Source organism: Leuciscus leuciscus, assembly GCF_965113295.1.
Source record: "Leuciscus leuciscus genome assembly, chromosome: 25".
Classification (NCBI taxonomy): Eukaryota; Metazoa; Chordata; class Actinopteri; order Cypriniformes; family Leuciscidae; genus Leuciscus; species Leuciscus leuciscus.
The window spans coordinates 23,602,132-23,730,881 of NC_138724.1; the positions used below are offsets into that span (position 1 = coordinate 23,602,132).

General features: G+C 37.3%; 1 protein-coding gene across 2 annotated transcripts; it reads left to right on the forward strand.

The window, feature by feature from the left end:
* The first annotated feature begins 49,318 nt into the window (after nt 1-49,318).
* Nucleotides 49,319-121,481, forward strand: lrrc4ca (leucine rich repeat containing 4C-a). Of its 2 annotated transcripts, none has more exons than XM_082159889.1 (3): nt 49,319-50,813; nt 99,555-99,624; nt 116,588-121,481. In XM_082159889.1, exon 3 carries the CDS (start codon nt 116,642-116,644, stop codon nt 118,586-118,588), a length of 1,947 nt encoding a protein of 648 aa, XP_082016015.1. In that variant the 5' UTR covers nt 49,319-50,813; nt 99,555-99,624; nt 116,588-116,641; the 3' UTR covers nt 118,589-121,481. The 2 variants fall into 2 exon arrangements, with proteins under 2 accessions (XP_082016015.1, XP_082016016.1); XM_082159890.1 differs by lacking the exon at nt 49,319-50,813 and adding an exon at nt 78,466-78,710.
* The last annotated feature ends 7,269 nt before the right edge of the window (nt 121,482-128,750 follow it).

Consider the following 128,750-nt stretch of genomic DNA (forward strand, 5'->3'; position numbering starts at 1 on the left):
CAGATGTTTATGGGTATGTTGTCCGTATGTCGGCACAGCTATTATTGGAAATGCACTTCTCAGACAGACAGACAGACAGACAGACAGACAGACAGACAGACAGACAGACAGACAGACGTTGATGCTCAGCGTACACAGAGAGAGAGAGAGAGAGAGAGAGAGCTGAAGCTGGACAGCTGTTCATTTTCCTTTTCCTCTCTCACTTTCTCCTCCTCTGAGTGACCCACAACTTAATTCTAATTGCCATGCAGGCCTTTTAAGTTCCCAAGCTGCAATTATGTTCACAACTGCAGTATTGACAGCCTTTATATAAAACTAAATGGTTCTCATTAAAGGAATATAAAATTAAGGGGGAAATGGCAATTTTTTCATCATTTAATCCTCTGTTTTATATATATATATATATATATATATATATATATATATATATATATATATATATATATATATGTTTGTTCTGTGTAATCATCAAAGGAGTTATTTTTTTTATTTTTTTTATTTTTTTTGTGTGTGTGTGTGTGTGTGTGTGTGTGTGTGTGTGTGTGTGTGTGTGTGTGTGTGTGTGTGTGAAAGTTTTTGAAAGAAGTTACGCATGTTCTCCAAGCCTGCATTTATTTGATCAAAATACAGTAAAAATTGTAATATTGTGGAATAATATTACAATTTAAAATAAATGTATTATATTTTAATATTTTGAAGGGGGAAAAAAAAGTATTCCTGTTGTAAGGGTGGATTCCTGCAGTGGTTCAGTCTGCAAGAAATGCCGAATGACTAAAGAAACGATATTAGCAAGATGGTAGAAAACTGCACATTTCTTGTCTATTCCACCCACTGCCACTTATACCAACACACTAAAAAAAATGGTTCTTCAGCGGTTCTTCAGGGGTTCTTTGCGGTGGTTAAGGTGCTATATAGCACCACTACCATTTAAAGAACCTGTTAAGCCCAGTTTGGTTCTTCAGCGGTTCTTTAGCGGTTCTTTGGGGTGGTTAAGGTGCTATATGGCACCTCTTTTGGTTCTACATAGCACCATTTGACAAAGGTAGGTGCTATATGGCACTTAAAATGGTTCCCCTATGATTACAAGCCAATGAACCACTTTTAGTGCTATTTAGCACCATTTTTGTTTAGAGTGAACGACGGAAATAAGCGCAGTTACAATAGCTTAATATTTGTGGGAGAGCGTTGCTACAGAGAGTGACAATATTGTATTGCAATATGTAGCACTTCAAAGTCAATACCAAATCAACACTAGTTAGCACATTAGTTGTAATTGAAAAGGTTTAATGACAACATATGGTTACGGTTACACTTAAAAATAGCCTAGTTACAAAAAAGATGTATGAGATGATAACTTATATACCATTAATGTTACCAGAGAGAGAGAGAGAGAGAGAGAGAGAGAGAGAGAGAGAGAGAGAGAGAGAGAGAGAGAGAGAGAGAGAGAGAAGAGGAGGCAAAAGGAAGACTTATTTTATCCTTTCCTTGACCATGTGACTAAAAACCAGATGTGAGACATTCAAACTGACCAATCAAATAATTACACGTCCCCCACTGTACTAAAGGTGTGACAATTCATCGACCCCCAAAGTACACACATCTTGCTAGATCACTGTCAGAAACCTCTGTGCCTTTAGGAACTCCAAATGGTCATTGTGGTAGGAAGAGGGGGTAGAAAAACAGTAAAGCAAATATCTTTGTTCATTTAAAATATCTTGGATTATTTTCAATTCTACACTGTGATGGAAAAGGTGAATTTTCTGCATCACTTGAGTGTCACATGATCCTTCAGAAATCATTCTAATATGCTAATTTGGTGCTCAATAAATGTTTCTTATTAGTATCAATGTTGAAAACAGTCGTGCTGCTTCATATTAGTGTGAAAACCATGACATACAATGCTGCCTGAATCATAATCATACACCGTTCGTTTATTGTCCAGAGGAGAACTGCCTATATATATATATATATATATATATATATATATATATATATATATATTAGTGCTGGGCAAAGATTAATCGCGATTAATCGCATCCAAAATAAAAGTTTGTGTTTGCATAATATATGTGTGTGTACTGTGTATCATTATTTTGTATATATAAATACACACATATGCATGTATTTATTTAAGAAATATTTGCATGTATATACTGTATATGTATTTATACATAATTTATATTATATATAAATATAAATAATTTATATATAAATTCAAAAAAATCTTAAATATATACATGCATATGTGTGTATTTATATATACAAAATAATTATACACAGTACACACACATATATTATGCAAACACAAACTTTTATTTTGGATGCGATTAATCGCGATTAATCTTTGCCCAGCACTAATATATATATATATATATATATATATATATATATATATATATATATATATATATATATATTCTTTGATGAGAAAGTTTTATTTGAAATAGAAAGCTTTTACAAATAGGTAACATTACAAATGTATTTATTGTCACTTTTGATCAATTGAATGCGTCCTTGCTGATTAAAAGATGAACTTATTTCAACAACAACAACACAAAATAATCTTACTGACCCCAAATGTTCATGATTTGAAATAATCTGACAGATTAAAACTTGCATTGCTCAATGTTTAATCACATACGCAAACCATAGATCCAACATATGTGTGAGTGTTTATTTTTAACCAGTTGTATTATTAATAATAGTTCATGCTAACTCTGCTGTTCACATTTAACTGCTCACTGTCAGATCATTCACATCAGGAGTTTGCGAGAAACATGTGCCCCCTCAACAGTTTCAGGATGTGATGCATTTTTACTTATTTTAGCGCTGAAAGCACATTTACAGCTCATGCAGGGAGGGGACAGAGTTGAAATGATGCCTGTATAATTCATACATCATCCCTATGGTTGTCAAACTCCAACTGTCACGGGAAGCTCTGATTGAATCACCAATGTGAGTAAAGCAACCCTGTTTTCCTCCTGATCACGCAAGCATAAAGGGCCCCAGTTCAAGATAATTTCTTACTGACGTGGAGACACATCACAAGACGTAGCATACAGTAATATATGATTCTCTATGAGGGGGCGAATCTTTTTATCCGCACAGATATGTTATACTCGGTGGGTGATGTGCATCTGTACAGTAAAGCTACTCGAAAAAACACTGAAAGTGTCCCTCTTGAGGTATTATGCATGAGAAAGTTGCATTTCAAACCCATTTTAGATATTATGCATGATAAAGTTGCTTTTGCTAGAACCATTTGAGGTATAATGTATGACAAAGTTAAAGTACAATCGTGTTCTGTGCCATGTTCACAGCAAGTTTTTTTCCCTCGTAGCGAAACATGGAATTAATATTTTGTATTCGACAGAATCATTTTGTTTTTCTGTCACATCATGGAATGACACAATGACACTTCAGAGACTGATTTTGTTCACAGCAGCCATGCGAAGCGGAAGCTAGCAAAATATTCAGCTAAAAATGTTTAGTGCAGTTAGCAAAACCAAAAGTTATTAGCTTTGGGGAATGAAAGGAAACAAACTAGAATGCTATTTTATCTACATTTTTCAGTAGCATAACAGTAGGTCATCCGTCTTCAAATTAGTGTCGTTTTTCCAGCAACAAACTACTTTTTTACTAACAGTTAGCTATCGTGTGTGTTAGCAAAGAGCTATATTGTTGTTTTATCATCACACTTGTGCTTTAATAGCAGCTACATTTTGTTTGTAACTTGACTAAAGTTTTACTACTTTAAATAAGGAGTACCCTTGTGGATACCATAAATGCTTGTCAGTACAGTACACTTAACCATATTTCAAAAGACAATAGTGTACTTATGAATTTACATATATTATAAAAATCACCCAAGGTTCTTTGATGAATAGAAAGTTCAAAAGAACAACCTTTATTTGAAATGAAAATCTATTATAACATTATAAACAATGTAATCTGGAAGAGATGGAAATCCGTTACGTTATACTAGGAGCGTTTCGTGACTCAAAAATGCGTTTCAATAGCAACACTATCTATGCCGAAATGAATTTAAGTTGTTTATGTTCATTATTATTGTAATGTTATGTGCTTTGAGACATGAGGTAAACAATGCCGGCTCTCGTGATGCTTTGCAGACTCTGCTGTACGTGTTCATGTGTTTTGAAGGTTTGGCTTTGGAGATGCTTTGAAGGGAGGGTGGGATCTTATGCTTTCAAAGCTAGCTCGCTATTAGCCTCTCCGAAAATTGCCTACCCTACCTTTAAGACCTTCAACAATTATTTTTCATACTGTAGTTAAACTTATAAGGCCCATTCACAAGGACAATTAATATAACTAGGATGGCGTAATCTCATTCTGAATAGGGAAATGGAGTGTATGCTGGAGGGGAACTGTGAAGGAAGCTAACTAGCACTCAGCGTGGGCCATACGACAACAAGAGAGGGAAGGATGAGAAGAAAGAGAGTCAGAGATGAGGGTTATACAGGCTCAGCTGGAGAGAGAAGAACAATGTGATGGGTTAGGTCGTCTCCCATGGATACGCTGAGACTCAAAACTGCGTGAAGGTGGCAGGCAGCCAGTGTGTTTTCATCCTCAGCTTTCATTAACTTCAGTATTACCTGCTATGGATCATGGTTCCCGAGGCTACCTGGTGTTAGCATATGTGCAGGTGAATTAGTCGCCATAAGGCATTGCGTTGAGAAATGCAGCTCAGATCTTATGTCATTTCCTCCGCCTCTTTCAACGTTTATGTGTCATTTTTTGAGTTTTGAAGTAGTTTTTATGTTAGTTTTTATAGATTTTTTTTCATATATATATTTATTTATATATATATATATATATCATTTGTTTATAAAAGAGATAAGATGAGCGAATGGAGATTTTTTAAATATCTACTTTATGTATTTATTCTCACTTTATTAACCAATGTATTTACCTTCGATTATCCAATTCAACCATACTAATTAGCAAAAATTACTTAAGATAAACATCACATTTGCTGATTTATTTAAAAAAATTTAAGTAAGAATGTTTTAACACTTTTTTTTCCTCCTCGGTCCTATTCTTCTGTAATCTAGAATGGCAGCACATCTGACTGGTTTGTTTGAGCTGCGCCCTCTACTGTACAGGCGTGAAGTTGCATTTCCTTCAGCCTGAGGCTTATTAATTTTACTTTTGGTGTAAACAAACTTTTTTTTAAAACAACAATAACCAAGCCCAGCCCAGGTGAGAAAAAGTAATGCAAAAGTAATGTAAATAAAAAGTAACTAGTAACCCAGTAAGTTACTTTTTTATGGAGTAACGTAATATTGTAATGCTTTACTTTTTAAAGTAACTTTCCCCAACACTGATTATAAATATCTTTACTAGTGGTGTAACAATATTTCGGGTCACAAAATATCACAATACAAAAATGCAACAATGTGTATCGTGGATACTGACAATATGTATTGTGTATAGTAATGTTGAATATAATGTATAATAATGCAATGGGGAATATTTTGGGTCCTCATAATGCCAAATGTCTTATGTTACCAGTAAAAAGTGGCCTACATGATTTTAACGATATATAGTCAGTGAAAGAGTGAAAGCATATTCGTCTAAAATAATTCAATTTTCAGCTTCAGAATTATGAATATTTGTTTTTATTAAAAGATTACTGAAATTACTCAAAACAGACTGCAAGACATTAACAATGTACAAAGATGATACATCTAAAACTAAGCTACATGCTAGCAAGAATGTATAATGTTGCGTTGTGAATATATTTTTGCCATGTCAGCACATTATATGTAATGCAATATGCCAAAAGCAAAACATGGAAATGTTTTTTTATAAAATGTATCATGTGATAATTGTATCATTCTATACTGTGACTATGATCGTCATCTAACTAATTTAATCTTAAATCCACTGGCACACCAAACAACATGTTCTGTATCAAATCTGTATTTCCTTAATATTAATAATATTTGAAATTAATCCTCTTGCGTAAGAGAAACATTGACAACTACAACATGTGAAACTGTTTTGCCTTTTTGAAATCTCATTCTAATCGGTTCACATCTAAATGGAGCAAAATGTAAATCCGTGAATGTCATTACCCTGAACCTGGCCTCTTCTATCTCTTCCTTTCTGCTTATGTGCTCTAATAAATATACAAATGCATGCTGCGTGTTGCAGTAGCACCATAAAAGCAGTGCGCAATTGCTTCCATCGGCAGTGCTATTAGGACCGGCATCAGTATTCAATACATGCTGCGTAGCAGTCTATACATGTACTCAGCGGGCCTGTAAGATGGTCTCAAGTAAGGGTACAGGATGAATTAATAGATTTTGTGCATGCGAATGAATCAATGGGCTAATGCAATTAGTGTCTGGCTCTATGAAGCAGATGCAGCCGCATCCTTTCCCTCGACCACTTTCAAGAATAATTAATTACAATTTAATTACTTAGAGCATTAATTATAGTCACAAAATCTTATTTACCTTGAATTATTTACAATTAAAGCCATCGATGGTAAATCCAGCACCTTAAAAGTGCACCGGCACCAGCTTTTACCTCAACCTGTGGATGAACATATGTTTTCTGTCTTTAAGCAGACCCCTGTCCGCAGGCTACCGCTCAGTGTTTTTTAGGGGCTTCTGGTTTTCTTTCAGGCCCACTAAACTTGTTTCCCCAGCCCGGGCTGACGGGACCTGAGCTTTAACATAGGCGTCCCTTCAAGGCTGCTGATAAGTTTATCTGAGGGCAGTGGGACTCCATATCTCGGTCGCCTTTGGCTAGCCCTGGGGCCTGAACCCACTTCAGTCAACCTCCCTTTGGCAGGAGACAGGAGGCCCAAAGGGTCCCGCAGTACTGACTACATGATGAGGAAATGAAGACCAGGTCGGTTTGCTGTATAGGACTACACTGATGGTTAGTGTTTGTCTTGTGTGTTATTGTTGATAGTAATGCATCATCTAGTCTGCATTTTTATCAAAAAGGGTTTTGGCAACATTCTGTTTTAATTAAAATTTTAATCAACTGACTATACACTTTGCCATATTATTTTTAGTTTATTTTACATTTACATTTTACATTTATAGTGAAAAATAAAACCAATTATTAATTAAATAACAATATTATGGATTAATATGAATATATTCATTTTAAAATGAATAATGTTATAAATATATATATATATATATATATATATTATTCATTTATTTATATAAATCCTTTATATTGATGTTAATGTCAATATTCATGAGACTAACAATACTTTTATATTAATATTCATTAATATAATTGATATCTGGATACTTTTTCATATATAAATAATAAAGGGAGGCAATCCAGATATTGTGGACTATGATTTAATTATTTTTTCTAAATTTTTCTTCTTTAAAAAAATCTTGCATATATTCATTATTAATGGTAATTTTAGTACAAAATAAATATCATTATAACATAAATTATTTTAATGTAATATTCATTAATAAAATAAATATTTATTTATTTATTTATTTATTTATTTATTTATTTATTTTTGGTATATTAATATTCGTTTTTAATATAAAGTGGGGCACTCCCAGACATTATTGACTATGATTGCATTTTTTCCCCCGATATTTTTATTTTATTTTTATCTTCATTATCATTGACAATCAAAACCTTTTGTTATCATTGTCATTTTCATTGATAATCAATACTTTTGTTGTGATTTGTACTGGTGGTAATTTCATGTTCATTTGTACTTTTGTGCTTTTTAGCTACTTTCAAATATTATTCTGTTCCGAGTCTTCCGACACAATCCCTTTGGAATATATGAAATAGTGCAAAATCCGTATGAACCAATTTAATGATACTTTTTTTGTGTGTCATTTTACAGCTTGATTGCCCCAGTCCTCATTCACTTTCATTGTGTAACATTTCTGTGCATATGATTAATCGCCTCGCCACCGCTGTCGTTTGTCCTTTAATCTCGGTTATTCTCATCCCGGTGAAACCATCAGGATTTCTTTCATATCCAAATGAGTCTTCTTAGTAGTTGCTTCTCTCACCGCTGAGGAGTTCAAAGTGGGACAGTGAAGAGGCGAGCGAGCGGACAGTCAAAGGTGTGAGCTGTCAGGGCAAGCCAATCACACACAATCGTCTGGGGGGCCTGTTAATGATCCCCATCTGTTGCTGCAGCCCCGGTGTGTTCGTCTGTGTGAGAGTGAGAGAGAGAAAGAGAGACCGTGTGAATAGAGAAAGGGGGCTTGAGGTACACGGTTTGATAGAAATTATCCAAAAATGTGGGGCAGAAATGTGCAAATGTTACAGCGAGGAAAGCAAGCGGTTATATGGGTTTGATTGTGAAAAGCAATGTGTTTTGCCTTAATATACATGATCAGATTAAGACCATACATGTTTTTTTTTTACACATACAGTTAAATTATTTAGTAAACCAAGGGCTTGATTTACTAAACCCTATTTTGTCAAATACAGTAATAAAAAAAGACCAAACTCGCACCTTATTGCGGATGTACTGTACATTTACATTTACATTTATTCATTTAGCTGACGCTTTTATCCAAGGCGACTTACAATTGCTATATATGTCAGAGGTCGCACGCCTCTGGAGCAACTAGGGGTTAAGTGTCTTGCTCAGGGACACATTGGTGTCTCACAGTGGATTCGAACCCGGGTCTCTCACACCAGAGGCATGTGTCTTATCCACTGCGCCACTACCACCCCCACTACCACCCCCAATACTGTAGATATTGGAACAGGCAAGCGGACTCCGAATATGAACGTAACGCTCAAAGTTTCATGCTGAGCGATTCCCAGTCAAATACTGGCATACAGTTGGCTTGACACTGGATATTCGACATTCGCACATTTAGGGACTGTCTCTAAAGTTAGATATACGACATTGGTACACAGGTTTCTAATATCTAGCATTTGAAGAGAATGACGTACAGTCATAAAACCAACTGTAAATTGTTCATGTAGGTGTCAGGCATGATGCACACTTTTTAGATATAGGCCTAGTTGATTTTAAAATAAATATGAGATCATGCGGTAGGCCTACTGAAAAAATAGCAATATTTACACATGATTTAAAAAAAAAAAATCACATCATGCCTGGCATGCACCTACATGAACAATTTACAGTTGGTTTATGACTGTAAGTCATTCTCTTCTAATGCTATTGAAGTTAGAAACATGTGTAGCCATGTCATATGTAACTTTAGAGACGGTCCCTAAATATGTGAATGTTGAATATCCAGTGTCAAGCCAACTTTATGCCAGTATTTGACTGGAAATCGCTCAGCTTGAAACTTTGCACGTTACGTTCATATTCGGAGTCCGCTTGCCTGTTCCTATATAGTCTACATCCCCAATAAGGTGCAGAGTTTGGTCTTTTTTTATTACTGTATTAGTCCATTAAGCGTTAAGTGTCCTGACCGCAGGGGAATCATGGAGAATGACATATTGAGGGAAACACTAGTACTGCAGCACATCACCGCAATATAAAGTAAAGAAAACTAAACAACCGAGAGAAATATATGTCTACTACCTCAGATTTTATGTTTTATCTATAGGCCTACATCAGCATCGGGGAATAACATTATAATAATCTCATTCACGGTAGAGATAGCTGCTTACATGTGCAAAACTAACTGTGAAGACTTAAATGTAAACAGCTTTTGTGTCTTTATCAGCTTTTCCATATACTGGCCCTGATCATCATCTTGTAAATCCGTTTTTATGAATGAATGACTCTCTCACCAGTTGCTCTATAGTTTTCTTCGTCAACAGCCGCTTGCACCCCCTGCTGGTCAGGTCGACTAACAGCTATGGAGATTATCAATCGGCAATCTACTGATATTCCTGCCGTTCCCGGATGTCAAATCTTGAATTTCCTGTCACATTTGAACCACTGAATTAATGGAAGCGAATTTGTAAAGCGAAATAAAATGGACCGAAAATTATAGGTTGTATTTTTAAACAGAATGAATGTTTTGGAAGTGAAATCTGAAAGGTGAATATGGATTATTGAATATTTATTAATGGAAACGTGTGTGAAATGTTCACACACGTACAACTTAAATATACAACCATGTTGAATTTCAGCCCATAAAAATGCAAGCCCTGAAAATACAATGCATTAAAATGCAAGCAGGGTTAATGCATTGCATATTTTTTCAAGTAGTGCAATTCAACAGGCTTTTTTGTTTCAGAAACATTTGTCATTATTTTACTTCCATACATTCGTCTTTACGCATCTTCTTCGTAAAAAAAGAAAAGAGGTTTCTGCTACTATGCCGGCAGATATGCTTCTTACTGTACTCACTATAGGTCGAAATTTCGCAATCAATTTTTGTGACTTACTTCAGAGTGAATTGCTGTTTCGGAGTCGACGCAAGGTTTTTTACATTTTGATGAAACATTTTGTAGATGTTTTTATTTTATGTCGTATTTGTTGGTAATTTATTTCTTGTTTTCAACTCTCCAAATCGAAATGTAGTGCACTTAAACACTGAGCTGATGATGTTCCTTGATGGTTTATTGGATTGACTTCATTGAGGCTGGCATTGTGATCGTGCTGTTTTGCCCCCAATTTAAATGGCAGCGACTTCTTGAATGCACCAGTGGTGGCATATAAAAGATGAGAAATTGACCATTGTCCTTGATTCTTCTCTTCCTTAGAACAGACTCCCCTAATAAATTGACCCCCGTTTCATTCAGCCATCAGTCAAACAGGCCTGAGAAACGTAATAACGGAGGATAATAGTGCAGTAATAGGCCGGGGAGATCTGGGAAGTCTCGCGTCTTGTTATCTTCCTCCACGGCTGGTGCTCGTGCTTCTCTGCGGGCAGGCAGACAGGACAGAAGGTCAGTGCGTTTCCCTCTGCCAAAACTCGCGGGGTTTTTCCCCTTTCCCCCGTTTTTTCCTGTGGATTTTAAAACCTCCTGATGAGACTGTGTTTCTTTGAGATGCCATCTGCTCCTCTATGCTTCTCTTACCATCCAGATTAAAGAAACAAACAGGAAAATAATTTAATAGGCAAGATGTCAAACCTGTCAAGATGTTGATAGACAGATAGATCCCATCTCTATCTATCTATCTATCTATCTATCTATCTATCTATCTATCTATCTATCTATCTATCTATCTATCTGTCTGTCTGTCTGTCTGTCTGTCTGTCTGTCTGTCTGTCTGTCTGTCTGTCTGTCTGTCTGTCTGTCTGTCTGTCTGTCTGTCTGTCCGGACGGACGGACGGACGGACGATCCATCCATCCATCCAATATGTTTGTCTGTATGTACTTATCTATAAATTTAGATATTTATCTAAGATAAATATGTATTTATTCTGTTGCTTTTTGCTATAGTAGGTGTTATGAATTAAAAAAAAATTACTTGATAGGCTACTTAGAACTTAATAACTAAATAAAGTCCCATGTTACAGTCATTCCTGATGTCCCCTGCTTTAAATATTTCTGACTGCAACGTCCAAAGAAATATGCTTTATAAGGCCAATAAACGGTCAAACAAATTTTAGTCCTATACCTTTCAAGTCAAGTCAAGTCAAGTCAAGTTTATTTGTATAGCGCTTTTCACAATACAGATTGTATCAAAGCAGCTTCACAGTATTAAATTAAAATAATACAACAAAGTTTGTTTCAAGAGGAATTTATTGATTGATAAAATTAAATTAAATATCCCCAAAATATCCCCAACTGAGCAAGCCAAAGGCAACAGTGGCAAGGAACCGAAAAACTTCATCAAGTGACCTAATGGTGTCCTAAAACTCCATCAGGTGACCTAATGGAGAAAAAAAAAACCTTGGGAGAACACAGGCTCAGTCAGGGGCCAGTTCTCCTCTGGCATTTATGAGCTAGAGGCCGGATTGTAGTTTGAACTGTAGGATTATATGAATGCCTGGCTGAAGAGATGCGACTTTAATCTAGTTTTAAACTGGGAGAGCGAGTCTGAGCAACGAACAGTATCAGGAAGACTATTCCAGAGTTTTGGAGCCAAATGTGAGAATGCTCTCCCTCCTTTGGTGGTTCTGGATATCCTAGGTATGACCAAAAGCCTTGAATTTAGTGATCTTAAAGAGCGCGATGGATTATAGGGTGATAAAAGATCCGTTAAATAGACTGGAGCTAAGCCGTTTAGGGCTTTATAAGTCAGTAGCAATACCTTATAATTAATACGGAACTTTATAGGTAACCAATGCAGTGATGATAAAATCGGTGTTATATGATCATATTTTCTTGATCTAGTAAGAACTCTAGCGGCGGCATTTTGGACTAACTGTAGCTTGTTTATTGAGGATGCAGGACAACCAGCTAGTAAAGCATTACAGTAATCCAGTCTCGAGGTCATGAATGCATGAACTAACTTTTCTGCATCAGAAACTGATAGCATATTACGTAGCTTAGCAATGTTTCTAAGGTGGAAAAATGCTGTTTTTGTAACATATGAAATATGATTTTCAAAAGAAAGGTTGCAATCGAGTATAACACCCAGGTCTTTTACTGTAGAGGATAAAGTAACAGGACATCCTATGATGTTAAAGTTGTATTGTGCGAGGTTTTGTGGGCGGTTTTTTGAACCGATAAGTATTACCTCTGTCTTGTCTGGATTTAATAAAAGAAAATTACGGGTCATCCAATCTTTTATATCTTTAACACACTCTGTCAATTTGGAAAATTTTGCGTTTTCATCCGGCCGTGATGAAATATATATTTGAGTGTCATCAGCATAACAATGGAAACTAATTCCATGTTTCCTTATAATATTTCCAAGTGGCATCATATATATTGAAAATAACAGAGGGCCTAATACAGATCCCTGCGGCACGCCATAGTTTACTGGAGTTATGATCGATTTTTCTCCATTTAAATAGACAAAATGGTAGCGGTCAGATAGGTATGATTTGAACCAGCTTAATGCTTGTCCTTGAACACCAGTATAATTTTGTAGTCGATCTAAGAGTAATGTATGATCTATAGTATCGAACGCAGCACTAAGATCAAGTAAAACTAGTATTGAGATACAGCCTTGGTCAGAAGCTAAAAGTAAATCATTTGTGATTTTAACAAGCGCAGTTTCAGTGCTATGATGCGGTCTGAATCCAGACTGAAACTTTTCATAGATATCATTTTGTTGCAAGAAAGAGCCCAGTTGAGCGGACACCACTTTTTCTAATATTTTAGACATAAATGGAAGATTTGAAATGGGTCTATAATTTGCTAGATTATTATGATCTAATTGTGGTTTCTTAATGAGAGGTTTTATAACTGCCAGTTTAAATGTTCTTGGAACATGACCTAAAGATAAAGACGAGTTAATAATATTGAGGAGAGGATCTTCCACTACAGGTAACACTTCTTTCAGTAGTTTAGTTGGTATAGGATCTAATAAACATGTTGTTGTTTTAGATGAAGTGATAAGTTTATATAACTCTTTTTGTTCTATAATTGTAAAGCACTGTAATTGTTCTTTCGGGGTGATAATTGAAGCTGAATTATAAGGCGCGATTGAAGATTGAACGTTTACAATTGTGGTTCTGATGCTTTCTATTTTCTCAGTGAAGAAGTTCATGAAATCATTACTACTGAACTGTAACGGGATATTTTGTTCGGGTGACGTCTGTTTATTTGTTAGTCTAGCCACGGTGTTAAATAAAAACCTTGGATTGTTTTGGTTGGTTTCTATTAGTTTGCGGAGGTGCTCAGCCCTGGCCGCTTTTAGGGCCTTTTTATAATGTGACATACTGTCTTTCCACGCGATTCTAAAGACCTCTAAATTAGTTTGTTTCCATTTACGCTCTAAAATACGCGTTTCTCTCTTTAAAACATGCGTAGTATTGTTATACCATGGTGCTTTATTTTTCTCTCTGACCTTTTTTAATTTAATAGGTGCAACCACATCCAATGTTCTAGAGAGAATGGTGCTCATAGTGCTAGTTAGTTCTTCTAGTTCATCTGTTTGTTTGGGTTCAGGCAGCAGCTGAGACAGATTAGATAAGCAATTTGAGAAATTATCTATGGTGGATGGGAGGATTGTTCTGCCTGGTTGATAACGCGACGCCGCATGACATATTACAGCAGTACGTAATATGCAAGTTACCATGTAGTGATCAGTGACTTCATCACTTTGTGGAATGATATCTATATCGGTTGGATCGGTTCCATGTGATATAATTAAATCGAGTGTATGATTAAGACGATGTGTTGGTCCGGTGACGTTTTGCTTGACCCCAAATGAATTTAATAAATCTGTAAACGCAGCTCCTAACGCATCATTTGGATTATCTACGTGTATGTTAAAATCTCCAACAATTAGTGCTTTATCGACATTGACTAATAGGTCTGAGAGAAAATCTGCAAACTCTTTTAGGAAATCAGCGTAAGGCCCTGGCGGTCTATATACGGTAGCCAAGGCTAGAGATAATAGGGATGTTTTTCTAACATCTAAGAGCGTAACATTTAGTACAAGTACTTCAAATGAAATAAACTTATAACCCGTTTTCTGGGTAACATTTAGAATATCTTTATAAATGGTTGCAACACCTCCGCCACGACCAATCAGACGGGGCTCATGCTTATAACAGTATCCAGGAGGAGTAGACTCATTAATACCGAAATAATCATTTGGTTTAAGCCAGGTTTCAGTAAGGCAAAGTATATCGAAGCTATTATCTGTGACTATTTCATTTACAATAACTGCCTTAGGTGTGAGTGATCTAATGTTTAGAAGACCTAGCTTTAGAAATAGTTTTTGTTTACTAATAGCAACATTTTCTGTTTTAATAACAATTAGATTTTTCCTAGATCCTGCATTAGATTTATTATTTGATCTCACTAAACGAGGAATAGACACGGTTTCTATGCAATGTTCTACACTAGTATTTATATCAGTTGAATTGGTGCAGCAGAGACTATGATTTGGACTTTTGGTTACTAGTCAAAGGGTATTTAACATTTTGGAGATGTTATCTGACAGAAGATCCGCTCCGAATCTGCTTGGGTGTAAGCCATCAGCACGGAAAAGCCTAGGACGCTCCCAAAACAGATTCCAATTATTTACAAAGAGCAGTTTCTGCTCATTGCACCATGACATTAACCATTCATTTAGCGCAAATAATCTGCTGAACTTTTCATGCCCTAGTCGGTACGTGGGAAGCGGTCCTGACACAATGATCGTTGTTTCAGGCGATGTGCTGCGTACCGTATCGATTAGATTCCTGAAGTCTTTCTTCAGAATCTCCGTCTGGCGCAGCCTGATGTCGTTCACTCCCGCGTGCAGGACCACAGTTCCGACGCGCTCGTCACCGTTCAGGATCTCGGGAACGCGAGCAGCGATTTCAGAAACACGAGCACCAGGAAAGCAGTGACTTTGCACCTTACTTTTACCTAACGTAGCGTGTACATGCCGAACAATGGAATCGCCGATGATCACAGCATCGCGTTCTGTTTCGCGTAGAGGGGAGAAGCGGTTTTGTGTCGATAACTCGAAAACCGGGAGGGTCGGAGAAAGTCTTGGTCTAAACCTGACTCGCGTCTTCCGCTGCGGAACCACCCAGGCTTCGTGGTGGCGTGTTGGAGCCGGAGTGAACGAGACCATGGCTGATTTCGACCGATGCTGAGGAACGCACGGAGTAGACGCGGTCGGAGTCAGCGGGTTAGTAACGTTAAACACTGATTTGTGTGCATCGGCGCGTGATGTTTCAAGAGCCAAACACCGGTCTCTCAGCTCGGCCTGTCTCAATAAAAGGTTGTGGATCTGTTTCTCAACAGCTTCCAGCTCAGACTGCAGTGCGTGAAGCTCAAATGTGTCTTCACCTGCACCAAGCGGTAGACTACTTACATCTGATATATTCGCCATTTTAACAGATGGACAGTGAGTTAGCAACGAAGCTACCAGTGATGCTATCAATATTAATACTAATTTATATTATAAGTTTGTTTGTAAGTGAGTGTGGAGAAGACGCGTTCAGCCGTGATCCATGGACGTAACCTTTAAGAGTATGCAGCGTTGGATCACTAATAGGCTTGAGACGCGTCTGCTCAACAGTCCGCGTTGTAACTATGAGGTTTTTTAGGTTTTTTAGTGGTAGGGGTGTAGAGTAGACGCACGATAGGCGAAAAAAAAATGTTTGTTTATAAGTGAGTGAGGAGAAGACGCGTTCAGCCGTGATCCACGGACGTAACCTTTAAGAGTATGCAGCGTTGGATCACTAATAGGCTTGAGACGCGTCTGCTCAACAGTCCGCGTTGTAACAATGAGGTTTGAGCAGTAACATTAGTGCTTCTCAGTGAGGAAAAGTAGAAAATGTTCGTTGTAAGCGAGTTTAAAGAGAAAAATCAAGAATTATAAATCAAATCGATAGAGCTCCAAAAACAACAACGCATTCAGACGCAACGCATGATAATAACAGGACAAGACATTACTCACCGTGTTTGTTGAGTGTTTCTTACTCACCTGAGCTTTTCTGAACTCAAAGGCGCGAGCGCGCGAGAGAAAATAAATAAATAAAAATAGCTGAGCGCACACGGGTGGCGTGTTTACAGGCTAGCGAATTACTAGCGTGTTGTGCTAGTAGTAACGTAAGCTAGCGATGTCAGGGTTGGGTAAGCTGTATTTCGTAGTAATATAAACAACTAGAAATTGTAGTAAATGATGGTTCAAAACAAGGAAATACGAGGCTAAGACGGAGCTTACAGCACCGAAGCAGACACACTCACAGCAGGCAGCGAGAAAAATCAAGAATTATAAATCAAATCGATAGAGCTCCAAAAACAACAACGTATTCAGACGCGACGCATGATAATAACAGGACAAGACATTACTCACCGTGTTTGTTGAGTGTTTCTTACTCACCTGAGCTTTTATGAACTCAAAGGCGCGAGAGAAAATAAATAAATAAAAATAGCTGAGCGCACACGGGTGGCGCGCGTTTACAGGCTAGCGAATTACTAGCGTGCTGTGCTAGTAGTAACGGAAGCCAGCGATGTTGGGTAAGCTGTATTTAGTAGTAGTATAAACAACTAGAAATTGTAGTAGATGATGGTTCAAAACAAGGAAAATACGAGGCTAAGACGGAGCTTACAGCACAGAGCAAACACACTCACAACAGGCAGCGATGTTTCAATGACATTCTAGAAAGTTCTGTGCTTCCAACTTTATATCAACAGTTTGGGATGCGTCTTTTCTGTTCCAAAATGACAATACTGCTGTGCACAAAGAAGTAGCTCTTCTACACCAGACTCAGCAAATCATTTCTATATGTATCTCACTTTGTGTGCAGAGACATTGTCATGCCGGGAGAGAAGAGAACCCTTCCTAAATTGTTGCAATTCTTTAGAATACCATTCATTGTATGGGGTCACTTTAGGATTTGTTATCTTAGAAATGACTGTAATAGCCAAACCTGGTAAATGTAAGGCTGTATACTCGTCCATATCAGTTGCACATCAATTGAATTCTATATTAATGCATAGTTGCAAATCTATGGTTTGTCTAATGAACTATATTGCTTTGAGGACATATTGTTTATGTTAATAATTTAATTACTTATTGAATATTGTTTTGACTTTGTCATATTGCGGTTTCCACTGGTTTATATAGTCAATAAGTTACTCAAGGCTGCACATTTACCACTGCCTTATTAATATACATATAGGTTATGGATTGTTTGGCACATTAATACATACAAATAAACTCATAATGTGTCTCTGTGTAAGTGGAATTGCGTTTAGGGGGCGTAAATCATTAGTGGTTTGCATTACACATATTGCTTTGATCAAAGTCATTACATAGCCATAATTCATAGCCTTTCATCTTTTATAATTCTTAAGCTTCTAATGGGGAGAGCTGATCAAGGACTGTGATGATATAAGGTGTCTTTACAAGCCGAGAGACTTGCAGGAAGAAACCCCTGGAGATGTCACACCAATTACCATCAGGGGCTGAAGGAGACCTCGATTTGCTCGTCAGTCTGACATGTAGGGCTACAAAAAAAGTGCAAAAGCGACGTTTGCAGAAACACAAAATCCTGCCACTTAAAGAATATCAAACAAAGTCGGTTGTGAGAAACTGAACTCAATAAGATTGAACTATTCAAGGCACCTTTTTACTTAAATAGTGCCTGCTATTGAAATGTTAACTTCACAAATCCATTTTTTACTGAATATCCTGTTTCAATCAGAAATATGTTAAATTCCAGTAGTAAAATTGACTGTGAATGTATGTTGGCTTAATCATTGTTTAATGTAAAAATTCTTGATTATTGCATTGCAAAATAGCATTTTGCACAACAACGAAATGTACAAATCAAATACAAAAAATAGTGGCTTCCTGTATAGCCCTGATAATCAGAAATCAGAAACCACTGAGGACACTTATTCACACTGGCGTTGTTCATTCCTCGTGGAAAGTGACAGCCGCTGACTGGTCGTTGCACGAATCAAATCCGCCTTTCGTCAGACAACTCGAGAGGATTCCAATCCAGCAATGAGAAGTGACAGCGGACAGGCTCGTTCTCGTAAGCCAATCACTAAACACGGCGAGGACGTTTTACATTGATTAAGAGTTTATCACGCAGCTGGACAGCGACTGCAGAGCCAGAGATGAAAAGTCGTTGAGAGAAAGTTAGAGCGGTTTTTGACAGCCATGAATTTTAATACTCTTACCTGCCAAAGTGGCTATATTGCAGGAGGACAAGGCACTGTTTTTGCAATCGATAAATCTTGTCTATGACAATGACTGCATTAAATGTTCTGTTTTTTAAAAAAAGTAACCTTAACGGAGGGTAGAGTTGAGTAATATGTTTTATATAATCTTTAGAAAGATTACCTTAATTGCTTGTCAAAGCCATGTTGAAAACAGACACAAACAACTCTAAAAAGTGTCCCACCAGGCCTGTGAATGTCTGGGACACATCCCATGAGTTCTACCAGCCTCCGAAGAATGATTTAATGACTGAATCAGAAACCGAGAGCTGTCTAGTTTTGTTGTAACCTGTTGCCTTTGGTTGTTTTTAGCACAGTTCTGGCTTATATTGCAGTCACATTTATCACGAGTAAATGGTCAACATGACCTTATTGGGTTGATTTGAAGCCAGTGAGTGAACGGAACACACACACACACACACACACACACACACACACACACACACACACACACACACACACACACACACACACACACACACACACACACACACACACACACACAGTCATCAGTTATGTTTACTATTGAAGTTGTGCCATATTAGCCTAGTTAAAATGTTTAAAATAAAGCTAAAATGTGAATATGTAATGCTGTATCTGCGACTGATGGATGGATGAATAGATAGATGCACAGACAGACGGGTAGACAGACGGATGGACACGGATAGATATACAAATTGGACAGATGAATTGAAAGATGAACAGCAGATGAATACATAGACAAACAGCTGAATGGATAGATGGACAATCTGAGAGATGGACAGACAGTTGGATGGATGGATGGGTCGATGGATGGAAGGAAGGCAAATGGATAGACGGACAAATGAATAGGTAGATAGACGAATGGATAAATGTACAAATTGGATGGATGGATGGATGGATGGATGGATGGATGGATGGATGGATGGATGGATGGATGGATGGATAGGTAGGTATATAGGTAGATAGGTAGATAGACAAATGGATAAATGGATAAATGTACAAATTGCATAGACAGACAGACAGATAGATAGATAGATAGATAGATAGATAGATAGATAGATAGATAGATAGATAGATAGATAGATAGACGGTTTGATTGACAAGAAATTGAACAGTTGAATAGATAGACAGATAGAGGCCAGTTCACAGTCATGTTCAAGAGTCCCACATCCAGATCTCCTGAATCTGAGCATGTGCTTGTCTTCTTGCTGACCTCAGTGTGTGTGTGTGTGTCATGACAAGTGTCTTTGATTAAAGAGACAGTGTGTGCAGTAAAGGAAGAGGACTCATTACCAGTCTGATGCAGTAATAAGAGTATCTCTGTCCTGTGGGGAGCATTACTGCAGAACCACAGCCGGGTTAGGACTGGCCGAGGACCTTTATAAACGCTCGCATTAATGAGATCTCGCAGGCCAGCTCTAATGGCTCTCTCTCTCACTCTCTTGCTCTATTCTTCCACTTCCAAAAAAGACTACAAATGCTGATATATTCTACTTTCTCATTGTTATTAACATTTCCTTCATTAAAACTTTTTCTTTCTTTTTTAAGATCTGTGTAACCTGGGAAATCAGGTGCAGTCCGCACAGTCCTATATTTTATACAAGCTGTGCACATTATATTGGATAAGAGTTGATTTCTGTGCTCTAGGGAGAGCTGTTTTTGGCATAGATCAGAAAATATCCTATTAACAGTCGCAAACACACATGTATAGACCTAACAATGACCAGACCTGAGCCATTGTACAGATTCTGGACCTGTAAGACAGAGAATGAATAAAAATAGGGCAATTTTGTCACAGCTGTGGCACAATTTGCTCATGGCAAGTACAGTATGTGCAATTGTGTGCTGGTTTGAATGTCGTTTGTCGTATTCCAAGGCCATCCCACCTCTCTCTCTCACTTTTTAACTTTTTATTTGAGCTTTTGGACAGTCATGCGTATATATATAGACTATCATTCGATATACATATATTGGCTCTACATCAACCATGTGTGTGTGTTCATACATTTGCAGTCACTGCTGGCAGAATGAAAGTATAATCTAACCGTTCATCAGTTCAAGAGAGGCTTGTCACATTTGAAACATGGAGCTCATTTACTCTAAAGGGCATTATTGTGAGAATAGATGAAAGTGTTACAAATGCAAGATTCACTTTCATCTCCCTCTTGCTTTTTCTCTATTTCTTTCTCTCGTTCAGTTTTTTCCCCCCCAATCGAAGCTAGCAAAAATAAACCCTTTGCTTTATTTCCTATAGTTGAAAGACTACAGTCACAGCATTTCCACGTTTATTGACGTTTGAATCGTACTTCTGACTAGATATTTTAAGAAAAACCCGCCGTTCGGCGCCACAATATCGAGCATTACTGATCTGTATGATCTGTGAGTGTTCAGACTAAAGACACGATGGATTCAATCGATTCCTGAGGTGCTTTTGTGCGCAAAACCACATTTCATTGCATCCACTTTTGTGTCTGTAATTATTTATAATTCAGGCTTACTCCTTCAAAACTTGGGAGAAAGTAACAGTTGAAATGGAGTCGAGCGCAGACAGTGCAGCAAACACAGGGGAAGGGCGGGAAAGAAACAAGTACGAACGTGTCGTTGTCTCTCACCCCAGATAAACTTTAGTATTTCAAAGATGAGTGTGTTCACTCACTGGAAAGAAACTCACTCCATGGAGTCGAGGAGGGAGTAGCTGTTTGCAGGTATTACAGTAAAGAAGAATCCAGTAAAGAAGTGTTTCTCACCCACCACAGCCTTGACGTGAACTGGATATGTCAGTTTTAAAAGGGCGAGGAGTAGATGATGGATTCTGGCAACACAACAGAAGGGTGCTGAAGAGAAACATACAGTAGCGCTGTACCTTTAAATGGATGGTTCACTCAAACAATGAAAATCCTGTCATTTACTGTCGTCCCAAACCTGTATGACTTTCTTTCTTCAATGGAACACAAAAGATACATTTGTTAGTATAATAAAAGTGAATGAGAGATGGCTGTCAAGCACTGAAATCAATCCCAGATTGAAAAAAAAAGAAAGAATTACTTAGGTGAGCTGTTAACTATAGTGCGATTGAATTGAGTCAGTGAGTCCTTGAACTCAATTATCAGATAAGTCTGTTTAGTGAACAAATCATTCAGACTGACTTTGTGGACTGGATTAATTGATTTATTTGATACGAGTTTATTCAAAAGAGTGATTTGTTCATGAATTGGACACTGCTAATGCTCTATGCAGGGCTGATGCCACAATCTTCAGTAAATAATGAAATATATTGGTATCATATTAGTTATCGGTCAATATTAAAGATGTTTGTAAATGTATAAGTATTGTCAGTATTTATTTATTTATTCATGCTCATTTACTCTACATTTAAGTTACTTTTGTTGTCATCTAATGCTCACTTAAAGTTAATCTTTAATTGCACTAATAATTCAATGACTTATATTTAATCTTTAGAAAATCTCAAAATGAATATCCATTTTTCATGCTGTACATTTTGTGATGCCGAAATTCACTTGTAGGTCACTTGTAAATCATTGATTTCATTTTTTTGTGTTTTATTTTTTTATTTTTTTATTTAGACAAAATAGTATTAAGTAAGTTTAATATTGACTATTTATCAGCACAACATGCTAAAAAAAAATATTGACTTATCGATTTCAGTCTATTCGGTCTATCCATACAAGTTGTATTAGGGATGGACCAATTTTACAATTCCGACTGATATATCGATACAGTAAGTCAATATTTTTTTCATGCTGTGCTGACAAATAGTTGATATTAAACTTATTTAATACTATAATCGCACAAATAAATCATATGACTTTAGATGATTTGAACATTTGCACATTCTTTATTATTTTAATGTTGTCATTTTTCTTCATAAATTCCCTTTTTGAGCTTCAAGGCAGAAGAAAAGTTGAACATGTTTGTAAGGAAGCTTGTTTCTGTCAATCTAGAATAAAAATAAAAAGGTAATTGTGACTTTTTATTACATAATTCAGATATTTTTTCTCGCAATAGCAAATTTATATCTCACTATTCTGACTTTATTTTTCGCAATTGCAAGTTTCCCCCTCAGAATTGTGTGATATAAACGTGCAACTGCGAGAAAAAGAGTATGAATTGAAGAATAAATGTCGCAATTACCTTTTATTATTTTCTATTCCATGACGGAAACAAGTTTCCATAGGTTTGTAAAGCAGAATTTTCTTTTTTTGGCTGAACTATCCCTTTAAGCTCTCCTTTCCCACATCCTGCTCTGTAATTATCAGAGATCTGCAGGGTGCCATTTGACGGTATTGATTTGTGTGGCCAGACTTGACACACACAAACATGCACGTACATACACATCCACACACTTTGCGCCAGTTTTGTGAGAATGCCTTAGGCCATTAAGTCATTATCTGTTGGAATCATCATTCCCCTTTCCCCTCAGCGTAAACAGGAAACTACCAGAAAGCGAAATAAATCTAAACAAACCACAAAAACCCTTATTCACATGTGTGTAGGTGGATGTTTAGACCGTGCGTGTGAATGAAATGTGCCATCACAACAACATATTTGATTAGTTAATAAACTCTAAAGGGAAGGAAGGGTCTAAAAGAATGATACGGTATAAGACTGGTACGGAGGTTTTCAGACCAATTTCTGTTTCTCCTTAAATTTCACAAAGGATTTTAGTATGCAGAAATGGCCACATAGGAATCCTCCATGTTATTTCAGTTCTTTTCATTATCCGGCTCCCAAGGCTATGATGGAGAATGGGTAGGCTACCTTTCACAAAGACATGTTTATAAATCTCTGATGCAGAGCCCAAGTGAAGTCTCAACTCCTAGCCTTTTGCCATATGTCCAAGTCAAATACCTTTTTTTTTTTGTACTAGCCTATATGCTTTAGTTTAATTTTAAAGGCTTATGCATAATTATGGATAATTCATTTGTAAAATGTTAGGTTTTAATTGAATCATAATATCATGTAATCTTTTACAATAGCTCCAAATAGCATATTAGAATGATTTCTGAAGGAACATGTGACACTGTACTAAAAATGTAGCTTATCAATGTATTACATACAGTATATATATATATGGCTTGGTGGAATTCTAATGTAGAATGCGGTCTGTTATTTCTTGATAACAGACAGCTGCCATGAAAAAAGAGCGTTGCTTTGGACGCAGGATTCTAACCGTAGAGACGGAACAGACTATTTTCTTTAGCGGAAGCAATACAATAGTTTTTAAATCAATAAACTTCTTTGTAAATCAATATTTTGCGTCAAATTATTGATTTATTTGGTAGGTAGCCTCCGCTTCGCGTCAGGGTCCTGGTCAGCCTGTCGGGGTTGTATTCACTATAACAACCGCCTCGCTCTACATAATCTTTATTACATGGCTACCTACCAAATAAGTTAATAATTTGGCTTATTACATGGCTTAATCTTTCGGATTTGGGATATATATATATATTAATATATCAAATATATTACAATAGAAAACAGTTGTTTTAAATTGTAAAAATATTTCAAAATATTACTGTTTTTACTGTATTTATCAAATAAAATAAATACAAGCTTTGGTGAACATAAAAGTCTCTCTCTCTCTCTCTCTCTCTCTCTCTCTCTCTCTCTCTCTATATATATATATATATATATATATATGTGTGTGTGTGTGTGTGTGTGTGTGTGTATATATATATATATATATATATATATATATATATATATATATATATGTATGTATGTTCGATTTATTATTATTATTATTATTATTTGAATAGATTAGCATGTAAAAACCAGAGTCAAGAATCAAGGAAATATCAGTATCAGAACCGTTACTCACTCAATGGGTTATCTGTCGGGTTGCATCTTGGGATGCCTGGTTGAATGGCTACTGCAGTGCAGGGGAAAAGATGTGTGACCTTGAGCTCCTTTCAACTCAAAGAGGCTTTTAGGATACTCAAGCCTGATATTTATGCTACGTTTGATAAGGACCCATGGCCCATGACCGATCCCTCTCCGCTAGGTTATCTGAGTGTCATACAGGCCAGCGATGACTCCTCAGAGTGCACCTCACACTTCCTTCACACCTTCTAAATCGTGACAGATTCTGAGCAATGGTTGCCACGGTTCACCCTGGGCATTTTAATCAAGCTCAGCGCTGCTATCCATTCACTCCTTTGATTTCTCAGACAGCTTTCCAGGTGCTATTATAAGATCTCTTGTTTCTCTCAAATAGGTTTAACTCTCTACCAGCTTAGACCAGCATGCAATTTCACAGATGGTTGTTGTTTAGTCCTGGTTCTCGCGAAAGCACAATTTGAATTTGCTCAGCGAGTTTACTCTGACATTGAATAATGATGCTCATTAACTATGCCCTTGTAGCCGAGCTGCTCCAATCACATCGGAGTATCTGAAATAGGCGGGCCAGAGGCGAGCTAAACAGATTACGACAGCGCTACGACGTCGAAGTCATTAGTAAACATTGCAAGATGGCTCTGGATGAACACCAGTTGTTTGAAACGGCTTTGGCCGCTACAATGAACGAGTTAGACTTGGCTTTTTATTTAAAAGAGGAACAGAAGACGCCGCTCGAATCGTTCCTTTGCAAGAAGGACGGTTTTGCTGTTTTGCCAACCGGATACGGCAAGAGTCTAATCTACCAGTTAGCTCCGCTGGTAGCTAAGCGTATGAGGCTTGTTGTGATTGGTCGTAGTGTTGTCCAATTGCGTGCAGTGAGATTTTCAAATGCATGCTTGGTGCCGCCCTTCGAGGTGGGCGATTTTCATTACTCAATGCCAGACCCTTAATCTTTCTGATTTATATAATATATAGCCATAGTTCACCAGCAACATTTGTTAAGTAAAGTTCTGTAATTAAATTCTAGATGGCACAGGCTAATAGGTCCTTAACTCAATCAGATCATTCTATATAGGGCACAGCTGATTGGTTCTTGCTGTATCAGTAGCCAATGAGCTCGCATGCTCAACCTTCAAATACTTGGTTAGCATTTGCCTTAGCAGTGCAGCACGCTTTTAGAAATCATCCACCTTCCCCAGCTCCACCTGCATAGATCTGCTACGGGTAATTCATGTAGGCTATATTGTACAGCAGCAGCAATAAAAGCAGAAGCGTAGCAGATCTATTGCCAAGACCAGAAATATCAACATTGTCATATGCATAACCATGTCAAACCTTCAGAGAGTTGTCATTACAGAACCACTTTTATGATAGATTTAGTCCTATCAAAACAGTCTTGGAAGGACATAAGGGTCAGTAAACGATGACAGAATTGTATTTTTTGGTGTAATATTTCTTTAACATTTTAATTTGAAAATGTGCTTAATACCATCAAACCATTAAATCATTCAATTTAAGTACTTTTTATGTTGCCATTGGCAATGCCTCCTAGTTGGCATCTGCAGGGTTGTGGGTTCAAAGCCCAGCAAGCCACCTGTGATGTTAACTTAAAAGTTATATCTGTCCTGGCCCTGCATTTCTATTGCCCACAGCAGGCCTTGGGTAAAACATTTAACCCAGATGACTACTGTACATGTGGGGGGTGTTTATTATGGCAATTAAAGGCCTGTTAAAAAAAAAGAACAACAACAATGTGGATAATCACTAAATTCTCGAATAATACCTGTCCTGATTAATGTGGCATAAACAGTAAAACGGTTTTCTGCACTTTACGTTGAGGATTGAGTTCACGCATAGTTTATTGTTTGAGATAATCTGTTCTCTGAAATCTGTTCGTTTTGAGGTTAGTGTTTGAGAGGTTTATGAAAATCAATTATGGTACTTTTGTTGCGTCTCCAAAGACTACAAAACAGCAGGTTATAGCTATGCCATAAACCAAAATGACACGAAACACATTTGTGGTTTGTGTTTAGTGTGCTAAATAGCAGAGTTTTAAATGACAAACCGAGAGAAGTTTAAACTTTGTTCACGTCTGAAACTCACTGTGAGAGATTTGTCCAAGCAAACACAGAATGTTCCCCTAACATTAGTATTTGGTTCCCGTTTTGAGAACCAAAAAATAACGTTTTAAGAATGTTATTTTTAGGTTTTATTTTTTTGCAACCATAAAATAACGTTCCAATGTTGCAAGTTATTTTTAAATAACCTAAAAATAACTGCTAAAGAACGTTTCCTAATGGTTATTTTTTGGGGTTATTTTATTAACCATAAAATAACGTTCCCAGAACTTTGCAGGATGGATATTTTTAAATAACCTAAAAATAACCATTTGGAAACGTTCTTTAATACTTCATTACATTCTTTAAACGCTATTTTTAGGTTATTATTTAATACAAAAAATAAAAAAATAAAAAATTGTGCAGATGTGTTTGTGTAATGACCCATATAGAACTCTGTAATTAGTTTAATACAGCATTTCTGTTGAAATTAGATCAATCAAAACGCGTTATAATGATCAGATAAATCCAACTTTATAGCTAAAATATTAAGCCAGGGTTAAGCATATGTGAAAAGCACAGAAATCACCTCTGATCTGCACGCGCTTCTCCAGCATGCACTGTCTTCCATAATTATGATGGTTGATGTGCGTTATTTTGTATTAATTAAACAATAAATAAACACAAGATATGGTTTTAATAATAATAATGATTATAGGTGTCCAAACTGTCCATACATCCATCTTCCATACCGTTTAACAGCAAGACAATGATATCGGAGTAAAGTGCTTGAAACGTTCTGGAAACGTTAGAATAACGTTACAGCAACGCTAAAATAATGCTTGAGCAACGTTAAAATAATGTTAGAATAACGTTAGGGGAAAGTAAAAGTAAAGTTAGAATAACGTTCTAAAAAACAAACAAAAATCTTTCTTTTTCCGTTAAGAAACCATGGCTAATCAAAAACAAACCTAATAAAATAACGTTCTGGGAACCAAAAATTGATAACTGGCTAGTAGTGAATCGCATGTTCACTCTGACTAAAACTATGACAATGACGAGTGACTTTTTCCAACATATTTTTTAAAACACATATGGACATTCGTTATACGGCATATATCTTAAATAAATGGTATGATAAGTACGCAAAATGTTTAAATTTTTCAGATGCCAGTAGGTGGCGATAAATGGTTTCATGAGGGAATCGCCCTGAAGCGTTTATTCAACCGATTTGTACAAAACACAGCTTGGAGACAATTTTCATCGGCAGAGAATACAATAATAATAAGGAATGAATCTAAAATGCAATTTTTTTAATTATTTTTTTATAATATTTTTTTTATAAAATATTAAACAATTGTGACAGCACAGCTGTGTTTACCTGTGGGTTCATAGTGAGAATTTGCTGTTTTGCTTTTGATTGCAAATTTAGCATTCAACATTTTTATTGTAGCCTATATTATGCAGTGATTTCTTCAGATAAAATACAACGTGCAACACTTTAAAAAATGTGTCCATTTATTCCAACCCAAAAACGCTGTGTGAACGTTCACTGCTCATCCTCACAGATCAGCAACTTTCTCCAAGAGTGATGAACCATGTAGTAAAGTGGGTGATTTTAACAGGATGAGATAGCGGAGGCAGTATCCCTTTTTTATTTTTTATTATTATATAAATAGATATATGTATGTATATATATATATATATTTGTAGGGGGTATTCAGTACTCATAAGCCCTCAGAATGAGTAGGCGGACGTGTGGGATCTTGCTGTAGGGGTAGCAAACACGGGTGATTAATTTCATGGTTTATTTATCTCTCTATCCTATCAAAACCAGAGCAAAGAACAAAAAACACACATCAGGATTGACTTGCTACGACAACCAGTCAAAACCTTTTTTAGAGCAAAAACGTTGACCCTGCTGGTGGTACGCAAGGCCTCTAGGGCTAGAGAATGATCACATCACTCTGAGATCCCGCTACAGACTTTTACTTAAAGAGAAACAGAGCTGGAAAAAAACAAAGGAGACTGTTCCGAAGCAAAACTTGAAAGAATATAACACGAAGCCGGCAACCGCAGGTAAATCCGCAATTTTGAATTCAGTTAAAAGAGGTGAAAAATCTCCAAGTTGTTCTCCTGAGTGCTAGAAAATCTAAGAGCTTCCCATGAACTTTGTTTTTATCTGTGTACTTTGCTCTTTGTGGCAAGCAGACAACGTAGACATATCTTGCAATTTCCAGACCCCAGTGTCAATTTGAGAGAAATGCAAGAAGGGAAAGTACAATAAACGAAAGATTCAATTGCAATTCAACAAAAGGCTATAAATCAAAAGTTGCTGCGCTCTATGTGAAATCATTTTTCTCTGCATACACTTGCTAGGCTGGAAAGTTTGTCAGAAAGTTCTTTAGTTTCTAGAGGTACAGCGTACTGAGTGAACCGACATATTTTGCTTGTTTTCAGCACATTACGAGAAACAGATGGAAACTTGATGTCTTAAGCCGTTCATCTGCAAGAGGTTGATGTAAGTTGGTTTCCTACTGGGTCCACATTGAGAGTAAAGTGGATAAAGTGTGATGATTCCTGCTGGGTAAAACGGATACGGCTCAGCATGCCACTCCGGACTCTGAGGGAACCAGGGAGGATTATCAAAAACCAAGAGCTAGAGCTTCAACATCAGGTGCTGTAGACGAGGCTTAAGCAGGTTAATTAGGTTTTATATTTTTCCCAACCGCCAAGCCAACTGCTTGCTGAAGTTTGCATGCAAGTCTGTAAAGTTGTATGGGTTCCTGGAAGCTATGTGCCGCAATAGGCACACTTGCACAAACAACCTTGTTTTAGGTTTGAATCATGTGTGAAAAGAAATGGTGGCAAATCAGATGAGATTAAAGAGTTGCAACATTGCTGGAGAACTTCTGTATTGATCTGATGTGCGAGTATTGACAGTTTGAGTAAGATTCGGACGTTCTGATGTAAGACGTCAGCTCTCTGTCTGATGCAGTTACTTCATGCCATTTGCTTGTGGGCTTATGTGAGGCGAAAATCTGTAGTTTTACTGTTCATAGCAAAAATGCAGTAGACTAAACACAAGCTATGTTGCCATCCAAAGACAGTTCTGGAAGGTAATTATACCAAATTATTTTCATGGCTCTGGCATTTCAGAATGACCAAATCAACATTTGAAATTCTGTGCGATGAAATTGGTCCACTGTTCTGTCCAGTTATCCAATCACATCCTTTGTTGAGGCAAAGTCACATGCTTTTATAAAGTCACGGGATTTATTCTGTAAATGTGTTTTTATCATAGTGTATGTGCATGTCTTCTTACCAGATGAAAAATTATCCATCTCAAATAAACACATATGTTTTTAATGTGCATTTTTAGAATTCATCCGAACCTTTGTGTTTCCATCCAGTGTTTTTTTTTTCATGTGCTATGCCAAAATTTGCATAAAAATAGGTGGATGGAAATATAGCTATTGTGAACAAAATGTGTCAGCGCCAAATAAATCATCTCCCTGTCCAATTCATGTTGGTTAATATATCCTAGATGTATTTCCTGACAATCAACACACATCTGGTCATATTCTATTTCAGTCTCACCAATTTATAACTGTGTATATAAAACTGTATTGACAATATAATTTATTATAAAAACTGACTTTGTCATATTGCCATCATTATCCGTTCAGAAAAAGTGAACTAATTTTGTTTTATGTATCATCATCATAATATTGTTATATAATCATATATATGTGTATATGTATGTATGTGTGTGTGTGTGTATTATTATTTCAAAGTGGCATGATAATCCTTACATGAACTGAACTCGCTAAGGACAAATTAAGGACATTATTTATTGATTGATTGATTGTACGGTAGTTTTGTATTTCCAAGCCAGAATAGACATCCATTTCATAGAATGACCCATTAATTAAGTTTCTTGTGTGACAGTTTTGTAGCCGTGTCTAACATTACTTTGCCCAGAGGACAGTGGAAGCCAGAGGAACAATGCGACATAATAAGTGTATTTTAAATGTAAAACTTTTGTAATGTTATTCTACAATGTGTAAAACTAGATGTCACAATGAAATGTCTGGAACACGACAGCAAATGTTCAGATTCCCACACTCTGCCGCGGACACCCTTCCTGTCTCCTCATTCTTGATCTCATTCTGCTGAGATAGAACGCCTCCAAGTCTCATTCAGTTTCACTCTGATAGAATCACTCCCAAGAAACCAACATTCGCAATGAGCCACATTGTACCGCGGCACAAAAGGCACCAGGGTTGTTCTAGCCTTATTATGCCGCTTGACCTTCTAGTGCAGTTAAAGAAAGGAATAAAGACGTAGATCAATTAGCTAAACAATGTCCCCACCAAAATAACATGGATTTCTGACTCATTTTACAGAGTCTGTTTGCGAATTAATGCGCGCACATCCTGAGGTGCTCGGCTCGCAGATTAATATTTCCTGCCAATCTAAAAATGCCAGTGAGCACCTTTTCTGCATCAGTACATTAAGAGCACATAAATCACTAGATGTGTCTAAAGAAGGAGTCTATCAAATTTTATAGCTTTTAGGGACATTTCAGCTAATTTAGCAGACTTCGCTACATGACATAACGATGATGAACCTACAGTGATTTTTCTAGTCAGTATCGCACAAACATCTTAAAATGGTGTCTTCTTGTTTGGCTCTGAATTAAAGTTTAATTCAAAAAGGTCTAATTTCTGGAGAACGCTATTTTGCTTCCCATTCATCTCAATGGCAGCTGTTAGGAAGTAACTGCAACCTGCTGCCGTATTATCTTTTTTTTTTCTTTTTTTTTTTTTCTGTGACGTACAGTGTGATTGACTGGAACATTTTAGTTAGAAGTGCAGAATTTCAATTACTTCAGTATCTCAGCAGTAGAGTGTAGTAATGTACTGCTATGTGCTATATACATTATTATTAGCTTGTAGACTATGGAAAGAAACAAAGGAAAAGTGTGTAATTTCACCATGTAATATCTCAGCATTGTGGGCAGCCTCGGGATGTTCACTTACAGTATACCGCTGGATATTTATTTGAACTTCTATTTTTAAGCAAAGGACGAAAAATAACTATACAACGACTATTTCAGGGCTTTTAGTAGAATGTCTAAAGCCACATTTCCACCGAAATTACCCGGAACAATTTGTCCCAGGAACTTTTTTGTTCCAAACAGGAACCATTTGCTGTTTGCGTTTCCATTGCGGTCTAAAGTACCGTGAAGATTAGGCAAATTAGTCCGGTGACGTACGACTGCGCACTACTTTCCAGTTCTACCAGAAAGACTCGGGAGAATTTTTTCAACAAATCGTACATTTATTGAAAGCTCAACAAGCTGATAATCTACAAAGTCATTTGGCGTAGGCCCCGTCCGTAGTGCATAATCCGAGGGTATCGGATCTGCAATTCCTGCCTAAAGATGAAGGCAGGGGCACAGCTGACCCCCCCGGGAGGTATGGACAGGACCATCCTGGTGGTGGTGGGGAGGATGGGGGTAATCGTCGCTTCAGTATCTGCGAACTCAAACATGTGTAAGTACCGAGCTTTTATACAGTGAGCATAAGAATATGATTGGATAGAAAGTTGACGTAGTAATTGAGTCTTCCCGGCAGAACTTATGCTAAAGCTTTCATTTCCCGCTGGATTTCATCCTCTTAAATTTAAGCTTAATAAAGCCTGAACCTCGTCGTCGGTCCATCGGTCGGATTTTTTTAACTCCACTGTTGATGACAACTCTTACTGCACGCACCGCAACAGACTTTTAAAAAATGGTGGTTGAAATAAAATGCCGTGTGGAGTCAACCAATCGAAATGCTGCGTGAACTCAACTCATCAGCATGTTCAGCGCCCAAGTCCCACCCACCGAAAGTTCCTGAACTAAGTACTACCTTGCTAGCAGGGACTTTCTGAGGGGGAAATCTAAAAAAAATAAAATAAAAAAATAAAATTAAATTTTTTACTTCGTTTAGGCCCTGGTTATTGTGGCCGAAACACACAGAGTATCACCCCAAAGTTCCTAGTTCCTGGGGAACGTTCCTGCTGTGGAAATGCTGCTTTATCGAAATAAAGTGTAACCAAAAATGAATCCCTGATTGTAAAATTCACAGTCAACCCCTCAGCATTTGTCTTTTCAGGAGCAAATCCATAATAGATTGTTGATTTCACCACACAAGACAAGTGTTTCTGGAAATGTTCCGTATTCCAAATCTGGTATGTTTACACCCAAATCAAGGTTAACTGCATCATCATTTACTCATTTGTCTCCACTCAACGCTGGCATGAATGGCACGCTGTTGTTTTTAAGAGACCAACGGCAGCAGCTGGCGCAACCGTTGCTTTAAATCACACCGGACCGCAAATGCGGCTAAAACTGCTTGATGGTCAACAGGGTCGTTGCACCCGCTCTCCTCCCCACCAGCTCAATTTTTCACTCTGTTCTTCCACGAAATGCATTTTCACAGTGTTTTTTTTTTTCTTTTCTCTCAGTCAGTCTGACCACATATCCTCTTCCATTGAGCAAAACGGTCTTTCAGCACTGAAAATCAGATTCTTATAGCTACATTTTTATTTATTTTTTCCGTTTTTGTATTTATATGCACTGGCAGAGATCAAGTGCCTTTTTGCCAGCAGGTTTCTTTGTGTATTTCCTCTCTGCTGTTATTTATATTCTCATAGTGCAGAGAAGGAACCTCTTACGCTGACTCAAATAGAGAATATGCCTTCCAGCTATTTCTGCGTTTCCAACCCTTCCTCTCTGCACATGAATGCCAGTCCCTTGTGTAATTGTTGCTCTACTGTATTTTTCAAACAGGATTTCATGTGTTTGTATAGATGCCGTTGCATTCTGCCACACTAACGTGAAGAATTCTGCTGGTTTCCCTTGCGATGGCTCGGTTTGTGCATTGTAATATATGCATGTTTTTCACTTGCCAAAAATTCGAGCGTCCCTCCACGGCTGTCATGTCTTTCTGTTCCGGCACAACTTCAGTCTTTACACAACAATATATGGCCCTGCCATGGGACTGGATCGATAAAAGTCCCACTCGCAATTTAATTGCAAAAGGATGCAGGGAGAGGAGAGTCCTTGATGGGAAAGCGAAGAGTAAAACAATTCTTTTATGATTTAAGAAACCTTGGCTAAAGAAACGATGCCATACAGAGAGCCATCACGATTGGAGTGTGTCCTGCGAAGATTGTTTTTCACAAGCTTGCGGCGGATAATACTGCGAGGCTGTTATGAGCCTTTTAAACCGATGTCACTCTGTGGAATTTCTTATTTAACAAGCAATTCATCTAGCCACCCGCCTGGCCTTTTTTTTCTGTATGCCAAAATGCCCTCCTTTGCCTTCTTCAATTTGCTTTCCGGTGTTGTCAAAACGATGGCGGCATTATTCACTCATTATGTGGATAGAGGCTGTGGCTTGGATTTGCTCACTAGATGGATTGCTTTGGCTATTACCTTGAGGCCTTTATACACACCAGGTTATTGCTTGTTACATAGAGTTAATTGCAGTGGTCTGATGCTTGCTTTAATCTACACCGCAAATCATTTATAAATAATTTACCGTATTAATGATGTATTTCAAACTATTATTTCATATTTGGATGCACAGGAGAACTTCTCGTGAAAAAATTCTGCATAATTCACTAATGCACTAGTGCCTCTGTTAGTCTTTTTTAAAGGTTCCTAATTTTGTTTTGGAGGTCTCCTACAATAGGTTTACATGCATCCAAAGTCAAAAAACACTTTAACTCTTTCCCCGTCATTGGCGGAAATTTCCAGCTTTCCGGGTTTTCACTGTTATACGGTAGGGGGCACTATGACACGTCTTCTGAAAGAGGACTGAATCTCCTGTTCGAAACACAGGCGAAGAAGAAGCAGAAACAAGAGCAATCAAATGTAAGCATATGCATATATAAAATAATGCGATCCTAATTTTAAACAGCATATAAACCAGCATATAAATCAAACATTAAACAGCATATAAATCAAAACTGCCTAATGTTACTGAATGAAATGTTGACCCAGGAATAGCTATAGGACTGTGAAGCTTTGGGGGGGTTGATGGACTCGTTGTTTTGATCATCGGTCTGAATCCGATCTGGATGTAGTCTTTGACAAAAACACGTTTTTCTCAGCTTTTTCTCTAAATGTTGCTTTCTTAATGAAACAAAATATTCTGGGGGCCATGAAACTTTTGTGAAAATGATAAAAAAAATGCTGGCGATGGCTGGAAACTTTTTCCAAAAACGCTGGCGGGGAAAGAGTTAATTTTCTCATAATATATATTGCACATCACCTCAATTTAAAGAGTTGACTCTCTAAACCCCTCCTTTCTGAGAGCTTCCTCTGCTCTGATTGGTCAGACGGCCCAGTCCATTGTGATTGGTCTACGACTTTTAGCGCGTGTCGGAAATGAAGCACCTATTACCATATCTGAATTTCAGCTTTGGATGCTTCCTCAGCGCTTGATACACAGTGATACGAACAATGGTGTGGTTTTTCCCCATCAATACCAGCTCGAGTCCTCATCCTTTTGGAGTGCATGAAAAGTGGAAAAGTCTTCTCGACATGTTGATAACACGAACCAAACTCCAGGCCTCAGCTACAACTACAGTGTTTGAGGGCGGGACAATAGACGTCGTTTACAGGCAGCCAATGAAGACTGTTGGCTGGCATTATGCAAATTTGTTACATAGGTATGTAATAGGAAGTGAATGATTTCAAAACACCTGGAATATTGAACATATGGAACACATCTATGACAGTTGAGTTAGTTTATTCTTTTGTTTCTTGATATTTGATTTGATACCAATAAATAATACTAATAATTTACAAGAAATGTACAATAACACAGCTACAATAATACGGCTACTTGCAGACTATGTATTTATTTTTTATACTATAGTTTTTGGGAACCCAAGTAATTCTTAAATGTTTCTATTGCTTGTTTAACTTATGGCAGATACCCTGTAAGTGACTAAAGACAGTGAGTAACCAACAACTATACTCTTTCCTGACCTTTGTGTTGCCTTATTTCGTTTACCATGACAACAGTCATCTTTCACATAAAACCTGTCTTGTTTGCTGCTTGGTGGCAATATGATGTCTTCAAGAGAATCTGCCAGCGCTGTTCGTAATTTAAATCTTATTTTCAGCACATTACCTCAGAGGTGACGAATAAAACGAGTGCCAAATTTGATACGACCTCTCAATTAAACCTCGACAATTATGTGTTAAAGGAGAAAAATAGCATTTAAAATCATATTTTGAAGAATCATGCTGATACTTGTGCATTTAAATTGTGCTAAATTATCTCCAAGTGTTGACTCCGAAAAAAGCGCATTTATTTAAAATGTAAAGCATCTAAATCTCACTGTATTTAACTATCAACTCAAACTTGAATCCATATTTTTATCTGGGAGCTGATTTTGATGTACCGAATTGATATCTGTCAGCTTTGTGTGAACTGCAACTGATCCAGCTAGCAATTTGTTATCTCCACGTGCAAGCTGTTTCTTGAGGGAGGAAGCCTGCTGAGGTCTAACATTTATAATTTTTTTATGTTTAAGGCACCTGCAGAGGCATATAAAGATGTTACAAGAACAGCAGGGTGTGGGTGGTGTGGGGTGGGTGGGGTGGGGACGGTGAGGGAACATTATGAAGGGGTCAAAAGTCTTGATATATGATTAAACATTTATTATGGTTCTTCCATCACGTTTTATTTGGAAAGACACTCACAAATCATAGTGCATGACCCCTAACCGCCCCCATGATCTTAAATACCATAAAGTCTATTATACCATTTAAAGTCTGCATTTGGGTTACCAAGGTTGTGCTTTTTGGTAAGAGTAGGTCACTCTCGGAAGAGCACAATCACATCTTAGCCTTTTTTTCTTTTTTTTGCATCACGGATTGAATGTTCTCTGCCTCACTGTAGTCAATTAAATCTGCATTACATGGTATTTTAAGGCAGTGTGTAATTATGAGATATTAAGTCAAATTTATGAAACAAAATTGTGAATGTGCAGTACGGATGGTGCTTTTTTTAAAATAAAACAGAATAAGATGAACAATAATTGCAGGCTTGGTAGATTCATTCCTCAGCGAATTACATCTAAGGGTTATTTAAACACTTTGATGATGGATAAAAACAAGCTCCTGTCTAATGCTGCTGTTGTCTGGGGTTAGTCATAATGGCTCTTCATCTGCGGACAGTAATTACACCTTGTAGTCTTTTATTTCTGTAAAATGTGTTGTGCTGATCAATAATGTCAAGTTTACTCTATTTGGAAAACAAGGATGATATATATATATATATATATATATATATATATATATATATATATATATATATATACACTCACTGGCCACTTTATTAGGTACACCTTGCTTGTTCCATGTTGGACCCCACTTATGCCTTCAGAACTGCCTTAATTCTTCATGGCATAGATTCAACGAGGTGCTGGAAACATTCCTCATTCCGCACTCCAGATTTTGGTCCATATTGACATGATAGTATCACACAGTTGCTACAGGTTTGTCGGCTGCACATCGAATCCTTAATTTCACCACATCCCAAGGCTGCTCTATTGGATTGAGATCTGGTGACTATGGAGGATATTTGAGTATAGTGAACTCAATGTCATTTTCAAGAAACCAGTTTGAGATGATTTGAGCTTTGTGACATGGTGTGTTATCCTGCTGGAAGAAGCCATCAGAAGACGATGCACTGTGTTCATAAAGGGATGGACATGGTCAGCAACAATACTCAGATGTTTAAACAATGCTCAATTGGTACTAAGGGACCCAAAGTGTGCCAAGAAAATTCCCCCCACACCATTACATCACCAGCAGCCTGAACCGCTGATACAAGGCCAGATGGATCCATGCTTTCATGCTGTTCACGCCAAATTCTGACCCTACCATCTGAACGTCTCAGCAGAAATCGAGACTCATCAGACCAGGCAATGTTTTTCCAATCTGTTGTCCAATTTGGTGATCCCGTGTGAATTGTAGCCTTAGTTTCCTGTTCTTAGCTGACAGGAGTGTCATCCGGTATGTCTTCTGCTGCTGTAGCTCATGTGCTTCAAGATTTGATGTGTTGTGCGTTCAGAAATGCTCTTCTGCAGACCTCGGTTGTAACAAGTGGTTATTCGAGTTACTGTTACCTTTCTATTGGCTCCAACCAGTCTGGCCATTCTCCTCTGACCTCTGGCATCAACAAGGGGTTTTGTTTTGTGAGAAAGAACTAGTGTTCAAATCCCAAACTAAAGTAGTTCAAAATTGGCATTTAAAATCCACTTGCCTAAAATCTAAAGAGGTACATGCAAGTGCATGATCCTTTTGATCCTACAATTATTGCATCTATTTACTTTTTTATTTTTTAATTGGTATAATCTAAAGCCATTGAGATTCACACCATTAAAAACTGAATGTTTGATTTGTATTCATCTTCGTCATTTTAAAAAGACACTTTTGAATGTTTAAGAGTGGGAAACAGTATTTTTCTTTCCATGTTTCCATTCACCAGCTTTTGAAATGCACAGTGCGCCTGTATTTGTGGTTATTTATTCCATAATCAGGCGGTAGTAAACAGTGATATGCAACCATTAGGTAGTTTAAAATACGCCTGGAAGCTCTTTTAGTCCATTATATGTTTTTTTCTTGTCAGAAAACGACGCCCATACTCCAAACTTAAGTAGAAAAAAAGCCCTCCTTCATCGTCGAGTTCCTTTGCAGTGACAAGATTCAAAGAGGCATGTTGTGTTACCTTTTCATTTATCTGCTGTGTGTACTACTGTGCAGGTTCATAACACTAATTAAGATGCAACTTAGAATGTCATCGGCCCAGCAGGAGAGAACCTTTAACGCTAATGCAGAGTCTTCCCTTGCCAGATCTGTACATTGATGTGCTGTTTTAAAGGGATATTTCAGTCTGAAATGGACCTTAGCTGTTTGTTAAAAAAAGATGTGTTCACACTAGGCAGATTTGGTTTCGATTCAAATAAACTCTGGTGTTATTGCTCTGTTAGTGCGATTCATTTGAATAAGTGTGAACGCCATTCGAACCATGGTGTGCACCAAACAAGTGGACCCAAGACCCCTGAAAAGATGAGTCCCGGTCCGCTTCCAAACGAACTCTAGTCTTGCATAGCCAGACCAGACTTCTTGTTTTCTTCATTATGCTACAACTTCTGTTGATGGTGTTAAAAGGGGCTTTCGCATCGGGTAGTTCTAGGAACTTAGTTCTAGGAACTAGCCACCAGGGTGGTTCCCCAAGAACTAATGGTTCCCTTTCGAAAGCTACAATCGATGCTGCGCTGCTCAGCGCATTGGGAACATATTTTATCGTGACCAGCTGTGAATATTGTGTATAACACGTCAATGAAATTGACCCGGAGGTAATATAGCCTCGGTCGGTGACGTCATCGCCGCGCCCCCGCGACACGAGGCTATAAGTAGATGAGCCACAGGTGCATCGTCAGATCTTTTGTCTTCAGACCATTACTGTGCATGTGTGAACGTCAAAACTCTCTCTCTCTACCTTTTATCTGCTACAGATCTTTGCTAGGAGTTCTCATTTCTCAAGCCTTTTCTCTCTCGTACATCAAAGAGTTTAAAAAGTAAAAAAAGAGGAGAAATGAGCCAACAAAACAATAAGTGTTGTGTTCCTCCATGCTCCCGTCCCATGTTAGAACTGGATACACACACTTACTGCTTTGTTTGTTTTGGAAAGAACATGCTGCCCTTGCATTTGAGCATGGTGATTGCGAGCACAGTGGAATGTTCACAGTTAAAGTGCTTCGCGTTCGCTTTGCTTATTTCAAAGGGGTAGCGCCCATAATGATTGTGGGGCTCGCGTGCGATCTGGCTGAGAAGCGAGAGACGGTGCGTCCCTATCGCTCGCTCTCTCTCCAGATCCCGATGTCCTTTTGCCTGACTACCGAAGCGTGCCTCGGCGCTTCGAGGGCACGCGATTATATGATATTGCCTCAGTTTGGAGAGACGCTCGCGGGCTATTCTCAGGGAACAAGGTTACAGCTAAGTAACCGGAGACGTTCCCCTAGGATCATTTTCCTGGTTGTATTTGCACCGCCATTAGGAACTCTGAAGTAAGCCATGCTGATTGTTGTGACTTTTATTTTGACGGCGTGGCAGACCTTTATTTTGATGGCGCTGAAAATGCCAGTCAGAACCGGAGTACACAGTGCTCACATTCTCTGTGTTCATTCGTTTACGATCTGTCTAACAGTCCTCTCTAATACATTATTAGATAGAACTGTTATACATAGAAAATAGACCAGGTTGATGTCCAGTGTTGCTAGCTGAGCAGAAATACATGTTTTGCTTGGTCCATGTTTTGCTTGGTCCATGTTTTGCTTGGTCCCCTTGAAGTTGCATTGGATATTTTCCTTAGCGTAAGAGGCCCATCTATCACTGTTTTTCATGTTCGTGGAGTTAGTTTCTGGAGTAAATATATAGGCTATAATCTATGTGTTTACACAGCTTTTTTTTTTTTTAAATGGCGGGTACTGGTGTTTTGCGTGTGTTCAGGAGCTAAATTAGTTCAATTAGTCCAAAAGGAGTTCCTGGAACTAAAAGTTCCTGGAACTAAAAGTTCCTAGTTCTTGCGGTGCGAACACTCCAAAAAAGGGGTACTTCCGCCAATAGTTCGAGGAACTATCAAAAGGTTCCTCTGGTGCGAAAGCCCCTATTGAAACACCCAAAAAAACATAAAAGTGGTCCAAACTATGTGTGTCTTATATGGAAGAATTTAAATTTTGGGATTAACTATGTTTGGGTGAAAGCTCTCAGTAATGTCCTTATCAATCTCTTCGCCCTGGTGGCCCCAGTCTAGTGCAGAGACACCGATAAGAGGCGGAGCCTGCTAATTATTCAGATGTACCCTGATGAAGGGCTGTAATAAAGAAATAAAGTCCACATCCAGTCTGTGTTGAAAATCAGGAGTGTGCTCTTCGATTGCAGACCCTCCGGGCCAGAAGAACCCTTGGATAATGAGTACGATGAGAGATTAGACTGGATCAAAGTGGAGATTAAACAGGGCAGCAAACACATCGATGCTTCTAATTAGCAAGTCTGTGAAATTTGCTGAATTGGTGCAAATATCATGGATGCCGCTGAGGTGTTCATATCATTCCATTATTTTCCAGGAAACCTATTGACTGTGCCAAACCCAAAATCACACAGAAGAGGTGAGAGGTGCAAGAAGACTCATCTTAATTAGGGAAATTGGTGAATTATTATTTGTGACACATGCTTTTGTGAGTCACGCTTTTTGGAGTGATTAATAACTGTGATTAGTAATGTGTCGTTTCACAGCTGTGATGGCAGTGAATCTTCAATACTTTGATCAAAAAAAGCCTTGCTGGTAATGAACAGGTCCAAACAGACTCCGTTGACTATTTATACATTTTCAGTGCAGTTTATATCAGTGTGTTTGTGTGTTAGGGATGTTAAGTTAAATAATTAGATATGGAAAAATATTGTGTTAAATGATTTAACACATTTAAAGCACCCGCCCCAGCACAGACCTGTAGGTCATCTGACATTTCATATAGTCAATTGTTGACTAACATGAACAACTCACTGCATGATGGAGCCTATAGAATGCGGTCAGTGGCAAAAATGACCCTGTATGAGTGTTTGTCTCATATTTATATCATGTTATTAAGCAATATCACACGAGTAATTAGTGCAAAATCCCACGATTGCTGTTTTTGTCCCGAAGAGCATTATTAAAAGCATAATTTCGTTTTCAACGAAATGGGTGAACCAATGATTCAATGGCCTGTTCATAAAGAGAGCCATACTTAATTCCTGAATGAATCAGCCATTTGATCGAATCAAATGAATGAATGACTCAATGACTTTTAACACCACCTACTGGCAATTTAAGGTTTTTATATGTATTGTAGAGTATCATTTCGTTCCCTTTCTGTCAGTCATGATTAACGTTATGTCGACATTGGGGCTCCCAAGTTTGACCCCTAATGTGTCACTCAACATAACGTCTCCGTTCCCTCCATCAGGGAAAGAGGATTGCATAAGTAACCGAGATGTTCCCTTTCTGTCAGTCGTGTTCGACGTTGTGTTGAGGGATGGCATTAGGAGTCATACTTCGAACGCGACTGACAGAAAGGAAACAAGGGTTACGTCAGTAACCGATACATTAAAACATAAAACCATTAAAGGGTTGGTTCACCCAAAAGTGGAAATTTACTCACCCTCACGTTGTTTCAAACTTGAATGACTTTCTTTCTTTTGTGAAACATAAAAAAAAAGTTATTTTGAAGAATGTTGGTAACCAAACTGTTTTGGTTACCATTGACTTCCATTGTATGAACAAAAAATACTGAAACATTTCTCAAATTATCTTCTTTTATGTTTCACAGAAGAAAGAAAGTCATACAAGTTTGCAATGATGAGTAAATGATGACAGAATTTAAATTTTGGGGGGAACTAATCTTCTGTGATCTAATTTGGCTTCAGATAAAAAAAAAAATCAGAAAGAAAATATATTATTTATAGTATGCACGATGATAAAGTCTATATCGATTAGCATTACATTATAAATATAATCTATTATTATAAAAATACCTGGCATTGCTTGAAGAACACTCAAATATCAAATATCATTTGCAATCATGTTTATTGTCTTCAAAACGTCTGTATCTGCATATTACAGCGATCTCTGTGTTAGCTTTGTGTGTAGCTGCTATCAGTGACGTCCTTGAAGGTCACATGATTATGGCTCTTCTTCATGTTCCATATATGGAGTATTTTTGTGCATATAGCGCCCTCAGGCTATAGGTATGAATTGAAAACACAGCACATCTCAGTAAGAAGCGCTCATAATGATTACATCGACGCATTTGGGTATAAATTCAATAAATATTATTCCTGTCTATAGAAATATGATGTGAATCAATGAGAATATATCAATATTTCTCCAAGTCTGCACATTTTTGAGCTAAAAGCCCTGAGGGACGTTGTTTTGTGAATCGCTGTCATGACAACAGCACGGAGTTTTTTTTTATGAATGGACCAGCTGACGGTCATAAATCATATTAAAGGTATCAACGCATTTTTCCATTTCATAAATCCTGACACAAAATAAGACATAACTGTCACTATAAGTTTCTCAGAATACAATAGTTGTCAAATACTGAAACTTGAGTCTTATATCTTTTTAATGATGTATAGTTTGTCAAGGTAAAACATTTAATCTGATAGTTACTTTGAACTAAATAAATAAAAAAACGCTTCAGTGCGCCGACGCACTGGTGAGGGTTAACAGGTTAATACCCATTTAAAACCTGTTAATCTCGTGCCATTATTTAATGGTAATCAGTGTAAATGCATTCATGGCACCTCTGAGCTGCAATAAACGGTCTGTAAATATATCTAAATACCAATTCAGATGCAGTTTCAGTAAAAAAAAGAAAAAAAAAGGCTAAAAGTTTGTGTAATAAATTCTGTTGAATCAAATAAAATACTTTTTGTAAAGTCTATACTTGAAAGATGCTTTTCTCTCATATTGCATATTACATTTTTTTATACTAATTATAGCTAAGAATAATTTGCACCCTTGAAAGAGCAGGTAATTGTTTTTAGTAACTGCTGATGTTGTGCATTGGCTGAAGTTTGAAAAGAATAGAATATTTCGATAAAAAATTTGATAAACACAACAAGGATGTGTGGAATAGCATGTGGAATGATATGCATTGGAATTCTGTAGATTCTATATGGTGATGCTTTTATGCCGAATGAAGCTGTCTGCTTTAGCAAGTATCATGATGATGTGTTCTTACAACCTTCGAGAATGATGACAGTAGCCTTGTATCAGTGGTGCTTGCAATATAAAGGAAATGTATCCGTTTTGACGCATGCAACATGGATATTGCATTATCCCATTTCCCTCACATGTTTAATTCAGCTGCTAGCCGCGTTTTCACCCCAGGACAGAAAAAAACACAGCTGCTCTCCTCTTCAAACTCTGTTAGATCGTATCTGTGTTTTCTGTTTGTGGTGTATGTACAAAAGATTAGTCTGCCGCATGTAAAACGCAACCAGATGTTTCAACGGTCAGGCAATGACAAGGTCCTAACAATGAGGTGTCCTGCAGGGTCTGTGATATTGACCCCCTACCCTGTGCTTGATGTGTTATGCTGCATAGTGATTGTTTTGCTGTGATGTTTGACCCTCCTTTAGTTGTAAAGTCCCATAAGATGGAGAGGACGCAAGAACTGAAGGGCGACAAAGATTTATTCTCTCACGTCGAGAGTCAACTGTACTCTTTGGTCTTTTCCTGAAGGACGCAGCAACATCAGCCAGGACAAATAGAACGTTTTTTGTGTTTTTTTTTTGCAGGCTGCGTTGCTGGAAGTCTCAGGGTGTGTTTTTCTCTTCGCATAAAACTCACGATGAGTTGTTTTTGCAGTCATTTTGTTTTCTGAGGCAAGCTTCAGAGTTGCTCCGACTTAGGGATTTGAACTGAGAACAGGTTCATTTAAAATGTAGAATAACATGGTAACTCTAACTTCTTAAGAGGTACATGGAAGAGTGTAGCAAATATTGCAGTGGTCGTTTTTGACAGGGTAATATAACAAAAAGTCTAGAGCTTTACATATACATAAAAAAGAAGGTGAAACTTTACAATAAGGTCTCATTTATTAACATTAGTTAATATATTAACTAACATTAATTTAACCATGAGCAATACATTTGTTAAAGTATTAATCCTTGTTAACATTAGTTAAAAATACTACTGTTTGTATGTTCACAGTGCATTAACTAATGTTAACAAATACTTTTGATTTTAATAATGTATTTGTAAATGTTGAAATTAACATAATCCAAGATTAATAAATGCTGTTAAAGTATTGTTCATTCTTAGCCCATGCAAACTTATGTAGTTAATATTGTTAACAAATGAAACCTTATTGTAAAGTGTTACCTTAATAATGATAATAATAATAAAAGATGCTGCTTAAAGGTGCGGTCATGTTCACATTAAAATTTCTGCAAAAATTCACAGGGAATAAAAATCATTAGTTGTATGTAGCATCGCTCAAAATAAGGTCAAGCCAACTAAGCAGCTTTCTGTTCATCAAATTTGTGTGACTAACTTGAACAAGGAACAAGGACATGGGGAACTTTTTTGCGAAACTCCCAATCTTGTCAATTCCTATTGAAATGACCGAATTTCACCCACAAGTTTCCACCGAGCAAAGGTAAATGTGACCACTGGCCACACTTTAATTATTGAGAAAATGCAGCATCATTCTCTCTGAAAAATATCCATGATATTCGGTTACATTACTTGTTAGTGCATGATCAAAACGGCACTAAAACGACTAATATTCAGCAACACAGCAAGTGAATCTAAAGTGCAAAACAAAGTACAGAGTGTTTAGTTCGATTCCCAAACAAATTACTCTTATGTGCCGATTCTACCGACAAACAGTGCGACCAGTGTAGTCTGATTATTTCCCAAATGACTCTTATGAACCAATTCTTTTTAGTGATTCAAGTAGTTGTGTGGACTAATTGTCCATCTGACAATGTGTAGGCTAGCTAAAAGTACACATTGTGAATTTTGTAGTATTATTGTGCTAAATGAATGGATTTAATACCTTACCACATTTGTATTTGTTTAGTAGCTATAATTTAATCTATGATTATTTTAATTATTAGATTGCATTCCCAAACTATTGACTCTTATGAACTGACTCTTTTTAGTGATTCAATCACATACCTAACGCGGCCAGTGCAGTCCAATCGATTCCCGAGCGAATGATTCTTATGAGCCTGTTCTTTTTAAGTGAATCAAACACTAGCTAAGTAAATCAGTGTAGACTAGTTGTGCATCTTTTATGTGTTTAGTAGCTGTTATTTAATGTTAAATCATTTCATTTTAATTAGAGTGCATTCCGCAGCCAAGACAGTGAAATTGGCACTGGAATTTAACTTCTGTTTGTAAAATATTCTATGCAGAATAGTTTTACTGCAGCCATCAACCACCTTAAAAACACTAGAAACTATTATTCAACTTTTTTTCTCCAGAAAATCTATGTTTTATGTGATAGTGGATGCAACATACCTAAGGTCTTGTTGTGTGTTAACATGCATAAAGGACAAGCATTGACATCCCGTCTTCTTTACCATTACATCCAGTGAGAGGTAACGGCATGCTTTAATTTAATTCAGCTTCTTCTCTAAGCTCAACCTGTTTCGGAGTAAATTGAAAGCACTTTGCTATAGAGATGTTCCGTCAATCACCTCTTCCTCTGGTGTCCCTGTAGAAAAATGAATGGTTGCATTAAGATAGATGTTATGGTCATTCAGATGGTTCCCACAGAGCAAATAACATCCTAAGTGAAACGTAGTGGTCGCAGGAGAATCATCGGAGGGCTGTAAAATGAAAGCTTTAAATCTGGACCATTAGATAAGGCTGTCATAACAAGGCTACCTTGCCATCATGTTGCTGTGGGCATATAATTCAACCAGGAACTGTCAGATAATGTATTTATGTTTCAGAGATGCATTGAAAAATGTTAGATGATGTTAAAGCCATTGTTAAGTGGGCCTCATATGCGTTTGCTTGTGTGAATAGCGACGGAAACCGGACTGTCAGTCAAAGAACAGCACCGGCCCTTTAATGTCAAACAATTAGAATGACTCAATCAGACAGCAGGAGAGGAGGAGCTGATCTTCACCCATATTTAGCTGATTTGGCTGCGTTTGACGGACAGGTGGACAGGCGCGCGGACAGATAAATGACGAGATGTCCGTGAAGCGTGAGGACGTGACGGGATGCTGACAAGCATGTTCCGCTTAAGGAATGAGAAAACGGTTCTTAAAATTTCACTCACAAAAAGTTTGAAAGGAAGTCTTTTTTTTTTTATTTACATGCAAATCATGATGTACTCTAGTCTCACGTAGCCAGACCTTCAGACCGACGGAAGCAACCAGTCACAGTTCAGGGGCGTGAAAATTTAAAGTCGATGTCCCCACAATATCAGATCGGCGTGCAATTCATTTGAGTGTCGTGCAATTTTTCTGCAACAATGGTCCTGTGAACTTCATATTGATCCTGATAAGCGCTCATTGTCTATACAGTTTATTTTTCCATGAGGGGGTTTGGCTTCATTATGGCTTTGTTTCCAGGCGGACCGTTAAAAACGCGACACACACCTCTCTCGAAGTGTTTTCCATTTTGTGTGCCTTATGCTTAGACGTTCTGCCTATGGTCTGAGGCTGATATATATTTGAAAATAACTTACAAATATAAGTTTTAGATTATTCGCTTTGACGTCACCTGTATATGCTCCTAAAAGCAGATATGCATTTAAAATTGACTTTCTTTCTCTTCTGGGGAAACAGACCAAAATATTCATTGGGGTGTATTCAAATTTTGGTTTGTCCTATAAAATGCATTTCAGTATGATGCCAACTAGCAAAAGAGCACAACGGCCATTTTTAATGGAAGCATTTTCCCCATTCATTTTCTTCATAGGGATTTAAAGAAAACCCTAACTAATGAATACTAAGCCTTTCACTAGCACAGCCATTTTTAAGATGAATCACTACATTACAGTTTTTGATCTTAAGCAAAAGAGAAAAAAAAGATAGATTTTTTTATTACTTTATTAAACTAAAAAAAAATAAATAAAAAAAAATCCCCCAAGTTTGCATGACTGTAACTCAAGAGGATTATCTATCCTTTTATATTCTGGTTCTTAACAAACTTTCCTTTTGTCTGTCATTATTTTTAAGACGATTCAATTCCAAAGATATGGGATCTCAATATGGCTCCATGAGTAATTTGTACACATTTTCTGAGGTCAAAAAACAAATGTCGGTCACTTTGCACACAGCTGATACTTTTTTCTTTTAAAGAGGAAGTCTGAAGAACAAATAAACATTTCTCTTCATCAAAACAATTTGAATATAGAATATACCTACGTACCAAAAATTATTATTTTTCCAAAGTTTGCGTGCCTCTGATTCAATATGTTTTAAATATATCTCAATATGATTGTCACGAACTGCTCTGAGACACGAAGGTTGAGGATCCAAATGCAGTTTTATTGAAAGGGTAATCCACAATCGTAGTCGAAAACAGGCAAAGGTCATAAACACCGGGTAATCAGTCCAAACAATAACAGGGTCAAAGGGGCACAGACAAAAACAGAGGAAACCAAGAAACCCAGACAGAAGATCGAAAACCAGACAGAAGATCGAAAACCAGACAGAACATCGAAAACCAGACAGAACATCGAAAACCAGACAGAACATCGAAAACCAGGAGAATGCTTGGAATTGCAGTGTGACACTAAACAAGACTTTGCAGATAATGATTGAGAAAACCAGGCTTATATGGGGTGAGCTAAACAAGATAATGAGAAACAGGTGAATGTGATAATGGATGAAGAGTCCGGGCAGTGAGTTATGGGAAATGTAGTTTGTGAGGGAATGACAATAGTCTGATGTGGAGTGCCCTCCGGTGGCTCTCAAGGGCACTCCAGCTGGTGACCGTTACTATGATTTTAGATTCGAATAATTAAGCAAGTTTCTTTGGTTATTTTTATCTTTTAAGATCCTTTAGGGTTCAGTCCCAGACATATGGACATCTCAATGCGGCTCCATGTGCAAATTGTTGTATTTTAAAAATTGCTATTTTGTTATAATGAAAATAAATAAATAAATATTTTTTTTTTCATAAAAAAATCTGTTTATATATATATATATATATATATATATATATATATATATATATATATATATATATATATATTTGTTTGTTTGTTTTTTATGGAAAAAATATATATCCGAATAAGCGGAAGATGTGTATGTATGAATGTATGTGTATATATATATATATGTATATGTATATGTATATGTATATGTATATGTATATATATATATATATATATATATATATATATATATGTATATGTATATATATATATATATATATATATATATATATATACAGTATGTATATGTATATGTATATGTATATATGTATATATATATATATATGTATATATATATATATATATATATATATATATATATATATATATGTATGTATGTATATATGTATATATGTATATGTGTGTGTGTGTTAATAAAAAATAAAACATATATATATATATATATATAAAAAAAATAAGATTTATGCAGTATTTATGCAGTATTTTATTTTATTTTTATCTTTTGCCATTATAACATCTTATTTCCCATCCATTTAACTTGTGACCTTACTTGTGAACTTTTTTCTCCAAAAATAAATGAAAGGGGTCGAAAAGCGCTGGCTGTCACTTTGAATGTACTTTGATGTTACTAAAAACATAATTTCTTTCTTTTTTACAATGCACTCCCAAATATGTCCAAATTAACTTCCTTCGTCTTTAGCTGTTTTTGAGATTGGAAATCCTTCTATATGGTTTGCCATGCGTACCGCATATATTACTGACTTCATAACTGTCGGAGGCGTGTGCTGGTCACTAGAACGCGCTTATGATCTGCGGTTTGAAAATTACATGCTTGCTTTCACGCACCAGGTTCCCTTTTTTTCTTTTTTTTTTTTCTTTTTGCTCAAGTGGTCGTAAGGCAGAGTGCAGCGTCTAGACAGGGGACGGAGAGTCGGTAGATGGCAGTCGTGTCCCTTCTGCACTAGACAGGAAGAAGCAGCGCATCAAACACTCACACTTAGTACCTAGGCTATACACAATCACACACGCACATGTGTGCGTCAAACAGGCTCTATACAGACCTGTCCGAACGCGCGCACACCCCCTCATCATATAATCTATAGCGTTCAGGGTTATTGCACTCGACCAATCATTCGTAAGATGGAAAAAGATTATAGGACCATTGACTTTTACGCATCCAAGAAGACGCCAGTGAGGACAGTCAGAAGAGTGAGACTTTGTGCTGAGGGCTACATCAATACGCGTTAGAAGATTCTTGGTGTCACCAGCGGAGTGCGCTGAGCCGATGCCCACCGAGAGCCGCGCGTCATTGGACACGTCTGGGTAGCACACTAGTACTTCACACTAGAACTTCATTCACCGAAGAGATCTCGACGTATTCGACGAGTCTCACCTCTTTAGATGTTCCTGCTCGCGGAGTGACTCACTTGTAGCTGTTCTCCGATCGTAATACGGCTCGGCGCGGAGCGCAGCATCATTCGCGTGGATTTTCGTCGCGTCAGTGGATTGCTTTTCGTCGGAGTTGAGTTGAACTGTATTGAGTATCTGGTGGGATGTAGCTTTTGATGAATACCTCGTCTCTGACAAGTTTATGCGCATCTGAAAAGGAACTACGACAGTAGGCTATATTAACCAATCAACTAACTAAGAAAGGGATGATTTGACTCACATTTGGCGCATTTTCATCCACTTTTCTGAAGAGAAAAATAAACTCGGAAGATTGTGTCCTTTTTTTCCTTTCCAGATGATGCTGAGTTTCTTGGATATGATGTGATGCACGAATATTTGCGTTTGCCAACGCACGAGGCTTTCTCTCGCAAGACATAATCACATTTCAAGGAAATAAGCATCTTGAAATCCGCACTGGGCTGTGAGTAGAAATCTAATCAGATCGGGTGCGTAAAGGGGGAAGAAAAGTTCCGTTTTAAAACCATGATTGTGGAATAAGAACATCAGCTGTCTGCGTTTATGGGCTGCTGAAGATTGAGATGAAGAAGATGCAGGGAATGGTCCATCTCAGGGATAAAACCCATCTATGCGTATTGGCTGAATGTGAAACCCCAAATCTGTGGTGCTGAACGCCAAGAATGGCACGCAGAACCAGGGAGACGACGAATTAACTGATTTATCAGCAGGAAAAGACTTGGTACATCGGATTTTGATGATGCAGGGCAAGAAAGCATCGAGATATTTGCTCTAGAGGCACTCGACCATATGATGGCATTGACAGGAAGACCTAATGGATATACTGGAGCGAATTTCTTCTCATAGAAGCTTGTAAAACTGCTCTTGGATAGCTTGGATAGTCCAAAGTACACGCTGAAGAACATTTCATTCGCACCGCGCTACGTTCCTTGAGAATTGCGGATTGATTTTCGTGCTTTGGACGCGAACGGAACGGTGATTTGAACCTCACCGACTGAGAAAGTAAGTCATTCATTTTTTGATTTCACTTTGACGTCTTTCTGACACCAAATGTTTCTGGTTGCCATAAACGTTAAGTGTTTTTAAAACAATAGCGTCCTTATGTAGCCTACAGTAGGCTTAACATTTAAGGGCACTTAACATACAACGGACAATGTGGTGATTAAAAATGTAATTTGAACAGTATTTCAATATATATTCATACATGTATCCACAGAAGCGTTCTCTCACCGGCTGTGAGCCCCCCCCACACTCTCTTGATATCTCTCGTGTGTGTATGTGTGTGTGTGTGCGCGCGCGCGCGCTCGTGCGTGAGTGTGTGATAAATGTGTGCGCTATTGACAACTGCACAGTGTTCCACCTTTGCGGTCGAATCTTTCTTTCATTCATTAATTCTTCCATTCATTCAGTCTAAATGTGATGCCACATCCGTTTTAAGGAATGATTTGGTTCATTTTATTATTTACAATTATTGATGTAGGCTACGAATCAAAATGAACAGTTATTCAGATGGTTATCAGCTTAGACTCGGTCAGAATGAGGGTTATAGTGCAGCAAGCACTGTCGGGCACTGGAGGCAGAAATGCGGGCTGTTGCAGCTTTGCTTGCTGATTGGTCCGACTCGTTTGTGCATATAAGGTAACACTTTATTTTAAGGTGACGTAGTTAGACGTTACTACTACGTGTACTTACTATAGTAATAACAGTAAATTATGCATAATTACAAGTAACCTACCCTAAACCAAACCCTATAACCGCAACTCTGTGGTAAGTACAGTACTAGTTAATTAATATTACTCAGTACTTATTTGAGTAAGTACAATGTAACTACGTCACCTGTAACAGTTTAAATACAATAAATACAATAAAAATAATTTAACAACAAAAAATACAGTTATGAGTTTAAATTATGCCATTAATATATATATATATATATATATATATATATATATATATATATATATATATATATATATATATATATATATATATATATGTGTGTGTGTGTATATGTGTATATGTGTGTGTGTGTATGTACGGCATAATTTAAACTCATAACAGTATTTTTTGTTGTGATATTGTTTTTATTGTATTTACATTTTTTTACTGTAAAAGTATTCACATTCTCTAGCAGATTTTCTCTTTAAATTACAGGGTTTAAATTCATACTTTTTACTTATGAAAAACCTTTTTTGTAATATTCTAGTGTGAGCATTAAAAATACGTTTATTTAGTTAAGTTTTACTGTAGCATTATATATATATATATATATATATATATATATATAATTGACAAGTTATGCTATTGGTAACATTGTTTAGTATAGATTAAAACAAATTAAATGTCTATAAATCTCATTCACTCGTATAGCTTGTATATGTGCATATAGTGCTTTATGAACAGGCCATAGAATAGACATGATATGATTCAGGGCTGAAGAGATTGGCCTTTCTCTGGGAGCTGTCCGTGGTGCTGAAATCCCTGCCAGAAAACCGCATAACCGCTCTACTGTTTGTGTTTCTCTGCTTCCTACTGCCTTATGTTGCTCTGCCTCGTGATTTATTTATATATATATATATATATATATATATATATATATATATATATATATATATAATCAACCATACAAGCCAACCATATTGAAGTGTGGATTACATTCTTGCAAGAAAGGAAAGCATCTACATCAGGATAATATCGAGGAGATCCATTTTAAGCGGATAGACTTGAACAAACGTGCCTAGATTAGCCATGCGGCATATTCTGAGGTCATAGCTGTCAGTCATAATTAACTGTCCTCTCTACCCGGAAAACGATTATCTGTGCCTTGTACCACAGGTACCGGCGGTTTTCTTTTTGACTTCATTATCATGTGTAACAAGTCAATAAAAACTTGGCAGAGAAGTTCTACGTTTTAATTTGTAATGAATAGCCAGAGCAATCCGTGAAACTGTCTTAAATCAGATCAGTTCAGGATGTTTTGCTTTTCCTGCATCCCATTTGATGTGTATTGGTTTGAAAAGGAAGTGATAAATGAGGCTACGGCCAACAGCTTATGCTTTGTGAATGTGTGATCTGAAGGAGCTGACCAGGTTGACCTTGAAAGCAGAAGTCTGGCAATCTTTGACTGCGTTCTGTGCTTACTTGTTCTGAAGACACTAGCTCATATGCATAGAGCATCTTCAAACTGCAGTCTTCTTATTATGTTTCTTCTCATGAACCAAATCTCCTCTCAAGCTCGATGTATACAGACTAGACTTTCATCTTTCCTTTCCCTTTTTAAGATCAAGAATGTGAAGCTCTAGCTCTGCTTGATGTTTTAGGTCACGAGGTGAAGTTCAACGTTTTTCTGAAAGCCAAGTGGAATGAATTGGAGGCCGTGCGTGTAATGACTGAATTATATCCATCTGTCTGACGAACTCCATTTTGTCCCTTCGAAGCAGGCAGTGCATGGCCGCCCACTCACCGTCACCCTTTGGGAGAGCTTCCTGTTGGCCGGACGCCCGATCCGAAGCTTAGAGGCCTGCGTTAACACAAGACCCTTTTGCTGAGCTGTTATAGACATAGATGTTATGTATACAGGTTGTAGACTTGTACAAAATGTCATCATTTACTCACCTTTATGTCATTCCAAACCTGTATGATGTTATTTTTTTTCTATGAAAAGAGAATGTTACTTTTCAAAAATATGTTTTTTTTAAAGAAATGAATTTAGTAAGGATGCCTTAAATTGATCAAAACAGTGACAGTAAAGAGTTTTACTTTGTTACAAAATATTTATATTTCAAATCAATTTTGTTCTTTTGAACTTTCTGTTCATCAAAGAATCCAAAAAAAAAAAAAAAAAAAAATCATGGTTTCCACACAAATATTAAGCAGCACAAATGTTTTCAACATAATATTGATAATAATAAGAAATGTTTCTTGAGCACCAAAGCACCAAATCACCAAATCGCAATTACAGAAGTACATTTAAATTTAACATTTAAATAGAAATCAACTATTTTAAATAGTAATAATATTTCACATAAGAACTGTTTTTTAATTTTTTTTATTTTTTTTTATAAATGCAGCCTTTGGTTGTCATATAGAGACTTATTTCAAATGCATAAACAAATCTTACCAAACTTCAAACTTTTAAAAGTTTTTTTTTTTTTTTGTCCATACGCTGTTTGGACCCCATTGACTTTCATTGTATAGACAACAGGATTGCACTTTATTTTACAGTACGTGCACTTACAGTGTACTTACCTAAGAAAACATTAGGTAATAAAAGCTAACTATATGGGTTAAGGTTAGTAGGTTCAGGGTTAGTACCTAGTTATTACCTAGTTATTACAATTACTATAATAAGTAGTACATAGTATGTACATTGGGAGCATGGCTGTAAAATAAACAGTTGCAGTATTCTGCAATATATCTTATTCAAAAATATTTATTTTCTTAAATTCCACACAAGTAAGTCATACAGGTTTGGAACAACATGGAGGAGAGTATATTTTGACAGGATTTTTGTGTACGTGTGTACACAAAAGTACGTGTGAGTTGTATCATGAGTAGGAGAAATGGTGTTGAAAATGAACGTGCAGAACTATATTTAGATTATTCCAGATCCAGAGTGTCAAACCAAATAATGACACAGGAAGTAAGAATAGTAAGTTGCCGTAAACAGCGCCAATGTTTGTCTTGTTAACAACCGAATATAAACAAAGCCTTCATCGCATTCGCACCTTCAGGTACCTGCCCCTATTCCCTGAGGTGAACAAAGGATTTTTTTTTCTTCCTTTTTCTTCGTTGTCTTCCAGGCACTTGATGGAGGGAGAAAAAAAAAAGTAGTAGAGGAATGATGGAGTGATGTTGCCTTGGGGAGACGAATTGGGCCGCTCATTTTATGTTCCTTTGCTGTCAGGAGCTTTAGCATGATGAAGCTGCCGGGTTGGGTGGAGAGATGACATTTGTTTGTTGGTGAATGATGCACCGTGATTCATGTTTCTGCGGAGACGCTCCATTCCTCACTCCGTACATCTTCCAAACTTTTCTACTCGCTCATCCCGGCATGGGAACCGCCGAGAAAGGTAGAACATCCGTTTATCGAGTTTTTATTATTATATATATTTTTTAGGTCAGTCATAAAATGCAGATGTCAATACATTTATTGTCCAGCATTAAGATCGAGCTTCGCATTGTAAATGATTTGTGGAATTGCCTCGGCCGAGATTTTTGAGATTTATTTAACTGGTTATGTTGTCACGTAATTGATGAATGACATTGTTTTTCAAGCCCCAAAAGAAATCTGGGTTTCATATCAGTAGTATTTATGGGGTGCGCTGATGGATTTCTGGAAACGTGTGCAACTCAGGGCTTGTTTATTTTACTGTTCGAGTGTGACAGTCCTAATATCCCATGAGTCTCTTGGGTGGCTTCTACAAAGTGATGCATGAACAGGGATTAATCATGGTTAAAATAAAGCCACTTCCTTGAGATGTAAATCTAGTCTCTCTCTTTGTCCTTTTCCATTGAGAATCACCTTTGTAGGAAGATTTAATGAACAAAACTTAAGAATAAAAATAAATAAATAAGTAAAGCTCTAGAGATGTAATGTACATTACGTGTACCAGGATTGGGTGTAATTCAGAACTGAATTGAAAATGTTTTTGTATTTCTGAATCTAAATAGAATTTAGATTTTAGAATCTGAATGTAATGAAGTCAATTTTGAAAGGATTTTAAATTCAGACGTTCATATAACTGTAATTTTCAACTAGAAAAGCACAAAAAGCGACAAGGATAGATGGATGGATAGAAAACAAATATTTCTGTGAGGGATGGAAACTTTTAATCAATTTAAAGGATTAGTTCTCTCCAGATTAAAAAAATCCTGATTATTTACTCACCCCCATGTCATCCAAGATGCTCATGTCTTTCTTTCTTCAGTCGAAAAGAAATTACGTTGTTTGATGAAAACATTCCAGGACTTCAACGGGGACCAACGGGTTGAAGGTCCAAATTGCAGTTTCAATGCAGTTTCAAAGGGCTCTACACGATCCCAGCCGAGGAATAAGGGTCTGATCTAGCCAAACGATCTGTCATTTTCTAAAAAAAAAGAAACATTTATATACTTTTTAACCACAAATGCTCTTTTTGCACTAGCTCTGCGACGCGTTTCCACAACTTCACTCATTACGTAATCACGATGGAAAGGTCATGCGTGACGTAGGTGGAAGTACTGCCCCAGTGTTTACAAAGCGAACGTGCAAAGACTAAGTCAAATGCCCTTTACAAAAAAAAAGGTAAAACAACGATGTCGTACAATTTCGCAGTTGGAGGAGAAAATTAGATGGAGTTTTTCTGCCTACGTTTACCATGTGACCTTTCCAACATGATTACGTAATCCATGAAGCCGTGGACGCGTATCGCAGAGACAGTGCAAGATGAGCATTTGTGGTTAAAAAGTATATAAATGTTTATTTCTTTCCGAAAATGACCGATTTTTTCACTAGATGAGACCCTTATTCCTCGGCTGGGATCGTGTAGAGCCCTTTGAAGCTGCATTGAAACTGCAATTTGGACCTTCAACCCGTTGGTCCCCGTTGAAGTTCACTATATGGAGAAAAATCATGGAATGTTTTCCTCAAAAACCTTAATTTATTTTCGACTGAAGAAAGAAAGACATGAACATCTTGGATGACATGGGGGGGATTTTAATTATCTCTCTATATATATATATATTATATTATATATATATGTTTCTTTGAGTTATAGTTCAGTAAATGTTTCTTCCTGTCATTCCAATTCAAATTCCAAATCAACTTCCTCTGAAATGTGGCAAATCCAGTTCAAATTCAAACTCGTAAATTGCAAGGGAGCCAGTTCTTCAATTGTGAATTTTGCCCAACCCCATATGTGTACAGCATTTCCCTAACACCCCGTGATTCCCAAGCTTTATCCGTCAGTTCTGCGATTCACACCGTTTGCTATACCCAATAAACACTTTGAAATCAGAGAGATTAGTGTAAAACCCAGCTTGGGCGTGAATTAGCATTCATTTCTTAAACTGCTGGAGACTGCTATCAATAATCCAACCCATCTATCAAATTTCTGTTTTTGCATCCCGAGGTACAATTTCTCCCAGGGGGATTTGGTTTAGTGTGAAAGGCAGATTAAATGACAAGAGAAACCTGCTTGATGCGCTACCTCACTCTCCATTGTCTAAATCTTCCATGTCACAGCATAGAGATTTCTTTCCCGGGAGTCAAACTCCAAGGCCACGTACGGGAGGTTATGTAGGTAGTGTGTATTGATTGATGGGCTGAGTTGTGGCGAGGATGACATTGAATTGATGTTTTTGTCTGTTTTTTTCCTGTCTTAAAGCAAGTGGGTTTTCTATGTCAGAATTCAGCCGTCAGCAAATGCTGTGTATTTTGTATTCACTGCACTGGTGCGAGCAAATGGGCCGGTCGACCTTGCTTCAGAGAGAGGATATGACCATATATAACACAATAACACATCTAAGAGCTTTTAAACAATCATTTCAAGTCTTCTAAAACTCTCTCTTAAGGACTTTGAGTTAGCTGCATTTTAGAGGTTATCCTTAAAGGGATAGTTCACACTAAAATAACATTTCTGTCATCATTTACTCACCGTCATGTTTTTCCAAAACTGTATGAGTTTCTTTGTTCTGTTGAACACAAAAGAAGATATTTTGAAGAATGTTGACAACCAGACAGTTTTTGGTCCCCATTGTGTTCCTTAGGAAGTCAATGGCTACTGTCAACTGTCCGGTTACCAACATTCTTCAAAATATCTTCTTTTGTGTTCAACAGATGAAACTCATACAGTTTTGGAACAACTTAAGGGTGAGTAAGTGATGACAAAATTTAATTTTTTGAGTGAACTATCACTTTAATTCCAGATCGGTGTGATTTGTGAATGAATCATTCAAATGGATCAACTGATTCATTGAAAAGATCTGACTCGAAAGAATGATTAGTTCACCAATTAAGCCCCGTTCACACTGCCAGCGACACGCAGCGACAAAGCGACATGATCCCATTCATTTCAATGGAGCGCTGGCGACTTCCAGCGACACGAGCGACAGTGACCGTTGGCGACAGAATGTGGGCGTGTCAAGCGACACGAGACGCGCGACAAAAGTTCAGAAATTTCAACTTTATGCAAATGAGAAGCGATTTTCGCGAGCGACAACCAATAGGAAAGAAGACTTTCAGAGGAGCTCAGCTCACGTCACCGTCTCGAGTGCAGGCAAGACAGATGAGTTAGAGGGCGATTTCACTGTTTTATATGATTTGACTGTAACCACATGCATGGATATAATAAAATGATGCATGGAAAAGAAACTGTCGAAAGTCTCAGTGAGTTTAATTCACACATTTAGTTCGAGTGTTGTAATTATGATGCAAGTTTAGCACTGCTGCAGATCATTTTACAGTTTCCCCTGCATTATGTTGACTATTAGGGACAAGCAAATTGATTATTTGTCAAATTTGAATGACGTTTTAGTAATTTATGACAGTATGAGTTAATCTGTTGATTGATCGATCGTTAATCCAGTAGGCTAAATGATTTAATCCACTGAACACTGCTGTGGTAATATAAAAACACTCTCCCAACAGCATACTGTTTCTTTTGAGCCTAAATCCTAGTCAAATTAAAATGATATAGTTGTATATATCACTTGTGATGGTATTTTGTATAGATATGGCCAGACGTGCAGTCTACCAGTCACATTAGAGCGACAGCACTATGAACGCCCACAAGCAACTTCACAGTACTAGCGACATACAGCGACAAAATCGCTGGCAGTGTGAACGGGGCTTCAGACAGCACTACTTGTACTTTCCTCAGAAACAGAGCACGGAAAGTGAAGCGGATCTCAAGATGTTCAGTCTATTTACTGTACCACACTTAGCAATCGTAGGGCTTCATAAAAGTGAGTCATTTAGACAACTTTAATAATGCTCTTGTGCCCCTTTTGAAGCTTGAAACTGAAAGTAATTGCATGAAAATCAGGATTTAAAATATCTCCCTTTGTGTTCCACGGAAGAAAGTAAGTAATTGGAAAGATTGGAACGACATGAGGTGAGTAAATGATGACAGACTTTTCATTTTTGGGTGATCCCTTTTGCAGATGTGTTCTGTACATTTTTGCTGCATATACGTTTCACCCCAGCCCCTTTCGCACAGTTACATTGACCTTCCATTCATCTCCTTCTCTTTGACCTGAGTGTCTTGAAGTGTGAGCGTGTGTGTTTTTCTCGAGTGGTGTCTCATCCACAACCCCTCCTACGGGATGAGCGCAGCACATTCCTCCAGTCGATGCCCTAATCAATCAGCAATCTGCCTCGCCCCATCAGTCTTCTGGAATAATCTGCCCGACATCATAAAACGGCCATGTTGACGTGTTGGATAGACACCGTTACCCCCACACACACAGCCTGGGTAATGTGGATGGGTTAAAAAAAGTGTGTATATATATATGTGTGTCTGTATATGTGTGTGATAAATGATGGTAAATTGTATATATTTATATATATATATATATAAAAAAAATAAAATGATGGTAAATTGTATAAATATATATATATATATATATATGATGGGTCAGGACAGTTGACTAATACAGGACTTTTTATTGAATAATTATTATTAAATTAAATCATAAAAATAATAAATTACAGAATTTGATGATTTTAAGGTTTCATTCCTCAAGACTGTATTTTATTGACAACTAGCATATAGTTATTAGAGTTATCAAGGTACGTCTAATTGATAATTGACACATATTTACACCTATTTTTATTTTTCACTGTGTAAAATGGGTCTTTACTAGTGCTGTCAAATCAATTAATCGTGATTAATCGCTTTTAACATAAAAGTTTGTGTTAATATAATATATGTGTCAAGTATATTTGTATAGCGCTTTTCACAATACAGATTGTATCAAAGCAGCTTCACAGTATTAAATTAAAATAAATACAACAAGGTTTGTTTCAAGTGAAATTTATTGATTGATAAAATTAAATTCAATATCCCCAAAATATCCCCAATGTGTGTGTGTGTGTGTGTGTGTGTGTATATATATTAGGGCTTGCATAGACCAGTCGAGTGGTCGAGAGATCGACCATAATGAATTCATAACCATAAATGAATTAAAAATGGTGAATGTCACCAACAGACACCACATATCAGATGTGTGGAAGTATTTCATCAAGGATGACAAAAATATTGTAATTTGCCAACTCTGTAAGATCACTTTAAAATACAACAGCAGTACGACAGCTATGCACAACCACCTACGATTGAAACATCCGACAACAAAGGCAAATGTTAGTGAGATGCACACCACGAATCAAACAAACATTGATGCATTCTGTAAAAGCCCGATTACAGAGAGGAGAAGACAGGCAATAACAGATTTACTTGTGGATTTTATAGTGAAGGATATAAGACCACTCTCTGCAGTTTCAGGAGAGGAATTCAGGGGATTTATCAACTTCTTTGAACCCACTATACACCGTTCCATTGAATGCTACACTCTGGAAAATAATTGGCCACAAATACAACTTTCTAAAAGCAGACATTGCGTGTGAAATGAAAGGCAAGAACGCCTATTTATTTGGCTTTTCTCTGTTACACGACAATTAAAATATGTAATATCATAATTATAATGTTTTGAGAGTTTACTTATGTAATTGTTGCATTAGGCTATGAATTAATAACAGTATCATTTCATTTACAGTAGCATGAATCATGAGTAGTTGAGTAACTCGAGTATTGTTTTGATAAGAAATCAACTAGTAGAAATCAGTAGTCGTGCAACCCCTAATATATATATATTGTATGTATGTGTGTGTGTGTATATACAGTGTGTATATATATATGTGTGTGTGTGTGTGCGTATGTATGTATATGTATGTTATATAATATATTTTATATTATATTTATATTATTTTATATTTATATTTATATTATATATATTAGGCCTATATAAACACAAACTTTTATTTTGTAATCGATTAATCACGATTGATCAATTTGACAGCACTAGTCTTTACACATGAAAATATATAGCTGCCTTATTATTTCAGAAAATTGGAGACTCCTTCATAGATAAAATCATCTTGTTTGGGAGTTCATGGCATCCAAAACCTTTGCTCCAGTCAGCCGTCCTCAGATCTGTGGCAAAGGCACCATGTCCTTAAAAAACACAGCTAAAACAGGCCTCATGACTCAATAATGAGTGGTGAACTCCCCCACCCAACCCAAATCTAAGCTCAGCTAAAAGAAAATGACCTGAATCAGCCCGTAACTTGAGTCACGTCCGAGCTGACGTCGGCGACCTCTGTGGAGCCCTGCAGCTGGGCAGAGACGAGCCGTACCTGTGGCCAACGGCGTGCACTACAGGTGTGTCCATGAATGTGAGTGCACAAACTGTGCCTGGGACAGTCTCCCTTTCTGGGTTGCACCTGTGAGGCATCTGTTCAAGGCGGTGCGGAACTGGCCATATTAATTCTGCTGCTAAATTGAAAGGTTAAAGCCAGCAGCAGAGGTGACGGATTGCCGCTCACCTGGTTCCTCTGCTACTAAAGCACCTGTTTAACTGAGGTGAGGTTCAGTTGTCCTCCCGTCATAGGAGAGAAAGAGGGAGAGAGGGGATTGTTAATGAATGAAGCCTGGGAGAATCTACATTTAATAGGTTATTTGAGCGAGCAGAATAAAATAAGAGCCGCTGGAGTTGATTGTTCTTATCAGAGTTCATTAATGCAATTTCCTCTCACAAAGGGCTTGTGCAGAAAAGCTCTCTGCCTCAAATAATGACTGGATCAGCTTGTGCAGCCCTCTGCCGCTGAATAAGACAAGCTTTTTTTTTTGCTTTTTTTTTTCGTGCACCGACGCCGGCTTTGGTTATTTACATATAGAGAGGCTCTTACGGACACCGCCAAGCCTGTCTTGGTTTTGATACACTTTAAACGTGAGTACATCATTCCGCATGAGAGCCGTAAACGGTTGTCGTAGCTCTTTAAGGTGTGGCTGTGAAACTGATCGACTGAGGATTCTTAATGGAGTGGTGTAAGCGTCAGGCTCTTCCCGAACCAGTACCAAAAGTTAAAGGACATTCAAAGATATTTGTAGCGACAGGTTGACCTGAAACCATTCAGAATTTAACTGAGAATGGCTTTTGATTTCCAATTCGACTCCTGAATCTGAGTTGGCTTACTAAACAGGATGCAGAATTGAGAATTGGAATTTTAGGAAGTTAATTTCATATGACTGTACTTTTAATTAGAAAACTTTGCATGTTTGCTTGACAAAGCCTTATTTGAAAGTTCTGAGAAGGTTTATAGACTTTACAGGCAGAAATCATGGATGATGGATAGACAGATAGATGGGTAGAGAGACATATGATTAGATGTATGAACTGAATGATACTTAGATGGATATACAGACAAACAGATGAAGGACAGATGGATGGATGGATTGATGGATGGATGGATGGATGGATGGATGGATGGATGGATGGATGGACAAATGGATGGACGGACGGATGGATGGATGGATGGACGGATGGATGGACGGATGGACGGATGGATGGACAGATGGAGAGATAGACAAATTGATGGGTAGATAGATGTGAATAGATACACAAACCAGATAGACATTAAAAGATGGATAGAAATATGATTTGGCAGATAGATAGAATTACATATAATATTTCAGCTAAATCCAGTTACGCAGCCCAACAGTAATGTCAGGACTCTCAGCAGCAAGAACACCCACTAGTAACCAAAAGTTCACTGACCTAGCAACCTAAAATCACTGGCAATATGAGCAGGGAATTATTCAGAGCAGTCAATGTTATTCCTGAAAGCCATCTGAAGACTTCAAGACTCAGAAAAGCTGCTGTATGTTTCTGCCCACAATTTGTTTGGATGAGTTCAGAGAATAGTTTTGTGTAGTAAACAGAGATGAAAGCAGCGAGAAGGCAACTCAGGCCATGATGACAACAGTTATTCTCTATCAACTGGGTGAGTCAAGTGAGTTCACATCAGGTCTCGACAAATCCCCGCTTGCCCTGAGACTTCGGTTTTAAAGTTTGCAGATGTGTGTATTTGTAAATGTAGGCCTACACAGGAGACTTTTTGTAGTACTGACCGTGATTTGTGAAATTATCACTTCAGCCAATAACCGTTTCCACTTGGATAATTAATAAACAAGTTTCCCATCCAAAAACTATTTTGTATTATTGTACAAGTTTAATTGTTCCCCTCAACTTTTCACATTCAGTGTTAGGCTAAACATTTTACTAATTTCGAAAAATGTAAACAATAGTAGATCCTTAAATAAGCCTCCTGGGTCTCCATATACTCGTATCGCCATTGAAAATAAACATATTGGTCGACCGCTAGTCCTTTGTGAAAGGGTTTATTGCATTTCCTCACCTCTTTTGAGATATACAGTACGGAAGGTTCATGACGTTTTGATTGAATTACATTGACTTAAACTTTCAGGCTATCCTCCTGATGCTGCAATACGATTACCATCTACCCCCGATGTTTTTATATGGGCTTAACGATAAAGGCATCCATCCAGCCAGAAACAGAGCTCCAGGCAATAACAGCATCCCACCGCACCTGAGATGTGTCCATTCAGGTCCATTAAAGCACAGCTGGTGTCATTTAGACCCGGAAAGGACGATTCCCTTCGCATTTTATAGAGTTGGAAAAACAGCGAGCCCCTTAGCCACAGTGCTCCATCACTCCAGCTCAGCGAAGCGCGTTTGGATATTCAGACGTTAACATTAGCCTAGCATACATCATCTGCTCCAGGCTGAATTAGATGCTCACATGTGAATGCTAATAGGCAAAAGTTTCCAAGTAGAAATTTGAAAGGGAAAACAGAGTCTGTTGCCAAAATCTGCTCTCCTGACTGATTAATATGCATCAGATAAACTCGTAAGCAAAGCATAAAATTGATCTAAAAAGACCCAGTCAGATGTGTGTACTGTGTATGCTAGATTATGATGTAATGATTGCGCTAGCGGGCTAGCATACATAAGTCAGGGCTTTTATAATAGCATTGAGGAGATCTATTTGTGCCAGTTTAATAGATAGCCGTCTAATTTAATCTAATTTAATTTCTGCTTCTCTAGAGTCTTGTTCTCCTGGTGGTCGTGCAGAGAGAGAAGGGTTTTGTGGTGAAGTGTGAGTGTGTGCATGTATGCATGTGAAGATTAGACCAGACATTATTCATATGTGACCCTGGATCACAAAACCAGTCTTATGTCGCACGGGTGTATTTGTGGCAATAGCCAACAAAACATTGTATGGGTCAAAATTATAGATTTTTCTTTTATGCCAAAAATCATTAGGACATTAAGTAAAGATCATGTTCCATGAAGATATTTTGTAAATTTCCCACCATAAATATATAAAACATTTATTTTTGTGAATGGATGCAGAACTATCGCCAATAGAAATGGACAACTTTAAAGGCGATTTTCTCAATATTTCGATTTTTCTGTACCCTCAGATTCCAGATTTTCAAATAGTTGTATCCCGGCCAAATATTGTCCTATCCTAACAAACCATACATCAATGGAAAGATTATGTATTCAGCTTTCAGATGATGTATAAATCTCAATTTAAAAAAAATTACCCATAAGACTGGTTTTGTGGTCCAGGGTCACATATTCTGTCACATGGTCTAGTTTATTTCTAAATGCCATCATAGACTTGGAAAGTCAGAGACTTGAATAGGAACATACTGTCGTTTTGCACAATTTATCAGTGCGCTTTATTTAAAACGAAGAAAAAGTCGAACCTTTGGTTCCATCTCAGATGTCATATATATTAGGATAAAAATACGGTTTAAAGTAAAACAAATGCTGAAAGACTGCAATCACTCAAGGTAAATGTGAATAATAATAATATACAATTATTATAATTGGTATGTGTGATGTTGTATATTTACATTAAAAGTTGTTTGATGCCTGATTTTGGGAATTGTTATTCATAATAGTTTACCGTTTTTACCTGTAAATGTTAAAATTATGGCTTTCATATAATGTAATGAGATATAATTAGTAATATATCTATAATAACCCCCTTTATTTTAGAAATTATATTTTTTTCCATTTTTAGAGTTAGCACTATTAATTGGTATAAGTTTGAAAATAAGGTAAGTGGTATCTCTTATTACTAATATTAGTTTGTGTAGTCCAACATAGCTGCACTGGCTCAACCAATAGCATGAGTTTGGGGTGGGGCTATCTGTTTGTGTAACCAATGACAGGCAGTTAGAGTTTGAAAACAATCTAGCAATTTGTATGATGATGCTTATTCCGCAGAAAGCTTCTTTTTTTTTTTTTAGGTAAGCTTAAACTTCTTGACAGCTTGGATGAATTCTTGGATGAATAAAATATCTATTACCAACTTTAATTTAGAAATAGATTTTTATTTTATTTACTTTTTTATTTTTTATTTTAGGAGTTATCAATATCTGTGAAATTGAACTTCATGTTACTTGGTATTATATTCAAAAGAAAATAAGCTATATATTTTATTGCTACTGTTAGAGCATATCCCAAGCATTCAAACATACGTAGCAGCACTGACTCATCCAATAGCGTGAGTTTGGGGTGGGGCTATTTGTTTGTTTGACCAATGACAGGCAGGATGATGTACAAGAAACCTGTTTGATAACAGTATTTTGCAATTTTGCAATTCTGTGAAATTGGACTAGATATTACTAGGTATTAGGTTGAAAATAATCAGTGGTATCTCTTCTTGCTATGCTAACTGTTGACCGCTCCATGGTACGAGGTCCCGTATCTTTCTTGCTCGCTCTCTCTCTTTACCGAAAACCCCCACACCTCTTTGGCTTAGTACCCTTGGGCCTTAGGAAGCTGTTGAGATGTAGAGTGAGATATGATGTGTTACAACTGTGGACACCCTCCACTGTGTCCAATTCTCTTTCCTTCTCACCTTGACACTCTCTCTCCTTTCCTGTCTTTCACACTTCCTCTCCTCCCTTTCGCCTGGTTTGGCCTGTCATCGCTCATCATTTTTCCCTCTTCATCGCTACTCTGCATCCTTTTGTTTTCGACTGTCCTGCGATTCCTTGTTGGCACATATCTTTCTGTCCCACAATGACTCTGTTTCATTTTCTACCACTGTCCACCATCATACCTCCTATATTTGCTGGATGAACGAAGGAGTGTGAAGGGGGTGGATGATGCCGGGGCGGAAGCATATGTTGGTGCCCCGTGTTGTGTGCCAGACCTCTCTCCACAGGGGGACGCCATTGTTTGGCATGATATCACAAATCCTACATATAAAAATTATATTAGAAACATTATAAGTGCTCATTAGCTGGACATTTTAGCATCATTTCAGCAAAGTTAAATTTGTGATATGTTGTCGTTATGTCACGTCATTAATATTAGTATTGGAACTTGTAGTGTAACATGAAATTCTTATTCTTAGTCTAATTATTATTATATAATTAAATTGATTAAAAGCATCATTGTGAATGTGTTGTGGACCATAACTTATACTGTAAATAAATAATTTTAAAATAAAAACAATCAAAATACAATACTTACTAAGAAAATCTCATTTTATTTGTTTACTTTAATGTCATGTGCCCAACATCACAGAATTTAAACATACAAATGTGTTGTTTGTATGGGTGGTTTCACTACAGTGGTTCAGGCTGCAAGATTGCCAAATGACTAAATAAACTGTAAAACTGTACATTACTTGTCTTACTATACCACCCACTGCTTCTTATAACAACGACGGAAATAAGCACAGTTAGAATAGCAAAATATGTGGGAGAGCATTGCTATAGTGTGACTACATTGTATTAGAATAGTTTGCACTTCAATGTTAATACATAATTCATAATTAAAATGGGTTAATAACAGTATATAGTTACAGATACACATGAATTGGCTACAAAATACATGTATAAGATGATAAAACAGTTAATTGTACCCAAATATTTACCAGAGAGAGAGAGAGAGAGAGAGAGAGAGAGAGAGAGAGAGAGAGAGAGAGAGAGAGAGAGAGAGAGAGAGAGAGAGAGAGAGAGAGAGAGAGAGAGAGAGAGAGAGACTTTGGAGTGCACACTACAAGAAACAAGCTCAGTCTGGTGTATTTATTAACAGTTTTGTGTTTTCTGTCGTGTTGTTAATGTCATGATGCACAACGTACACAATGACTAGTCAGTGGATTTCTGGAACAACTAGTCGACTTATCGTAAGGAAGCTAAAAGATGCCAATGCAACTTTTCTGAAAGGATTTTATTGTGCAAACCGCTGCAAGCGATTAGCATGCTAACAAAAGCTACTCTGCTAAAAGTATCAGAATTAAAAATAGAAATATCTCCAACTAGTCAACCTCACCTAACTATGGTTCTCTAAGACAGTACAGCGGGAAAAAGAGCTATAAAATATGATTGAGATGGTGGTTGAAGGGACGTGTGCTTGTAGCTAGCTAGCATTTTGGTGTTTTTTTGGTTCGTTTTTTTGGTTCTACTACCTGGCCTTCTATTTGCTCTCTTTCCTTTCACAATTTAATTGGTCTTTTGCTTGTCGGAAACGATGCAAACCTGAAAACTGGTTAGCCAGATTTTAAACAAGTTTGAAATGTGTCATAGCATCTGCGCTAAAAGAGTGTCAGTTCTTCCACTGTGTCTGTTTTTTTCTTTTTTTTGTTTCACAGAATTAAAAGAGGAAAGAGCGACTTGCAGTGTGCGCTTAGCTTAATGCCTCGTTGATTTTGAGTGTATCAGTCTCTGGGATTTGTACAGTGTGATAAAACTATTGTGCAAGTTGGAAGACAGAGGCTAAGGAGCCATTTATGCATAAAGAGCGATTCCTAGATTCATGTCCTTTATAGGCAAATGACCCCAATTTGATTTTGATGTGAGCGCAGTCTATGATCAGTGCCAGATCTCATACTCGTCCTGAATGTAGGCCATACCCATAGACTATAATGAGTTATGAGTGACAGTTATTTTGAGATGAAATATTAATAAGAATAGAGAAATCTATTTATGGCTGGATTTTTCCTGGGTCAGGAGAGACGGAACGAACAAGGCATTCTTAGAATGACTACTTAATTTGAAAAGTAATAATGGACATAAAATAAATATATTACACAAAAAAAAAGGGTTGTAGTAATACAGTGCAAAAAATAAAATTATTTGGTTTGATTTTTAAAAGGAAAGTTCACCCTCATGTCATTCCAGACCTGTATGACTTCTTCTGTTTCTTCTGTGGAACATATGTGAGTAGTTTATTTTATTTTATTGTATTTTTAATCCATTCAGTGGAAGTCAATGGGGTCCAATCATTGTTGTTTTGGACCCCATTGACTTTCATTATATGGGAATCAAAAACAGTTTGAAAGCATTCTGCAAAATATCTTATTTTGTGTTACGCAAAAAAAAAAAAAAAAAAAAAAAAACATTAGGGTGAGTAAATGATGACAGAATTTTCATTTTTGGATGAACCTCCCCATTTATAAAGACACTTGATGCCCAATGTAAAATCTGGGTCTTGAAGCAAAATTATTTAAAGGTCCCATGGCATGGATTATTTTATTATTTTATAATGTTTCCTGGGGTTCCCTTATAATGTTAGTATGTTTTTTAGATCAAAAATTTTATTATTTTTTTCCTAGCCTGATTTTAGCCTCTGATTTGAACGCTCTGTTTGAAGGGGCGTGTCTGCTGTGAGACTTCAGTGTAAACGCCCACTGCTGTGATTGGCTGACATGCTTGCATATGAAATAGCTAGCATTACATGTGGAACTCTCTCGAAAACTTTTACAATTACAGCTATTGAACGTTTTTACTATTACAGCTATCGGGATTAACGAATCGTGAGAAGTATTTAGATCTATTCCCATCACATAAAAGGTTGCAGTGATGAGCATTGATGACAGTCTGTTGATCGCGTGAATGAAGATCTTATCATTGCAACGCAGTTTCTGCACTCTCACTAATGCTGTCACCAATGCAAACACAATGTAAATACAGTAAGAGCTTCGTTGTGCAGCGTAACAGCGTCATTGATTTCATAACGAGTTTTGGCAAGTGTCCAGATAAACTCGCGCTGTGTGATTGACAGCCTGGGCGATTGGAAAGGGATTGTTCTTTGATCGCTTTCTGTATATATTTTAATCACAGTTTAAATAAGATTGTTTTCATCCTACTAAGAGAAACGACGTGAAGTTGATCGTTTAGTCACTGGCTTGATTTACTGATGCATAAACGGTATTGAAAGATTTTGAGAGAAAGATTATCTGTCTGAACTTGAACAATTACACATCAGAAATTCACATAACCCACTGTGTCTTCAGAGGCTCGGATGAAGGAACTAAAAAAATACTTTTGTGTTCATTTGTACATCCAAACACTGAGCAACTGCCATGCTTCGCTCGTTTGCAAGCCATGATGTCTCTCAAGGAAAAAACAATATCGCGCTCGCATAGCTCATTTTCTCATGGACGGGCCAAATTCTCTTTGTGGGCAAAGCAGAGAAAGGGGAGGTAACCTTTCCCCTAACGACGACATAAGGGGAAGATTCCAGATTCGCCCATCTGAGCTTTCATTTTCTCAAAGGCGAAGCAGGATACCCAGGGCTTGGTTTACACCTATCACAATTTCTAGCCACTGGGGGACCATAGGCAGGCTTGGGGAACTCATATTAATGTTAAAAAAACCTCATAAAGTGAAATTTTCATGCCATTGGACCTTTAAATTGCTGCTCAATTATGCATAATCACATCTTGAAAAGGAAAAAAAAGGCCTTAGCACCTGTCTGAAGCTAGGCTGCAAAATGGTCCTCTGCAAAAACTGCCACGCAAACCATTAAACAAAACATATTCAAATAGAGCGCTAACATCTGGCTCACTGATCCCAGAGCTGTTTTTAACACAAGCCAACTCACTTCGCCCCTGCTGTTCTGTAATCCCGGTTTGCTCAGTTGCTTCCGCTTTTCCCAGTTTGGTGACTAACCCAAACTGTTTTATCTCCAAGAGAAGCAAATGATGCATTTAATCAGGCAGGAGAAGCTATCTGGGGGCTGTGACTTGGCGAGTGCAAATTAAGTCTTGATGAAGACGGAAAGTGGGCCGGTACTTCGCCATCAGATCCAGCGCAGTGACTTTAGCCCCTTTGATGAGACGTTCATTATGCACGGTGAAGGAATGGCAGCTATCAATCTGCCAATGAGCCGTATAAGTTGTATAAATGACTCTAATAGTGTGAAGCGCTACCTATAAGTGTTTGAAATGCAAATTGACCTTAATTGATTGCCGTAGGGACAAGTGTTTTCTCCCCTAAAGTCACTCTTCCTCTTTTTTCCTCCTTGTGTGCTGGTGACCGAACCTTCCAGAGGCAACTGTCATTTATTCTGAGCCGAAAATCTTCCCAGCAGCCCCCACAGTGCACAGACATTCAGCTGGAGGTGTTGGTTTCACTTGGCAAGCTAAGAATATAGCCTACAGAATGCTGAATTTCTACCTATCAAAATGGTGAAAGTTTCAACAAATAAGGACTAAAGTGAGCAAGAGTGCTGTCATACAGAATGTGGTCGTAGTCACAGCCGATTGTGAGTGTGTGGCCGATTAAACGTTAAAATTTTAACATTTTCAACCTTAATTTTAATAGAATTCAATTTTCATTTTTTGTTTTACTCAATATTTTGTCATACTCTACATTACTTTTTCATTTGGACTAAAATGGCATCTAATTTATTTGACTTTTTCACATTCTAAAATAACATTTAGTTTACATTTATGTTTACATTACAGTGTACATTTATTTGCAAAATTGAACCCAATATTCAAACATTTCACATATATTAGATTATACTCATTTCTGCTTGTTTCACTTAAATGTTTTAATTTTTTTAATTTTTTTTTTAGTCATAGCTTTTATCAAGAAAGTCATTTAAATGTAATCTTTTTTTTTTCATTTTATATTGATTAGATTTTAATTTCAACTAAAATTGCATCCAATTCTATTCTGCAAAAATAATATTTAGTTTATGAAGTGTGCAAAATGAAAGACATATTCAAACAATATATATTAATTATGTTAATTAATTATATTAAGTTATGCATATAGAGTACAAAATTGAACAAAGTTGTGATTTTTTTTTGCTTTATAGATATTAATTATCCGTGTTTTTAGACGCATTTTATAAAAAAGGTCATTTACACATTCTGGCTAGCAAGTAACTTAATTCAAGGTCGCTTCAAGTTATTTTGTGCAGATGCAAGTTGTAATATTGGCATATTTTTCTTCTGAAATTTTTGTTAGTGGATTGTTATTATGCAGTGTTATTGTTGTCATCTATTTTAATGAAGACTTTCATTATTATCATGATGCAAAATTTTCGTTGTTTGTTGTCTTTGTTAACCTTGACTACAAAACATGTTTTTTTCAAAACACCTCGTTTTAATCTTTTTAATAATGTGTATCTCGCCTAGGTATAGCCATTTGACAAAAAGCTAATTAATTTGCTAAAATGATAAAACTAGGACCAATAATGCAAGTTGGAAAACAAATGCACAACTTAACTTATTGATGTTGAAGGGTGAGGTGGGTGAACCTTGCTCATCAAAATCTCTTAAATATTCATCATTCAAATTGTGATGCATAGAAATCATGCAGCTCTATCGAATATCGATTTACAGTGGCATAACACCAGGGCCACATCCTGATGCGTCAGCTGGAAAGTTGTGTTGTTTTCCTGGAGGTTGAGGTTAAAGCCAGAACCATACAGCCCTTTGCCCTCAGAGACGCTGAGTCGACAGACCTGTGCTGGGTCTCTCTGACACACACACACACACACACACACACACACACATAAACACTTATACGCGCATAATAAGACCACACAGTGAACCTTGCTCGGTACCGTACACAGCAGCGTCCTTTATCTGATGCTAAGCCTCCCGGTTTTTCTCCGCATCAATAACGCTACAACATTGCACGTCCCTAAGGCTCTTTGTTGCTGTTTTCATCATTCGTTTTCAAAAGGCACATGAAGTTTTTCAGGAAACGCTATTGCAAAAGCAGCATGTTTAGCTTCTCTCATGCGTGGCTTTCCATCTTTGGGGAGTCTTCTCTTTTTCGCGAGTCTGAATACACGAGTACAGAGTGTAGTCTGACCGGTCTCATTTGTAGTCAATGAACAAGCATAATTGGCATGTGTTTCTATTTGTCCTTTGGGCCACTATAGGCTTCCGTAGTGCCATTATCAAAGAGCCCCTTGTACTGAGGGAAACGGCAGGTTTTCTATTCAAAGACCTCCCTGTGGAGGACGACTGCGGGTCTGAGAGGACGAGCGGGGGAACGCTCACCTCAGGGTCTCTGCTAGACTCAGGCAAACACACGTCTTCATGCTGGGCCGCCTCAGACCAGGCCAAGAAAAGGATCTCTGTTCTTTCCTCGACTCCAGACTTCAGAATTTTCTTTCCTTCTATTGCTTTCCACCCTCATTTTCTCTCTGGGTATGGAATGGAATAGTAGCGTACTGCTTACAGCGCCATGTATTATATGTGAGTTGTATTACATGTGAAACTGTATGCTGTACACAGTTACAGTTTATTATTCAGATAGTAGTGTGCTACAGTGTTGTCACATACAGTATACTTACTACATGTCATTAATATGCCAGGGCAATAGTAATCTGATGAGTTTGCCTCCGGTTCATATGTCATGGTTCATATGTCTCATGTAGTCATGTGTCATAAGTCATGTGCATTGCATTGTGGGATATTACAGAGCCCATAAAGGGACATGGTGGTGGAGAAAAATTAGAGGAGGAAGGAAAAAATATATTTCAAAACATTTGTGTCCCCCCCCAAGAAAATTTACGTTCGCTCACATGCAACTCAAAAGCTCAAAACTCAAAACGCAGTTTCTTGGAGAACGCAAACATTTAGCAAGCAAACAAAGTTTCTCGAGGAACAAATATTTTGCAAGAAAACACAAAGTTTCTCTGGGGAACTCTAACATTTTGAGAGTGAATGTAAGGTTTCTCAGGGGAACACAAAACATTTGTGAGGGAAAGCAAAAAAGCATTGAAATATAATATTTCCTCCCATCTCATAAAGTTTTCCGTCGCCATGTTCTTCAAAGGGCTCCGTAGGGATGCAGTAGACATGTTCAAAATCAATCCCATACCCTTAAATAGGGGGCACTTGTGGCAAACAGCCATTTGTAGTGGCGTCCGAAACCATAGTGGACGTTATCGTGTGAACTCCTTCAATCCCATAAAGCGCTACAATAACGAGTGTACAACTGATGTACACTTAACGGCTAGAGGTATACCCATAATGCACTGTGAGTGTCGTGCTGAATGATTCCCGCGTCTGTCCAGAAGATGGCGCCCACTGAGTCATGCATCCATTTTCCAAACCACCAGTCCAATGTGGGTGCAGCGTAATACCATATAGGTATAAATTCCTTTTTAATTCCTAATTTAATTATGACATTGTTTAATTAAGGTTTGTACATAACCATGACAGAGTTAAAGATAAATATGTTCATTACTACTGAAGCTGCCAGTTTGCTAAGTTTCGAAAGATTATTAAACGGCAAGCACAAACTACGCAGAAGTGGCAGCCTTTCCGGCACACTTTCGTTCTCTTCAAGTGGACTATTTTAGTGGTCAAATGTAGGGAATAGTGAATGAGTGATTTGGAACACTGCCAATGTTATCTAGTATCTATGTTGTAGGTCATCTTCGTATTCCATGCCTACCTGAAATTTGCATACTTGTTTCGGTAACACTTTTTCATCAGAACACACAATGAGGTGCATAATTAATGTATTACAAATAATTGTATAATGCATTTTATACATATATATATATATATATATATATATATATATATATATATATATATATATATATATATATATATATATATATATATATGCCATTCTGAACATTCTAGTTCCTTTTGTGGTTCATGTCTCTCTTTCTTTCTGTCTGTTTTTCTCTCTTATAACGTTTTCCAGATCACATTGTCTATTTTTATTCTGTTTTTACCCCTTTCAGTGGTGTATTATTGTGTCTAATCTGTATGTCTTGTGCTGGATGTCATGTAATTGGCTGTTTTTCTCTCTCATCATTCTGCCCCCACTGAGGCGGTCCTTTTGCTCAGCACAGTTCCTGTTCAATTAAAGTCACATTCCGCTCAGTTTATTCCACACTGTCCCTCAGGCACAGTGACATGAGAGGAAAGCTGCATATTGACTGACACACATTAATATACAAATGCAAAGACACATGTATACAGAGAGACAGATATACACTCAAATGTTTTAAGAGTTAGTAGTTGTAGTGAAGATACCTACATTGTTTTAGTAGTGTGACAGTAACTCGTTAGTATCATAAAAGTGTAGCTTTTCCAGTAACTAGGTACATTTTCCAACAAGAGGCTGAGTAACGTGAACAACTCTGTTGTTGTTTTACATGCTCTTCTGTCCTATTTTTCCTCATATGTTTAGTGTTGGGATGTCTGATTTATTTTAGTGAATTGGTTCATTCAGATGGTTCATATTAAATAAAGTGACTCACCTATTCATTCGAATTATCTCTGCGTTGAATCTTCCCAGTGAAAAATAAACGTTAAGTGCTTCTGTTCATCACTGTTTTTGACTCAGAAGTGATGTTGTTTCCTGTTTTTTTTTGTTACATTTAGTGTAAATTCATCTGTTCAAGCTTAATGTTGTCCTAAATGAGGACAACTGTCTCATAAATGTTGTTTCTTATGCGTACAGATCTTAGCGCGCGTCTCTGAACACTGACGCTGCATCTGGAATTGAATTATTCCCTACTATATAGTATGCAAAAAACAAGTACCCCAAAAGAGTAGCAAGTCCGAATACATAGCACTCGAAAAACAGAAGCGAAAAGTCCCGGGTTTACCTTCTACTTCCTCCAAGATTATGAAGAGCACATTTGATGGGAATATCCAATTCTCAATATTAACTAACTATTAACAGTGACTTTTAACTCAGTAAACTCCTAATTGCTGCTTATTAATAGTTAGTAAGGTAGTTGTTAAGTTTAGGTATTGGGTAGGATTAGGAGTGTAGGATAAGGTCATGCAGAATAAAGCATTAATATGTGCTTTATAAGTACTAATAAACAGCCAGTATCCTTGTAATGTGCATGCCAATGAGCAACTAGTTAATAGTGAGAATTGGACCCTAAACTAAAGTGTTTCCAAATACTCTCCTACCATAAATGTTGTGTTTGAAAGGAAAACTCCTACAAATGTATATGCAATAAGGTCAGCCGCAAAAATAACTGTGTCCATGCCTGGTCAGCGCTGATTCTTCACTGCGTGTGTCTTTAGTAAATTCTGACGGTAGTTTTTAACTCTAAAATAGGTTTTGCACTGGCACAAGCGGTTAGTAAATCTGGCCCAAAACCTCAAACGTCACGACTTTTCTGATTTGTTAGTAAATATAAAGTTTGATCTGTTCATCATAAAAAGTCATTGTGTCATACAAAGAAGCCTCATATTAATTTGTGTTTGTGTAACTCTATAGTAAGTTCATGTAGTTAATCAATATTACTCTGTACTTATTTTAAATACGTCACCTTAAAATAAAGTATGACCTTTTTCTGTAAAATTCATATGCCCTCACATTCTTTTATCAAAATAACTTCCCCTCCCTGTTGCAGCGACTTCTCTTCTCTGATGATGTTTACCGGTGCGAGACAACCTTTCACTCACATGAGATTGGCCAATAGCAAACCACAATCATCCAACCATCCAATCAATTCCCAATGGACAAAGTCAAATCCAGCCCTACATTTTCTTTTTTTCTCATTCGAGAAGCCAATTTACTCAGATGCGTCACAATAGGGAAGAAGACTATCACAACTTCCGTTTCATGATGACTTTAAGTAATGCAATTATTGTGTTCACATGCTGTTTCTTTCAAGTATAGTGTCCTCATTCTCATCCCCATTCCAGATAGCTAATCGGATTTGTACAGTAGTGCACTTCATACTTTACTTTGTACCTGATAAGTACCTTATAGGACCAAATCACACCAGATTCTCAATACTGACTCCAGGGAATGGATCTCATTCTCGTCATCTCTTTCCCGCTGTATTTCTGTGTAATACATTTTTACTCTGAATCATCACGGACATCTTTAAAGCAGCGGCAAACATATTGCAGGTTTTAATCTCCCTACTTTTAATCGGATTAGACCAGCGTCCCCAAAGATGGTATCCAGGATCAGGTTCCCAACTGTTAGACATAATAACATGGAAAAGAAGAGGCCGGTTGAACAAGGATGGCAGTTTTTTTTCAGAGGCAGTGACGAGGGACTCGGGTGGAAAATCTATCACGCGCAGATCCGGCAGCCATGACTGATTAGGGCGCATGATTAATTATGAGACAGATTGCTAAACGCTCGCTCGCTCCTCGGATGCGGTGAGGTAAAGTGTCTCTGTGGACTGAAATGAAGACCCCTCCCTGCCCCTTCCATCTCTCTCTCTCTCTCTCTCTCTCTCTCTCTCTCTCTCTCTCTCTCTCTCTCTCTCACACTCGTTCTCCATGTACCGCCCTCCTTCTCTGTCTATATAAAGATCTTTTGGGCTAATCAGTCCTCTAGGACTCCAGCCCAACAACGAAGAATCTCCTCGCAGCTGTGCACTGTCAGGGCACAACAGAATGCCGTCTTTTTAACCCTGGATTGTAGGGTGTTGACATATACTGAAAAAAATGTCATAAAAAAAATTATGTATATATATATATATATATATATATATATATATATATATATATATATATATATATTGGCAAATTGCATTGTAGGAATCAAAATGGCAAGCTTTTAAAAATTTGCTAAAAATGAAAATTCTGTTAAATATTACTCACCTTCATTACTTTCTAAACTTTGCTTAACTTACTTTCTTCCATAGAACATAAAAAGAGAACATTTTGAAGAATCTGCTGGTCGCTCTTTATAATTAATGAGAATTAGTTCTTTAAATATGATGCAAAAGAACCATAGAATTATCATAAACGTGGTCACAACGACTTCTACAGACAAACAATATTTGTGGCCTATAAAAGACATGGAAAGTTGGTTGAGTTGTTAACTTGGCTTATTACAAGTCGATAGAGATTATTCTCATGTCAGGCTTAGTAATAAAGATTTTTTTTCATACGTGCACTGCTCGCCATGATGGTTTTGAATGGTTTGAATATGATTGGAATAACTTCAAAAAGAAAATACAGTTAAGTGCAACGCAAGTCTGTCATTTAGGCTACATAAAATTGTGTGCTTGGGACATGTCTTTTAATGGTGAGACTTTTGTTTTTGTAATCAGGCTCTTTAAAATGATTAAAAAATTCGGATTTATAGTTATTGGCCAATATATCGGTTATCGGCTTCCAAATATAAAGAATTATCGGTATCGGCTCAAATATTCATATTTTAAAAAATATTAATTTATTCCTGTGATGGCAAAGCAAAATTTTCAGCAGCCATCACTTAATATTTCTTATTATTATATTACTATGTTGTAGTGCTGGGCAAAGATTAATCGCATCCAAAATAAACGTTTATGTTTGCATAATATATGTGTGTGTACTGTGTATAATTATTTTGTATATATACAAACACACATATGCATGTATATATTTAAGTTTTTTTATTTATTTATATATAAATTATTTATATTTATATATAATATAAATTATGTATAAATGTATATACAGTATATACATGCATATATTTCTTAAATAAATACATGCATATGTGTGTATTTATATATACAAAATAATTATACACAGTACACACACATATATTATGTAAACACAAACTTTTATTTTGGATGCGATTAATCTTTGCCCAGCACTACTATGTTGTGGTGCTAAATATTTTTGTGAAAACCGCAATACTTTTTTTGTTCCACATTTTTTGATGAATAGAGTTCAATAGAACAGCATTTATTTAAATGAAAATCTCTTTAACATTATAAATGTTTTTACAGTCACTTTTGATCATTTTAATGCTTCCTTGTAGAAGGTAGTGTATTTGTCCAACGGTAGTGTATATTTATAACATATTTTTTGCAGTTTTGACAAAACTGCCATCCATGTTAGCCAGCTCGATAACGTTGTTGTTGCAGATGCTGATTTCTCATTAAAACAATGTAACGTTTACAATTGCAAGCCATAAATTTTTTTTTTTACTGTATGTTGAAGATTACTTGTTCCATTAATTGTTCCGTTAGCCGTCTCAAAACTCTCTCTGAACCGACGTGCCATCCTTGCTGTTGTCGCTCGGAAAGATACAGTCCGATCCATGGACACATGATTCAGACCGGCTTCAACAGTTTAATTCAAAAGATAAAATATTCGAATACGATCATCGCTCGTAAGCACCCCTTTCACAAAACCACTGACAGGATGACCAAGAGCCTCCTGTGCAATGATCCTGTCTCCTTCCTCTTCCCTCTGTCTTTCTCAGGCCACTCGGTGCAACTATAATCAGGGCAGTGTTCCACCATTTTCATTAAGATAAGCACTCTCTCTCTCTCTCTCTCTCTCTCTCTCTCTGTCTCTCTGTCTCTCTCCTCCGTCCTCATGCCTCCCGCAGAGCTGCAGGCCAAGCAGGGAGGCAGCGTGTATACTGTAATTTATACGCATGCATATGGGGAATTGGCCCGGCGTTGATGGATGTCTCGCTCGCTGGTCGCAGCTCCTGCGGGCGGCTCTTGTGTTGAGGTGGCGTTTGCCTCAGAGGACCACAGCTTCAACAGACGGAGAAAACCAGCAAACGGATGCTTATAAGACAATAAAAACAAGCATGGGAGGTGGGTAGCAATGTTTGAGAACATTTCAGAAAGGTTTTATTTGGGAAAATGGAGGCGCTGTGCTTTTAGTTTTCAAACAGACTGCCTGATGGAGGAGAGACGTCATGGATCAGTGCTCTCTCTCAGGCCAGAAATAGAACATGTTGACATTTTTTTCCCCTTGCTTGTATATAGATTTTATTTTTGAAAAGCTAGTATTACAGGTACACCGTAAAGGCCTGTTCACACCAAGGACGATGACTATAATGATAATGATATAGTTCTAAAAATCGTTCCAAATGTAAAAGAATAGCAGAGTCCACACCACAGCTATAACGATTACGAAGTAGAGGAAGGATATCATTGGAATCACTTTCAGATTTTATTTTTTTTCAGTTGTTGAACAATGGAAGCATTAACAGCCAATCAGAATCTGTCCTGCTTTAAAGAGCTTGAGCATTCAAAGCAACAGTTGACAAAACTGCAGCGCACGCTTAAAATAAACCGAACGATATCATCCTCTGCGTGGATGCTAATTTAGTTGTCGTTATAGTTATCGTTCTTGGTGTGAATGGGTCTTAAAGGACAGTCTGCGTCTGTCGGTGCAGTGTGAATCGACCTTAAGTCTGCAAAACTGTCATGATTTTTGTTATATTTGTGTGTATTTGTATAGATCAGTCAGTGGTTCTCAACTGGTTTTGCTTCAAGTCTCAGATTTTCCATTGGAAATCAAGTGGAATGAAATGTATTCGTATTAGTCAGTCACCTTTATTTATATAGCGCTTTATACAATATAGATTGTTTCAAAGCAGTTTTACAGTGATAACAGGAAAATAAGTTAGTTTCTGCTGTACAGCAGATTTAGAAGAAAATAGCGTCATAGTCCAGTTCAGTGATATTTAATTTTTGTTGTAAAAAAAGATTCATTTAGTTAATTTATATATATAGCCGCTCTGGAGAAAACCATGATGTCATCATATTAATAAATCAATTAAAATTGGTCTGAAAATACGTCAAACAATAGTAAAGCTGTGCTTGTTTTTGACATTAACAACCAAAGATATGGAAAGCGTTTACATTTTGAAAAGCCTATTTATTTTGCTATCCTAACTAGACATGATTATATGCTTAGCTGCATTTTATTAGTAAGAATTAGTATTGTTTTCCCTCATGTCCACAAAGCAATCAGAACTGCCAACCATCATTGGGTTTCAACACAGCAGATTTGTTATGACGCATAAAAACTGCATTATGGATAACATTGGCTGTGTTTACATGCAACTTAATAATCCATTAGTAATCGGATGGACCCCTCAATTGAACTGAAAAGCCGTCATGTAAACACTTTAATCGATCGGATTGAGCTCGATCCGAATGAAATTCCGATCGGATTGAAAGTGATGGTTTATTCCTTTTCTAATCCAATTTGAGAGAACATGTAAACGCTTGATCAGATTGAAAACCGAAACTGGAAAGGACTGCGCGTGTACAATCACGTAGCAATGGCGTAATGATGTATGTATGACGCGCGGAACGAGCTACGGTGCTTAAATAAAATTTCATAAATTACTTGTTATTCTAAAATTCTCCTACCACTCATCGTCTGTGAAGTGGAGCAGAACAACGTCCCATTAGTTCTCACTTCATACTCTCATCCACAGACACTATTTGGTTTGATAAATAGAAGCAGCACGGCACAACGGTGTCTCCTGATCAGGACCCGAAATAGATCAATATCAACCCACCTAGCAATTTTGCGTTTAAAAGACGTCTAATAGCCAAACACAGCCCTGACGTCTAAGCTAAAACAAGGCAAAATGTGGGCTGTCAGTGAAAATTTAATTGACGTCTAACCATAGCCCAAGAATAGACGCACAGGCTACGAATAGAACATGTCAAAGAAATGAAACCAAACACCTTGTAATGACTGTTGACTTGGCTTACAAGATTGAATATCATGCATCTCGCAAGTTATTTTGGCTAGAAGTGGGTTACTCATAGCCGGATTATGTCGGGTCTATAGTTAACCTAGATGGTGGAATGCCGGCTATTGCTTGCTTTGTTTTAAAGAGGAAATCTCCTCTTTAAAACAAAGAAGCAATTTAGGAGAAGAATAGTATGCACAAACAGCAGAAGATTCAGTATATCTGTGCAGTGTGCACATCAAAAAAATCCATTCTGGTTAGAAGCTTGTGACATATAAACACGCACATCAACCCAATCACTTTATTTATTGTTCATATAAACACTATACTTTTGGATTCATCAATCAGAAGGACAAAAGGTGTGCATGCAAACATATCCATTGTGATTCAACGTAATGGGATACCCGGTCTACAGGGATACACACTTGAACTTGCTTGCTGTATCGTATGTTTCTGCTAAGGCTTCAGGCTGTTGACCAGGATTGAAACTAACAGATTCCAAACATGTACAATATGTCTAGCTCTTTTATTCTTCCTAACATGTGAGAGTTCTTTGCCCTGAAGTGCAATGCCTATTTCTTCCTGTCTAATTAGCTGACAAAAAGTACTCGGATTAGCTTCTCTGATGCTGAGGATTACTTGCGTTTCAAGAGCAAAATTTGAAGAGTGATATTCTGTTTCAGATGGTGTATTCGTTAGTGGAGATCAGAACACTCAGTTAGATCTGCCTTTCCATTTCATTAGTCTGTACGAGATTCAAACGCGAACTTCCGATAAGACTATGACTGGGATTTAGGCCATGCCATTCTTGAATGCAAGCATGTGGAGAGGCAGTGTGCGTCTCTGACTCATTTGCGTTTTTATCTCGTCTCCCACTTCCCCCGATTTCTAAAAATAACCCTCCAAACCTGCTTATTATTGTTTCGATGTCACACGCAGGACTGACAGGGCGATTGGAGAGGCAAAGCACAAGAGCGTCTGCTCCATTATTAAAACAGTTATGTAAAAGCGAGTGCTTTCTAGGGTGAGGTGTGTTGGGGTAACTGTTATTGACTTATATAAAATATCCAAACCATGGTGGAGAGGCCATACCTTTGCGAGACGGAGATAGAGAGGTGGAAGGGAAATACGAGAGAGACCGAAAATGCTGTCGTTCTGGGAAGCGGACACAAAATCTATTCAAATCCAATTCGAGATTGGCTCTGCTGAGTTGCTGACCACACAAGTGATACAATGGCCAGCATCTCTATGTTTCGGATGTATTTTCTCAAAGCTGAATCCTGTCTTTATGCTTCTGCGTTTTACACAGAAACAGCTGCAGGCAAACATCAGACAAACATGAGCATGCTTTAACATGATTATTTTGGGCACAAAATGATATCTCAATGTTTTATTGATACTGATAATTAGACAATATTTTGCAGAGTGTGATTTTGAGCTGGTATCTTGGACTGCCGTGGACTGCCGTGGACAGCTGACTCCTGAAGTTTTTGATATTCTTCATATTCTCTGCAGTGGTCAGTTCTCAGCTGTGACAGAAATGATCTTTTCCAATAAGTTTAAAGTGATTTTTGATCTTTTATGGGCATTTTACCTTTATAAAGCCATTGTTTTCTAACCTAATTAAATGTATGCTTTTGTGTCAAAATTCTAACATTTAATCAGTAAATTAAATTCGGAATAATAAAACACAATATGGCTCAAATGAAATCAGTATAAACAAAATTCATATTTGCAATGCAGAGGAAACACAGAAGCTGCATCTGAAGTGAAATTTAGATGTACAGTATGTACACTGACTGTTTAATGCAGCTCAGAGGCGACATGAATGCATTTAACCTGCAGTTACAACTGCATAAATAATGTTTTATTGTTTTAAACAAAACATTGAATATTGATATTTGATTTATTTATTTATTTTGAATAAAAAAGATGCTTTAAATAGGAAATTAAAACCGCCAGTAGGTGGCAGTTTTAATAAGTGAGTCATTGAGATTCAACTGATTCATTCAAATGGATAGTTAATTCAGGAATGAAGCATTAATTAGTCTTAATTATTAAGTCATTGAATCATTCATTCGCTCAATTCCTTCAAAAAGTTTATTCATTCGGTAACGAAACACCGCTGTGTGTCGCTCAGAGACGCAAAACAGTGCTGTGGCTTGTTTCGAACTATTTACATTGGCGAAATGGAGCAAAAACGAAGTAAGTCACTAATATTGACTTCTTGTTTATTGCACAGTATTTCAATATTGTTTTCACAATATTGTTACACCATACTTCTCATAGCTTTGTTTATATAGTCACACCTTTCTTGCCTGTATTACACTCTATCGTTGCACTTATGGCATTTAGCTCACAACTGTGAAGGTTTCAGTTAATGCTGCTGTTAATTACTCAGGCTTTTCTGCACCTTTTGAGATGTGTTGTGTGAGCTCATAGTGTGTCTGTCGGCTGGAAGAAGATTACATGGAAGCTAGCTATTGGCCATTCTGAATTCCCATTCTTTCTTAGAGGTGGTCTAGGGTGAGATGGCGCATCGTGTGACTTATGGTGTATGTCTACGAGAGCGCATTCACTGCAACAACTTTAAGACTACAACGAGACCCCGGCTAGCCCGAAGCAATGGGGGCAGTGACTCAAGTTGAGTGGGGTTTAAATTTAGACTTCATCTGTTCTCTATATGCCGTTTTTCCTGTTTCTCTCTCTCTGCCTTTCTTTCTCATTTATTATATAACCTAATTTGGCAGTGAGGACCAAAATAAAGTGCACTCTAAGGCCTAATTGCCATGGACTGCTTCTTCAGCAGTTCCCCTCTGTCGAGTGGATGGAGAAGGGTGGCGGCAGGTGTAGGGAATATTCGAAATAATTAAAGGGATATTAAACTAATACATTATATTAACTAATTCAAATAATATTACTTATACAAATATATATTTTAAAAAAATTGTAAAATATAAATAAAATATAAACTAATTAATATTATATAAAATGTATATATTCTAACTAATTAAAGGAATATTAAACTTGAAAACATCCTCGGTTCAATACAACAGCATCTGTGGCAGAATTTTTAGAGATAAAAAAGGAGGTTATGGTGAGACTGGGTTTTTATAGGAAACTAAAACACAACAAAATGACTAAAACTTTATAAAGTTAAAATTGAAAATATAAAAAATAATAGCTAATTATTAAAAAAATACAATAGTATCTCAATGATACTTAAAACAAACACTTACAATTCGAGGGAATAGGGCCTATTTTTGGAGGGTTTAAAAGTAGAAATGTGAAGCTTACACTTGCATGCATTCAAAACGTGTGTATCATTTGAGCTGTAAAGTGATTTGAATCCTAATTTCTTTACAGACATGTTTGGTTTTAGGATTACTGTGGTACATGAATAAAATTGCAACGGAATTGCATGAAACAATACACAGAAAAGGCTAGTAATTGTATTAAACTAAAATTGTGTCAACATGCATATTTTTAAGTCTTGTGGAAAAAATATTGAAACGGTGAGTATCTAGGTATGTCAAATCAATTAATTGTGATTAATCGCATGTAAAAAAAGTTTTTAAATATATAGTGTGTGTGTGTGTGTGTGTGTGTGTGTGTGTGTGTGTGTGTGTGTGTGTGTGTGTGTGTGTGTGTGTGTGTGTGTGTGTGTGTGTATATATATATACAGACTTTTGTTATATGCGATTCATCGATTTGACATCACTGATTTAAAAATTTTCAACAACAGTGTTGTTATTGTTAACTGAAACTATTTAAATGTGTTTTAATTAATTGAAATAAAGCTAAATAAAATATAGGTAAATATATTAAATAAATAAAAAACATAAGATTAAAAAAAAACGTAGAAATTAGAAATGTTGCCTTGGTAACTAACTGATATGGAAGTTTAAGAATTAAGAAAATAACATTTAAAAGTAATAATACTAATAAAAATGACTAAAGCACACTACAAAATGACTAAAACTTAAATTAAAAAGAAACTGAAAATATAAAAGTATAGTAGCTATTTCAAAATGTTAATAGTAATTTATAAATAATACTAAAATAACAAATTGGCCCCATCTACTTTCATTGCAAGCGCTTCACTGTCACCCAGAGTTGTCATTTATTTATATATTTATATATATTTAGCATTTATTTATGTGTGTATAATAAATAAGTGTTGTCTATTAAGCTTAACTTGTACTTACCCCCAGAATATTCCTCGAAGAGGAACTTGAAAGGATGGATTGAGGTTGTGAACATTTAGATTTTGCCCACTTCCATTGTTGCGCACTGAATGCCTGCACCCTATCTGGCACTGGCGAGCAGATTAGCAGCCAGTGGACGTGTTTCTATTTGAGGAAATAATCAAGGCCGCCTGCTCTGTGCTCCTCATGGTGTAGCACCACGCATCCACTGCCGAACCAGCAAAATGAGGTCATGTTACATATCCCAGTCCCCTCGGCTCCGGCGGCTACGTGCAAGGGGACCTGAGTGTCGACACGTAGTCGCCACGAGCGCCGTCAGAAAGCAAAGGACCCAACACCATCATCAGGTGAGAGTTTGCAAGAGGATGTGCCAAAGCAGCACCGGTGTCACCTTAATTATTCTCCCTCGGTAAACGTAAGCTCAGAACTTGCTTGATTACTACAGGGAAAGTTCCTCGGTGCCGGGTAGGGCTGCGCCACTTATTTTTAGCATATTACTTTTTCCGCTACTCTCCAGAACCTCCCAGATGAGATCTTTCCTGTGAAAGAATTTGACATTTTTGCTCATTAAAAGTGGCAGCGAGTAAAGACGCCAAGTTAGTTAAGCCCCTTGGTGTCGCTCAATGGACTTTCCATTTGTTTTTTGGGAGTATCTTCTTCAACTCTGGCCAATTGTAGAACATCAAGTCATTCAAAACCGCTTTTAACACTCTGACTAGTTTGAGTTTGTCTACTAACAATGTCCAAAAGTTTACACAAAAAGCTTGGTTTCATTAAAATCTAGTATATTGTGTTCACCAAGGCTGCATGTATGTTTAAAAATTCAGTAAAAAAAAAATTATATCATGAAATATTATTACTATTTTAAATATGTTAAAATGTAATGTATTCCTGTGATGGCAGAATTTTCAGCATCATTACTCCAGTCTTCAGGGTCACATGATCTTTCAGAAATCATTCTAATATGCTGATTTGAAACATTTAATATTATTATCAATGTTAAAAACAGTTGTGCTGCTTAATATTTGTGTGTATTTGTATGTGTGTGTGTGTGTGTGTGTGTGTATATGTATATATATATATATATATATATATATATATATATATATATATATTACAATATAAATGTTTAATAGTTTCAATGTTTAATAAATATTTTGATCAGTATCATATTTTGAGATTGCATATCTGTCGCTAATGCCACTAACCAGGAAAAGTACTAGAATTTGCTCTGTGAGACTGAGCCATGCGGGAGGCAACACGATCTAGGTTTTTCCATAATAAGGCGAAGTGTACTAGTGGGCCCATAATGAGCCGTCCCATGGAGCGCATGTTCCTGAGGCCTGATGGGACTGTGGATTGATTATGGAGAACCAGGGCTTTCACTTGGTGCGATAATTGAGTTTGAGATGAGAAGGAGGACACCTATTGAGGAGGCTTTAAGAAAGCGCAACTATTTAGGATGAGAGACATCGAGCAACAGTTCCCTCCTTGAGATCAAGACGGCCGAGAGTGGGAACGAATAATCCCGGGAGACTCCGTCGACTCAACAGTTTCCAGTGTAATTCCGCCGGGGCTCTCCAGATCACTCTTCACTTTCCATTTCTAGATGAAAAATAAATAAACCTCTTCAGACAGAACCTCTCGCATTGAAAGCCAGCTCAAAAAAAAGTCCTGCTCTCTTTCAGTAGGTCTCTGCCACCCTTCTTTCCTGAACACCACTATCACTCTCTATCTGTTTCATCCCTGCTTGCTCACTCTCATCCAGAGTCGCTCACACACAACCCATCTTTCTTTCTCAGACACATACTGGTCAGGATTGGGAGGGCTGGGTTTGAAATGTATTCCAGTACAGTACACTGTTTGTATCACTGTGTTTGGGACGTTTCAGACCAGATTATGTGAGTGATCCGAAGTCAAGAGCTGGTTGGCGACACACAAGCTTGATTCTTTGGCTTCTTTTAGAACTATTTTCAGTGGTGGAGAGGAAATATATGAACCAACTGGCCAAATTTAGTTTAATGTACACTACCATTCAAAAGTTTGGACTACCATCCTTTAAATTGACAGTAATGACATTTCTAATGTCAAAAAATAGTTCTACATTCAAGTAAATGCTGCTCTAAGAATCCTGTAATAAATGGATCATTATTTTTCCCCAGAAAAAATATTAAGCAGCACAAACATTTTCAACATTGACAATATAACAATATGCAACAAATGATATCATATTAGAATAATTTCTGAAGAATCATGTGACACTGAAGATTGTAGTAATGATCCTGAAATTTCAGCTTTACCATCACAGGAATACATTATATTTAAATACATATTAAAAGAGAAAACAGCTATTTTAAATTGTAAACAAATTTCACAATATTACTGTTTTAGCTGTATTTTTAGGAAACTTCTTTAAAAAACATTTTAAAAAAATCATGTGTAGTGTAAGTTTCTTTCTAATTTTAGTAATAGTTTTTTGTCTTTTTGACAAAAATATCCATCAAATGTTATCAATATTTCATTGTCCTGTTCATTTACTTTGCCAATTTTAATTTAATTAAGACTGAAATTAAATGTGATATTATAAAAAAAAAATATATATATATATATATATATATATATATATATATATATATATATATTGGTTGAATCACTCTTCACATCCTGAAAGCAATCAATAATAGAAGTGATTTATTAATAAATAAAAAAATATATAAAAATGTACTTACATTTTCTGTGGAAGTCTCAGGACCAAAAAAAAAAAGTTTGTCCAATCAATGCATTCGGTCCGAATGCACTGATTGGTTCATTATTATTGTAATGTTATATGCTTTGAGGCCTAAGGTAATTTAACCCGTCTCTCGTGATGCTTTGCAGACTCTGCTGTACGTGTTCATGTGTTTTGAAGGTTTGGCTTTGGAGACACTTAGAAGGGAGGGTGGAATCTCACGCTTTCAAAGCTAGCACACTAATGCTAGCCTCTCCGAAATTCCTTATCTTTTAAGTACTGAGCAATATTATTAACATAGTACTTACTATAGAGTTAGGTTAAGGGATTGGTTTAGGGTTAGTTGCATGGAATAATGCGTAATTTACTGTTATTACTATAGTTAGTACATGTAGAAAGGACACTGTAAAATAAAGTGTTACCGGCTATTTCATATTTTACAGTTACATGTATCCCGTTTCTCCTCATCCCTGCTGGAGGTGCTCTTTGATACTGGAAGAAGAACTGCCTGGGCAAATATTTATAACCTGCCTCACGGCCTAACTTCTCTGCCGTGGCTTGTTCCCCAGTTTAGGGTTTCTTAAGGTGCACCTGCAGTGCTCCTTTCTGCAGTCATCCATTACAGAAGGTACAGAGCAGGCAAGGGCTGCTTGACTGATCTATGAGCCAAGGGCAGAGGCTCTTACGCAAATAGATTCAGCCTATGTCCATATATCAGATTAACTCTCCGGCAAACGCTGAAGGACCCAGTGAATTTAACTTGAATAGACTGACCCTCTCATTTTGTCTCCATCAGGAACCATCTCAGAATTTCGCAGCATCTTCTTGCTGCTCTTTTATCACCCGGAGTGCGGCCCGCGGCTTGTGTGTGAACGTGTGCAGATGATAGTGAACTTGGACTGTGTTTATAGGCGGAGGGGATGGTGTCTGCGTTGTCATGAGGCTTTACTGCTCTGATGGGTTTGTGATTGGACGCTGTGGGAGAATGCTGGGAGCTAGCGGACAGGGTAATTCAGGCTAGGCTGGCTCTGAAGTCTTCCATAGGAAATCTAGTTTATCTAGTTTATAGACATTGTTAAAGAGAACCAGTATAAATAATACATTTAAGTCAAATTACTTTGTATTTAAAAATTGATGATGACTTTACAGCCCATGCTGTGATGGTTATACAGGAATAATGGGAGAACTGGCAGGGATTTTATATTTTTAATTCTTTTAATTTTAATTTATATATTATTTTAAATTTAGTTTTTTGTTTTCATTCTATTCCTATTTGTTTGTTGGTTTCTTTCTTTCTTTCTTTCTTTCTTTCTTTCTTTCTTTCTTTCTTTCTTTCTTTCTTTCTTTCTTTCTTTCTTTCTTTCTTTCTTTCTCTCTTTCTTTCTTTGTATTTAAGTTTTTTGTTTAATTTATTTATTTTTACAGCTTTTATAGTTTTAGATTTAGTTTCCATTCCTATTTTATTTATTTATTTTTACAGTGCTCTAGTTTTGCTTTTGGTTCCAGTTTGTTTGTTTGTTGGTTGCTCTTTGTTTTTTTTACAGCTTTCTAGTTTTAGATTTAGTTTCCATTCCATGAGATTTTCTTATACTATTTATTTATTTTTCTAGCTTTAGATTTGATTTCCATTCCTATTATATATTCTAGTTTTAGTTTTGGATTCCATTCCATTAATTCCATTTATTTATTTATTTTTTACTATTTATTTCTTAGATACGTACTATAAGTACTATTAGTACCAAGTACTATTTTACACTCTTAATATTATTGATATCTGGCATTTCCATGTTTAATGCATTAGGGTTGTAAAGGTTTATTTATTTATTCATTTTAATTATATCATGTATGCAAAGCTAAAAGTAATTTGCTGATATTTTCATTTCATTTTAGTTTATTTTGGAGTCATGAAAATGTACATTAATATTAGGTTATTCCCAGTTAAATAATAATAATTATTATTATTTTTCTAGTCGTGTTCTACTTTTTGGTTTTAGCCTACGATAGCACTTAATGTCAGCTGGGGCGGTTCCTTTAAGAATAGGTTCAGCTGGTCCTAGATCAGAAAAGGCATTTTATCGTGAATAATGGTCCTGACAGACTGCTTTTCTTCCCAGGGAGTGCAGTCATGGCCACTGAAGCGTGCCGTGTTCACCCCCTCATCGCCTGGCACTTTCCCCCTCTTTCCTTCTAGAGGAAACAGAATAAAGAAGGGAAGTGAGTGATTTATAGAGCACTCTGATGTGTCATCACATTTTTTTGGGGGGATGTATTTACCTTTTTTCGTTCTGCGGATGGTAATACCACAACCCCCCCCCCCACCTCCTCTCGTCGTAATTATTGTCATTTTCATCAGCATTACCACAAGAGATGATGATTATCTTCATCTGTGTTACAAATTAGCCGGATGGTGTGAGTTACTGGTATCAGTCATGATGTAGAGGAACTGACAAGTTCATTTAATGCGAATGAGCAATTGTTCAGCTTTGCCGATGTGAAATGCTACTCTCACTAGCGCAGTGCACATCGCCCTCTCCCTCTGACTGTTCTTTGGATAAATGTTGTTGTTTCTTGCTGATTCCTAAATTTGCTTAAAGGGATAGTTCACCCAGAAATGAAAAGTCAGTCATCATGCATTTTCCCTCTATTCATTCTGAACCTGTGATATTCTTTCTCCTGTCAGGCAGGATGTTCACGCTGCTCTTTTCCACACAATCAAAGTAAATGGTGACTAGGGGTTGTCAAGCTCCAAAAATAGCACCACTGTAACAGTAGTCAATCTGTATACTGTATATGCCATACAATAGCTTTGTATGAGGAATTTAGGTCGATATTCACTGAAAATCATCTCCTTTTCCATAGTGCTCAATTCTTGTTTTAGGGGATCTGAATATGCGCATAATAACATGCATATGAATAATAATTATAATTTGGTGCTTTGGAATTGGTTATGATGACACATGAGAACCAATGAGATTTCAGCGTAATTGGCATCAGATCTGATGTGGCATGTTTTTACGCACCTTATTTGCATATTTCTGTGATGATCAGCTTAACTTAAACTTTATCACTCTCTCAAAGAAATGATATACAAGAAATAAAAAAATATTTTAATGTTAATTTTAGTTTTGGTAATTTTGTTACGTGCGTTTATTAGTGTTTTTTTATTTTTTTATTTAGCTTTATTTCAGTTTTAGATTTAGTCATTTAAGTAGTTCAAATTTTTTAAGTTTAAGTTTCCCTTCTAATTTCTATTTCAGCTTTATTTCAATTCACAAACAGTTATTTGTAATATTTCATTTTAAGTAAGTCAGATGGATCATTTTAGGATATTTGTATTGTGCTTTTTTTCATTTTTCCTCAGAAAATCAAAAGTCCTAAAGGTTGACATGACATGACAATGACATGAGGATGAGTAAACGATGACGATGAGTGAAAGTGAAATATCGTTTTAAATTCTGATTCTCATTCTCAATCTCACACTATCTCATCTCACTTTCCAATATACAAAGCAGCTAAACTTGTTTCAAATCACAATGTAAGAGCATCACCAAATAAAACGCTTGCTATGATCTATCATCAAGCTAGCATTGCATTTGTGAGATATGCAAGCGCAAACATTTATCTGACACTTAACACATTTGATTCAGCCAAACAGCTTTACTTGTGTAACATTATAATGTGTAGATTTTGCTACTTGGCACAACATCAGCACGCCTCGACTTAACTCAGCCATCAACTCCACAGATACCTGTATGAGCGCCCTGCTTTTAGCTGATATCCCAAATCCTCTTAAGAAAATGAGTTGCAGCGTCAGTTTCGCGCGTACACAGAATGCTCTCTTCATCGGAGGTGCCAACTTTCTGACTTTGTGCAATACCTTGATGGAGCCTGTGGAGGAACTCACTCCAGTGTTTGCTCTTCTGCATCGGTTGTACGGTTACAGAAGCTTACATGCTCTAGGAGCTGTTAATCTCTCCGGCTACGGCACTGATCGGCTCTCAAAGCAGCGGGAAGTCGAGATCCAGACACTTTTTGCTAGTAGATCAAGGACAGGTCTTAAGGGTAGAGTAAACACAAAGATAGTTGCAGTTTAACACTTTTTTGGGGGTCAAGCACAAAGACCAAATGCTGAAAAGGCGCTAATGAAATATTTGTAATAGCACTAGTTGTTCTTTTGCATAGGGAAAAATGAAATCACTATATTTATTTTTTTCTGCAATATATTGTGAAATACAGGAATTTTTACTAGATGATTTGAATTGCTACTATATATATTTGGAAAGAATGAATCATTCTAGAGTGAGTGGGGTGATTTTGTTGGGGGAGTGCATGTGATTAGAAAATAAAAAATTATTCTTATTAAAAAAAGTTGAAAAATATGTTTTTCAATGGCAAATTGATTTCAGGGCTGAACTATTCAGGAAAAGCTTCACTGTAAAACAAATATTGGTTGAAGATGTAAATAAAACAAAACAAAAATATTTACAAGAGTACGTTTTACAAGAAAATACTACTCAAGTACTTAATTTCATAATTAATTCAATGTGTTACTTGCCGTTTCGTCATAATTTTCGCATATACGCTATTTTGGAGAAATCTGATCCTAAACCATCAGTTATGGGCAGTTTTTCTGTTTAAAAGCAATCAAAAGCACCAGCATACTCTAAAAAATAAAAGATCAGTAAAAACAGGGCACAATGTACACTGTACAGTATTAATTCAACTGAATTTTCCGTATTTATTTTTTACAGGTGGTAAATCTGTATTTTTACCTGTAATTGTAGTAACCTGTTTTTTTACCAGTACTTTTTCTGTTATTTACGGATTTCTTTTTTTACTGTGCAGGCAGTGGTTTGAGTGAGAGAAATCCATGCTAGTCTGAAGTCCGTGGCCAGGGGAAGGTTAAGCCTTACACACACTCCACCTATGCCTACAACAAATTGTTCCTAGTGTTGAATTTTTTTTTTTTATATCTTCCTTTATATCTATTCAATACGATTTTAAAATAACAATTGCGATTTTATTGTGATTTTTATTAAATAAAAAACTATTAAACAAAATGAGAAATATTGTAATAACACTATTGCATTGTAAAATAATTGTGAGTTAAATTTTTTTTTTTTTTTTTACTGTAAAATTGCAATACCAATATTTACATATAATTAGTTAATTTTCAAATGGTAACCAATCAAGCTTTTATTTTGAAGGGTTGCCAGCTAATGAACACTTGCGTTGATGGTTTCACAGTAAATGAGCCAAGCTGTTCTGAGACACTTCACGTGTGGAAGTGAACTACAAGTGTGTAAATGCTGCAATTCGCTCTGAAACCTATAGCACATATAAGCCAAATCATGATATAGATTTTTTTTTTTTTTTATATATCATGTAGCTCTACTTATTGCAGTAAGTAATTGACAAAACTATGCAAAATGTGCAGTGATAAACACTGGTTGTGACTGCAGGTTAATATGTTGTGTGTAAGCGCACGTGCAGCAGTTAGCCTGTTGCTAGCATGCCGTGCGCATCGTTCACTCTGCTCTACTGCCCTGATCAATAGCCTCATTTTCTCCAGGTCTTGCTTTGCACTACTGAAGGTTAAGAGGTCTGGAATGGTATTGATCAGGGTATTCACACACCATCTGTCACGGCCATTAACGTGATGATATGTCATTGGAAAAAGCCCCTTTTTTTCATGCTGATTTGGAAACTTTTGTGATTTCTTATGTGGAGGTGCTGAAGGAAGTTGTTTTATTAATAACAGATTGTATATCAGTATAAATAATATATTGTGCACACTATTTAGAAAACGAGGGAGCGAATTATTCAATTGTGCGCGCGATTTAGTCAAACGAGGGTGCGAATTATATAGTGCACACTATTTAGTAAAGCTAGTGAACAAATTACGTTGTGCGCACGATTTAGTAAAAAGGAGGGAACAAACTATTTTATTGTGCGCACAATTTAGGAAAAAGAGGAAACTAATTATTGTACTCTGCGCACGATTTAGGAAAACGTGGGGACAAAATGATTGTATTGTGCGCACGATTTACTTAAAACAAGGGCAGTAGAAATATGAATTAGAATTTTTTGTAACCATATAAACGTTTTTACTGTCACGCTTGATCAATTTAATGTGTCCTCACTGAATGAAAGCATTAAAACTTTTCAAAGTTCTTCATAGTTATATATATTTCTTAACGTTCCTCAGCCCACACTGGTCTTTTGGCACACACACTTGCAGATCTACAAACTGCCATGTAATTAGCAATTTAGAGCACTTCTAGTTATCATTTAGGACAGCATGCGTGATATTCTATTAATTACAGTTACTGCACCCTTAATAAAATAAATCTGAATGTAGATTAATTACAGTCTCAAACCCTCACAGCGTGAATGTGATTGGACCAAATTGAAAACGTCTGGGGTGCTTTCTTGTAATTCTTTTTTAATATTCTTTAATGATCAGCATGTTCTATCAGAACATTAACAGCCGAATGTGTGCCAAAATCTAATGATATCAATTTAGCTCAGGATAAAAGAAAGACAAGGTGGAAAACCATTCCAAAATTTAATTCATGGTCATGGTCTAGACCAGGGGTTCTCAACTCTGCCCCTCGAGGTCCACTTTCCCTAATAAAACCCCTGGACAAGCTAATCAAAAACTTGCAAAAGTGGATAAGTGCACTTGCTTAGACCGTTAAAATAGGGCCCAGAGAGCTTGTCTTTGCAATCTTTCATCAAAATATAACAATTTGTTCTGCCTCTGAAACGACTTTTCTGTTTTGGTGACATCACCGATCCCTCTTACTTTTCAGCCCCGCCCCTTCCACCATCTGTCTCTGTTCTGGAAAGTAACACACACTTTTTATTATGCAATGATGGATGAAATAGTCCCGCCCTACTTTTTCCCCCTCATCAAATATCCAGTTTCACTCAGAAATGCATCAAGATTAAGAAAATAAAGCTGTTTTCAAGCTTTATTATACAAAAATAGACATCATACAGCATGTTTAAATGGAAGTCAAGGTACCCACTGAGCTGAAATATGATTAATGGTTGGCCTTACTTCCTTCTTCTCTCTCAATCTCGCACTCTATCTCCTCTACCTTTACATGATGCCTCATTATGTCTCCCGTAGGGTCATCGTTATTTTTCCTCGTTGTGGGACCTTCTGCTCAGACACAGATAGATTTACCATTCAAAGAAGACAAATGGACCAAACAACCTTGCTGGTTTCAGCTTCTCTCTGCATTTCCAGTGTGTCCGCTGGGCCATTGATTTAGGCCATTTGCATTTATGTTTTTTTTATTTTTTTATTTTATCGAGGGTGATGCATCCTGACCCTACGGGTTCAAATCAAAGCAGAGGTGCACCCCAGGGACTAAAGGATGGACCTTGCTTGCTCTGAACAACAAAGCGCGAAAGAAAGAGAAGGAAAACAAGACAACAGAGGTGATCAAACAAGTTGACCGTAGCGCTACGCTGGAAGCAGTGCAAATACGCTGCTGAATTTGCACTCTCACAAAACACTGTTGTGTTTTGATCTACTCACAGCAGCAGTTTAAAGATAAAAGGGCTCCAAAGTGGAGTGCATCAAAACCAGCCTCAGGAGCATGATGGGAAACATATTTATAGAATGTTTGGTCAGGGTTGATGCTGACGGTAGCAGGCAAAGGATGTGTGGGCAGGGAAGGTGGATTGTGGGATACAGACTGGCAATCTGTGCTTCACAACTCCACTGCATATTTGTTTTGATTCCTTCAACATGGAGCATATGGTTATCTTTTATTCAGAGTTGGTGTTAAAGGGTCTGATCTTCTTAGATTAAAGAGTTCATTGTGCTATGAATAATAGGCTACTGTAGCTTTAAGAACATAAAACTCGGTCAAAGTTCAGAATGTGCATATATGTATATTGTCTGTCTGTCTTCCTGTCTGTCTATCTATCTATGTATCAGCCTGTGTCTGTCCATCCATCCATCCATCCATCTATCAAACTGTGTCTGTCCGTCCGTCCGTCCATCCATCCATCCATCAACCTGTGTCTGTCCGTCCATCCATCCATCCATCCATCCATCCATCCATCCATCCATCCATCCATCCATCCATCCATCAACCTGTGTCTATCTATCTATCGGCCTGTGTCTGTCCGTCCGTCCGTCCGTCCATCCATTCATCGTGTGTGTCTGTCTGTCCATCCATCCATCAACCTATATTTATCTATCTATCTATCTATCTATCTATCTATCTATCTATCTATCTATCTATCTATCTATCTATCTATCTATCTATCTATCTATCTATCTATCTATCTATCTATCTATCTATCTATCTATCTATCTATCCATCCATCGTGTGTCTGTCTGTCAACCTGTGTCTATCTATCTATATATCGGCCTGTCTGTCTGTCCGTCCGTCCGTCCGTCCATCCATCCATCCATCCATCCATCCATCCTAATAAGTGAACACAAATGTTTAAACGACAAAAAGTTGAGTTCTTAAAATTCTTAGCCCAAGCTTTTCTTGGCTTTTAAATGATCACAAGGCTGTTTGGGTTTTCATTTTCCCCCCGCAACATCCTTGTCTAATGTATGCATATTTAAATATGTATGCCAGCTATACTAATTATAGCTAGCATATATTTTCCTCCTGCCAGGAAGACATGTGGCTACCTCACACGAGATGGAAAAAACTAAAAAGATGATCTAGAGCACTGTCAGGGGAGAGAGAGATTGGTGATCGGACTGTGTATCTCATTGTAGCTGCTGGTAACTTGTAAAAAAGAACTGTATTTTCAGGCAGACTGGTAAAAACCAGTTCACTCTGACTCCTGGAAATGGCATTATTCCATCCAATCAGATTAGAGCTTGCAAGTTTGAGAAAGTGGATTCTGTTTTTATTATTTATATGCATTAGATTGTCAATGGTTGGATTGTAGGTTGTCTCTGAACATCTGAGGCTTATAGTTAAACCAATTCAACAATCTTATGTGTTTATTAATACGAGGAACTGCTCTCTGAAGACTGCAGATAGATGCAGTTCTCATGGGAGATTCAGCCTCGCAGTTCTTACGTGTGCATGTTTGTATCATGCGTCTCCTTTCTCCATATTATTAGTCAAAGTCTCTCTCTGTATTATATAAGACTTCCTGAAAAGCATATTGAATAGCTCATGTCACTCCCCCTCATTTTCTGGGACAGAAGGAAACGAGCATTAGTGCAGATGAGTACATATTGAATTGTATTGTTTTGTATTGTATTGCGCAGACAAAAAAGCCTGCATATATTTGGAGAAGAGTATGCAGAAGAGCATCATGCATTATATTTATTTTCATTTAAGTTTGTTTGCATATTAATAATCATAGTAGTCGTTTGTGTGTGTGTTTGAGGCCAGACGCTCAATTGCCTGTAATTCATATTGATCGAAGGATTTTAAATATAATAATCATATTGATCATACTGATGTGCAGTCAATTTGAGTTTGCTTGAATATGCACTGCTGCTGGGTTTAACTACAATCATTTATTTGGAGCGGTTACATTTTATTAAAATTATAGTTTCTGGACATTTTAAAGTGATGTAAACTGACATAATGCACCAAGCTCCATTTTTTTATTTCCTCTCAGAAATGTTTCAGAATTGAAGGTGATCAGAAACGAACAACATAAATGGTTAAAGGTGCATTGCGCAAGTCTCTGAGTTTTTGCAGAACTATGCCCCCTCTGGCGGCAAGCGAAACTGCAGCCAGAAGTGTGCACGCTCACGGACAAAAGTTTTCTTTTTTTTTTATCTTACGTGGAGTTTGCGTTGGTGTTTGAAATGATCTACAAGCCGGTCTCTTAGAATCCATCTTCCACGGAGAATGGCGGCGAATACACAAACCTGCCAGACAGCCAGGTGAGCGTGCCGTGAACGCGCATGACGTCACGCCCAGTCTAAAATTCCGGCCTGAATCCCTCTTATTTATTTTACTTTACAGGATTATAGAGACAATCTCAGTGATCAGAGAAGGGCTCATTCAGCCCATCAGGCAATTGTTTAAGCATGTATGGGTTAGAAAACGGGTATTTTTAACATGAAAAAGTTGCTTAATGCACCTTTAAGCTATTGCACATATTCCAAATCTGAAAGAAACAAATTGTACTGTTATGGTGCTTTTATTGTACTTTTATGGTGCTTTTATTATACTTTTATGCTGCTTTTCATGGACTGTAAAATATATATTTTTGTGCATTTATCATATTTATGCCGAATATACAATGCAATAATTTGCAGGGCTTGCAGCACAGATCAAATCATTACATAGAAATGTTGTATAGTCTATACAGTATTTAATGCAATTACATCAATAATAACATTGTAATTAATTACACCCAACACTGCATTTAACCACGTATTACTGTCTTCGGAAGGCTTTTGTCTTTGTAAATGTACAATTTCATACCATTTCATATTTACATGCAATGCAGGGATTCCCCAACTTTTGTTTGCTCATAAATTGAAAAACCTCATCATAAAAACCCATGGGAAAATCTCAAGGGAACCAGTGGTGAATTAGTCTTCCAGGTCTTGACATCATCCCTGCACACTCCATTTAACAGAATGATCATTTTTAGATGAACAGTCCCTTTAATTTGCGGTAGCAAATGCGCTTTTCAGTGGGTTTCCCACATTGTAAATGAGAGTTAAACATCAGGTCAGCAAAATAACTCTGCAAACTATACAGAAAAAAAAAAAAAAAAGTACACACACTATCCACTTACCAAAACCACTTAGGCTACGTTCACACTGCAGGCTGAAACGACCCAATTCCGATTTTTTTTGCCCCTATGCGACCTGTATCTGATCTTTTCATGACAGTCTGAACGACACAGATCCGATCTTTTCAAATGCGACCCAGGCCACTTGGGTATGTGGTCCCAAATCCGATACATATCCGATCTTTTGAAATGCGACTTCAGTCTGAACGGCCAGGTCGCATGTATCCGACCCGCACGTCATTGATACGCGGAAAACGTCATAATTCTGCGTTGAAGTAGTCGTCGGTTTGAAACTGAAAACGGACTGCATATTCGTCGAGCTGAGGTAAATCTGCCGAACGGGTCGACCTCGACGAGCCCGTTAATAAAAAATAAATAAAAAAGCCCACGGCCATTATATATACGTTATGTTAACTTATTTGTGCTGAATCTGATATTAGATAGGTCAGCGGCTGCTGTCTGGCTCTTGTGTAACGGTCGCTGCGCGCGCTTGTGTGTGTGTGTGTGTGTGTGTGTGTGTGTGTGTGTGTGAGAGAGAATCACAGTTAAAGTTTAGCTACTTCCGCAAACAACAAGTGACGTCGTTGACCGTTGAGTACTCTTCTGCGCATGCGGGTCACTTCTGGGGTCATTTCACGTTCACACAGGAGATCACAAAAGGTCGCATTTAATTGGAAATGTGAACGGCCTTGCAAAAAAATCGAATTTTTTCAAAAAATCGGAATTGAGCATTAAGCCCTGCAGTGTGAACGTAGCCTAAGACATGAGAAACTTGAGGATCAAACAAAAATGCTTCTGCTTGTTTAGCAACTGTAGTGTCTGAGTCATCTCCTCTGTTCAGGAAACTGTGAAAACATTTTAGCTGGTCATTGTGAATGAAACCAATTGAGAATATCTTATAAAAAGCACATCTAGTATTCTGAACCATGTGAATTAAGTCAGAAGAAAACAGGTACACTCGTAAAAATAAGCGGTCCAAAAGGGTTTTGCCATTTTAATAATCTAAAGAATAATATAAATAACCTTTTGTGTGTTGGAAAGGTTCCATGGATTCAAAAAGGTTCTTCATGGATCCATCAATGCCAGTAAAGCACTTTATTTTCAAGAGCCTCCCGTTTCATATGTTTTTAAACTAAGGCTTTGTCTTCCCGCAGTTCCCTTTTTGAACATTTGGAGCCTGAGAAACCAACAGCATCCAAGTAGTTTGTAATTGTAACGTGGCTGTTCTTCTCTTTTGTGTGCGCAGGGCGAAGCCAGCTAGCGAAACCGAGCGTGAAGATGTCCAGAAACTGCTGGCACTGTGGAGGACTTGGCAGGTGAGTGTACAGGAACAGGTTGTGAGGAACACACTTTGGCTGATTTGAGATCAGGCACTGAGCCTTGTCTGAAGATGGGATCTTGTGTGACATGCACAAGCTGATGGAGGAACTGCGAGCACTCGCAGTTGGAGAGGAAGACGGAAGAGATCAAACAAGACTGTTTTACAGTTAGTTACAGCTAATCATAAAGCCCCAGTTTCACAGACTAGGCTTAAAGGAATAGTTCACTTAAGAATGGAAATTCTGTCATCATTTACTCGCCCTCAAGGTGTTTCAAACCTGTATGAATTTCTTTCTTCTGTTGAACATAAAGGAAGAAATTCTGAAGAATGTCTGTAACCAAACAGTTGATGGACCCCATTGACTTCCATGGTAGGAAAAAAACAAAAATACTATGGAAGTCAATGGGGTCCATCAACTGTTTGGTTACAGACATTCTTAAGAATTTCTTCCTTTGTGTTCAGCAGAATAAAGAAATTCATACAGGTTTGAAACAACCTGAGGGTGAGTAAATGATGACAGAATTTTCATTTTTAAGTGAACTATTTCTTTAAGCCTAGTCCCAGACTAAAATACATATTTGAGCTGTTTTAACTGAAAGAAACTTGCACTGACATTTCTTAAAATATGTCAGTGCCATTGTTTTGTCTCTATGCACATTAGTAATGTTTTTATAAAGTCACAATTTTAAAAGCTACTTAAATGCCCTAATTGAACTAATGTCTAATCCTGGCTTAATCTAAACCCGGTTTGTGAAACCAGGCCAATATGTTGTAGTTTTACAGGCCTTTCACACATTTACATTTATTCATTTTGTTAACATTTGCTACAGCACAGTTTGATTTGACAAACTTTTTTTTGTACTCAGCACAGTCAGATTTTTTTTTTTACCAATCGTGTGCTGAAATCACCGAATTAGACCACTGTAGTTTGCAAAGCTACACCGTTTTCACCAGCATCATTTCAGAACGTAATCAGCAGTGAAATTGCTCGTATCCGGTGGAATTGTTTTTGTGGAATATTTAAGCAGATTTTCCTATGCAATAGATTGTAAGGGTTTGCAGAACAGAGCAAATCAACAACACATGAAAAAAAAAGAAAAAAAAAAAGGTTTGGTGAGAGATATTTTTGATAAAAACTGTTACCAAACATTTGAGATTTCCTTTAAAGGTAAATTATATGCATGCAATTCTGCATTAATATCAATTATTTTCTTTGAAATAAATATTATTATAGACAATTCCCTACCGGTCAACAGTTTGGGGTTTGTATGATTTTTTTTTTTATGATTTTTAAAAAATGTAAAATCTTTTATTCAGAAAGGACGCATTAAACTGAGGAAAAGTTTTCTATATAATTTCTATTTCAAATGAGTGCTGTTCTTTTGGACTTTCTATTCATCAAAGAATCCTGGAAAAAGAAACGACGCACGGTTTCCACAAAAATATTATGTCGCACAACTGTTTTCAAAATTGATAAAGAAGAAGTGCTTCTTGAGCAGCAAATCAGCATATTAGAATGATTTCTGAAGGATCATGTGACACTGAAGACTGGAGTAATGATGCTGAAAATTCAGCTTTGCATCAAAGGAATAAATGACATTTTAAAATATATTAAAATAGAAATCATATATTGTAAATTGTAAGAATATTTCACAATTTTACTGTTTGTATGGTATTGTTTGCTCATATAAATGCAGCCATTGAAAACAAAACAAGTCAAAGCATAACAAAATCTTACCGACCCCAGTAGTGTGTGTGTGTGTACGTGCGTGCGTGCGTGTGTGTGTGTGTGTGTGTGTGTGTGTGTGTGTACTTTTGCACCCCTGCAGAGTCCAGTGTCTCAGTAACTTTAGTGTTTTAAATTTTTTTTTTACATTTTTTATAGGATTTACTAACTTAACATTTTACCATCAAAAACATAATAAAAAAATAAAATAAAAAAAGAGAACAAAAATTGATTTCAAATTAAATAACAGAATAAATAGATCTAAAAACCTTTTGGACGTAGATGGTCGTACAGTATGTGTAGTCAAACCTCACACATCTATGCACACTCATGTTCACCCTTCTGTAATATAATTTTTTCTTTGGATGGGGGAGCTGTGGGTGAATTATGGGTCTGTCCTAAATGTAACCCGGCTGTGCTGTTCCCCTGAGAGGGGAGCCTGGGTCAGCTGATTAAAAAGATAATGAGTTGAAGTGATAGATTTATGTTTTTTTCTGCAATATGTGGCCTTTTGCCGTCTCCCGTAGGAGGCGGTAACTGTATAAATAACAGATGGTGACATTGGAAAGCAACTGCTCCCTCGCCTTAGTTGTCTCAGCCTTTTCTGTGGCTTTGTTAAATTAAACACCACAGTGATTAGGGCCCACAACATCCGAAGCATCAAACACAACGCTGCCTCCTTCAGAAAGTCTGTCCTGACTCATGCATATTGACATTTGATCAGGACAAATTTGAATGGTTGAGACTGCTCGTTTGTACATGTGACAGATGCTTACATAACATACATTAGGTTCGTTTTGACGGATTGTATGAATGATAAAAGCTGATCCGAAGTACAAAGAGGTTTGAATACGACAGTACGGCTGCATGATATATTGAAATTATTTAAAAATGGTTGTACATAGAAACAATTAAAACAATTAAAAATAATTACAAAGAAATGGCAAGTAACTTGAAATAAGCGTGTCATTTTGATGTATTTTTTTGTAAAAACCTAGTTCGATAATCGGTTTTATTTACAACTTTAAAAAAACTTTTTTTACTGTGTATTTTTATTCATAAAAATACTTTGTGTGTGTGTGTCTTTTTTGAAGGTTATAGACAGGGTTATTATCGTTAACTATTAAAACAAAATAGTTAAACTATTAAAAATATTTCTGTTAATTGAAATGAAGCTGAAATAAAATATAAATAGTAGTAAAAAAAAATAATATATATATATATATATATATATATACATATAAAAATATATATATATATATTTTTTTTAAATGTTTCCTTGGCAATCAACTAAAATAATTTTAAAATGATTAATTGGAAATAATTAAAAACAAACTAAAACTGAAATAAAATAAATAAATAAAACATAAATAGCAATATATATATATATATATATATATATATATATATATATATAATAAATTGACAAATGCCCATAAAAAAAATTACTAAAATGATTCATCATTTATTAAACTAATATAATTAATTATTAAACTAAAATTAACATGAAAACTAAAAATATTAAAAATAAATGCTAACTATTAATAAAGCTATAATAAAAACTAAAATAACACCTGCAGTCTTCGTCCCCATCCACTTTCATTGTATGGAAAGGCAACTGGGACATTCCGCAAAACATCATCTTCAGTGTTCGACTGAAAAAAGAAAGTGTTTTGAAAGGCATGAAGAGTACATAATAACATAAATTGCATTTTTGGGTCACTATTCCTTTAAAAAAGATGTTATAAAAAAAAAATATATATATATATATATATATATATATATATATATATATATATATATATATATATATATATATATATATATATATATTGCTGTCATAGGGGCACTATGTAGGGCAAAGTACAAAGCTGTCAGTAAATAAGACCTACTCGCTTACAGGGACTCGGAGTACAGATGCCTGTCGAGGACACACTGATGTGCTGTCTTCAGTCGTGATGCTCAGCGGTAACAGATTGTGTAGAAGCGGCGTTATTATTCTGAACCAGGAGTTTGTTCTGCAAACCTGAGCCGTTCAAAGACTGATTTCAGATCAGAGAAGAAAGCAACCCTGGATGCTGAGTTTAACGCAGGGAGCACAGTGTGTTCCAGCACCTGCAGCTAAATTATCTGTTATTAATTCAACAAATGTAGTGTAACATGAGAATGTCTTGTCTCTGCACTCCTGCAGGGATTTCGCCTGCGATCTCCTCCTACCTGAGGTTTTTAGTACAAGAATTACAGAGTTCCTTCTTTTGATGCAGCAGAAAAGAGATACTTTAAGATGTATAATGCAACCAACCTTAATCTTTATTATTCTTTTCACTTCTTATTGTTGTCGCGCGTTGTATAAAGATACTTATTCAGACAGGAGAAGTCTCACTCTGTTGTAGCTGACAAATTTTCATATGTAAACGTGCAATGTGTTGATCTTATGACATTCTAGAAATTTTTACTATTAGTTAGAATTTATTTTAAATCCAAACAGGGACTTTTTTGGGGGGGGGGTTTAATTAGAAGACAGAATGTCAGTATAGACGCTGAGGTGTCCACATAATACAGATGGATTTGTTCACAGACACAAGTGTATTGGAGATGACTGACTTGAGAGGCTCAGAATTGCCACTTGACTTTATGATCCTGAAAGAGACATCAGTCCTTCCACGCCCCCTTGACAACCTTGGAGCACGACAAGGGACAAAGACAAACGTAGTATGGTCAGTGAAAAACAGGCGATAATTATATCCCGTTGTCGGGATGACGTAAAACTCTTCGGGTGACGTGGGCTGTGTCCGAAAACTTAGGCACCTGACTTGTTGTCTTGCTGCTTTATCAGGCAATGGGTCCTATCATACACTAGTTTTTTTGCTAGTTTCAGCCCGACGCAGTTATTATTTTCACGTTCTGTGCCGCATTATTTAAATAGCAAATGCATTTGCGCCCATCTATTCGCCTATGTGCGTGCTGGTCTGAAAACGAGGTGTGTTCAGGCGCATTGTTGGCGTGTTGCAACTGAAATAGACTGCGCCATTGACCAACTGAAACCTGGTCTAAAGTCAATGGCGCAATATTTGTTTTAGTTTAGTTACATTAGTAGTATGCGCCTATAGGCAGGTGCACAATGCGTGTACACTCTGCTTATTACACACACAGGGCACACAATCATGTCAAATATTAAAAATAAAAGGATTACAATGTAAAAGATTATTACTGTACATAAATATATGGTGGAATCCGAATTGTCCCGTAAATTGTCTGCTCGCACGCTTTAACCTCGCGCACGAGCAGATCCGTTTCCTCGCTAGAGAAGCCTTCAGTCTTTCCGCTTGCAAATTCTGCCATGTAAATGAATCCACCATGGCGCGAGTGCAACAGGCTTTTAAAGGGAATTGGAAATGACAATCTGATTGGTTTATTGCACGTTACACCCAAAACACACCCATTTCTCATTAAGAGAATAGGGACAATCCTTTTAGACCATGCGCCGGGCACGCCGACCATTTTTCCCGTCGTTAAAATAGCAAAAAGCGATTCGGACACGCACTAAATGCACTTGCGTTGTGCGCTTTAGACCATGCGCTTAGATCGTTAAAATAAGGCCCAATGACTTTGCAGGCAGAGTTTGCACACGGGGGTACCTCACAAAACTGATTTCAGACAGACTTCTGAGGCAGCGTAACCGTTTAATAATCTACAGCAAAACAGAGAGAGCTTTGGTGAAAACTAAGTGAATATTTAATGATTACAATAGTAATTTCTTGCTAGAAATGACATCAGAAGTGGAAAATGTTGATGAAAAATGTACATTTACATACAAACTGACGACCAGACACAACTTTCAGGCGCCATCTTTGTTTTTTAGCTCAACTGTCACAGATAGGAAAGCACAGGATTGTGGGATATCAAAGGCAGCGAAGGATACATCTATGCTGCCTTTAAAAATCCATCAGATGAAGGTATCTCAGGAGACAGGAAGTGAAACTAACATTGCATTCGGACGTGCCTTGATGCCTTCCGACCTTTGAATGCGTTCCTCCGAAGGCAGCATGTATCAGTTTTCGGACGCAGCCGTGGTTCTTGTTTTAGGTGTCTTTGAAATGACGGCGGGAGCCAACAGCATTCGCCTTTTGTGAATTCCCTTAAGTGCCGTGCAGGCAACTTTCTTCCTGATGAGCTCTGACGGTCTCCAGCTGTGCCTCGCGATACGCCACCAGGCGTGCCCGTACCTCCAAGCCATGTGTTGGCAGCGGGCCGCCGTCCTTGGTGCCGAACAGACGCAGCTGTGAAAGGAACATCGGTTGTGAACGCACAGATGCCTTCACCAGAAGTGAAACTTCATCATACATCAATACTTCCTCAATAAGACAACCTTCTTCTCAAGGCTACAGATACTATTTGGTGAATCAATCCATAACGTAATATAACATGTTATGGAAGTGAAATGTGTTGTGTTTATATGTAACATCTCTTCGTGACGTATTGTTTGATTGGATTACATGACGACAAACTTTCTCGCAAAAGAAGCATCCAAACACATATAATAATGTCTAGACTTTGATTGTAAGAGCTGATCTCCTCAGCGGGGTCCGATCCCCCCGCGGGCAGATCCGATCGATACGGCATCTGTGTGTCAGACACAATTCTGCCTAATTACACTAATACATCAAACCAGGTGGCAGCGATGTAGGAGATAACGTCACGTCTGTATGTATGCGTGAGGAGATTATCTGCGGTAACGATTTCCTGTCATGTTTTCTGTGTTTTTGATGGTGTATATGTGGATCCGAATGTGTAATTGTTTTAGATAGAGAGAGAGGAGGAACGTCAGCGGGGGATACCGCATCCCATGATGCAATGTGCTCGTCTTCATTTACCACTTCCAGTGTGACTGCTGGATGCGATGTCAAATGTGGTTGTTAAAGTCAAAATTGACACTGTTTTTGCACATCCTGTTGTATGTTATACACGTTCCTGGAAAATATATCTTCATATATCATGAAAAGATAATCATTAAATATGTCATTAAAATTAATATAATCACTAAACACAACACACACACACACACACACACACACACACACACACACATATCTGCACTACAACATTATGTGAACATATATATGTATATGTATGTACTGTATGTGTGTGTATATATATATGTGTGTGTGTGTGTGTGTGTGTGTGTGTGTGTGTGTGTGTGTGTGTGTGTGTGTGTGTGTGTGTGTGTGTGTGTGTGTGTGTGTGTGTATATATATGTGTGTGTGTGTATATATATATATATATATATATATGTGTGTGTGTGTGTGTGTGTGTGTGTGTGTGTGTATATATATGTATATGTATGTATGTATGTGTGTGTATAATATATATATGTGTGTGTGTGTGTGTGTGTGTGTGTGTGTGTGTGTGTGTGTGTGTGTGTGTGTGTGTGTGTATGTGTATATATATATATATATATATATATATATATATATATATATATATATATATATAGGCTATATATATATATATATATATATATATTACATTTAATTATAATATTTTAAATGAATTATTTAAGGCAGACTTTGTATTGACTTTGTATTGCAGACTTTCTAGGAAATAATTTAAGAAAATAAAAGAACAGTTTTTTTTTTTTTTTTGTAAAATTCCTGTACTTAATTTGATTCTCTTCAAGAGAATAAAATGGCAGTGAAATGGGTTATTTCATGTTGATTTTAATATCTCTTCATGACTTATTGTTTAATTGGATTACACAACTATGCACAATTGAATCAAAAGGTAAAATAGCCCTATTTTGTCCCCAAATCATATGTAACTCCACGTGCGAGCTTGCAGCTTCAGGACCATTGGTCCAAAGCACGTTCCCGGTGCGACAGTGGGGTTGGAATTTGCACGGCTCATTTGTCTGTAAAATGTGTTGCCTTAGGCCAGGCCTCACACCCCTCTCCATCCTCCGACCGGCCCGTGGAAATGATTTAGACTCAATTGTTTAGTGAATGCGGTGCCCTGTGGATGTATTGGTCAGTCACTCATGATTAACTGCACACATCTACTCCCAGCCCAGTTTTCATGTTTAGGTCAAAGGGTCAGGGTTGATTCACACCGTAACATGTACAGATGTGACCTATTGCAAAATATAGCACTATAATAATAATGCTGTACAGTAAATGCTACAGTATATATATATATATATATATATATATATATATATATATATATATATAGTGATTCTTATTATTTATATATACTGTTATGATTATGTTATGTTATAATTTCCTTTTGTTAAATATGCAAACATTTGTATTTTTATATAATTTGTACAAATAATAATGAATAACATGAATAATTTATTTTGCAGTAAAAATATGTAATGCTTAGTACTGTACTTTATCTTGCGAAATGGTGTGAAATATCAATATATTTTGTTTTCAGAGAATATTTTTTTATATTGCGTTACATTTTTTATCTTTTATTTTTATCGTTTATAATTAGCTATAATATTTCTCACACCATTTTCATATTTTTTTTCAAGCTTGAACCTCATTAAATTGTTGAAATCACTTATTTTCTCTGAAAGCAAGACTTAATATCTTACTGTATCTTAATGTATCTTGTTTTAAGTATGTTTAAAAAAAATGGTTTACTGCAAAGCATGACTTGATTAGATGTAAATGCCTAGGCCACAATTATTCAGATGGCTAGTTAACTGGTCTAATAAATGGGTCCGTTGGAGTTACTTTAGATTTAGTCCCTGAGCAATGTCTCCCCTCAGACCTGCCCTTTGTATAATCACGATAATTCCTGCAAATGGATGAACGTCTGTGCAAATCAAGCCCGATGTGCGGCTCTCCACCAGCCAATTTACATGAATGGACTTTTAGGGAGCATTTTACATAAGAACAGCTTACATCATACAATCTCACTGTGTGTGTGCGCCAACTCTCTCTCTCTCTCTCTCTCTCTCTCTCTCTCTCTCTCTCTCTCTCTCTCTCTCCCTTGCTCCAACAAGCACAGGAAATCATCCCCCAAATATCCTTCAGCCATTTCAGTTTAAAAAAAGACTTAATGTCTTTTTAAATAATAAAAAAACACAGCCACTAACAGCAAAGGTCATGTGGGATTTCTGCTTTATCTGTTTATTTAATGTATTTCAATCACCAGGCATTGGTTCACTCCACTAGATAACATACATTTCACCAAACTTGGGAATCCACTAGGGTTTTTGAATATGAATAGAAATGGATAAATTGCCACAGGACGCTGAGCTTTGTCTGTTTGTTGGATTGGCAGAGAGAAGATTGGTTCTCTTATTGACATTTTAATCAAGTCTAGTGGAGAGAGTCTTATTGTGAAGGCATTAACAATGCAACACTCTAGTGGCGTGAATGGTTTCGTTCCTTGTCAGGAATAGAATAAGTTTGGATAGGAAAATGTCCTTTGACACTTCTTTACGAAAGATAACTAGTTGAAAAATAAGGCTTTGGTGTTGATTGGGACGATTCTGTTCACAATTTGTCTCCATCATGCCTCCTTGCAGGGGGGTTGGCATGGCAACCAAGGACAGGAAGTAAATCAGTGTCAGCTGGAAAAGTGGTCGCCAAGGAGACATCGAGCAGAAACTTTGCTGCGCCCATTGACAACAAGGTGGGAGGGATATCTGGGGTCCTGCAGGGATATCTGGTGTCCTGGAGGGATATCTGGGGTCCGGGAGGGTGGCAGGGCAAGTTGAACTGGGGTGTGTCGAGGGAAGTGATATATTTGCAGAGATGCTAATGAGAAGACAGAACTCATTTGCATAAACAGTGCTGTCTCTGAAAAGAGTTCTGGAATACAGAATACGCCAGATGGCCACTTGTTACTTTGGAAGTGCCTATTCTGTTGCAGAATTACGATGCTTCAATCTAACTCATCCAGAATAGAAAATGGGTTCTTAATTAAATTAGCGGGTTTTGTAGCTGGAGCCGTTGAGGCAAAAATAGTCAGATGTGTTGTGTTGACTAAGTAAGGTCAATCGAGTATGGGTGCCGACTCTTTTATTTGGAGGTTCTGCCTGTTGAAATGGTCACCGCACAACATGATTTACCCAAATATGACATTATTATGGGTCAACGTTCTTTGTTGGTCCTGCAACAACATTTGGCCAAACACTAAACTTAACTCAAAATCTGATTGCTTGATTATAATGTGGTTCCAGGACCAATGAAGATGTTGATCCAAGAAAGTCAGAATTGACATAATTGAATTGACATGATGTTTAGCCCAAGTATGGCAAATCATTCTCGGAATTTGCCCTCTGCATTTAACCCATCCAAGTTAGTGCAGTAGTGAACACACACTGCAAACCGTGGGCACACACACCCGGAGCAGTGGGCAGCCATTTTTGCTGTGGCGCCCGGGGTTATGTGCCTTGCTCAAGGCACCTCAGTAATTTCCTGCTGGTATTGAGAATCTATCCCGCAACCTTCGGGTTACAAGTCCGACTTTCTAACCATTAGGCCACGACTGAACGTTTCCTAATTGACCGTGTTGGTTTTCATAATTAAGCTGCACAATTGTGCATGCATAAATTTGGTCAGTCCAAATATTTATTTATGATCCTTTCATGCACGACACTCCTGCTATACACAGGACATTCAGTGCCACAGCTGGATAAATTGCATCACATGAAACTGAATGGATTTCTAGATGTTATGAATGTGTATTCATTCAATAACCGCCACGTCTAAGACCAGATGATGAATGATTACATCCAGAGCTTTTTCCACAATAAAGAATCACTTTTGTTCTGCACTGTGAAAAGTGAGCAAGGAAACCCATTGCCTTAAAATTAAGTAATAAACTTTGTGTAATTGAAAAAATTAAGTTATGTGAACTTGACAATTCCACTTAACTTATTTTTTTCAATTACGCATGAAGTTTATTTACTTAATTGTAAGGCAACGGGTTTCCTCACTTTAAGTTAATTGATCACTTTTCACAGTGCAGAATAAAAGTGATTCTTCATTGTGGAAAAAGCTCTAGATGAAATCATTCATCATCTGGTCTTAGACATGGATGTTATTGAATGAATACACATTCATAACATCTAGAAGAATCCATTCAGTTTCATGTGATGCACTTATCCAGCTGCGGCATTGAATGTCCTCTGGTTGGGAATAATATTGGAGAGAGAGAGAGAGAGAGAGAGAGAGAGAGAGAGAGAGAGAGAGAGAGAGAATTTGCCTTAATGGAATCCCCACCATTTTATTGCACCGTTTTCCCCTTAATTTCCCTGCTGTACAAAATGCAGCTGACCTGCTTGTATCCCGCATGTCATTAGATTGTCGTTCTGTAGAACTCTTCAAAGAGCTCCAGTATTTATATCACCCTTATCTATCAGCCTTCATGTATTGCCATCTTGTCATTGTGTACATCCAGACACCTCTTTCCATTTCTTCTCATCAGGCGAGTTTTTCCTGACAGTGCTTGCCTCGTCTTTCTCTGTAGGGGCCTTTCCACCACTCTCCCTGCCAGTGCGTCTCCACCTGCCACCGCCGCGGGGGTCTGGACTTGCGCGGTGCTAACAGATAGTCTGCTTTGTTTCCACGGTTGCCAAAACCCATTTCCTTGCTGTAACCTCCAGTTGCGACTGTCTGACGGAGCCCACATACTTTGTTCCGTACCATTCCTGAGTATGAGCGTACAGTGATGGATGCCGTTATCCCCCCCTCCCGCTTTTCTGTCTTTCTCCCCCGTTCTCGAAGGAGCTGCAGTTCCGCTATGCCCTATACATGAAACACTGTTGCTCTTTACTGATTTGGCATGACTCATCCTTTTCATCCCTCTTTTTTTTTAGTGGAACCAAGATCCTCCTTGCTGCAGAATTCACAGGATTACTGAGAGGGAGAAACTGTCTTTGCATGGTGCATGGCCTTATGGGGAGCTTGAAATGATCTTCTACCAAATTCTTATTGTTTACATTTACTGGAATGTATTTTAAATTATACAGCAGTCAGTCTGCTCCATGAATCTTTTTCCAAGAGAACATAACAGTCCGACAGCAGTGGACTACTGTTTACATCAGTCCGTTTGTGTTTGAAATTGCATCATTATGCCAGTAGGTGGCAATAAAGTGCCTGTTTTTAAAAGCGATTCAAGAGAATTATTCACAAAAATGATTCAGTCAAAGCATTGATTCTCTCAGGAAGCATTGTGTCTCTCAGCATTCACTCATCTAATTTGTTCAAAACACTGATTCATTCAGGAATAAGAAAGTGGCTGTCTTTGAGTGAGTCATTGGATCTTTTTCAATCAATTACTAAAAAACATTAGTCCAATTCATAAAAGACGGCTACGCATGCTTTAACTTTTTTTTATCTTTTTTTTTATGTCATACACCGATCAATCTGTGCAGTGCCACTTCAAGCCGAACACACCTAATTGCTCATTATGCATAGTGGCTAAAGCATTAATTCGTCCAATTTGTTAAAAACATAGATTTATTCAGGAATTAAACAACCATCCTTATAAGTGAGTCACTGAAATATTCAGAACTGATTCATTCAAAACATTGATTAATTCAGAAATGAACTAAACTACTTTTAATAAGTGAGTCACTAAAACATTTACTCATCCAATTCATTCAGTTCAGGAATAAACTAGTGATCTCGGAGTTATGCATAGAATAATTTTCAACCAGTTATTTCAAAACATTGATTAATTCAGGAATTAAGCTAATTACTATTCATGAGTGAGTCACAGAAGCATTCACTCATCCAATTCTTACAGAACACTGATTCATTCAGGAATGAAACAAGTGACCATCTGAGTGAGTCAGTGAATCATTCTCAATCGATCTTCAAAACATTGAATCGTCGAGAAATTAATATTACTATTTATAAGAGATTCATTTAAAAATGTAATTTAGATGTCATGTAAACATCCAATTGTACTCTGTGCATTTAGAAATATTTTCATTGGCAAAGTTAAAATAGACACATTGACTTGTCTAAAATGTAACCCGATATTAACGACAGCATTTGGTGTTACTTCACTATTTTTGCCGTGTGCTGTTGTACGCGTCTTATCATAACATCTGAAGGTTACCACTGCTGCTGCAGGTAACTGGTGATTCTACCGTCCATCAGCTGTTCATCCGGCTGTAGATGGATGACCCTGTGGAGAACTTCCACTCCAGCTTTCATTTATATGATGCAATTCCCAGTCTTGTAAAGCAATGGCTGAACTATCATAGTTTATTGATGCTATCCAGCATACCTATGAATTGTGCTCTAGCAGGCCTGCAGATAAATGAAACCTGGCTCAGGGCCTCTCTCTGACTGCGATTGAAAAATCTAAAGGAAATCTTTAATTTTCTCAATACCTTGGGGTTTTGAATAGAGCAGTTTTGATATGACATGTTTGTTATACGACAGCATTACTCATAGCTCAGCTTTACCCTCATCTGTGGCCTGGGTGTGTTGCCAAATGACGATGGCAATGCACATGTAGATGTTTTCTTTATTTGTTTTGTCAAAAATATCCTCCTCTTCTAGTCTTTTTGTACTTCCTTTTCCCCTCTCCTTGGTCTTCCTCCTAATTTTCCCTTTATATTCTTTTCTGTTCTCATGTACATTTTCTTCCTCTTTCCTTTCTCCTCTTCTCTTCTTGTTCTGTTTTCCTTCCTTATCTTTCCTACTTCCATTCTTCCTTTTCCTCTTCCCTTTTACTTTGTCTCCCGCTTCGCCTGCTCTTTCATTGTCTTCTCTTTCCTCTTTTTTTGCCCTCACCTTCGTCTACACTTCAATTTCCCCCTGCATTCTCCCTCTTCCGTTCTACTTCCTCTTATTCTCTCCTTACTCCTTTTCTGTTTCCTCTTCCCTTTTACTTCATCTTCCTCTCTGCTTCCTCCAGTTCTCTTTTCTTTTTTGCCATCTCCCTCCTATTCATCTCTTCCATTCTTCCTCTTCCTGTCTACTTACTCTTATCCTATCTTTTGTATTTTTTTATTTTCCTTCTTTTTCCCTCCTACTTACTTTTTCATCTTCCCTTTGACTTTATCTTCCTCTCTTCTTCCTCCTCCTTTTCTCTTCTCCTTGCCCCAACCTTCTTGTGCACTTATTTCCTCTTCCATTTTCTTCTACTTCCTTTTCTTCTCTCCTTCCACTTTTTACTTCTATCTTTCTCCCACTTTACTCCCTCTTCCTCCTCTTTCTTTTCTGTCCTTTTTCAATTTCCTCACATTCCTCTTCACTTTTATTTTCTCTTTCCTTTTTCTTTTTCCTGACTTTCACTTTTCATAGTTTTCTTCCCCTTTTCCCTTCTACTTCATCTTCATTTACCTTTTATGTTCTTCTTCCCTTCCCTTCCCTCTCCTTCTACTTCACTTCCTCATGTCGATATATTTCCTTTTCGTCTATCCTTCTTCCTTCTCTTCCTTTCTTCTTCCTTTTTATTTCCCCTTCCCCTTTTCCCTACTTTCATCTTCCTTTCACCTTCCTCATCATATTTATTCTTCCATCTCTTACTCTTTCATTCCTTCTTTCCCCACTCTTCTCCTTCCACCACCACCTCCTCTTCTCTTCTTCCACCCTTATCTTCCCTTATCTTTCTCCTCCTCTCGAAGATGAACACCATAGTAATCCAAAACGGCTCTTGACATTTGATTATTTTGTGCAGAACTGTATGATTGCCATAATTGTTCTCACCTCAACCTGCTCACCCTGCCGTGTGAAGGAAAGTACAGAAGCTTTTCTAGCCCGCTGTAAAGAAGCACACAGCCGCATTGATGTCAGCAGCAATGGCATTCACTTTCATGTTATTTGAAAAAATTAATTCACTTCGTTACACCTCACACCTTTCAAGGCTTCCGCCGCTTGATCCTCTTCTTTACCTCCCTCCCTGCTGAATCGTTTGCCGCCTGCTTCATCATCTCTTACTGGGCCAGAAGTTTAAAAATGTATTCATTTCATAATCTTATTTTTTGTTTATCATTTTTTCATCTAATTCCCTTCCCACACGAAATCCAATTTTGCCAGGCTCATTGTTTGAGAAGCAGCAGGATTTTTGTGGAGTGCTTTTTTGTTTGCCCCTCTCTCTCTCTCTCTCTCTCTCTCTCTCTCTCTCTCTCTCTCTCTCTCTCTCTCTCTCTCTCTCTCTCTCTCTCTCTCTCTCTCTCTCTCTCTCTCTCTCTCTCTCTCTCTCTCTCTCTCTCTCTCTCTCTCTCTCTCTCTCTCTCTCTCTCTCTCTCTCTCTCTCTCGACTTGGAGCAACCTAGATTGTGTTATGCAATTTTATTAGTGTAAAATCAAATCTGGGAAGATAAACCGGACCCCGCACTTGAATCCAGCAGGGCTTCTTTTCTTTTTTTTTCTTTTTTTTAAGATTTATGATGTTAAAGCTTTATCTTTTGTTGTAATTGAGCATTTACATACAAGATATATATTACAATTATCTGTGCATGAAATTTGATTAAATGGAGTAAAAATGGGCATATTGTTATACTGAAAGTCACTCTCCTTCAAAACGTTTAGTGATAACATGGTTGAGTTTCATGTGTGATCATCACCAGCAGTCTAAGACTTCAGGGCAGCAGTACAAGTAGATTTGCGATGAAATAATTGATTGTTATGGCAGTCATTATTAGGTTAAGACCAGCACCCTGCCGAGAGGAAGAGGAAAGGCGAGCAAGAGAGTGAATAGTGGTACAAACAGTTTTGCAATGCTTTCTACATCGTGTTGTAATGCCTAGAGGGAAGAACATCCATGTTCAACGGTTCTTCTTAAGGTCCTACAAAACCGACTGTGAGCAGATTCTCTAGTGCTCAAAGTAAGAATGAGTCTAATCTAAACGCCCCTACAAAAGTCTCGCCTAGTTACACATGACCCTAAATCCAACTAATTATATAATTCTTCTTCAAGACAACCCACTGGCTAATCGATTATGAAATGTTGCTGCTAATAAACATAGTAAAAAAAGAGTTTCAGGGTTTCAATACAAGTTTTCAAAACTAACACATGCTAACGTTAGAGAAATTGTGTTTTTAAACTAGCATGCCACTAGCAATGCTAATGCCATGGCTTTGGTTATCAGGGAGTGTATGAACTGAAAGATTATATATAGTATCTTGAGTGCAAGTGTAAAAGCATTTTATGTTTAAATAAAAACATCTGCTAAATGCATAAATACAAATATAAATTAATGCTAAAAATGCTAAAGCTAAAACAAATGTGAGGAAAAAAACAGATCTACACTAGATCTAAAACTCTAAATCTAGACTCAATTGACTAGTCAGCTGGTTGATGACTAATAAACTAGTTGACCTGACCAATTCCTTTCAGAATAGACACTAAAGTGAGTCACATACTCAACTGAGGGAACGAGGGAGCAACATGCGTCTGTCCACACACTTCCTGTCCCAGGTTTCATTCTCAGTCCAGTCACACGCATGTCTTTAAGTGTGTGTTCGCTTTAGATACGTAGGGTTGACTGAAGGATCGGTGGGAAGCCGTGCTTTTATTTATGCCTCCTCTGCAAGAATAAATAAAGTGACACAGACAGACAAGGCAGCTCATATCTCCCTGACTGAGGAGAGGGGGAAACGGAGAAAGCAGACCCAATATTGTGGTGCAGCTTTATGTGACTTAGATTGAAAGTGGTGTGCGTGCAAATACATGAACTCACAGACACCACAAAAAAAAAAAAAAAAAAAAGAAAAAAAAAAAAAAGAAAGAAATGGATATGAAACACTCTTTAAGGTCACCTGCGATGCATGTGTGTGTGAAAAATGTTTTGTCTGTGATTCACTTCCACTGGGCAAAATGGGCTTGTGTGGCTATACAAGAGATATTGTTTTCATTGCTAGAGTACAGCGACTGGCTGTTCCTCTGTACGTTTGTCTGTGCTTGTGTGTTAATGTGACAAAGAATGTTCTCAAGATTGCAACAGTGCTGTTTATTTTTTCCCTAGTTTTTCCAATTTTCTTATTTATTAGACAGTTAAGCCCTTATAGTGGAGATTTGTGCCATGTAAATTGATTGCAGCACAGCTTTTATGGCAGTGTTTTTGGCTAATTTTGTGAATCAGGCACTAAAGAGTATGTGCAAATAAGCAACCGAAACCCAATAAAATGATGACATTTTAGTATGTTTTATCTATTGTATATATCTGTATTAGCATTGATTTGTGTCAATCAGTTAGTATTCCAAATCTTACATGGTTCTTTCTATGTCTCTCTCTCTTTTTTTGCAGTTTGGCCTAATATAACCCTTCCCAAAGAGTGGAGAACCTGTCAGCGAATTATGAATGATAAACAAGATGACCTCCTCCCTGATGCAGCAGACGATGAGAGGTCCTAGGTGGAACCGGGCCCTGTCCGACCCATTGTTCGTGCTGTCACTGGCCCTGCAGCTTCTGGTGGTGGCTGGCCTGGTGCGAGCACAGACCTGCCCCTCCGTCTGCTCTTGTAGCAACCAGTTCAGCAAGGTCATCTGTACACGACGTTCCCTTCGAGATGTACCTGATGGTATTTCCACCAACACAAGGTACCTGAACCTTCAGGAGAACCTCATCCAGGTGATTAGGGTTGACAGCTTCAAGCATCTGAGGCACCTGGAGATCCTGCAGCTCAGCAAAAACCATATCCGCACCATTGAAATCGGAGCTTTTAACGGGCTGGCCAACCTCAACACTCTGGAGCTCTTCGATAATCGTTTAACCACAATCCCCAATGGGGCTTTTGAGTACCTGTCCAAACTTAAGGAGCTTTGGTTGAGGAATAACCCTATTGAGAGTATACCCTCTTATGCCTTCAACCGTGTACCATCACTGCGAAGGCTGGACTTGGGCGAGCTGAAAAGGCTCACTTATATTTCAGAAGGTGCCTTTGAAGGCCTCAGCAACCTGCGGTACCTGAACCTGGGCATGTGCAACTTGAAGGAGATCCCCAACCTTATTCCTCTTGTTCGTTTGGATGAGTTGGAGATGTCAGGAAACCAGCTCTCTATTATTAGGCCAGGGTCTTTCAAAGGCCTTGTCCACTTACAGAAACTGTGGATGATGCATGCACAGATCCAGACTATTGAGAGAAATGCCTTCGATGATCTTCAGTCCCTTGTGGAGCTCAATTTGGCCCATAATAACCTTACCCTCCTGCCTCATGACCTCTTCACCCCACTACACCACGTGGAGAGGGTACATTTGCACCACAACCCCTGGAACTGCAACTGTGACATCCTCTGGCTCAGTTGGTGGCTAAAGGAAATGGTGCCAGCCAACACCAGTTGCTGTGCCCGCTGTGCGTCACCTACCAGCCACAAAGGGCGCTACATCGGCGAACTCGACCAGAACTATTTCCATTGTTATGCACCGGTGATCGTGGAGCCTCCGGCGGACCTGAACGTGACTGAGGGAATGGCAGCAGAACTGAAATGTCGAGCGAATTCTTTGACCTCAGTCAGCTGGATCACGCCCAATGGGTCCATCATGACGCATGGGGCATACAAGATACGCATTTCCGTGCTCAACGATGGGACGTTAAACTTTACCAATGTCACGATGCAGGACACTGGAACATACACTTGTATGGTGAGCAACTCCGCAGGCAACACAACAGCCTCCGCTACTCTTAATGTGTCTTCGACAGAGAACAGCAGCTTCAGTTATTTCACTACAGTTACCGTCGAGACCACAGAATCGTCACATGATGAGGGCCACCCCACAGTACAGCAGAAAGGCGCCCCAACTCCTTCTTCTGGAATTTGGGAGACTTTACCACCTTCCTTCACTACTACCACCACCACCACAGCACGGACGCCACTGTCCACCAAGGCCACCGATAAGACCTACACCATCCCTGTCACGGCCCTGATCGACGGCTCCCTCAACACCTTGGATGAGGTCATGAAGACCACGAAGATCATCATTGGTTGCTTTGTGGCCATCACGCTGATGGCGGCCGTCATGCTGATCATCTTTTATAAAATGCGCAAACAGCATCACCAGCAAAACCACCACGCGCCGACACGAACCATTGAGATTATCAACGTAGACGAGGATTGCGTGACGGGTGGACCTAACATGGAGGGCCACCTCGCCCTTCCCCCACTGGAGCATGAGCACCTGAATCATTACACTGCTTACAAGACTGTGTACAATCACGCCTCCACCATCAATTCTATACACAGCTCCGCCCACGAACCTTTGCTAATTCGGGCCAGCTCAAAAGACAATGTACAAGAAACCCAGATCTGAACTGCTTTTCATAATGGGGATTAAACGAAAAAAAAAAAAAAGACCTCTAAAACTCTTAAGGAACAGTATGTGACATATCGATTTTGAAGATTGTCGAAACAAAGACAGTAGACCGATGCAAGACGTATAAGAATAAGATGTTGACAGGTAGAAAAGGACATTGGGAGTTGAGTGTACGTCAACCGTTTCAAAAGTGTCTTTACATAACAGAAGTTATTTATTTAAGGAAAATAACTATTGTGGTTTAATCAAGAAAAGATGTAATCAGCAATTATTTTTCCAGCAATTATTTCTCCATGTTTTTGAATGTTATTTTAAGAGTTGTTGGTTTACTAATTTGCTTTTAAACTCTGTTTAAGTATGTTATGTATGTGAGGACCCAATTCAAAGTCATTTGCAGCTGAATCTGAAACCTTTCCATCTGTCTGAAACTTTAAGATTCACATTTAGTGTCAATACTTTTAAATATTAGGTTAGAGATTGTCATATTAGAAAACGTTCCACCCTATAATTGTTTAAATTGATCACGTTAATTCTAAATGATTAATTTTTTGACTCCCCCTTAATTAATGATATTTGAAAATATCACATTATTCAGTAACCCTTGCTGAAAAATATGCTTTTTAAACTAGTTTAAGCAGGTTTGCTGGTCATAGTTGGTCTCTCAGCCTGGTCAGACTCATCTGTTGGCCAGTTTTAGAAAGGGTTTTGATGCTTTTTAAATTGGACAGTTTGGGAGACGAGTTTAAACCAGCTAATTTCTCAGCAAGGATGGCTGCTATAAATTATATGCAGATGTATACCTGGCTTCTCTAGCCTAAAATTTAGAACAAAAAGCCCTGGAAACATGTCCCCATTTAAAACCGGGCCAAATGTCAGGAACACATGTCTATTTAATGCATGCAGGGCAATTAATTTCAAATTGTTTCTGTGCTCGGACCAGAAGATTTATGGATTAAGTTAGCATTTGGGGTCTGCCCACTTGCTCTTAAATGCATTTTAAGGTATCTCCAGCTTAAAATAAGCTTCATGTTATTAAACTGTTTTCTTCATCTTCTTTATCATAGCAATTGTGAGTTCCTGTGGCAGTTCACCCTTGATACCCTACTAAAGTTTCCCAATACTCATACACAGATGCAGCACACTCATTCTATGCCAAATGCTATATGGGCAGGAGGCCGAAGACTGTAGGCCTTTCTTCAAAGGTTGACAGAGTGGAAATGTGGCGAAAGCATGGAAATGGACCATTTCCATTTCAGTCAATTTTTTCTTGGTGCTGTCCATGGATACAGTTAAATGAATTCATTCTGGGATGGTCTAAAAGCCAGACATAGAACCCTAAATAAGAGGGCAAAGTCAGTGCCGCTCAGATCTAAGGCTTCCAAAGATGCCACAGGTTCGTCTTTATAGATTCTGTAAACCGACTGTGTTATTTTTTCCTAGTTTTTTTTTTTTTCTTCCATATTCTATCTATCGCTGTCAATCTTTTTATAGGCAGTTATGCAATTATTTTTAAACTTCTTAGTCATATTCAATCACTTTTATTTATTTTTCGGCACAGATCGAGAATGATACATTTATCTTTGGCTTTAGACATGCTGTAGCCTTTGGCTGCAGGGGTGGATGACTTGAGATTATGAATTAATTTATGAAATCAGAATGGCCTGAGATGGTCACTATAGAAACCAATGACCTTGGACAGGGTGGGTGGGGGCGGTGAGTAGCTGACAGACATTGGTTTGACACTGTAAATGCATTCAGAGTCAAATTGGAGAGCGAGGCGGGGTGAAAGAGCCAAAGTGGACTCATTTGAAGTGCATCATTTAATCTATAAAGCAATCTAGAGGGCTATAGGTAATTTGAAGTAAACCAATAAACCTGTGACATTTTATTCAGATTCTTAGCGTTTCGTTTTGGCCATTCATAATTAATGCAAAACGCACAGGGGACTGACAGGACGATTTTTCTCTTGTTTTTCTCTTCTTAATGTAGATGCCGACTGATACCATGTGGCGTTTGCTGAACATTTTAGTATAATATTTTGTTCACATACCAGATGCACTCTGATTTTAATATATCTAATGCAATTATGCTTGTCAGCTTTGCTATTTCAGTTCATTACAAAAAAAAGTTTTTGAGAGTACCTCCTGCCCATTAGAAGCAAAGGCCATCTGGTACATTTGCTAATCAAGATATCCAAGCGTGCAAAAAAAAAAGACTGTTCTTCATCTGAATATGCTGCTCTTTCGAATCTTAATTCACTTCCTTGTCTTTCTGATTTTATTTTGTGTTGTCACTGAAATTGACGCCAATCCGAACACAAGTTCATTACAGCGAAAGAAAAACCTTATTGTCTATGGAGTTTAGCACAAAAGTAAACCAAGTCATTGAGTTGAGTCTTGCTTTCAGTTGCATTTTGTTTGATTGTTTTGAGGATTTGGATCATTGTCTTAAATTGCCAATTTTGGGAAAAAAACATTTTTCGTATGTTTGTTATGTCCCATCATGTGAACACATCTGTGTTTTGGGTTTCGGTTAAGGAGGGAACGAGATGCTTTTCTCTCCGTTCCACGTAACTTCTTTCTTTTCGTCTCTGAGAGGGAATGCTGTTCTAGTGGTAGATTTCTATAAAAATACATTTTGAAAATAAAAACAAAAAAACTAAACAAAAACTTTTTAAATTTTAATTTTACATGTGCCAACCTGTTCTAAAAGATTTAACAAAAAAAAAAAAAAGAGCGAGATATGCTGTAAAAGACGACTGGATTGATTTTCATGTAAACATTATTTCATGACCTTAAAAAAAAAAAAAAAGATGGAGTTCGATTATAGAGATCAGAGTTTGTAGTTCATACACAAGATAAGGTTACAAATAAACTATCATTGTCTTTTCTCTGTTGTCTCCTTACTTTTTTTTCACAAAGGTGTCTTGTGTTAAAATGACATGTAAAATTTTAAGCAATAATATTGATGACTGTAACACTGTATTTTAAATGACATACTTCAGCTTTATTCTTTGGAAAAACATATTTGTGTGTATTAGTGCTTATCAAAACAACATTAGCCTGCTGTGTGTGGATGATTGATTCAGTATTTAGTGTGTGAAAGGCTCCACCTGTTGTTTTGAGTTATTAGACGGAATTAGAAATGAGTGAATATCCTTACGAAAAAGAAGTATACTTCAAGTTAATTTTATGAAGTATACTTAAGTAATGTTCAGGTATATTTTTAAGTATACTTTATGTACTAAGTATACTAATATCAATGTGTACTTGTAGTAAACTTGTAAGTGTACTATTTCAGTGCTTGGGACTAAATTGGCCAACTTTTAGTATATAAAAGTATACGTTCAAGTGTACTATAAGTGTAAGAGTAGTAGTTTACTATTTTAATACAAGTATGGTGCGTTCAAGTCCTCCTGGGAAGTTCGTACGTACGAGGTGGGAAGTCGTGCTTATAACGGCATGTGCGTTCAAGTCACTTTCGTCGGAGCAAAATGGCGGAGTACTTTCTCTTAATTAATTACACAAAAATACAGTAAGGTTCTTAAACTCTTGTTCTAGAAAATGAAGAACAAAGAAATGTGCATCAGGTGTACTTTGTATTTTTATGTTTTTAATTAATTTATGAAGCCACTGCCAACACATCGTTGCATGTTGCATTGTTATATTATAATACTATCATATTCTGTGTTGGCGATTAGCTAACTGAGCTGTTAATAGAAAAGCCTGACAATATCACAGCTAAATACCTTTACGTATTGTGTATTCCGCCATGTTAATCACTGACACGCCCCCAACTCGTAAAGATCGGAGCTTAGAGAAAATCCCGAGCTCCCCACTGGTATTTACGACATTGTGGTGGCGTTCAAGTGCATTCAACTCGTAAATATGATCTATACGAGATGACTTGAATGCACCAGTAGTAAATTTTTTAGTTTATGAAAGTACACACTGAAGTGAACTCTCAGTAAACTACTAGTTTTACTGCAAGTATACTTGTAAGTTTTGTTTAAGTGAACATAATATTATACTTATAGTTTACTATTTATATATTATTTTGCACTTGCAATATACTACTATGTTCAAATGTAGATATTATTTTTTATACTTGAAAAATACCTTTAACTGTACTTTAATTTCACAAATATTTTATTAGCTTCATGCATTCTTTTTTAACCAACACTTGAATGTCGGTAAGTTTCATAAAGAAAGCCAACATTTTAAACGAAAAAGTTGAGAAAATCACATTTTTGTCAAAGACTACGCCTTGATCAGATTCAGAACGATGATCAAAACACAGATGGAGTAGATCGAGTCCAACACCCCCAAAGCTTCACAGTCGTTTTCTCTTCATGGGTTACGCTTCATTTAATTTGGTAATATTAAGCAGTTTTGATTTACACGCAGTTTAATGTTTGATGATCACGTTATTTTACATTTGAGTGAGCAATCTTCTATCACTTGTTTCAGCTTCTCCTGTGTTTTGATCTGGAGATTCTGTACTAGAAGATGTGTCATATAGCGCCCCCTACCGTATAACAGTTAAAACATGGATAGCTGGAAAATTCCAGGGGGAGGAGTTGGATCCAGATCCAACTCCTCCCACCTTACATATACCTCATCTCCACCCCCGATCCCTAAACCTACCAATCTCCACCTCTTAGATCTGGATCGAACTCCGCCCCCTGGATATCGTGTACTGCAGTGAGGTGCTACTGGAAAATTAAGTCAATGGCGGGGAAAAGTAGAATTTGAGTACATTTCTATTCATGGGTTTCATCAGGTCCCTTCCCACAGGTATATAAAATCAAGCACCTAGATTATGAATGCAGACTGCATTGTGCTTGATTAATACACCTGTGGAAAGGGACCTGATGAAACCCATGAATACACTACCAGTGGACTAGCCTACACAAAAATTCAGATACGCAGAATTAGAAACATATCTGTTTTATATCAATATTCTAATCAATATTTTCAAACACTGTAAGTTTCATAAGACTATATATGAAAAACTAAGTAAAAAAAAGTAGATTTAATAGGCTACTTGATCAAAAGAGGTAACACAACTACAAGCCAAGTATACTTTGAATATTTAATTATACTTTTAAGTACATCTCGATCAAAAGACTGAGTTCAAGTACAGGCCAAATATACTTGGACTTTTCTCTCAGTATAAGTCAAGTGCACTTAAGTGTAATTTTAAATATATTTCTGAGAAGTATATAAAATGTTGACTGAAATAATACTTCCTTATTTTTAGTTTAAAAGAAGTATACTAGAACACTTGAGTAAACGTATTTTTCGTAAGAGAAAAGGCACACGAAATGTTCTTAGTTGATCTAAAGCAGCTGGACGTAGTGCATGTTGCAGTGTGAATAACTTTCACTGGCTGCCTCATTGTGTTCATCCGTGAGCACAGCAGTGCTGTTTTCCACAAATACACACGAGGCGAAGCTCTACTCGTTTCACTTGTGCTTGAATTTAATTGAAATATTTAAGAGGAGAGAAGGAACATCTGTTAGAAATGATGTCAAAAAGAAATTTCTGTGCTTTTTGTGTGTGTGTTTTTCCAGTTTTGATATTTAATTTAGCAATATTTTTTATTATACATGTATCAGTGTTTACCAACAATTTATCACTAGGCAAAAAAAAAAAAAAGAAGCATTTAATCACATTTGTATTTAATCATTTAGCATAGGCCTATGCTTTATTCAAAGCGGCTTACATGGAAAACAAGCAATTTTTCATACAGTACTCAACAACATTCAAATAGCAAATTTGGGGAATAAACGAGTGTGTAAGAAGAGAGAAAAATAAATCTAATGGTAAAATGTAATGTCATTATATTTGGACACGGTTTTTTGGCATGTATTTTGAAGCCCTTTCTTGATGCTTGTTTTCCGGCTTCACATATGTTAATATCCCTTGTTGATGTCATAGCCTTGATGAACTGTCCTCTGGCCGTTTGATGGTACGTTTACACAACGCTGTACTAAAAACAGAAAAGTTTTTACTTTGTGTTTTTTGCCTACAGTAGACAACGTTGTCAAAACACTCCCCGACTAAAAACGCTGTATGCTGCTGCCAGGCCAGTAGATGGCGATGTCACTTTGTAAAGAAGCACTACGCGACTATAGACTGAACTCGTAATACGCATGCGCATGACATCACCGTTTTCACAAATGCACATTTTTGTAGTTTAAACAGAGATGTAAATAGATGATAATGGTATAGTTTTCTAAAACGCTGTTGTCACATAAAAAGTTGAAAACTTTGAAAACGGTGTCGTGTAAATGGCCACTAACGCGTGATTTATTTTTAATTTTTTTTGCCCCCCAAACCAGTTCAGCGGAAATCCCGCCCTACAGCTAATTTCATTGGTTAAGGTTAGGTTGAAGGGTAGGGTTAGGGATTAGTGTTTGGTGTAGGCCATCAGCCCTTTGATTTACGACCAATGAAATCTTTAGAATCGGCTGCTGGGCGGAGTTTCCGCCGAACTGGTTTAAGATTAATTATAGAGCAGAAGGGCGGTTCACAGAGGTTTGCTCTTTGAACGTTGACCCACAGGAGTTTTTTCTGGGATACTGCCAATGCATAATAGTAAAATGCCACCATTTTGAGGCTATGTTTACACGGAAACGATCTGAAGAGAAAACGCAAAAGTGGCGTTATCACTTTTTATTCTGCGTTTAGACGAGCGTTATGGGGAAATCTGCGTTCATATGAAGACGCAAAAGTGTGTGAAATTCGATGTAGTATGCACTCCAGGCGGCTAGGTGGCAATGTGAAGCACTGCCACACAACAACACCAAGCAGCAGTCTAGCAGACTTTTGCGTTTTTACCCTTTAGACAGGAACGCGATGGTGGAGCGTTTTTAAGATTTCCACTCTGGAGGGTGGTTTCACTTTTTTGCGTTTTTAAGCCCCAAAAACGCCGTCGCTGTCTAAACGAAAGGCACATCTGATCAAATATTTTTACATTTTCACCCGCGAGCATTCTCGTGTAAACAGGGCCTTAGTTGTTAGCTTAGTCTGTTGCTGCATTTAGGAAAGTATACAGTATAAGCAAGGACACTGTTTAGCTTGAATACCATTGTTAATATTTAATTCATGAATATAATACGTTTGTGTTCCACAGAAGAAGGAATGACGTCATTCAGGTTTGGAACTTCATGAGGGTGAGTGAATGGTGACAGAATTTTCATTTCTTCAAGGAAAAATATGTTTTAGAGAATTTCTTGCTTAATCACTATTCCCCCGGGTTGTTGTTCAGCTCAAAGGTTTATTGACTAGCAAAGGATTGACACATTTGAGCATTCACATCTTTGCATTTCATTAACAATGTCGAGCAGCGGCAGAGAGCAAAACCATCCTTGCGAAGACAACAGGCGCATTCACACAGAGCCGCACAATTCACTCGGCAGCAATTATCAGAGCGTTTTTGTTTTGATTAAAATTCGCTGTGTGCCCTTTGTAGTCCTGCGTACTTTGCATGTTATTGTTTTCTGAACACTTCCCTCGAGTTTCTGTCTCTCTTGCTCTGTATTAGTCCTGTCTGTGAACTTCTGCACTGCATCATCTCTTTCATCTCCCCATTGTGCCCTGAACGCAACTGTTAAAAAAATAAAAATACATGGAAAGAGGAAAACGACTGTCCCCGGATACCTCTCATGGAAAACGTCTGTTTGTATTTGCTAAAGGTGGTTTAAAATGCTTCAGGAAACAAATGCATCACAGTAATGAGAGGAAAACCTGGGACTGTGGCTCATGGTTATGTATTTGTGGTGAGTAAAGGATGACACATATGTCCAGGCAAAATTAGCTATATATTTGGCCCCTACGACCTGTGACCTAATCACCAGCATGCCCTTGTCAGCCCGAAAGAACATCCCCAGATCTTTGATGGCTTATCTAGCTTATTTTTTTATCATTTTAATATTGAATATGCATATTGTTAAATATATTTCAATGCATTTATTTACATTTTTGTTGCCTTTGCAAATGTAAAAATGGCTATTTCTGAATGAAAGTGAACAATATATAGAAACTGATTAAGGGTCCTAGATTGTAGGCTATTTTATACACATACTATTTGCTGTGGGCAGGTCAATCCCTGCCCATTAGATAACCGACATAATCCTGTTTTCATATTTACATTAATGATTTGTGTTATAATTACATCAGCTTCCTCTCCTCTGGTCACATACGTTAATCACTGCTCTCGTTTAATCAGATCTATTAATCAAGCGAGCAATTAAGAGCAATGTGCTGCTCCCTACGGTAAAACAAATGTTACACACCACTTTTTTTTTAACATACATGCTTTTGCTTTGTTTTCTGTTATTGCAGGTTTTTTTTTATTTTTTTATCTTCTGGACATCCAATTAACTTCCAACTACATATTTGTAAATGAGAGCGGCACAGAAAGGCGTTTGCAGGAGTTCTTGCAGGAATCCTTTCTCCCTTCATTAAGAGATGGGTAATTAGTTTATTCCAGACTGAGCGTGAGATGTGAGAATAATTAGTTCCATCTAATCATGTGGAAAAGCGCTGGAATGGATCCATGGCTCTGATCCGTCAGCAAACATTCGACAGACAAACAGAATGATGAACGAGGGATGAATGGATGTAATTGGTCGATTTAGATCGTCACCAAGTCTGTGATCGGCAACACAGACACTACAGAGCCACGATCATGTTTAAATTCCATAGAAAGTTCCACGGACACAGATGAAGGGAATTTTTTAGGTTCCATAATATTTAAAACTTTTTTTTACACTAGTCTTAAGATTTAAGACCCACCATGAAATAAAAAAACGACTGAAAAAAATGTATATATGCATATATATATGGACTTTCTTAAACTGCATCTGACAGAAGAGTCAACAGCGTTCTTGCACGTCTTTCAAAATAAAAGTCTTGTATCAGAAACAAAAAAGTAATTTTTTTTTGTTTTCATATGAGAAGGTAAGGGTGCAGCATGACCAAGAATGTGCTTTTTATAAGTTTATTCAAAGTCATTCCTTCATTTTTAACCTTTTTATTGCCATCATGCATGCATCTCGTACTTGCAAAGTGAAGAAAATGGGTTTGTTTCCCAGAGGCAATGTGCAACAGAGGGTTAAATATGAACAATGCAAGCAATTTATAACAAACCTCTTTAATGACACACCAGTAGGAAGTGTGCCTTTTATGCTTCTTTTGAAGCTCTCCAGACAACTTAGTGTCAACTTATGAATCCGGTTAATAATACAACAGTAATTAGGTGACTGGAAAATACAAAGCGGTTTTCATAAATGTCCTTTTTATGAGGCAAACCCAGAGCTTTGAGCTCGTTTAATGACTTCTACAGTAAATAGTCTATTGCCTCCGTACACTGTGACAAATTCCCCAAAGCGTTCACTTTGAGAATGTCACATGGTCGTAAATTTTTGGTTCCACTTCATATCCTGCTTCAATGTAGTTGGCTATTTGTAATAATGGCAGTAACAGAAGCAATTTGTGAGCGCAGATGTGTGAATGTTTGTGGAAAACTGTGCCAAGAAATAAAGACAGGAAGGCGGGAATATAAGTTATTACAAAGATATATGAGATTTATTTATTTTTATACAAATTTATGGATGAATCTGTGAAGTATTCCTCCGCTGCACACTGTAGTGAAACCGTCATGCCATATTTAAGCTGTGAATGTAAGACAACATCATCCAGATTCATTTTCTGAAAGGATGCTTGATTTTAGATTAACAATTTCCTTCAACACAGAAACACACATATTTGCTTAATCCAGTTTCTGTGCTGCTCGATTCCATCCAGGAGCCGAGCAGATCAAGAGGAAATTCGAGGGTACAAGAGAGAGCTTCCACAAACCATCTGCGGCCATCTGCTCTCTGGTGAAACCTGACATAGCAACAGACCTCTAGTGGAGTGCAAATGTCAGTTACATTTGCCAGCGCGCATAAGATCTGAATATCAGCGACTATACACTATAATTAAATTAGAGTAAGAACTTCTTTGCATAGCTCTGAGGAATGTTGTAGGAATTGTAAAATCTGCCTGTCTGTGTTGCCTATCTATCTATCTATCTATCTATCTATCTATCTATCTATCTATCTATCTATCTATCTATCTATCTATCTATCTATCTATCTATCTATCTA

Excerpts from the sequence above, each read along its gene's own strand:
- lrrc4ca (XM_082159889.1), top strand. The coding sequence starts at position 116,642 with ATGATAAACAAGATGACCTCCTCCCTGATGCAGCAGACGATGAGAGGT.